The sequence below is a fragment of the Schistocerca serialis genome, chromosome 1 (assembly GCF_023864345.2).
Source record: "Schistocerca serialis cubense isolate TAMUIC-IGC-003099 chromosome 1, iqSchSeri2.2, whole genome shotgun sequence".
Taxonomy (NCBI): domain Eukaryota; kingdom Metazoa; phylum Arthropoda; class Insecta; order Orthoptera; family Acrididae; genus Schistocerca; species Schistocerca serialis.
The window spans coordinates 598314151-598458329 of NC_064638.1; the positions used below are offsets into that span (position 1 = coordinate 598314151).

Sequence of the window (144179 nt, forward strand, 5' to 3'; positions counted from 1 at the left end):
TCCACATAAGACAGGACTTTTTTTACGCCAAGCGTATGTTAGATTGCACTCCTTTACTAGCAGCAGAGTCAACTCCATGACTGATGACCTCAGCAGTTTGGTCCCTTAGGAATTGACACACACACAACTTTGCCCAATTACCACTCTAGTTGCTCTGTTTTACAATTCCTTGGTAGCTTTCTGGATGCATGAGACACCAGATGCATACACACAGGTCAAGTAATTTCCATAAATTATCGGTGGTGGATTATTGGTGCGGAACTTGCATCTGATAGCATCCCTGATGTTTCCTACCACATTCAGATCAAGCTTAACTGTTGGCTAGGACATCAATATGAGCTCACCATCATGCTCCTCAAGCCAGTGTAACATGATTTACTCTTGTGACACAGAAAGTTATCCTGCTGAAAAACACCATTACGATCGTGGAATACATCAAGCATGATGGGCTGCAGATGGTACTCAGTAATGATAATCTAGGCCATAGCTGTCATGGTGCCTTTGATTACTATGATTGATCCAGTGGACACAAGGCCAGTGTTCCCCATAACATAATGCTGCCTGCCCTGGCATGGTGCATGTTTCAAACTTCCATTCGCCTGGATGACATCATACCCAGACAACTGACTATCTGTACATGGTCATCAACCTAGTGTAACAAGAAATGTGATTCATCCGATCAGGCAACACATTTATATTGAACCATGGTCCAATATTGATGATCTTATGCCCACTGGAATCATACCTGACAGCGTAGTTGGGTCAAAATAGGAACACGTCGGCATCTTCTGTTGCATTGCCCCTTGTTCAACAATGTGTGCTGTACAGTGTGCTCTGATACACTCGTACCTGCACCACAAATATACTCTGTTACCAGATCTGCATCAAATTGCCACCTTTCCTGCCTTATAGAGCAGGCAAGCCTCCAAAGTCCACATTCTGTGATGAGGCATAGATGTGTAACACCTTGATGCTTACCCATGGTTTCAACATCCTTCAGCCACTTCTCATAATTGTCATTGATACTCAGGACAGATGAATTTGAACAACTAACCAGTTTTGACACTTACAAAATCCTTATTTTCGGGTACCAGGCCACAACAATCTGCTCTTTGTCAAAGTGATTTATGTCAGTGTATTTCCCCATTTCCAGCCCACATCATCACTAGACTTACAGAGTCATATGCCTGCACAGACCAACAGATGGAATTCAATCTCACAGTGGGCAGTGTACACATGGAGCTCTATTTATGCACTGCTGTTAAAGTCAGTAGAGAAAAATTTTAGTTACTTGATGTTCAGCAACTTAACTTTACTGATATTGAGTGAACTCATAACCAGAACATCTGCAGAAAGGTTATGAAAGTCATGAGGAAAACAGTTTATTTTTTAATAATCAACAAATGATGAAATTGACAAAAGTTAAGGAGGACATAAATTAAAATAAACATACCAAAGGAAATTGGGAGCTTCATACACTTGGTATCACATTATGAACAACCACCAACAGCAGAGTGCAAATAAGTAGGAAAATATAGCATAACGCACAAATATCAGCACGTGGTGTGAATAGTGGCACAAGGATGCACTGAACATGTTCAACAAGTCAAATAATGATTCAAAATTACTTAAAAATGAAGCACATCAAGTAGGAAATTATACAGCAAAAACCATAAAATAAATTAATACAATATATAAAAAACAACAAAATTACAACAAAAACAAAAACCATAAAATAAATTAATACAATATATGAAAAACAAGAGAATTGCAATAAAAATAAACATGAAATCTAACATACAGGATAGGATTGGAGGAGAAAACAGATGAAACCTAGATGGCACGGTAGTCATGTGTTGTATTACATAAAGAAAGGATTTTACAAAGACAGGATGTTATTTAGCTGCACTCCCAAAATAAACTATGTATACCTATATGGGAACGGAATCGGTAATTGGGATATAGAAAACTTAATTCCCATATATGTCATAGCTCCCATATATTTACACTTGACACGGCATCCGTACAGAATGAAGTATAACAAAGAAGTGACTAAAGTAAAATTAAGATGGAGGCTCAACAGAGCACTTAGAGTTCACAGATATTAAGTTTCATGGTCAATACAAACTATCAATGCTGTCTGAAGAAGGAAGAGGCCCGATCAGATCAATATGTACGTGACGGAATCGTCCTGCGGGGATGGCAAACATGTCCAGAGGTGGGGAGGTGTGGTGGCTGATCTTGTTGCGCTGGCAAGCGACACAGCTGTGTTCCCAGGTTTGACAGCCCCGTTTGATATTCTTCCAAACAAATCATTCTGATATGGGACGAGCGGTGGCTCGAGTGCCCAGGTGGGATAGGTTGTGCAAGGTACTGAAAACCTGTAAGTGCAGCCCGGGTGGGAGCAAAGGGCGTAGGGTGCCGGTCGAAGAATCACACTACACCTCGTCGGAAATGCCAGGAAATTTAGCCTTTGTGAAAACAAGTGATGTTTGTGGGTCTCGTAGGAGAGCCTGAGTATCTTCGTCAGAAGCTTGGAGGGAGGCCAGATCGGAACGATCAACGATTTGAGAAACAGCACTGATCTGTGAGAAGAAATCCGCAGCGGCGTTACCTGCACCCTTGTTGAGAAACAAGGTCAAAGTAGCGGTAACGTCGAGGGGGTGGGTCTTCAGGTGGGTTGCAGATCTCTACTGCCAGTGGTTTGTGATCAGTGAGGACGAAAAATGAACGTCCCTCGACGTTGGGATGGAAATGTTTGATTGCCTCGTAAACAGCTAGGAGCTCTCTGTCGAATGCAGAATATTTTCTCTGAGCCGTAGATAGTTTCTTGGAAAAGAAATGAAGAGGAGAAACCGTGTCTCCCTTGCGTTGTTGCAAAACTGCCCCCACCGCATTATTGGTGGCATCCGTAGTGATGAATAACTCTGCCGAGGGGTTGGGGGTGGGCGAGTGTCACAGTGTGAACTCAGAGCCTTGAAGGCCTCTACCATCGAAGCAGTCCAAGAGACGGGTTTGATACCGGAAGTTCGTTTGCCTGATAGCACATCCGTCAGGGGTGGCTGAACAGCAGCGGTGGAAGGCAGGTGGGGAAGATAGTAATTGATGGTGCCGAGGAAACGGCGTAGCTCTTTGTAAGTAGCCAGGAGCGGCAGAGATGTGATAGCCTGCACATGAGATTTGGGAGGCTGTATTCCATCAGCGGAGACGGTGTAACCTAGGAAGGAGACTGATGCCTGGCGCAACTGAAACTTGCCTTTGTTGACCTCGACATCATTGGAGTTTAAGGTCTGGAGGACCGTAGACAGATGACTTTCATGTTTCTCTGCTGATCTGCTGAAAACGAGAATGTCGTCTAGATAAGCAAAGCAAAACTCGAACTGTCGCAAGATAGAGTAAATGAAACTTTGCCACGTTTGTGCCATGTTCTTTAGGCCAAATGGCATGAAGTAGTATTGGAATAAACCGAGCGGCGTGACAGTAGCCATCTTAGGAATATCTTCTGGCGCCACGGGAATCTGGTGGTAGGCTCGATGTCAATCAATAACACTGAAAATTGTGGCGCCTGATATCATATGAGTGAAGTCATTGATGTTCGGCGCTGGGTAATTGTCCACGACAATACGAGTGTTTAAGCATCTGTAATCACCGCACATTTGAAAAGATCCGTCATGTTTGGGGACGAGGCGGATTGGTGAAGACCAGTTGCTGTCTGAAGGTTGCAGAACACCTGGCGCCAAAAGTTCATTAATTTGTTGCCAGGCCGAATGCAGCTTGATAGAGTTGAGGTGTTGGACCTTATGCCTAATAGGAGGGCTGTCAGTGGTAACTACTTGTGTGTCATTCCATCAGTGACGGAAGAAACTGAGAACTGCACATGAGATTGGTTAACGTCCTGGCGCCGAGTCTTCGGACGAATAGGGTGCGACGAGGTGTAGCTGTTAGCATGAGTGGGGAAAGGTAGCACAGAAGTCACATGTCTGTTACAGGAGTGTGGTGTGCACTTGTGTGGAGGGGGGTGTGTGCTCGCACAGCGCCGAGCGAAGGGAATGGGCAGCGACTGTCCGCTGTTAACCTTGCACTGGACAACCAGCGCGGGTGAGAGCAGTGCTGGCGTCACACGTGGGGCCACAATGGCCGCTGGGTCATGTGGCCTGTGAGTGAGAGAGGGGTAACTTTTATCAACACGCGCGGTAGCTGTCCGAGAGGTTTGCGTGGTCACAAAACACGTGTATCATTAGCAGCACTGTTTGAAACACACGGCACTGGATGAGGCGAGTGCGACGGGGTAGGGTTGCAATGTCACACGCAAGTAAAGTTTGTGGACTAACCTGCTGAGAGTTTGAGCTAGGCTCGGCTGAGCAATCTTGTTTAGGTGGCGGCACTGTGGACTGCAGTTGCAGAAGCGAGGTACGAGCTATGACGAGCTCACTGTAAGTGGATGCGATGCATTGTTTCAACTTCTCATTGTCCTGGCGGAGTTGCGTCGCCGAGTCATATTCTGACAGTAGGTCGGTAATGCATGTCACAATGTTGCCCGCAAGGGTGGAGCACTCGCGTATGATATCGTATATTGTGGTGGAAACAGAGCATTGGACATAGGTGTGGTGCATGAGATGTGAGTGTTCGTAGGATGGTGGAGCACTGAACCCTGCACGCTATTCGGAGATAGTTCGTAATGAGATAAAAAATCCGTACCAAGGATCAGTTCATCGATGTCGGCAATATAGAATGTCCACAGAAAACGTAGAGAAGGAGATGGGGTCACTGTAACCTTTACTGAGCCTGAGGTAGGTAACGCCGACACGTTAACAGCTCATAGAAGTGACTTTCTCTGTGAAGAAGTGGGTGGAGCCATTGTAGTAGGTATGATCGACGCATCAGCACCAGTGTCAACCAGAAAAGCCAGACCTAACGCAATGTCAGTCACATAGAGACGACCACTGTGCCGGGCGGATGAGTAAACAGAGTGTAATGTAAGAGGACACCTGTTAGGTTCCCCACAGAACTCAGTGTCTCTCAGTTCCTGCGGTTAGCTTTGGCTATTGGCATGGTAATCTGCACTTCTTTGCATTGTCGCCGAACACATTGTGGTACCAGCAGAAAGGGTGAGCAGGGTGAGGAGGAGGTGGAGACTGCGACAGTGGGGACGGCTTGTCCTCGATGATTTGTTTCAGTAAATAGACCAGTACATAAGGTCTGTGGGCGATCTTGGAGTGTTCAGGTGGCTCTGAGCACTATGGGACTCAACTGCTGTGGTCATAAGTCCCCTAGAACTTAGAACTACTTAAACCTAACTAACCTAAGGACATCACACACATCCATGCCCGAGGCAGGATTCGAACCTGCGACCGTAGCGGTCGTGCGGTTCCAGACTGTAGCGCCTTTAACCGCGCGGCCACTTCGGCCGGCTTGGAGTGTTCAGACAGCAAAGAGAGTGAGCCGATGCTCCCAGGAGAAGTAGATGAGGTGACGGCAGAGCGAGTCCTGCCTCTGCCGGCCAAAGGTTGGTATGTGGGGGCAACTGTGCTGATGAACGGTTGCAATGAACCAGTTGATGTTGCCACAGCAGCGAATACAACTGGCCAGCAATGCGTAGGCGGGAGCCGATGGACTGGAACGAGTGTGGTAACAGATGGATCAGTAGATCAGGAGGTAGTTTGGCCGACCACACAGCCCATAGATTGGCGTCAGGCATGGTATGCTTCCAGACTTGGGAGGGGGTGTGTTCCTCAAGGTGCTCCTTGTAGAGAATTTTGATTATTAACTCTTGTGGCAAGCAGGCAAGTCGTTCCATTATAGTCTTCTTTGCAAACTCGTATTTTGGTGCAGGCGCGGCAAAAGGAGCAGGTCACAAATCAAATCTGAATGGTTGTGGAGGCGTGTGACGAGGCAGATAAACTTTGAGTTGTCATCAGATGCATGATGTAACTTGAACAGAAGCTCGACAAGCGTGAACCACAATGCCGGGTTGTCCTCGTATAAGGGCGGTAGCTTCGCCAAGGCCCAGGAGGGGGTGACGACGGCGGCTTCGGTGTCTCCTGCGGTAGTGGCTGAACTGAGGTTAAGTCAGAGGCCGGTGCGGTAGGCCCGATTTAAAACCAGGCGAGTGAATCTGTAGTAGCGTCAGCTGGCATAGTTGACTGTGTGTCACGAACACATGGCGTGGCAGGCACAATAGTACTGTGGAAACGGGCAGATGGACGGCACATGAGGGGGTCCCGGAAACTGGACCGTGAGTGATGAGTGCTGGATGGAAACGACCCGCTTCCAGAACAGGGTGAGAGACTGGCGCGGCAGACACAGGCGGTGCCATGGGAGCGGCAGACGGTTGAGCGACTGGAAATGGGGACCCCCGCAAGTGAGGGGGGGGGGGGGGGGGGGAATTGAGAACGCCACCTGCGTGGAAACTGTCTGATGCATAACATGCCTGTAGTGCATGTGGCAGGCCACTGAGGTGAGGTAAGGGGTCTATGTTAACGCAAAACACTGAATTGTGCATGTAAATTAGACACAGCTGGAACACCACATGCGCGTAACGGATCCGGCGTGGTTTGTAGTAATGGTGGCATTGCACACTGCCTGACAGTATCTGATGTAGCATGCCAGTGGGTGGCTAAACACGTGTTCGAATGGAGATCACTTTGTTCTTGAAACACTCGATTTGAAGAGACACAATTCGAAATATTTTTAAGTTCACGTTTCACTGTCGGTTGGGCAGAATCTGGTGACGTGAAGCCTGAGTCAATTGTTAGCTCTAACAGTGTAGTTCTTGACCATTGAAAATTAATGAGGTTAGCACATGGCGTTGGTTGAGAATGCGAATCACTGTGCGTCAATGATGAATATGCCGTTGCCAAAAAAATGACAAAACTTGGTGAGTGAAGTTGTGCTTCCACATCTTCAAACAAGGCAATGTTTGGTGTGGTCATTGCATAGTGCATATAACCTGTTGCATATGCCATTGCTGAAGAAACGATGAAACTCGGTGAGCAGAGCTGTGCTTCGACATCTTCAAACAAGGCAATGTTTGGTGTGGTCATTGCATAGTGCACATAACCTGTTGCATAAACACTGGCGCAGAAGACACAAAACATGAACAAACTGTGGGGTCCCCACTATGGGGACGAGATAGGAAATCAGGAAATAGAAAACTTAATTCCCATATATGTCATAGCTCGTGTATATTTATACTTGAGACTGCGTCTGTACAGAATGAAGTATAACAAAGAACTCACTGAAGTAAAGTTAAGGCGGAGGCTTGACAGAGCACTTAAGAGTTCACAGATATTAAGTTTCGTGGTCGATATGAACTATCAATGCCACACCTAAAATTAACAATGTGTGGTTTCAGTTGCCAGAAACTGCAGTTGTGTGTGAGAGTTGCTCCTGCATGAGTGTGTGTCTGTCGTCTATTTTGGCGAAGGCCTTGCTGGCCGAAAGCTTATGTGTGACAGTCTTTTTGTTGTGCCTATCTGCGACTCAGCATCTCCGTTATATGGTGAACAGCAACTTTCGTTTTCATAATATTGTTGAAATTGACTATGGGAAGAGAAGGCGAACAGAGGTACCAACTGAAAACTTTTAAGTATTACATATATTCACAAATAGTGAATAACATAATATACTACTGTATAGGCATGCCCATATCTTTACATTTTACGATTGCCATTTATTATTACAGCTGTACTTACTTTAATTAATAATTATATTATATAATGCACTGTTTGTAAATATCTGTAATACATAAAGGTTGTTAAGGGGTACCTCTGTTTTCCTGCACTTCCCACTCTTAATTTTAGCTATACATACTTTATTTTTGTGGTAAAACTTAATAATATTCTGTCTTTTGTAAAATGTGTGTGTGTGTGTGTGTGTGTGTGTGTGTGTGTGTGTCTCTCTCTCTCTCTCTCTCTCTCTCTCTATATATATATATATATATATATATATATATAGAGAGAGAGAGAGAGAGAGAGAGACACACACACACACACACACACACACACACACACACACACACACACACACACACACACACACATTTATATATATATATATAATAGGGAAACATTCCACGTAGGAAATATATATCTAAAAACAAAGATGATGTGACTTACCAAATGAAAGTGCTGGCAGGTCGACAGACACACAAACAAACACAAACATACACACAAAATTCAAGCTTTCGCAACAAACTGTTGCCTCATCAGGAAAGAGGGAAGGAGAGGGAAAGACGAAAAAGGATGTGGGTTTGAGGTTGACATATTTGTCTGCTTGTGTCTGTATATGTGTGGATGGATATGTGTGTGTGTGTGTGCGAGTGTATACCCGTCCCTTTTTCCCCCTAAGGTAAGTCTTTCTGCTCCTGGGATTGGAATGACTCCGTACCCTCTTCCTTAAAACCCACTTCCTTTCGTCTTTCCCTCTCCTTCCCTCCTTCCTGATGAGGCAACAGTTTGTTGTGAAAGTTTGAATTTTGTGTGTATGTTTGTGGTTGTTTGTGTGTCTGTCGACCTGCCAGCACTTTCATTTGGTAAGTCAAATCATCTTTGTTTTTAGATATATATTTCCTACGTGGAATGTTTCCCTCTATTATAACTCTATATATATATATATATATATTTGCTTTTTTATGTAATACAACATAAGACTACTGTGCCACCTAGCTTTCATTTGTTTTCTCCCTATCCTTTACCTTAGAGTTCTTTCTATTTTTATTGTAATTCTCTTTGTTTTGATATATTGTATCAATGTATTTTATGGTTTTTGCTGTATAATGTCCTACCTGATAAGCTTTATTTTTAAGTAATTTTCCTTGCCGAATGTGTTGGGTGCTTCCTTGTGCTTCTATTCACACCACTTGGTGGCCATGTTTGCACATATCATATTTTCTCACTCATTTGTACTCTAATGTTGCTATTTTGATACCATATTGTGTGTATGAAGCTTCCTACCTCCTTTGGTATGTTCATTGTAATTTACGTCCTTCTAAACTTTTTTCAATTTTATTTGGTAATTACTTAAATAAAAATCCACGCTCTCATAACTTTTGTAATATTTCTGCAGATATTCTGAAGATGAGATTATTCAAAACATGTCTACATTTGCTGAGTTGCTAAACATCACGTGACTTAAATTTTTCCTCCAGCGACCATAATAGCAGTCTATAAGAAATCTCCATATCTATAAAACGGTCACATGTCTCTTACTTTACTATACGTCACACCTTAAATTCATCAGCACCAGTTATTATATGAACATGGCAACTATATTCCTGTTTATGGTGGTGGTTTCTCTGTGGTTTGCAATGACTGTCATCATGATCTATTTACCTAACAAACTCAATGTCTATGTGAACATACATGCTATTTTGCCAGCACTGGAGCTGATTAAAATTATTTGAGTTATGAAATTCATCTGTTCTGGCTACACTGAAAGCCATCCAATGCATGTGCCCAGCAGAGAAACCAGTTGACTCAATCCATGAAAACTTTGCCTAAATCTAGGAAAACTGGTCTTATTTTGTTGGTTAATAGTACCCATTGGATTGCATGGAAACAAACTGTTGATGAACTAACTAAAGAGGCTTGTATAATGCTTGCAGTGCACAATGTAAAGTCCATGTAGTGTCAAAGCAGGGCAAATTGCAGCTGGTACCTTCCCAAACATAGTATAGCTCCTGTCAGCCATTGTTTGGGAATATAGTCCTGACTTTCTCCTCAAATGTATCCTCCTCTAAAATACACAATTTTCTCTCATGTGATAGGACCTATCAGTGTGAATAGACTGTGATAAGCAGGTGCCAAATTAAAGAGTTCACCCAGTTTACTAACGGGATGGTAAGTCATAAATTGGATGGGAAATTACCTTCTGTTTTCAGCAATTATAACTTAATGTAAAAAACTTAATACATCTTGTCCTTTCTTTCCATCTGTTACAAAATGTGCTAGAAGTCTTGTAATTTGTAGCACTTTGTTAATTTTTAATCATATTTTTGCATCTCTATTCTTTTCAAGAACTTTTACTATGGTATTACAAGCATTTTTTAGTTGTACCATATGATTTGTTTGCTGTGGAACTTCACATTTTAGTGACTTGTTGATAATGATGTAGTGTCATTTGCCTTTGATAGCAACATTAACAGGACATGTAGCAGACTGCTATTCAGATGGCTCCCCAGCTTTTCAATATTTTAGCTTTCAAATACTTTAACAATTGTTTGTAGTAATATTTGCTATAAATGTAATTTATTAGTTGATTTACATCCATCTCTGACTATCTTGTGCTGTTATTGCTTCAAACAGTGTGTTGTCCATTAGTTTGTGTTTACATCTTGCATTGAAGTTTCCTTGCTACGTGCTTAACATTTCATGACTAACAGTTAGCTGTTGGGTTGGGTCTGAAGGCTAAGTGCCAATAAAATTGTTTGTGCATTTTAGTAAGTTATTCATTTGGTAGTGTTCAGTATTTCTTGCTGCTTCTTGTGAAATAACTAGAGAATATTTTCAGAAAAGTTTGCTCAATGTGTGGTATTCAAATTTGCTGATTGTACCAGTGGCCATGTGAAATGTATGTCCTAGACAAGGACACGTGAAGTATTTGTGGTACTAATGTTAGTGGTGGATTATTGATGTTACCTAGTAGTTACTTTGTTTATAGAGAGTAGAGTTTGAAATTACTGGAGTTAGCTCATAAAATGTTCTGTAGTAGCATAACTTAGGTAATGTAGATGTATAGTCTGTTTTTAATACAGTTATAAAATTTTTACCATGAGTGAAAAGTGTGGACTTTGTCATTGATAGGCGAGTACTGGGTTACTGTGAAAGATTTATGTGAAGTGTTTTCATTTGGCAGAATGCAGGGGTGGGGTGGGGGTGGGTGGTGGGGGGGATGGGGGGGGGGGGGGGTGGCAGTGAGATACTCTCCTGGCACACAAGATCTATGCCCTTCAGGTATAGTTACAAAATGCAATGGAGGAACTAGACAGGATGAGGAGAGAGAAGGGGCCTGAAGAATGTGAAGTGGCAGCTGCTATGAAGGCAAGAGAAGGATATATTCAGACAGCTGCACTTCGTGTATGACCAATAGATTTGACCAACTGTCAGAGGAAAGTGGAGAGGTCTCTCTTGTATCTGTAGGTGTAGGAAACATGCAGAAGACCTCAACAGTTTAGAAGGGTAATCAGTTGTAAACTCAAACAGAAATGATAAGATCCTGCTGTGAGGTAGTTCTCATGTCATAGGTGTAGCCCAACAGTTGCAGAGACTGTTGGGGAGTGAGTATCAGATCACCCGCGTTGTGAAGTCTAGTGCAAAGTTGCCTCTGTCGAGTGATAATGTAAGGGAGTTATGTAAGAATTTTACAAAAGAAGGTCAGATGGTAATTTGCTAGAGTTCAGAATATTCTTGACAGGGGCAGAAGAATGACATAATTGGTGACCTGGAAGGCTGGAGAAGACTGTTGCTCAAAGTGGTCTCACAAATGTGCTCTTTGTGCAGCTGATTCCGTGTCCAAATTATCTTCATGTTAAGACAGCTGTTAGGTGTGTTAACATGGGGCTCGAGAAAACACTGATGACAGAGAGTATGGCTCACACTGCAGTGGTCCCAGTTGATTTACTCATGGACCAAGTTTCACTAGGAATGGTCTGCACCTCAGTAAGTAGGGCAAAGGTGGGGTCGGCAAAGCTTGTAGGTTACAATGTACAGGTGGTTGGGAAGATTCCTGTAGTGATTGGTATTAAAGTTGCACCTCTTTTAGACTGAGGAATCTGCACACACACACACACACACACACACACACACACACACGCACACGCACACACATACACACACATTTTAAATATAATTACAAACTACTGTGGCTATATGGTCCAGAAAGTAACAGATGTTCCAAAATAAAAAATTAACAATATGAAAAATCCAAATTTTGTTATATACATTTCAAACATACACTTATGCTATTTTTCTACATAATTGCCATTCTAATTGAGGCATTGATCATACCACAGCATATTTTCTTTAATACCATCTCTGTTGAAATCTGCAGTCTGCGACTGCAACCACTGGTTTATACCAGCATGCAGTACAACATCAGTATCAAAGTGTTGTATAGCACGCCATGTCTTCATTGCTGGGAAGAAGTGGTAGTCACTCAGTGCCATATCTGGTCCATATGGTGGACAATCACACGCCTCCCATGCAAAACCCTGTAGGAGCTCGCAGGTACAACTGAGGTGTATGGATGTACGTTGAGGTACAAAAAACAAAACTTTTGCACTAAGTTATCTCTGAGACTTATTCTGTATCACCTACTTTAACTTTATCAGTGTCACAATCATGAAATGATGATTTTCACAAATTTCATCATTGATTTTCATCACCAGTTCGTCAGTCACAAGGCTAGGCTTACCACTGCAGTCCTCATCCTCAACATTGGTATGGCTATTTTTAAAGCATAGGCATCTTATGAATGGAATGAAATGTGATTTGATTGGTTTCTACATGAAGACTGAGCTGTGGCTGACTGTAGCTATTACAATAGAAGACTGTGTATGACTTTGGCCTAATATTTAGTTGCTTTCAGTTGTTACCAATCTTAGTTTTCAGCATTATGTGTCAAAGAGTATCTTCATGGTACATATCAGTAAATTCAAATCATTTTAAATCCAAATGCACAGAACATTTCTATTACTACTGATCCTTGCAGTATACTAAAGCACTGTGCTGCATATGTTTGCCCAGTAATTTTCCACATTTGTAATATTTCATTTGATATTGGTCAGTGATAAAGGTACTTATTAGTGAAACTTCTTTATAAAAAAGCAGAAAGGGATAATTTTTACAGTTTTAGAACTGTTTTTATGTCATCTGTGTTTCCTAAAGTTACTGAAAAGGCTATATACATCAGGGCACTTGCTCATTTCAGTTCACATAATTCGCTGTATAAATGTACAGTTTTGTTTTAGAACTGGTTTAACAACTGAAAATGCGATATTCTCCTTCCTCTCTAAGGCACTGGACAGATTAAACAAAAAGTTACAAATGCCATGCACCTTCTTTGATTTAAGCAAGGTGTTTGGGTTGATAAAAATATTACTGCAGATTTGGACCATTATGGAACAAGAGTAGCAGCTCACAATTGGTTCGTCTCATATCTTAAGAACAGATAGAGAAATGTCTGTAAAGAGAATGGCTGTGACATGGGGTTTGATTGGGGGGGGGGGGGGGGGAGGGGGGAGTTGTCATCCCTCAGGGCTCAGTGCTGGGACCATTATTGTTTCTTGTATGCGTATATAAATTTTATATCTTTCAATATCGCAGGTGATTTCACAATATTTCTGTTTGCTAATGACACTAGCTTGGTGGTGAAGGATGCTGGTTCCAATATAGGCAGGGTGTCAAATAGTGCAGTTTGACATAAGTTCATGGCTTGCAGAAAATAAATTGACACTAAATCACAATAAGACTCAGTTTTTACAGTTCCTAACACACAATTCAACTGAAACTGATTTTTGTATTACATAGGATGGGGATGTAATTAATGAATATGAACAATCAAGATTCTTAGGTTTTCAGATATGTGGTAAGCTGTCATGGGAACCCCATGCACAGGATCTTGTTCAAAAACTGAATGCAGCCATACTTACCATTAGAACAGTATCTGCAGTAATTGACAATCCAACATTAAAATTGGTCTCCTTTGCTTATTTTCATTCACTTGTGAAATACGGTAACTACACTCCTGGAAATGGAAAAGAGAACACATTGACACCAGTGTGTCAGACCCACCATACTTGCTCCGGACACTGCAAGAGGGCTGTACAAGCAATGATCACACGCACGGCACAGCGGACACACCAGGAACCGCGGTGTTGGCCGTCGAATGGCGCTAGCTGCGCAGCATTTGTGCACCGCCGCCGTAAGTGTCAGCCAGTTTGCCGTGGCATACGGAGCTCCATCGCAGTCTTTAACACTGGTAGCATGCCGCAACAGCGTGGACGTGAAACGTATGTGCAGTTGACGGACTTTGAGTGAGGGCGTATAGTGGGCATGCGGGAGGCCGGGTGGACGTACCGCCGAATTGCTCAACACGTGGGGCGTGAGGTCTCCACAGTACATCGATGTTGTCGCCAGTGGTCGGCGGAAGGTGCACGTGCCCATCGACCTGGGACCGGACCGCAGCGACGCACGGATGCACGCCAAGACCGTAGGATCCTACGCAGTGCCGTAGGGGACCGCACCGCCATTTCCCAGCAAATTAGGGACACTGTTGCTCCTGGCGTATCGGCGAAGACCATTCGCAACCGTCTCCATGAAGCTGGGCTACAGTCCCGCACACCGTTAGGCCGTCTTCCGCTCACGCCCCAACATCGTGCAGCCCGCCTCCAGTGGTGTCGCGACAGGCGTGAATGGAGGGACGAATGGAGACGTGTCGTCTTCAGCGATGACAGTCGCTTCTGCCTTGGTGCCAATGATGGTCGTATGCGTGTTTGGCGCCGTGCAGGTGAGCGCCACAATCAGGACTGCATACGACCGAGGCACACAGGGCCAACACCCGGCATCATGGTGTGGGGAGCGATCTCCTACACTGGCCGTACACCACTGGTGAGTGTCGAGGGGACACTGAATAGTGCACGGTACATCGAAACCGTCATCGAACCCATCGTTCTACCATTCCTAGACCGGCAAGGGAACTTGCTGTTCCAACAGGACAATGCACGTCCGCATGTATCCCGTGCCACCCAACGTGCTCTAGAAGGTGTAAGTCAACTACCCTGGCCAGCAAGATCTCCGGATCTGTCCCCCATTGAGCATGTTTGGGACTGGATGAAGCGTCGTCTCACGCGGTCTGCACGTCCAGCACGAACGCTGGTCCAACTGAGGCGCCAGGTGGAAATGGCATGGCAAGCCGTTCCACAGGACTACATCCAGCATCTCTACGATCGTCTCCATGGGAGAATAGCAGCCTGCATTGCTGCGAAAGGTGGATATACACTGTACTAGTGCCGACATTGTGCATGCTCTGTTGCCTGTGTCTATGTGCCTGTGGTTCTGTCAGTGTGATCATGTGATGTATTTGACCCCAGGAATGTGTCAATAAAGTTTCCCCTTCCTGGGACAATGAATTCATGGTGTTCTTATTTCAATTTCCAGGAGTGTATATTCCGGGCCAAGTAGTGGTGTAAGTTCTAGTCGACCCCTGTTCAGGGGTCTGGGAACTCTGACACTGACCTTTCATTAGACATTTTCTTTGATGTTGTTTGTTGTTAACAACAGGAGCTTATTCTCAAGAATTAGCAGCGTTCACTCAGCTAATACTAAGCAGAAGTCCAACCTGAATTTGGATTGCACTTCCTCAGCTCTTAAGCAGAAAGGTGTGCAGTATTTTCCTATGTTCACTTTCAATGAGCTGCCATAAGAAATAAAAAATCAGAGCAAGTCATCCATGCATTTTCAAGTCTAAAGTGAACTGCCTTATGGCTCACCTCTTCTGTTCTGTTGGGGACTTCCTGGAAAAAGTTAAGCAAATTCCTCTATTACATTGTTGATTAGCTAGTATATATTTAGCAGCTTGTTGTTTGCATAGGATTCTTTAAAATTTTATTTTATCTGTTTTGATTTTTTCTGATGTTAACATTGCACTTTGCTTCCTCAAATGGCTACCATCATAGGTTTAAGTTATTAATCTGATGATGTAAATCTGCCACAAAGTGTAAAAAAATCCATTTGAAGAAATAAAGTGTTGCCTAGACAGACAATTTTGTGTATAAGTGCCATCATGGTAGCAGACCTATGAAAAGATTTTTTCTTCCTTGATAGTTTAGTCTTTGAAACAAATTTTTATGACACCACTGAGTTTTCACAGTGTAAGACATATAATGGTAAAAGAAAAGTCAAAAGCATGGAAAAACGTACCAGGTGAATTAGAAATAGAAAAAGATCTCCATTATTTTTCTTCAAAATTACAGAAAAAAGTGCTCACATTTACTGACTTATCCTTAGATGTTATTAACAAGTCATTATTTTTCGACTGAGGTCTATTTAAAAGGACAGTCATTAACAAAGGAATGCACAATCATTGCTGAACACGTAAATCATATTTTTGGATTGCTCTTCTAACATTCTTAATGAGTGCTAATACTAATAACTTTGATGTGAAATGTGTCACTATAAATCACTGCAAACAAAAAATTCATTGTACAGACATACAACACTTTATATTAAAGACATTTAAAAAAGTAAAGGGAGAAAACCATTTGTCAAAAAGATCATTATAATTTAATAGTAATAACCTTAGAAAAGGCACAAGCTGATAAATAATTGCAGCAGAAATTGTTTCATGTTAGCATGTACAGACAAGTCTAACCACTATGAGATCACAAGGACTGCTGCTGGCACAGACATTTTTATGTATTTTTTTTTTTTTTTGCTTTTTACTATGACTTAATGCCAGTGTAAAAACATCACCAGTACTTCATTGAAAGCTTGGCAATGTGTGTGACATATCACTACTACAATATCATTTGCAACAACTATCCACTGGAAATTACTTTTCAGTAGTGATAACATTTGAGATCTGGACAAGCCTTGTTACTTTTATCAGATCCTATATCACAAAGTGTTGCATTAGTTGTGAGTGGTGCTCAAATGATAAAACTGCAGGTACTAGTATTTTCAACTCGCCCCTCTTCACTCTGAACTCTTCAGTAAGCAGTTTCTCTGAAATCTTGCATTGAAGACTGGTGTTCATGAGAGCTTCACTTGATTCTGTAAAGATGAATGTGAGTTATTATTATAAAAGGCAGAAACAAACAATTTTGCAGGCATGAATAATTATAATAGCATATTATCTTACTTGGTGGCCTTGTGTTTTTCATCCTGAACAAACCAGTCTTGGTTTTCCATCAGTTCACTCTTCCAATATTCTGGAAAAGAGGAAAAGTGATTTTTTAAAAATAAAGGCTAAATATGAGTGTTGGAACTGTTGTAGTTAGAAATATTTTAAAAATTTCACAACTTGTGTAGCCTAACATTGGTGTGAGACAGTTCTCAGTTCAAAGGAAGGTAAAGAGCATGCCATCTTCAATATGACAATGTCATTTACTACAGCACTGTGGTGTTCAAACAAATCTTCAAGTTGATGTTCACTCTAATATAAGCTATGATGAATAATTAATAAAATTTTGACAAGGACTACAGGTGTCTGTAAAACAACAAGTTTTCAGCTGAGGGAGAATATTATAATCTTAAATCAGACAACCCTGCAGGCAGAATAATTAGCCTCTTACTGCATTTTATGATATTGCTTCATTTGGTTTCAGTTATATTTGAGTTATGAACATTCATTGATTCATTTATGCAGAATGTAGAAGTTATTTTTCAAAACAATTTATACAAGCATCAGACACCATCCAATGAGAAATTTGTGGATAATGCTTTGTAAAACATTAATGTGGACTTTACTCACTAAACTCAGCTAATTATTATTGTTGTGTAGCCCACCAGTTATTAGAGGATACCTCACTAAAGCAAACTAAGAAGGGTGAAATGTAAAAACTGAAAACATGATTTCAATTATATAGTACCACTTTTACTTTTTATTGTCATTAGAAGTATTATTCCACCTCATGGTTCAAATGGCTCTGAGCACTATGGGACTTAACATCTGAGGTCATCAGTCCCCTAGAACTCAGAACTACTTAAACCTAACTAACCTAAGGACATCACACACATCCATGCCCGAGGCAGGATTCGAACCTGCGACCGTAGCGGTCGCGCAGTTCCAGACTGAAGCGCCTAGAACCGCTTGGCCACACCGGCCAGCTTCCATCTCATGGCTTTTACCTTGTAGCAGTATTAGAAATGGAGATTTCGCAGGCACAGAGCATTTGCAGTGCCTGTTTACAACTTACAATGGATAAATCAATGAACAACTAATATGACTGAAGAAGTGTCAACTTTTTTTCAAAGTAACAGCTTTCTTTCTGATATGTTTCACTAGATGTAACGGATACAAACAGGAATAGCAGGAAGCAATATAGTGATGGTTCACTGTTAATGCAGCATACAGATCGAAAAGAAGGAAACTTAAGGCTGAATGTCCAATCGATGTTAAGGTCATTAGACACAAGGCACAAACTCAGATTTGAGAAGCCATGTGCTTCCAAAGGAACTGTCTTGTTATTCACCTTAAACAAACTATGGAACTCACACGAAACCTAAATGAGGATGGTCAGAGGGGGATCTAGACAGCTGTCCTCCCAAATATAAGCCTACTGCTTTAAATATGTGCCACCTCAGTTAATGGTGCAAATGAAGGTTCTGTGATCTGCCTTTCATTAATGGATGCACTGACTCATCCCACACTACTGAAGTCTCTTCTCTTTGATACAATCTGCAAAACACGATCAATGAGTGAAACACAATAAAACAATGTTTGTAGCATATTATACAGGATAACTGTAATTAAAGTTTCATTTTCAAAGTGCTATTGAAAGAGAACTACTACTCAGAATGACATAAAATTTTAACAATACATAATTGTTGCAGAGGGAAAGTCATGGGACAGTAAAATTACCAATAGATGGCACTGTAAGCATCTTAATGGAAATGTGTTTTTAACATAAATGGGGTCAACTACAAATAACCAATGGTTTCAGTTGCACGTATGCCATCCATACCGTTCAATATGCATGATTGCACAAATTCACCAGTCAACAGTTCTGGCATTGTTAGACAGGTAAGCCCATCCAACATGGCCAGATCGTACCACACTGGATGGGAAAAATTTGTCTTTAATTGTCTTGAGGCCACGAACCACATACAAAATCAAAATGACATTAGTTTTTAATTGTCCTGGGGCAAAAATACACATAAAAAGCAAAACGACATTGGTTTATAGCTGTCGTAAGACTGGTGCAACACATGTTGAATATGCTGTCTACCATTTTCTGCCCAAAGTTGAAACCGAGAAACAGCACGTTCCACAACACATCGGAGTGTCTCAGGGGTCACATTCAGAATGTGTTGCACAATGCTTAACTTCAGTTCATCTACATTCATAATTGGGGCACTGAACACAACATCTTTCTGATAACCCTATGGCCAGAAGTCACACAAATTAAGATCAGGTGACCTGGGTGGCCAGGCTGTATGGAAATAACCACTGATAATTCTAGCATTTCTGAAATGCTTCTGCAGCAACTGAATCATTGGCTCACAATGTACAGAGGAGCACCATCTACCATAAAAATAATCTTACCCACACGTCCACACTGCTGAATGGCTGGAATAACATTTGTGTGAAAAAGACTCGTAGCATTTACTAGTGACAGTACAGGTAAAATGACTCACAGGACTCAACTCCTCCAAAAAATATGGCCCTATGAAAAACAATGCCGTCAACCTGCACCACACAATCACCTTTGCAGAATGAAGCAGGAAGCAACTCCAGAACAAGGGTGATTCTGCATGGATAGCAATGCAGGATGTTTCATAAGATTTTATTCACTGTGCTCACAGGCATGTCCAACATTCAGGCAGTTCCCCATGCTCTGCGGGTTTCTACATCTAAATCTATGTGGATACTCTACATCAATAACATGCTATTCTAATTTGACATCATTCTGGGCAGTGCTCCTCTTTCTACAGCATTTTGAAACTAAAACTTTAACCATGGACACCCTAAACACACCAGAATCAGTATGAAAACAAAACTTTAAGTCATTAATATGTGATGGCATAATACTTACAGCAACACTGATCTAAAAGCACATGCTATTTGTTCTGTAACAAAATTTTGTAGTACATGAAACACCTGTCTTTTTGCATATACAAATGTTATTTTACTTGATTAACATGTGCATGAGTTTCTCATTCACTACATCATTCACTAACACTTTGTGTTCCATATAACCTATCACAAAGAGACTTCTGGGAAGTGAAATGAGTCTAGTTATATATAATTATATGAATATAATAGAGGGAAACATTCCACATGGGAAAAATATATCTAAAAACAAAGATGATGTGAATTACCAAACGAAAGTGCTGGCAGGTCGATAGACACACAAACAAACACAAACATACACACAAAATTCAAGCTTTCGCAACAAACGGTTGCTTCATCAGGAAAGAGGGAAGGAGAGATTCCAATCCCGGGAGCGGAAAGACTTACCTTAGGGGGAAAAAAGGATAGGTATACACTCGCACACACACGCATATCCATCCGCACATACACAGACACAAGCAGACATTTGTAAAGGCAAAGAGTTTCGGCCAATTATATATATTAATTATATAATTACTTCCACATCACTTAATATGTGCACTTAGAAGGAAAGAGCTACTTTGAAAGAAAGGCACTGTTTTTTCTCTTACATTACTTATATGCTGTTATATATATTAAGTCACTTTTCCTTTCTTTACCATGTGCCTGAAGTTATGTGATAACTTGTCTCCATATAGGTAAATCTGTTCAAATTCTGTGATTTCCAAATGATGTTCTATTACATGTAGCACATCTATAGATAACTCAGGATTTTTATACTTCCTCTACTGATCACAGAATCTTACCTTTACTATTTAATGCATTTTGATGGCAAATTCCAAATGTATGATTATTATCTAGTGTGGTGTCCAAGTTGTTATGTTTGTTTCTCTAGTGATTAAGTGCTGCTACAGTTATTCAGGCTCTTTGTTTTTCATAACCATTTATCTGTATCCTTTTCAAAAAGATGCCCAGTGAGAATACTGGAAATCAAGTGACTGGGAAGATATTGCTTCTGGATATGAGTCATACATGTAACAGGGTGTATACACGGACAAGGAAAAAAAATTCCCGGATTTCCCTGTTAAAAATACATTTTCTCCTGGGTAAAAATACACTTTTTCTGTATAAAGTGACAGTACACTTTCCCTTGGAACTGTTAAAGTTATCAATCCTTTGAATGACTATGGTTTTATATCAAATGCTTATTAGGCCTACTAGAAACAAAAAGCTTTATGTTACAAAATAGTTTCACATTTCATGCATAGACTTCAGCTTCTCAAGCATGAGTTTGAAAAGTAGTAGCACAAAATTTTTGTATAAATTGGAAGCATCATATTCTTCCAGAATTTGTGTGATGTCCCCGTTTCTTCTCCTTCCTCATTCTAACAAACACTCTTGTCATCACTGATTCTGTAACTATTCCTGCCAGTGTCAAAACTCATTCTCTGATTAACTTCACTAACCCTGCCACAATCATCGGTTCAGTTATCCCATGTCTATTCTCCGGTTAGACATTATTACGTGTTCGTACAATGCGTTTTCCGTACTACTCCAACTGAGCTTAAGCGGCTCTAGCTGGGGACAGTACAACTGGCCCTTACTAGTGTAGCAATATAACAGCCACACTTCTGTAGCCAGAAGTGGGAGAAGGTACTACTCATACGTGACTCAACTTTGCAACTGCTCGAACAAATCTAATGTAAACAGTTGTGATGTCATGCTCATAAGATGCAATTTGTTGTTATGAAGCAATGCATAGTCTTCCTAAAGCCTTTGATACATTTTGCTGTTGTCAGACGCTTGCATGAGCACTGTGTTTTGTTGTTGTATGTGGCACATTTCCTTTGCAACTGAAGTTTTATTATCATTTTTTTTCTCATTCATGTTTTAGTGCTACAGTATTTTTCTGCAGTAGCAGGATACAGTAATATCCTTTTTTAGAGTCTCGGGTCTTACCAGCCAAAATTACAAAAATTTAACTGAAAACTAAAACAATGAAAAATTCCAGGAATTCTAAAAAATTCTCAGGTTTTTCCCGATTTTCTCCTGGATAAAAAAATTCCTGGGTTTTTCAAGGATCTCCTGGTTGTCCCGTGTCATATACAACGTGTGTAATCTTGGACCAGAAACTTTCAAATGTTTTTATGTACATTGTTTTATTTACTGGATAAAATATGGCAAAAAAATATGTAGACCGTACATGCGTGCTGCCACCTTGTGAGTGGCAGTGCTTCCATAACACCCATATATGATCACCCAACCTAAAATGTAGCGCAGAGGAATACCTCGACTCCCTTTAATCACTTTCCTATTATAAATACTATTTTTCTTTTCTGTTCCATACAAAATACATACACTGTGCAGATATGAAATATTCAAACTCTTACCCACACTATTTTTCAAACCTTATAACATTATTATTCAGAGTAAAGCTTAAAAGTGGCTGACTAAAACAGTAGACATTTGTGCTACTTTGAGAATACTTAAGCAACTGTTAATCAAAATAATTTTGCTGCTTGATTTGTATATGTATTCTCTGCCTGTCCCATCATTTATGTTACTATTGAAATTACTATAACTTTGATTCATAATGTGTAAAACCAATCTTATGTGGATCTTTAAATAGGTGTTGTGTACAATGCCACAGTAAGTGGCTGTCATACAGTCAGTCACCATTAGCCTCAGTCATACAAAATTCCATGTCAGCCTACAGCAAGATAAAGCACTGAGAAATTGCATGTATGGGTGTTTCATGAGTGTGGTCCATACACTCCATTCACTTGTTGGTGTAATTTTGATATATCATAATCTTTCAGAGTTTAATGATCTGTACTACTACAATTGTGAAGTTTAGTGCATAAAAGCTGTTCATCATCAACAAGGAACATTGATAATAACTGCACATAAACCTTAAAATCTACTTTAGCGGTCTTGAAAAGGTATTTAAAAGATATTCATAGCACCAAGAAACCAGTAACTGGACACAGAGAAGAAAAGGACTAATGAGACACCCATCCAGTCAAGCTAGTAATCTTACACAGTCAATTAAGTGACACCAGAAGTTCTGGATTCACACAACTGACAGAACACTTCATTAGGACTTGTCATATTGCTCTAAGAGTAACATAATCTTCACATTCGTGTGAAGACAATTATCTATGTTACTGTGCTCCAGGAGTAGCTGAGCAGTGGACTCTCTCCTTTGAGTGACCCAGATTTGTGATTTCAATTTCCTCTTTTGTTTCACTTATGATGTATGTAGCTAGGAAAGTACCCAATGATTTTAACTGGACAAGGCATGTAATATCAATAACATCAAATATTTTGGAATAGTATTAGGAAGGAATCTTAAATTAAGATTTTTGACAATACAGTTTACTGAAAAGGGTTGCTGCTAAGATATTTTGGAATAATGCTGTGATGAATTAATTGCATGTATGCACAGTGCAAAACACATGCAGTCATACATGTAACAATGGAAGAAGTGTGAGCAAGAGCTCTTTTACAAACTTGTTTAAATTAAAGAAAGAGATGAACTAAAATATGTATAAACATTGTATTCTGCAAGTTACTACACATATATCCTCTGACAGCAAGCTGTGAATCACCTATTTCTTCCTTGGTTAAGACTACTTTCCCCCTTACTTCTACTTATTAGTCTCACATGAAACTATCTAGGATTCTGCTAGCACTTTAGTATCACCCTTGGATGAGCCAGGATTTCTACACTGTGTGGATTCATTCTGACCAAATTTTCATATTAAACTTAATAACAAAAAATTCCCAGAAATTAACTTAATGTCTGTATTCAGGGCTGGAAATTCCTTTTAGCATCATGATAAGCACAAGTGTTCATTATGAACAAGCCACTGTTCTCACAACTTCTTCTTCTTCTTCTTCTTCTATTTCTACAGTATTTATCAGTGTATTCAAACAAATAGCAGTAGCATATATATAACTTCTATATACATAACTTATTCTGAGATGGCACTAATGTCACCCAGAGTAGCAGTTTTTCAGCTAATTCTGTTATATTCATTTTTTGGCCAAGTAATCACAAGTAGAATATTGAATTTTAACAATAAAGTTTTGTTGATACAGCATACAGAATTATTTTCTACCAAAAATGACACATTTGGAATTTAGGATGGTGAAATATGTTAGATGTACAAAGATAGACTGTTGCTTGATGAGGACTGTGCAGATGAATACCAAATCATCACTGTGTGTGCTTATGCACTATCTGTCAACTGGCAGCAAATGGCTGGTGAAAGATCACCATTCCTCATTTTCTTTGTTGTTCACATATATATTCAGTACAGGCCTGCTCTTGAGAGCAGTACAAATTTAATAAAGTAAAATTTATACCTTTCAGTTCCTGCAAGGACCCATCAGTACCTCCATATTCATAAGGCAGGATAGTAGGGCTCACCTCTTCATACAGTGCATCCAAAGAGCCATAGTGGACATGGACCTGCAACATAATGAAAAAATAACTTCGTTATTTTTATTGCATTTCCTGTACAACATTTCACTTTGCAAGTTCTTTTTTTCTGATGTCCATAACAAGAAAATAAGATGACAAAAATTATTCTATGATAAATATTAGTATGTCTACGTACACCTGGATTAGAGCAACAAAGTGATTGCGAGCTAGTTGTCTGCAAAATAGCTACCATAACAGACAACCACCCAGATAATAACCTTTGTCACACCATCTATTTTGTTCACTGCAGTCATACCTGTCAAGGACAATTATGACCACTGATATAATTGTTTTGATTAGTTTTTGCTATTTTTTTAAAAATTACATACAAAACGATCTCTGCAGCTAACAGTGATAGTGAGCAGCAGAGTGATAAGGCTTATGCACCTGCAGGGAAAACTCAGTTTTGCATGTTAATGAAAAACATGAAAACTCCTTCAGTGATGAAACAGAAACTGTTGTTGAGGGTAGCAAACTGAAAGTTGAAATGCTAAACTCCAGTTTCAAATGTTCCCTTACAAAGAAAGTAGCAGAACAGAGAGAATGGCTATAGCTGTATCACTCTGGGTGATACACAGTAATACAATCTAGCTGCTATTTCCTAAGTATTACTCCCAAGAAGTGAATTGTACCTATATATTTTACTATGTAGATTATTGTTTACTAACTTATGCTCAAATTTTTTGTATAAATCTTAATGCATATCTGTGTGAGGCTTCTGCTGCCTGAAAGCTCATTTCATGTACCCCATTTAAATCTTGTGTTAGAACACAATATACACTTTAGATCAGTGCTTCAGAGTTAGCATATTTACTTCTTGCAGCAGCTTTTGTGTAAGCATATATATCCATTTTCGGTAGAGAAATTTGTTTCTGTTTTAAGAACTAGTGGATCTTATGCCATAGTAAGAATTTAACTGTTTCTTTATTCTCCTTATTTATATTTTGCATGTGTTCCAACCTCGGTAGTGCCACAATCGAGCAATTTTCCCTTTTTTGGGGGTCTGTTGGTGCTTCCACAGTTACTCCTTACTGCTTTGTCTGTATTTTTGAGAGCTTAATCAGATTTTTTTATGTAGTAAAGTTTTGAGTATAGCCTTTGCTTGTTGTGAGCAGACACAAGTAGAATTGGCTGCTGTCCATACCGAAGGCTGTGTTGGGCACAATTGACAGGTTTCTGGCTACTTTTAAGAATTTTTAACATCGTGCAGCCCCATCAGCAACTGTGATAATTAAACATATAACATGTCAGCCTCAGTTGCAAATAGAAACCAATCTGGTGTCTATTTGCATCTGAGGCTGACATGTTATATGTTTTCTGGCTACTGCTTGAAGTTGTGGTGGCATCAGATGCCAATGATAAGACTTGTGACACCCTTGGTGCCGCTGGAATTCCCTGGTGACTAGGTTGTTGCTGCATCTTCTGATACACAACATCTGACCAGTTTGTCTTCACTCAAGACTGAGTGGCACATGTCAATGAGCGGAAGGTGAAAGAGGAAATGGGCTGCAGAGGTGTTCAAGATGTCTTGGCAACAGGTTTGAGATGGCATGCAGTGTTGACAATATTTCTGAGCCAGCACGGGATGCCTCTTCTGCTGGGACGCTGGTCATTTTTCCTGCCAAGTTCAGACAAGTGCAGAGGGCGAGTATGCTAGACATTGGGAGCTCCAATGTTTGGCGGGTAATGGAGCCCCTGAAGGGAATAGCATGCTGGGTGGGAAAGAATGCCAATGTGGCTTTGGTATGCTTACCGAGCTGCACGGGCGTGGGGAGGGGAGGGGAAGGGGGAGGGTGGGGGATTGTCCATGACAAGGTAGAGGCTCTGCCAGTGGTTATTGAATGTACAGGGTGCAACCACTTGGAAATAATGACACATGTTGGCACAAATGATCCCTGTCCTTTGGGTTCTGAGGCTGTCCTCAGTTCCTTTCAGCAGATGGCTAGTTTTGTGAAGATAGATAGTGTAGCATGAGGGTTGCAAGCTAAGCTGACTATTTGTAGCGTCATACCCAAGGTCAGTCATGATCCTCTGGTTTGGAGCTTAGTGGAAGGTCTAAACCAGAGGCTCAGACAACTCTGCAATGGTATTGGATGCTAATTTCTTGACCCTCACTATCGGATGGAGTATTATTGGATTCTCCTTAACCTTTGTATGCATACTCTGGGTCCAATGGACTCAGAGAGAGTTTTAACCTTTATTGCTGTGTGAAAGACTTAAAACTGAGCCCCCACTCATCAGGTATGCTCTCTTATAATATTCAGTAACACATTGAAGGTACCATTAGGTATCTATGCCACTAAGTTTTCTTAACTTATATTTTCTTCTTTCTACCACACATGTACGTAACCTATGTCTGACAGAACCTGTGGTTTATGTTGCAGTGTCATTAAAGTAGACTGCATTGCAATCAATAATATTTTACAGTAATTCAGAGAAAACATTATTTGCACACATACACAATGTTGTGATTCTGGATAATATATTGCTGTAACTTGCAAATCTGTTCAGCAGTCAGACTGCGTACTACTGTGTTGTGTAAGAGAGTGAAATAGGCAGAAGGTAGTCACAAATATGTGAAGCAGTACAGAAATGTTATAGCAGTTTGCTATATGGTAGCATTGTGTTTGACAGTCAGTAATCATTCAGAAGAAAGGTAAAGGTCATTTGTAACACTAAAAAATAACATGAAAAGTGGTTATATTCCTACAGTCCATGGAAGGAGAGAGTACTGAGGTTATTTGTTTGTATTATTCTTTTTCAGATAGAGGATGAGGAAAAGTTGAACAAAGCAAAACTGAGCATAAGGAGAGCAATGACAGAATGTTCAGTGACTCTGAAAGTAAAATTTTGTCAAATGATATGAGCAAAGACCTTAAAAGGTTTTGTTCTTATGCAAAATCAGTAATCAGTGCTAAATCGTCTATTGATTCACTCAAGTGACCATACTGGCACTGAAACAGAAGATAACAGAGGCCAAATTACTGAATTTGGCCTTCCAAAACTGTTTCACCTTTGAATATCATAACATGGACCCTTGTTTCAATCATCATATGAACATCGAAGAGGCAGATATTGAGGTAACTGACTGCACAACAGAAAAACAGCTACAATCACTTAATAGTGCAGAGGCATCAGGACCAGATGAGATATCTATACTATTCTACAAATATTATGTGGAAGAGCTTGCTCCCCTTCTGTCAGCAATTTATAGTAGATCGCTGATGGAATGTAATGTATGTAAGAAATGGGACAAAGTGCTAGTCATTCCCGTTTTCAAGATGGGTCATAGAACAAATGATCATAATTATAGGTCTATATTGCTGACATCAATCTTTCGTAGAATTATGGAAAGTGTTTTATGCTCAAGATTTATGACATTTTAGGGAACAAAAATCTCCTCTATGAAAATCAACATGGATTCTGTGAACAGAGACCTTGTGAAACTCAAATCCACCACACTGCAGACAATGGTGGACACTGTCCTGCAATGCCAAGTATTGGTCCAGATCTGTGACAGGATTCAAGACTTCCTTGCAGACAGAACTCAACATGTCATTCTCAACAGAAAAAATGGTTCAAATGGCTCTGAGCACTATGGGACTTAACTTCTAAGGTCATCAATCCCCTAGAACTTAGAACTACTTAAACCTAACTAACCTAAGGACATCACACACATCCATGCCTGAGGCAGGATTCGAACCTGCGACTGTAGAGGTCGCGCGGTTCCAGACTGTAGCACCTAGAACCGCTCGGCCACCTCGGCCGGCCGTTCTCAACAGAAGAAAATTGACAGATGTACATGTAATTTCCACAGTGTCAGAAGGTCTTTCAGACTGTATGCAGACGATGCGGTTATTTATAAGAAATTAGCAATGGCAGAAGTTCATATCAATTTGCAGAATGACCTGCAGGGATTGATGATTGTGAAGGGTCTGGCAGTTGACCCTAAACATAAATAAATGTAATATATTGTACATAGATAGGAAAAGAGAAATACAATGGTTTACAAGTACACCATTGATGACAAATTGCTAGTAACAGTACCTAGCATAAAAATCTAGGAGTTAACTACCCAGAGTGATCTTAAATGATATTACCACAAAAAACAAATAGTAGGAAAAGCAGATGCCACACAGATTCATAGGAAGAATCCTAAGGAAATGTAACTCATCTATAAAAGCTTAGGAGGCATTTGGTCAAACAATTCTTGAGTATTGTTCATCAGTCTGGGATCCTGATCAGGTATAACTGACAGAAAAGATAGAGAAGATTCAACAAAGAGTGGCACATCGCACCACAGGATCATTTAGTTGGTGTGAGAGTATTACACAGATTCTCAACAAACTACAGTTGCAGACATTAAAAGAGATGTGCTGTGCATCATGGAGAGGTTTGCTGTTGAAATTTTGAGAGAGTTCTTTCCAGCACAGCCACATAAGACATTACTGCCTCCCACTTACATCTCATGAAATGACCACAACAAGAAAGTTCCAGAAACTGGAGCTAATACTGAGGCTTCCTGGCTATCATTTTTCCCAAGTGCCCTTTGCAAGTAAAACAGGGTAGGAGGGATCAGTTAGCGACATTAGAAGTACCCTCCGATACGTACCATTTGGTGTGAAGTGTTTCTGAAAGCATCATTTGTGTCAAACTCAGCCTGCCCTTTTCTCACATAATATACTGCAAGTGCTGGATGAAGGGCAACATGCAGATTCCATATTTTTAGATTTCCAAAAAGCATTTGACACAGTGCCCCACTACAGACTGTTAATGAAGGTACAAACATATTTAATAGGTTCCCAGATATGTGAGTGATTCGAAGGCTTCGTAAGTAGTAAACACCACAATATGCTGCACTCAACTGCGAGTGTTTATCAGATACAAGGCTGCTGTCAGGAGTGCCCTAGGGAAGCATGAGAGGACAACTTTTATTATATATATTCCTAAATGATATGGCAGAGAGGGGAGCAGCAATTCTCAACTGTTTCCTGGTGATGCTGTGATGTACAGGAAGGTGTCATTGTTGAGTGACTGTAGGAGGATAAAAAATGAGTTAGACTATATTTCTATTTAGTGTGATGAATGGTAGCTAGTTCTAAATGTAGAAAAATGTAAGTTAATGCAGGTGAGTAGGAAAAAAATCCCTAATGTTTGAATACAGCAGCACTAGAGTCCTGCTTGACACAGCCACATCTTTTAAATGTGTGGGCGTAATGCTGCTAAGTTATATGAAATGGAACAAGCATGTTAGGATTGTGGTAGGGAAGGTGAATGGTTGACTTTGGTTTATAGGGAGACTTTTGAGAAAGTGTGAGCCATCGGTAAAGGAGACTACACATAGGACACTAGTGTGACCTACTCTTGAGTACTGCTAGTGTTTGGGATCTGTACAAGGTCAGATTAAAGGAAGATATCAAAGCAATTAAGAGGCATGTTGCTAGAGTTCATACTGGTAGGTTTGAATAATACCCAAGTATTATGGATATGCTTCAGGAACTTGCATTTGAATCCCTAGAGGGAAGACGATGATCTTTTCGCGGAACACTGCTGAGAAAAATTAGTGAGCATTTGATTCTAATGCTGCCAACATATATTGTATGTAAGGACCACAAAGATAAAGTATGAGAAATCTGGGATGTACATAGGCATATCTACAGGTAGTCCTCCCCCCCCCCTCCCCCCCCCCTCCCCCCCCCCCTCTCTCTCTCTCTCTCTCTCTCTCTCTCTCTCTCTCTCTCTCTCTCTCTCTGTGTGTGTGTGTGTGTGTGTGTGTGTGTGTGTGTGTGTGTGTGTGTGTGTGTGTGTGTGTGGTACAGGAAAGTAAATGACTAGTAGTGGTACATGGTAACCTCTGCCATGCATCGTATGGTAGCTGGCAGAGTATGAACATAGATCCAGATGTAAAGGTAAAAAGAAAAACCCAGGAGTGAGTTAGTTACATGCTCTATAGATAATTTTAACAGTTCTTTTATCAAAATGATGTGGAACGATCCAATTTACAGGATATATATATAAAGTCATTGTCAACATTAATGAAGACCTTATTTCTGGTCTTACTCATGAACCTACAAAGATGATGTGACTTACCATACGAAAGTGCTGGCAGGTCGATAGACACACAAACAAACACATACATAAACACAAAATTCAAGCTTTTGCAACAAACGGTTGCTTCATCAGGAAAGAGGGAAGGAGAGATTCCAATCCCGAGAGTGGAAAGACTTACCTTAGTGTCTGTGTGTGTGTGCGGATGGATATGCGTGTGTGTGTGAGTGTATACCTGTCCTTTTTTCCCCCTAAGGTAAGTCTTTCCGCTCCCGGGATTGGAATGACTTCTTACCCTCTCCCTTAAAACCCACACCCTTTAATCTTTCCCTCTCCTTCCCTCTTTCCTGATGAAGCAACCGTTTGTTGCGAAAGCTTGAATTTTGTGTGTATGTTTGTGTTTGTTTGTGTGTCTATCGACCTGCCAGCACTTTCGTATGGTAAGTCACATCATCTTTGTTTTTAAATATATTTTTCCCGCGTGGAATGTTTCCCTCTATTATATATATATAACGGGAATGCGCTTCTCTTCGTTCCTTCCCTCTTTCCTGACGAAGCAATTTTGTGTGTGTGTTTGTGTGTTTTTTTATTGTGCCTATCTACCAGCACTTTCCTGTGTGTAAAGTTCCATAAAACATGAGCTTTTCTAAGAGAGTATCATGATCTATACAATCAAACGCTTTGGAAAGATCATAAAAATACCAACTGCCAATATACCAGGTGTACCCGTATGATACGAGCATTTTTTTGTGAAAATGAAACACTGATTTTGAATTGAAAAGTAAAAACATTTTATTCAAACTGACCATTGCTTTCTATACATTTTGACCACCTTTCTGGCAATTTGTGGACGCCACGCCAATAGAAATGTTCGTCTTTTGAAGCAAACCAATCAGACACCCAATTTTCGACTTCTTCGTAAGAATCGAAGTGTTCCTCAGGCAATGCGTACCCATTGATGAAAACAAATGGTAGTCAGAAGGGGCAAAGTCTGGTGAATGCGGTGGGTGGGGTAGCAGCTCCCAGCCAAGTGTTTTGATTGTATCCTGGACCAGTTTTGCTTTGTGTGCAGGTGCATTGTTGTGTAAAAAAATTACTTTGCCAAGTCTTCTGGCCCATTCTGGTCTTTTTCGATCAATGCATAGTTCAAATTGATCGTTTGTTGCCTGTAGCAATTAGTATTCACAGTTTCACCAGGTTTTTGAAGCTCATAATGCACCCCATCTTTCTGATCCCATCAAACACAGAGCATTGTCTTTTTGCTGAATTTATCTGGTTTTGCAGTCTATGTTGATGGTTGTCCCGGATTAACCCATGATTTTTCCCATTTAGGATTCTTAAAATAAACCCATTTTTCATCACCAGTAACAATTCGATCTAAAATTGATTTTCTTTCATGTCTTTGAAGCAAAATTTGACAAATGGTTTTTCAGTTTTCCATCTGTCTTTCATTCAATTCATGTGGCACCCATTTTCCACACTTTTGGATGTTTCCCATAGCTTTCAAACGGTCAGAAATTGTTTGTTGTGCAACATTTAGCATTGCTGCCATTTGCTTCTGACTCAAAGTACCATCTTCATCCAATACTGCTTGCAATTCAGCGTCTTCTAACTTTTTTGGTGGTCTTCCACGTTCTTCATTTCTTACATCAAAATCATTATTTCTGAACTGTTAAACCATCTTTTGCATGTTGCTTCTGATAGAGCATGATCACCATATGCCTCGACAAGCATTCGATGCGACCCCGCACTTTTTTTCAAATGCAAGCAAAAAATTAATGCTTTCCGCAGATCATCACTTTCAAAAATTCGACATTGTTAACATGATGAAAACATATGATGATGTTTGTTCATGACTTGATGTATACTAAATATCTTTGACAGATGTAGAGGTCAAACAAAACAAAAAAACTTAAGGTTTGTTCACAACAAATGTTCCCTATCTACACATTTGTATCTTAACGCTCATTTCATACCGGTACACCTGGTACTGTTATTTATGAATGTGTAAATAGCATTCTCAGTCGAACAACCCTTTTGAAATCTAGACTGTGATGTGCTAAGTTCATTGTTTCCACTTAAGTGCATGACTTTTTCGAATATTGCCCCAGTTTAATACTCATACCACAGAAAAGCTGACTGAAATAAGTGTTTGTGTAACTGGTGTCAAGAAATGCAGCAAGTTATCATGGGTGGAGAGTTGGTGTCAGAAAATAAGTAACTCGGGTCATGCCGCAGGGAAATGTGTTGGACCTTTGCTGTTCATATTGTTTATTAATGACCTCTACCATATCCTACTACTAGTGCATGCAAGAGTGAGTGCATTGAGTGTAGTGTCGCACACGAGTGTACTTAAGTCAACCACCAATAGTATCACTGCAGGCCGCCCACTAGAGGCCACCTATAGGAAGCGTGCCCAGGGCGCCTATATACATGCAGAGCAGTGCTGTCTCACTCTCACTATGTTCTTTCAATTTGTGCCACTCACATCTGTTGTTTGCCTATTGCTTTTGTTGCCCCTTCTGTTTGATTCTTTTGTCTTGTTACTTGTGGAGTCACAAGAGGTTTCTTTCAGTTATAGTTCAGAGGTTTATGAATGAAGCCATATTTGTGTTTCTTGGCTCAGTGTCATCTCAGACTTTTTGCAGATGATGCAGTTATCTATATCTGAAAGACTCTGCATCAATATTAAGTCAGATTTTGGTAAGATTTCAAAGTGGTGCAAAGATTAGTAACTTGCTTTAAATGTTCAGAAATGTAAAACTGTGCACTTGACAAAAGAAGAAAATATAGTATAATGTGACTATAATTTCAATGAGTTGCAGTTGGAATGTGTCAACTAACACTAATACCTGGGTGTAACAGTTTCTATGGATATGAACTGCGGTGATCACAGAGGCTCACTTGTAGGTGAAACAGTTGGGAGGCTTCAGTTTATTGGTAGAATACTGGGGAATGCAATCAATCTGCAAAGGTGACTGCTTGTAAATCACTTGTGCATGCTATCCTAGAATATTGCTCCCTTAACAAAAAGCCATACCTAAAGATTGGAAAGTTTCACAGTCCACAACAGTACTCAAGAGAGGATGAGTTACAGATTTATAACACTGATGTCGATTGGCAGTGGTAATTTGGAACATTACTGCGTTTGAAGATTATGTATTACTTTGAAGAAAACAATCTTTTGACACAGGCAGCAGGGATTCGGAAAATACTGTTCTTGTGAAACACAACTAACTCTTTATTCGCACAAAGTAATTAGCGCTATTGACACAGGATCTCAAATTGACTCCATACATCCAAGATTTACAGAAGGCCACTGACAATGTTCCGCGTGTGCCACTGGATTCATAATTTCCTGTCAGAAATGTCACAGTATGTAGCAATAGACGGAAAGTCACTAAGTGAAACAGAAGTGACATCTGGCATTCCCCAAAGAATGCTATAATGTCCTCTGTGGTTCCTAATCTATATAAACAAATTGGGAGACAATCTGAGCACCTTTCTTAGATTGTTTGTAGATGGCACTGTCATTTACAGTCTAGTCAAGTCATCAGATGATCAAAACTAACTGCAAAATGATTTAGACATTATACTTATATGGTGCGAAAAGTGGCAATCGATTCTAAATAAAGAACAATGAGAGATCATTTATATGAATAATACAGGATATCCATTAAATTATTTCAGTTACATGATAAATCACACAAATATAAAGGCTGTTGATGCAACTTCATACCTAGCAATTACATTTACAAGCAACTTAAATTTGACTGGTCACATAGATAATTTTGTGGGGACTGCAAAAGAATAACTGTGTTTCGTAGGCAGAACACTTAGAAGATGCAACAGGTCTATGTAAGAGACTGCCTATGCTATGCTTGTCCATCCTCCGCTAGAGTACTGGTGTGTAGTATGAGATCCTTACCAGATAGGATTGACAGAGTCTATCAAAAAACTCCAAAGAATGGCAACTTGTTTTGTATTATTGCGAGAGTGTGTCATGGATACGATAAGCGATTTCAGTAGAACTTATTACAACAAAGATGTTTTTCATTGTGCTGAGAGCTTACCACAAAATTTCAAACATCACCTTCCTCCTCTGAACGCGAAAATATTTTATTGTTGCCAGCCTACAAAGGGAGAAATAAGAGAAACCAGAGCTCACACACAGATTATTTTTCCCACAGGCTGTAAGTGAGTGAGTGGCAGAGAAATATCCTGTAGGTGGTTCAATGAATCGTCTGCAAGACACTTAAATGTGCATTGCAGAGTAGTCATATAGATGTAGATGTGGGTGTAGACCTGAAACAAATAAGATAACAAGGGACATTAAATGTGTACAGAGAAGAACAGCACAATTGGTCATAGGTTTGTTTGATCGATGGGAAAGTGTCACAGAAATGCCAAAGAAACTGAACTGGCAGACTCCTGAAGATAGATGTAAACTATCCCAAGAAAGCCTAGTAGAAACTTTAAAGAACTCGCTTTAAATGCTGATTCTAGGAGTATACTAGAACTTCTATGTATTGCTGCCGTAGGGATTGTGAGTACGAGATTAGAATAATTACACAGAAGCATTTCCACTATCATTCTTTCCACACACTGTACATGAGTGGAATGGGAAGAAATCCTGCTAATTGGGACAATGGAACATGCCCTCTGCTATGCACTTCACACTGATTTGCAGAGTATCGATGTGGATGCAGATGAATTCAGTACTAAGCTGCACAGCAATCCCATCTTTCCATTTCTAAATCTCAATCATGTTGTTTTCTGATCTAGGTACAGAAATTAAAGCTAGTAGTATAAAGTATGCAGTAGCTATTTAATATAACAGTGGAAGCAGTAGATTTTTGAAGGTGTGGCAGTGTTCTTAATTTTACAATGTTAAACACAACTGAAGTACACTCCTGGAAATGGAAAAAAGAACACATTGACACCGGTGTGTCAGACCCACCATACTTGCTCCGGACACTGCGAGAGGGCTGTACAAGCAATGATCACACGCACGGCACAGCGGACACACCAGGAACCGCGGTGTTGGCCGTCGAATGGCGCTAGCTGCGCAGCATTTGTGCACCGCCGCCGTCAGTGTCAGCCAGTTTGCCATGGCATACGGAGCTCCATCGCAGTCTTTAACACTGGTAGCATGCCGCGACAGCGTGGACGTGAACCGTATGTGCAGTTGACGGACTTTGAGTGAGAGCGTATAGTGGGCATGCGGGAGGCCAGGTGGACGTACCGCCGAATTGCTCAACACGTGGGGCGTGAGGTCTCCACAGTACATCGATGTTGTCGCCAGTGGTCGGCGGAAGGTGCACGTGCCCGTCGACCTGGGACCGGACCGCAGCGATGCACGGATGCACGCCAAGACCGTAGGATCCTACGCAGTGCCGTAGGGGACCGCACCGCCACTTCCCAGCAAATTAGGGACACTGTTGCTCCTGGGGTATCGGCGAGGACCATTCGCAACCGTCTCCATGAAGCTGGGCTACGGTCCCGCACACCGTTAGGCCGTCTTCCGCTCACGCCTCAACATCGTGCAGCCCGCCTCCAGTGGTGTCGCGACAGGCGTGAATGGAGGGACGAATGGAGACGTGTCGTCTTCAGCGATGAGAGTCGCTTCTGCCTTGGTGCCAATGATGGTCGTATGCGTGTTTGGCGCCGTGCAGGTGAGCGCCACAATCAGGACTGCATACGACCGAGGCACACAGGGCCAACACCCGGCATCATGGTGTGGGGAGCGATCTCCTACACTGGCTGTACACCACTGGTGATCGTCGAGGGGACACTGAATAGTGCACGGTACATCCAAACCGTCATCGAACCCATCGTTCTACCATTCCTAGACCGGCAAGGGAACTTGCTGTTCCAACAGGACAATGCACATCCGCATGTATCCCGTGCCACCCAACGTGCTCTAGAAGGTGTAAGTCAACTACCCTGGCCAGCAAGATCTCCGGATCTGTCCCCCATTGAGCATGTTTGGGACTGGATGAAGCGTCGTCTCACGCGGTCTGCACGTCCAGCACGAACGCTGGTCCAACTGAGGCGCCAGGTGGAAATGGCATGGCAAGCCGTTCCACAGGACTACATCCAGCATCTCTACGATCGTCTCCATGGGAGAATAGCAGCCTGCATTGCTGCGAAAGGTGGATATACACTGTACTAGTGCCGACATCGTGCATGCTCTGTTGCCTGTGTCTATGTGCCTGTGGTTCTGTCAGTGTGATCATGTGATGTATCTGACCCCAGGAATGTGTCAATAAAGTTTCCCCTTCCTGGGACAATGAATTCACGGTGTTCTTATTTCAATTTCCAGGAGTGTATATAAATAGTAATGTGTTGTTGTTGTTGTTGTTGTTGTCTTTTGTCCATGGACTGATTTGATCCAGCTCTCCATGCTAATCTATGCTGCACAAGCCTTTTCGTCTCTAAATAACTGCTGCAGCCTACATCCATTGGGAAGCTGCTTACTGTATTCAAGCATTCGTTTCCTTCTGTAATTTTCAACCCCCACAATTCATTGATGCCTCAGAATGCCCTATCAACTGACCCCTTCTTTTAGTCAAGTTGTCACAAATTTCTTTTTCTTCATTTTAAGTTAGTACCTCCTCATTAATATTCAAACTACTCATTTAATTATCAACATTCTTCTGTAGCACCCACATATTGAAAGCTATAGGAGACAGTGGCCATATGTGTCTGTATTTTGCTTGTGTGAATGTGTGCGTGTTTTCAGTTTGTGAAGAAGGACTTTTTTGTTCGATAGCTTAAATGTTTAGCAGTCTGTCTGCAAATGAATGCCTCCTCCATTTTGTGAGATTCAATATCTTGTGTGTTATTTAAGGATATAGACTGGGCTTTGTCTTTTTGCTTATTTGATTCTCTGTTGCCTTTATAGCATAACGAGCCAGGACCATCCCACCTGCTATTGTTGCACTCCTACTAATAATTTTTTTCCTATTCATTTTCCATTTCGAATCTAGTCCTCTAAGTAATGTATAGGAAATACATGCTCTAATCTTTCAAAACGTATGTCAGGTGATACATCATGCAAATTCATTAATCAGACTACAATTATTCATATGCTGATTACAACAGCACATTCAGTTTACCTAGAATTTATGTTAATTGAAAGTTATTAATATCTGAAAATTTTACTACAGTACAGCATATGGTATTTTGACTGAACTAATCTGCCATATTGAACACACACACATATACAGCCAGAGACCTAAGGCTCCAGACTTAACAGGAACATGTTTTAATTCTCCTAAAACTAATTACCTTAAAAGATAATTAGTATTGATCTTCAGACACACCAAATTTTCTATTGCAGATTTTGCCATTGTACTCATTAGATTCCTCCTTTTATGACTATACTTTTGTCATCCTAATTTTTCTGGGCCAAATGACATTTCAGTAAGTAATAAGCCTCAAATTAAAAAGTTGCATCATTTTTATAATTTTAAATATGGCAGCTGTGATCATAAATAGTTAATTTTCAGCATATACACACAAAAGAGTTCCATAACCTTTTACATTTTATCAACTCACTACATATTTTGTGAACCAAGTTATTGTTGAGCCATACAGTTCATCCAAATTAGTAAATTCTAACCTAGCAATTTTATAAACAAATATGTAATTTCCAAAATCCAAAATTTTTCTTATGCCATGTTATTAATACCCACCCACCCAAAAATTTTCAGTGTGTGCTCCAAAATCACACAAGCAGTGTCTATGTGGAAGTCCTGGGTGATCTCATACATGACTAACATCTCCCTCAGTATCTGTCACTTGTATTCATATGATCAACATCTTTTTTGTAACTTAACTTGTACTATCTTTTATTAACTTCTTTGAGTCAATAATTTATTCTGGTCACACATTTTTGTTAACATGATAATCATGTATGTATTAGTGTTGTATACCTGGAAATCTGGCGTATTCAATGACTGTAATTGAAAGCAAGCTTCAGTATTAAACTGTGAGAATTAATTATTTGAAAGTTTACTGTAGATAATTTGCTCATGTCATACTGATTAATGGGATGCTGAAAGTGCCTGCCTGTGAAAAATGTTTTATGTAAGGGCTGAAAATATTCATCATGTTGCTATTTGTGACCATTCACTAAAGCATGTGGTGTAAGTTATTGGAAATATTTCCCACACAGCCATTTTTACAGAAATGTAATGAATGTTCTTTGATGAGAGACTGATGCAGAATAGAATTAACTGGTAGGCAACCTTTCAAATTCACTATTTCATGGCTTGAAGCTACCCAGTCGTATTCTGTTGTGGTCCTTACCACTGTTTCCATCAATTGTCACCTAATGCTCCCTTTGAAACTCTCAGCAGCCTTTGACACAAGCTCCTTAATTCTATAATTTCTTCAGTTTGCCCTCCAGTTCATAACCAATAAATTATGGTCAGAATTCATATCTGTCTCTGGAAATATCCTTTAAAACCTTGTTTTGAAATCATCTTAACATTATGTAATCTATCCGAAACTTACTGGTATCACCAGGTCTCTTCTGTGTACACAACCTTGTTTCACACTTTTTAAACCTCGTGTTAGCAATTATTAAACTAAGTACAAAATACTACCAGGTGGTTTCTTCTTTCATTCCTCTTCCCTAGTTCAAGTTCTCCTGCCAAGTTTCCTACCCATCTTCTTCCTATTATTGTATTCCAGTCCCTCATCACAATTAAATTTTTATTCTCATTACTATTCAATGATTACTTTTATCTCATCCTGCAGTTCTTTAATCTCTATATCATCTGTGGAGCTATCATAGCACCTTACTTGCATTCCTGTTTTCTTACTCGTTATTATATCTACTACTGCAATTCTCCTATTTGATTTTGCATTTATAACCTTGTAGTCATCTGACCACAGATTCTATCAGCACTTCACTTAATTCCCAGTTTATCTAATTTCGACTTACCAATTTTTCTTTTCTAGTTCTTTAACATAGTTACTGGATAAGGGATCTAACATTCCAACCTGAAGAATGACAGTTTTTTACCTCTTGATGACAATAGCTTCCTGAGTAGATCTGAATGGGGGACTATTTTGTCTACACAATATTTTACCCGAGAGGGTGCTATCAACATGAAGCCATATAGTAGAGATTCACATTGTTGAGAAATATGATGACTGTAGTTTCCCCTTCTTTTCAGTCATTCACAGTACCAACATAGTAAGGCTATGTTGGTTAAGGGTACAACACCAGACCAGTCAATCATCCATACCAATACCCCGACAGCTATTGAAAAGGCTGCTGCTGCCTTGCTTCAGGATCCACATGTTTGTCTGACCTCTCCACAAATACCCCTCAAATGTAGTTATATCTATGGTTTGGCTATCTGTACCACAGAATCACATAAGCTGCCCTAACTCGGGAAGGTCCATGGTTTGTGACAGGTATCACAGTGTAGTAACTAACAGTCATTTGTCAAAGCGTTTTTGTACCTATTTCACTTTCTTAATGTGTTCCTTTACACATTCAACATTCATGACGATAAATACTGGTACTCCTTTATGATGAGATCAATAGGAAGTGATGATTAAATTAACACAGAAAAAAATATTGAAATATTATGGAGAGAATTTGACAGTAGTCATAATTTTGAATAAACAGGATGTTTTACCTTTAGACTGAGTTACTCCTTAAAACAATATTGTGAGATCTGAAATTAAATTGACTGAAAAATTAAATTTCACAAAAAATAATAAAGATACTTGATTAATGTTCCACACAGTAAAAATTAGTTGGTTTCCTTACAATACTGAAGAAATATGTTGAAACTTAATACACTAACTTTATGCACTATGACAATACAATATGTACACAATTTTCACTTTGATGGTGGCAGTAGTAAGAGTTTTTACTTTAAAATCTTACCCTGTTTCGAAGTTTTTCACGCATGAATCTACGGAATGTATTCAGAACAACATTTACATATACAGGAGCATTGATGAAGTCAAGTCGCCGGATTCGTACTGGATAGCAGTCCTGAAATAGTCAAGCAATCTGATTTAATAAGATATTCTTATGAAAAGACATACAAATATTAAAATTGTACATAAAAGATTTGAATTTTTTACAAACACTTAATTTCCAGGGCTTTTTAGTGAGCTAACATAAACTTTACAGTTAATAATTACTTTGTCTCGAATGAAAGTCTTCGTATTGCAGAATAGATGATATTTTGATGCCAAACAGCAAGATGAACAAGTAGGTGGACAAACAGATAAGTAAATGAGGGAGTAAAATGAAGCTGAAAAGAAATGGTGAAATTCACGGAGAGAAAATTTATTTAAAGATTATGATGGTCCACAAACATAACATATTGGTCCAAATATAAGCCACACCCTTAAGTTTGAGGGGATAGGGAGGAGGAAGACAGAAATTCAGTGGAGAAAAATTTATCACTTTACCTATTTGAAAAAATCTGTTAACAATATGATCACCCTGAAATCACATTTTGAAATGCTGTAATGTAGATAAATTGCACAGAAACACCAGCCTTCAAACTACAGTATTACTGATGTCACTTAACTTCACTGTTGGCATTCGTTTGGGGGAAACAACAAAATCAGACAGTGATTGAGAATGCGTACATTATTCTTTAGCCAACTCTTATTTACTCTTAGTTCTAGTTTCACAGTTCTTGGTTTACTTTTGTTGTTACGCTCCCTGCTGGCTAATCAAGTGAATAATCTTGTCAACTTGATCTCCATTTCTGTATGTTTTTGGCTGAAACGATGGAAGCTGCCTGTAAATAGCTGATCTCAAAATTAAAAGATAAAGAACTGGCCTCGAGCAATGTACAGGAAACTTTACTTCATGTTGTGATATTAAGGGAACCCAGATAGAAGGACAGCTTTTGCACCTAGAAGAGGACCTACACAAGCAGATTAGGGATGTGTAAAATTGAGCTGCAGGATGTGACAACATGACTATATACCAATAAGTGTTGAATATGACAGTTTGCCCGCTGCACCTAATTTCATTTTGTCTCTGAAGTTGAAAACACAAATATTGAAGTTCCTTCTGGAGAAGCCTAGATTTGGTATTTACCCAAAGAGCATTACTAGCAATTATACAAAGTTTGCTGTGAAGGTTAACAGCTTGGATGCCCAAGCAGTCAAAATGGCATCACATGGATCTCCACTTGAAGGCTATTGTGTATGTAAATCATTGGATTAAACATTGCAACAAGTGTTTCAATTCAAGTAAATTGATGACAGAATTCCATCAGAATTATGCTGACATCTGAGGAAGCTATGTTAGGTGAAACACTACACTAACACAACTATCACTTTCAGTGGAAACAGTGATGGTGACATGTAGAAAGGGTGTGTTAACTCTGTGCTTGCAGTAGCAGACAAGGTGCACACTATAGTGGGCCAGGCGAGTACCTCGGCAGTGACATGGTATCTAGTGACATCCACATTGGAAAGACTGCAGCTATATGGCATGAACAACAGGTTTACATCAACGAGCAGCTTCGAAGTCGGATATACCAGATGGATGCAATTCAGAAGCAACTGTTGGCGCTAACCAATAAGCAGACATGCACAAGGAGAGATAAAGAAGAGGGGCATCCAGCCAGCCAGCAGAATCAAACAGACAGCCAGATGGTGCAAGGAGAACAAAATCACCAGGAGTGTTGGTGCTGCAGGCGCTTAGGTGATCCGGCTATGAGATGCAGATCTTTCTGCTCATTCCCAGTAGGTGCAGCATATTACATAGTTCCAAAAGAGCACCAAAGTGTAAATGAAGGAGTTGCCCCTCCTTCTGTAGATACCTGCAGTGACAATCACAAGTAGCCAAAATCCAGCACACCAGATGATTCCCCGCCTGGGGAACTTAAGCTGACTCGTTGCTGGTCTTTTCATTTGACATCACAATGGGTGACTTACATGTTGATAATGATGAAATTATGAGGAGGATTGCATTACACCCACTCCCAAAACGGAGAAAATCTCCAACTCAGCTGGGAATCGAACCTAGACCCACTGCACAGCAGTAAGACATGCTGACCACTCAGCAAAGGGGGATGGACCATTGGACCAGTTTTATGCAATAAACTGGCCATGTCCAGCAAGTGTATCTGCTCACATTTTGCACCATTCTCATGTGAAAGACAGGAAGGCTGATCAGCACTACCTTATTGATTTGGGCTTGGATGGAAGTGTGCTGCCGTTCATACAAAGTACGACCACAGCGGCAGATGCAACTGTCCACCTTAGATCAGCTAACAACTCACCCATGACAATGTATGATGAATGTGAAGCAACAGTGAACCTAGGCTTCAGTAGAAGTTCAAATGAGGGTTCACACTGGTAGATGTCAGTGAATCGATATTTGGTGCAGACTTCATACAAGACCAAGAATTGGAAATAAAGCTAAGTATTGCACAAATTAAGGTGGAAAGTGGTGCTAATAATGTCATTGCCTCAAACCAATAGTTTGATTAGTCCACAAGCTAGAAAAAAGACTGTTGGTCAATTAAAGAAAGTATTGCATACTATGATGAATGAGATTAAGATGACATACGGCCAACCAATCTGTCACCAACCACAGCATCCAACTGTTTATCAGCAGCAAAAGTGAATTTTAAAGAGATGTTACAAGCGGGCATCATGCAAAGCTCTGACGGCCCATGGGCATCAGTGTTACTCCTAGTTACAAAGAAAAATGGCACCTGGAAGCCACTGTCTAAATCCACAAACGATACTTGATTACTATCCCATTACTAGCCTAAGGGATTTCATGAACATTTGAGCTGGAGCTACAGTCTTCAGCATTGTTGACTGCACAAACACTTATAACCATATGCCAGTTGCAGAAGACAGAATTCCCAAGACAGCTGTGATAATGCCTTTTGTTCTCTTTGAATACATATGTGTGATAATTGGTTAAAAGAATGCAGCACAGTCACAGAAGAGGTTTGTACATGAAGTAGTATGGGTCTTACAGATGTGCTTTGCCTACTTCAACAATATTGATATTTTTAAAGACAGCCAAATTACATGAGGAATACCTTAAGGCAGTGTTCAACAGGATATGTCATAAGCGTGTGACTGCGTGTGAGATCGCTCTCTAAGTTTTCATCTATTTTTAGGTTTCAGATATATATTTTAACTGTTTTTGTGATAATATTTACTATATAAGTGACTTATTAGTGGTTTCTTCATTCACCTCTGCATTTCTTGTGTTGTGGCCTGATATTTGTGAGTGTTTCGTATCGAGCAACTTAACCTCTTACCCGTGTTTACATTCCGCGCTGACCAGTTGCAGCTGTAGCGGCGCATCTAAAGCTAAGTACTAATTAATTGTTTGTGTATAGTAGTTTATTTAGGAACTTTAGTAGTCTTCAACCGGTGTTCTTGGTGTTTTCCGGTGAAATAACTTCAGAAGAAATTTTTGCGAACTGCTTTCAGTTTCGTTACTGTCATTAGACGTTTGATTTTCTTTCTGTGTTAGTATTTTGTTATATTCTCATTTGTTGTTGATTAATACTGTCAATAATAGTAGTTACTTCCCTTGTAGAGCAAGTTTGTGAAAATTGTAGTCATTTTTTAACATCTTCTTATTGTAGTAACGGAACTTAGATAAAGTTGTTTTCTTGTTTCAATAATTGTAAAATTTTACCATGAGTGAGAAGTGTGGGCTTTGCCGTAGGTTCGTGAGTAGTGGATTGCGGTGTGAGACTTGTTCAAAGTATTTTCACTGGGGGGAATGCAGTGGGGAAGCCAGTGGGCATTCTGGTGAGATCCTCTCCTGGAACTGCAGGTTATGTAGCAAGAGTAAGTTGATAGAGGAGCAGGAGCGTAAGATCTGTGCCCTTCAGGTGCAGTTGAAAAATGCACAGGAGGAGCTAGATAGGATGAGGAGGGAGAAGGGGGTTGGGGAATGGGAACTGGCTGTTGGCAAGAGATCTGCTAGGAGAAGGAGATTTTCAGATAGTTTTACTATTGGTGTTTGTAATAGATATGACCAACTGTCAGAGTCTAGTGGAGAGGAATCTCTAGTAGCTGTAGATGTAGGAAGTATGCAGCAGACCTCAGCAGTTACGGTGGCTAGGACAGTTGCAAAGTCTAAGAGAAAGAAGAAGGTTCTGCTGTTAGGTAGTTCTCATGGTAGAGGTGTAGGCCAGCAGTTGCAGGAAGTTTTGGGGAGTGAGTACCAGGTCACCAGCATTGTGAAGCCTAATGCAGGATTGGCTCAGGTGACTTTTAACATAGGGGGGTTATGTAGGGATTTTACTAAAGAGGATCAGGTAGTGATTGTGGGTGGGGCTGGTAATAGTATTGATAGGGATGGGGAGTATGACATAGATGGTGACCTGGAAAAGATAGCCACTCAGACTGGCAACACGAATGTGCATTTCGTGGAACTGTTTCAGCGGACCGATCGGCCTCATCTTAATACAGCTGTCAGGCGTAATAACATGAGACTTGGGGGTGCGCTGATGACAGAAGGCATGAGTCACATTTCAGTGGTGTCGGTGGAGTCTATCAGTAGGACGGGTTTCACTAGACATGGCCTGCACCTCAACAGGTATGGGAAGGGGAGGTTGGCAAAACTTATAGGTGACAGCATAGGTGGGGGTGGTGGGATCACTCTTGGGAAAATTCCGGTAGTTGTGGGTGTTAGAGCTGTACCTTTTTTAGATTGAAGTCAGCTGATAGGTATTCCTGCTTAAGGGAAGTCTCTCTAACAAAGAAACCACTTTCTACAAAGCTTGGGTATCCGATTAATGAGGGAATTAGTATATTTCGTCAAAATATACAAGGTATTAGAGATAAAGTTAGTGAACTGCTTATAGATGTTGACTCTGAAATTATTGGTATATCTGAACACTTCTTAAATAAGGAGATAATTCAGAGGCTTCCTTTACCAGGATACAGGTTGGCTGGCAGCTTTTCTAGGAGCTCTTTGCGGTGTGGGGGAGTAGCCATGTATGTGAAAAACAGTATCCCATTTGAGTCAATTGATGTTTCAAAGTACTGCACTGAAAAGGTGTTTGAATGTTGTGCAGGTGTGGTTAAATTTAGTGGAGCTAAACTTCTTACTGTTGTTATTTATAGATCCCCAGACTCCGATTTCACAACATTTTTGCTAAAGCTAGAGGAGGTTCTTGGTTCACTTTATAGGAAATACAAAAAGTTAGTTATATGTGGTGACTTCAATATTAATTGTATAAGTGATTGTGCAAGGAAAAGGATGCTGGTAGACCTCCTTAATTCATATAATCTTATGCAAACCGTATTCTTTCCAACGAGAGTGCAAGGGAACAGTAGAACAACTATAGACAATATTTTTGTTCATTCGTCATTATTAGAAGGGCATTCTGTTAGCAAAAAGGTGAATGGCCTTTCAGATCATGATGCACAAATTTTAAGTCTAAAAGATTTTTGTGCTGCAACACATGTTAAATATAGTTACCAACTTTTCAGGAAAGCTGATCCAGTTGCTGTACAGACTTTTGTAAACCTTATCAAGGAACAAGAATGGCAAGATGTTTATAGTGCTGATACAGTAGACGATAAATATAACGCTTTCCTCAAGACTTTTCTCGTGCTCTTTGAAAGTTGCTTTCCGTTAGAACGTTCAAAACAGGGTACTAGCACGAACAGGCAGCCTGGGTGGCTGACTAAAGGGATAAGAATATCTTGTAGAACAAAGTGGCAATTATATCAAAACGTTAGAAACAGTCAAAATCTAAATGCAGCAGCCCATTACAAACAGTATTGTAAGGTGCTTAAAAAAGTTAGGAAGGCAAAAAGTATGTGGTATGCAGATAGAATAGCTAAGTCTCAGGATAAAATTAAAACCATATGGTCAGTCGTAAAGGAAGTGGCTGGTCTGCAGAGACAGGTCGAGAATATAGAATCAGTGCGTAGTGGGGATGTCCGTGTTACTGATAAGTCGCAAATATGTACAGTACTTAATAATCACTTTCTGAATATAACAGGTGAACTAAATAGAAACCTAGTCCCAACAGGGAATCATATAGCACTCTTAGAAAAAAGTGTTCCGAGACTGTTACCCGAAATGCTCCTCCATGATACTGACAAGAGGGAGATTGAGTTAATAATTAAATCACTAAAGACCAAGAACTCTCATGGATATGACGGGGTATCTAGCAGAATACTGAAGTATTGTTCCACATATGTTAGCTCAGTACTTAGCCATATCTGTAACTTTTCCTTTAGGAGTGGTCGGTTTCCTGACCGATTAAAGTACTCGGTAGCGAAGCCACTTTATAAAAAGGGAGACAGGGATAATGTTGACAATTATAGACCTATTTCTATGCCATCGGTGTTTGCTAAAGTTATCGAGAGGGTTGTATATACAAGGTTACTGCAGCATTTAAATTCACATAATTTGCTGTCAAATGTACAGTTTGGTTTTAGAAATGGCTTAACAACTGAAAATGCTATAGCCTCTTTTTTCTGTGAGGTTTTGGACGGATTAAATAAAAGGTTGTGAACGTTAGGTGTTTTCTTTGATTTAACGAAGGCTTTTGACTGTGTTGACCACAAAATATTACTGCAGAAGTTGGAACATTTTGGAGTAAGGGGAGTAGCTTACAATTGGTTCGCCTCCTACTTTAAGAACAGAAAGCAGAAGGTAATCCTCCGCAATATTGAGAGTGGTAATGATGTTCAGTCCCAATGGGGCACTGTTAAATGGGGCGTTCCCCAAGGGTCGGTGCTGGGGCCACTGCTGTTTCTTATTTATGTAAATGATATGCCTTCTAGTATTACAGGTGATTCAAAAATATTTCGGTTTGCTGATGACACCACCTTGGTAGTGAAGGATCTTGTGTGTAATATTGAAACATTATCAAATAATGTAGTTCATGATATAAGTTCGTGGCTTGTGGAAAATAATTTGATGCTAAATCACAGTATGACTCAGTTTTTACAGTTTCTAACCCACAATTCAACAAGAACTGACATTTTAATCAGACAGAATGGGCATGTTATAAGCGAGACGGAACAGTTCAAGTTCCTAGGCGTACGGATAGATAGTAAGCTGTTGTGGAAAGCCCATGTTCAGGATCTTGTTCAGAAACTAAATGCCGCTTTATTTACCATTAGAACAGTATCTGAAATAAGTGACATTTCAACACGAAAAGTAGTATACTTCACATATTTTCATACGCTTATGTCATATGGTATTATTTTTTGGGGTAATTCTTCTGATTCAAAAAGGGTATTTTTGGCTCAAAAACGGGCTGTTCGAGCTATGTATGGTGTAAGTTCGAAAACCTCTTGTCGACCCCTATTTAATAGTCTGGGAATTTTGACATTGCCCTCACAGTATGTATTTTCTTTAATGTCGTTTGTTGTTAGCAATATTAGCTTATTCCCAAGAGTTAGCAGCTTTCACTCAGTTAATACTAGGCAGAAATCAAATCTGCATGTGGAATGCACTTCCTTGACTCTTGTGCAGAAAGGAGTGCAGTATTCTGCTGCATCCATTTTCAATAAGCTACCACAAGAACTCAAAAATCTTAGCAGTAGCCCAAACACTTTTAAGTCTAAACTGAAGAGTTTCCTCATGGCTCACTCCTTCTATTCTGTCGAGGAGCTCCTGGAAGAGCTAAAAAATTAAGCAAATTCCAGTGTTACCTTCTTGATTTTCTTTATTTAAACTAATGACCTGTCACCTGAATATGTTTCTTATATTTCATTTTATCTGTTTCTACAATCGTGTTATAATTTCATGTATTGACTCGTTCCATGACCATGGAGACTTCTCCTAAATGTGGTCCCACGGAACGATAAATAAATAAATAAATAAATAAATACATTAATATTGGTCTGGTGACCAATGAGGTAAAATGAGTTCTATGTCAAAAACAGGTGACTTTTCTTGATCACACAGTCTCAGCACACTGTATTTGTCCTCTCAAAAAGAAGGCAGAGGACATAAAGAACATTCGAAGCCTATGGATTACCAACAGTTAAGAAGATTCCTGGTGATCGTCAACTTTTATGAACATCACCTGCCCAGAGCAGCAGAGATGCAAGGCATCACTGACAGACACACTGGCTGCATCCCCTGCCACTGACACCCATAATGCAGCATGCCTTTGAAAATATAATGGGTAGTTTGCAACAAGAAATCCTCTTATCCCACCTGGACCATAATGTACCATTAGCAACAGTTGTGGATGCCAGCCAACAGGCTATCAGGGCAGCTCTCCATCAATGTGTTGAGGTTTTCTCCCAGAAGCTGACAGAGGCACAAAATAATGAGAGTGCATACGATCAAAAGCTGCTGGCCCGTTATAAATCTGTACTACACTTTCACTCTTGTACTGAAGCTAGACTATTCGCAATATACACAGACCATAAGCCAATCACTTTCACTTTTCACAAGATCAATGAAGGTTGCACACCTTGGCAGTTCCATCAGCTAAAATTCAATGAGTAATCCATAACAGACTTATGATGCATAAGAAGGGCAGAAGATATAGCAGCTGATTTTTTTTTTTTTTTGTTTTTTTTTTGAGTTGGTGCATTTCCTTTTGCAATAAATTATGATCAACTTAGGGCAGCACTAGTTACAGACAAGCAGGTGCAACAATATTTGCAAGATGGTTCATCAGCTTTTTTTTTAGCTCAACAAGTGTGGTTGCTAGACGCAAAGGACCTTTTTTAGTGTGGCATGTTAACAATGCAAAGCTGACAAACATGTACATAAGCCAATGGGATAATTTCATAAAGCAACAAGTTGTTTCTCTCACTTTCGCATAGACCTTGTCCATTCTCTCCATCATTAAATATTTACAGCTGTAGACAGATATACTCATTGGGCATAGGGAACACAAACCAGTCACACATAAGCAGAAATGACAGCAAGGGCCTTCTTATAATGTTGATTTCCTGTTTTGGCTATCTGCCTTGTGCCAGCATAGATTGGTGGAGACAATCTGAGGGACAATGTTCCTCAAAGTGTCTAGATTGTGCAGGTTCCAGCACAGTCATGTGCTAGGAACCATCCTGCAAGCAGTGGGATTGTAGAACATTGGCATAGAATATTGAAAGCAGTGCTTCTGCGTCATAACAACAGCTGGTCAGCCATGCTATCACTGGTTTTTCCAGGGCTTCGCACAGCCTTTAAACCAGACATTGGAACATGTACAACAGAAACTGTTTATGGAGATACATTTCACCTGTTGTCTTGAGTTTTTTTTTCAGTGAAACTGATGCAAATGGAACCAGAGCTACCTTATATGATGCAACAGATCAGTCTCCAAGTAACTAAGCTGCACCTTTCATCAGTGCCCCATCATGCAGCACAGAGAATGTTCATCAACAAGGCCCTTAAAACATGCTCACACATGATTTTAAGAACAGATGTGGTACGCTCACTACTGAAACCACCACACTCTGGACCTTTCAAGAAACACAAAGTGCAGATAATGCACAATGACAAATCTATGACGGTATGTGGGTGCAGGTATATCTGGCTTATTTGCTACCTCCAGACATAACTGCACAACAAGAAGAGAGCTTGGATACACCAGTGACTTTGATTAAATTGGATACAGATACTGTTCAGGCAACAGCAGCATCACCCTCAACTCAGCAAATGAGCCAGCAAGAAGTGCCAAAGAAGTCAGTAATCTGTACAATGGTAGGTCAAAGGGGATGATGTAAATACACACATATCCCAGGAGCCCTGCTCTACCACAGAGGGCTTGAGGGGGGCCTGGAAAGTGTCAAAGTAAGACAGGGATTGAGAACACATATATTATTTTTTCATAGACTAGCCACGTTTGACTCATTATTTTTTGAAATATTGTATATTCGATGAATTGCAAACTGTTTTAGCATCAGCTGTATGGGTGTAGCTATACTACCTATATGAGATATCAAAGTTTGTGCCAGACTGGGACTTGAGCTCAGATTTCCTGCTTATGGAAGCGGTCACCTTAACCACTTAGGCTATGCATGCATGCTTCCTGAGCCAACTCAAACTTCCATACATCATACTGTTTACTTCCTTTTCATAGTCTGATTAGTCTATGGCATAAGCAAATAGACAGCATGACATGTGGAAGTTTGTTAACTTGAGTTTGTGTGTGTCTCTGCATATTTATGGCTGAAATGATGGAAGCAGCCTGTAGGTCCATTACAGGCAGTATTTTTGTCACTCTCTTCCCAAAGTATGTTATCATCACTACTATCCACAAAATTAGACACAAAGCACATCATGAACCCTTCAATGACAGAATCTAGTGATATTGGGCACCAAGGAGAGAGACTCCACTCATGATTTTTTTTTAAAATTGGCTGAGTGCACGACTCCATTCTAGAGGCCAGTTAGAGCAATAAATGTTTTGTTGATGGTGACACCATGCACTTGCAGTTTTGAAGTCATGCCTCTGGGCATATCGATTAGGTCTGTCTTCATTACAGTGCCTTTATTCTTTACTTCAGGTATGATATGAACTTTAAAGCCATCCAACATTAGCATGGCTTTTTTACTGAGCAGCACACTAGGTCTTTGATTCCTAACAGTAACTGGTCAGTTCATCATTAATTCTGTAATCATCTAGCTTTTATTTTGACAGTGGACAAATATTCCTTAGGCATATTTCATGTGGGTGAAGTTTTGTACATAGGAATAACAAAGGGGGCATATTTTGTCCCTCTACAGGAACTGCTAACATCACAGTATTTCTTTGTTTTAAATTTCCAGTTGTTCTTAATCAGATACTTTTTACACTTTTATAGTTCACTGTCAAATTGCTTGTCATGTTCCAAAATATGGACATTGTGTAGGCATTACTGATCTGGTCCAGAGGGTAAGACAGCCATGGCCACATTGGCTTATGTGCCTCACTACATTGACAAGTTTCTACATTGACAAGTTTCTCGATAAAATCTTGTTGCAATCTATGTGCCAGTGAAGTACTTAGTCAAAGAGAGAAGTTACTTTATGCATAAACCTGGGGCATTAACCAGTACTCCCACAGAAATCAATCTGTGCTATGTTTAAGGTCTTCACAATTTCCAGTTCTTTAACTGGATTATTTGTTGAAAAATAGGTATCTCATCTTTCCTGTTATAGTGTACAAAGAAAAGAACCCTAATTTCAAGTTAAGAACATTTCCTAGCTTTTGACCTTCTGCAAGATTTACTTGATGAAACAACTGCTTGTGGTTTGTTCTCTACTGTGAACCAACAATGCACATTCGAGTCATCCAATCCACACTTTTTGTTGAGTTTTTTATTAAATGTACACTACTCTTCACATAACGGATAACATTGTGTTTGAAATTTATGCCATAACTGCATCAAATTCTGAGTTCGTAATGATTTTTTATTGATGTTATTACTCAATGGTGAAGAAAAAATTTTACTCTTTAGTTAGAGGAAAACTGCACTGCCCTGTCATGTAAAATAATGGAAGTGGGAGCTGGATGGCAGTCACTAGCTAAATGAAACTTCAAACATCAGCGATGACTACATTGTCATGTTCTATACAACTACTGACCCCCAACAACTAACAATATTGTTGCTCCATTTCCAGCTAAGAAACAAGCACTACAGCTGAAGTTTCTATTATGTAAAATAAATTGGTATTTGTAGGGTACTAAAGATAAACTGAAACCTAATTTTTTGGTAGAAAATTTTATGGAAAAAGCATGGTTTATAAATGCCAATATGGTGTATTGAATGCAAGGCTTTGAATGTACATGCCAAAGGGCAGATGTCAGCTGTTTTGTACCACCTAGATCAAACTGATTAGTAGAAATGGGGTGTTGCATTGTAGATGACTTAAAAAATAATCACAGCTGCATTTAGTGAGGGGAAGAAGCAGGAACAAGTTTAATACTAATTAAACTGCATGTCTGTTCTGAAATATAAAGTTAATACCAGTTGCTAATGTGTAGTCTGAGTCTTATATGGTGCTGTGGAGTGAAAAACCATTGACTGCTGGGGCTGGCATGTTGTTCCACTTATGCAGATATGATAGCAGCATCTGGGTGCTCCCTGAGAGGACTGCAGTGACATATGGCACAGGGAGAAAAGAGTTGGGAACCCTAGCAGTTACAGCCTATGACAAGACAAAATGACACTAGTTGGTGCAAGAGGCCAGCATCATTTCTGAAACTGTTGCTATAGCCTCCCTGCAGCATCTGCTTAGTCTCCAAATACTCTCTCATGGTCATGTAAAGTGTGTACCTGTGATCTTGGTTAAAATTGTCACAGTTTATTCTAATTTCTGACATCTCCTTTATGATGGGAGTCCAAATATGATGACACATGAGTGGCCTGCTTTGGTAGGTTCCAGACTTTGCTATCATGCCTGCATAAGTGAACACAAAGCTATAATAATACTCCTAAGATAAAAACAGTGAGAGTTTAAGATATGAAGAATAAAATTAAAAGCCTCCTTTTCTTAATCATATCTTTTCATTCATTTTATATGAGGAAACATTAAAACATTATGAATCACTTGGGGGAAAACATTGCAAAATCTGGAAGTTTCAGATGGACTAATCTGAAAAATTACATCCTAGTAGAAATACTTTAATCAATGCCCTGTCTCTTGCATCTTTTCTTATATTCATACCTCATTTGTGGACTTCAGCATCTACTTAACATTACAAAATGAAATTAGGACATAAGTCTTCCTTATTTAACAGGTGCAACTTGTGTCACAGCGATCTCATCTATACAAATACTGTATAGACTCATAAATAAATCATTCTTCAAGAGCATCTCTATGTCAGACATATTTCACAAAAACAATATTATGATAAGGAAAGTTGCTACTCATATAGTGGAGATGCCGAGTCGCAGGTAGGCACAACAAAAAGACTCTCACAGTTATGGCTTTCGGCCATTAAGACCTTCGCCAACAATAGACGCACATACACACATGCACACACACTCACGCAAACGCAACTCACACACATGACTGCAGTCTCAGGCAACTGAAACCACACTGCCAGTGTGGTTTCAGTTGCCTGAGCTGCAGTCGTGTGTGTGGGTTGTGTTTGCATGAGTGTGTGTGCGTCTGTTGTTGACAAAGGCCTTAATGTCCTAAAACTGTAATTGCGAGAGTCTTTTTGTTGTGCCTATCTGGGACTCAGCATCTCCACTATATGGTGAGTAGCAACTTTCCTTCTCGTAATACTGTTACATTCCATCCAGAATTTTCCACTGTTTGATATTTCACAAGAATCAGTATATAATGAAACTAACAGAATAAATGTAGTTAAATTTGACATTCCAGTGTCCAATTATAGATTCTCATTTTATTTATTTTATGTAGACATGAATTCTAGAAAGGAAGCAAGGAAGATTAACGTTTAATACCTACCAATGATAAAGTTATTGGAGATAGCGCAAGCTAGCACTGGAAAAGAATGGGAAATCAAACTAGTCGTGACCGTTTCAAAGGAACCACCCTGGTAGGAATTTTAAGAGATTTGGGTAAATAAACAAAAACTTTAATCTGAATACATGAATGGGTGTGTGAGTCATCAACACTCTGAGTGTGAGTCCAGTGGCTTACTTCATCCACTGTGTATTCTGAAGTCACCGTATTTTGTGAACCTTGTAACACGTGCTGCACATGTTCCAGTATTTAGTGGCATTTTATAACAACTATTAATGTGTAGTTTTTATTCAAGCTAACACACTTTGCATAAGAATCATGCACAGAACACAACTAAGTCTACAGTAAAAGCAACAAAGATTACTAACCTGCCATGCATGAACAGCATTTCGTATGATCTTTATAGTTAGTTGTCTGGCATGGCCAACACCAATTCCAGCTAGATCTATGATGGCAATAACACCATACACAGAAATGGTCTCATCCATCTCTAAAGCACGGTCAAGAACCATCATCCCAGTCTTGAACACATCATCCTGGCGATGCTTTGCTGGGTTGTGAACTGCAGCACGAATGATTACCACGGTGTTGTGATGCTCATTGTGCTTTCTCAGTGGTAGGAAAACACTGCAAAAGATATTAGAATATAATTTTGTGACAGTTTATTAGAAATGTGAGTGGAAATGTAGTATACTACATTTTAAACATTATTACTCAATGTAACAAAGGACTGCCACATCAATTACATCATTCCTGTCAATACATTCTCTGTATTCCTACTACCTGGTAGGTATTGAAAGTTCCTCTTTATCAGCAGACCATACAATGTTTCTCTTTTCTATGGAGAGAGATATAAAGCTTTTGTCAAAAAATTTTTGACAATAAATTCTTAGTTGCAAGCGTCACAAATGTTTATGTTTAGGCCAACATCCGATAGCTATTGTGGACTGCCATAACAGGAAGATAACTGAGATGCTTGATGAAACAACACACATGGTGGAAAGGTACTCCAATATACACTTAGTGTGTTTGCTAGTGGCTTACTCAGGATTTAAAGGTAGCTTTGTTGCTGATTCTTGAATTCTTCCAGGTGAAATTTAGTACTCATGGTAACATCAACATCAATTTCCAACTAGGTTCTAAGGTCATTCTTAATTCCTTTTAATGAGTAGCTAAAAAGCTGAAGATCAGGACAGTTCCATTTTTTAGATGCCTACATCACAAGCTAACTTGAGCAGAAGAAAGAAAAAGTATTTGCACGTGAATCTGAAGAATTGGGTGTAGTAGTAGGAGAGATGAAAAAATGCACAGTTCTCATACATTAACAGATAAGAGAGAGTAACTGAGATGAATGAAGATTTTGTGGACTATTTCATCTAGCTGCAATCTCAAGAGTGAAAAAAGTGTGTACAGGAAATCAGAGCTGCGTCATAAACAGACAAAATTTAAGAAGAAGACACTCAAGTGCAATCAGTCTTCAAAAATTTATCAGTATTTATCATGATTATAATTAGCTTAGAATTCTAAGTTTCTACAGCATACAGGAAAAGAACTACTAGAAAATTAAAAACAAGTACAAGATGGTGAGAGGAATATTAACTTCTCATATAAGGCCGCTACCGGCCATGCAAAAGCACTGACAATAATCCAGTATTAGAGAAATGTAGCTGAAGAAAGAAGGGAAAAATAAACGCTACAGAAAGCACTATTTTTCGGTATGTCTGTCACAAGAACCCTGTGTAGAGGGAGGATGATGATGATGATGATGATGTTTGGTTTGTAAGATGCTCAACTGCCCGGTTATCAGCACCCGTACAAATTCCAAGCCTTTGCTCAGTGCAGCCTCACCACTGTCATGAATGAGGATGAAATGATGAGGAAAACACAAATACCCAGTCATCTTGTGGCAGGTGAAAATCCCTGACCCCGCCGGGAATCGAACTCGAGAGCCTGTGCTTGGGAGTCAAGAACACGGCCACAAGACCACAATCTGTGGACTTTAATAAAGGGAACTTAAAAGGACTACACCAACTTCTTTAATAAAGGGGAACAAAAGGGAGTTCAGAATCTAAATGAGTACCGTGGTACATGGTGGTTGGTTGATAAGTCTAGTATATTCAAACAAATTTTGGGCTTGCAGCCGGTAGTCGTACAATACTTCGCACGATATTTCAACTGGGCACCTGCCAGTCATCTTCAGGTGAGCCGTCGCAGACTGGCGGTAATGTCCTCCGCTCCACAATATATAGCGTACTGTAACTAATCTGCGCATGCGTCGAAAACTTGATAGTTGAACCAACACTGCCCGCCGGCAGCGCCCTCGCTGGTAGAATAGCGGAACTCAGTCACCCTCTGCGTTGCTGTTTGCCACGGCCGTCAACGCACTCTGTCGTCTTCAATTTGAGCAAATCGTGGAGATGACGAGATTCCATGCACTGTCCAGCTGGTAGCCGCTGTCACGGTTTAACAGATTTTCCGCCAGTCGTATTTCTACGGATTCTTTAATAATGGAGTCCCAGAAAGACGTTGCTGTGGACAAAATCATTGTTTTCTCATACTCCATTGAATGTCTGGTAGAAATACAATGTTCAGCAATAGCGGACTTGCTTGGATGCAAAAGGCGGGTGTAACGTTGATGTTCAGTGCAGCGTTCTTTCACGGTGCGTGTGGTTTGACCTATGTAAGCCATACCACATTGGCACAGTATCTTGTAAATTCTGGCCTTTTGTAGTAAGAGATTGTCCTTAACTGATCCCACAAGGTCCACAATCTTCGATGGTGGGCGGAAAACCACATTTAACTGAAATTTTCGGAGGATTCTTGCTATTTTAAATGAAGTGTTGCCAACGAAAGGAAGAAAAGCTAAAGATTGTTCCGGCATGTTCTCCTCTTTATTCACTTCCTGCTTCTTAGTTTTAACTGTTAGTGCCCTGTTAATCTGCCGGATGGAATACCCATTTTCGCTGAACACTGTCCTCAGATGGGCGAGTTCTTGAGATAAGCTATCTAGATCTGAGACAGTATGAGCTCTATGAACAAGTGTTTTAAGCAAACTCATGGTTTGCGATGGGTGATGGCAACTCGATGCTTGCAGGTACAAATCAGTAAGAGTGGGTTTCCGGTAAACTGAATGCCCTAGAGAACCATCGTTCTTCCTTCGAACCAGGACATCCAAGAAAGGCAAACAACCATCTTTCTTTATTTCCATGGTGAACAGGATGTTGCTATGAATGGAGTTGAGGTGATGTAGAAACTCCATTAATTTATCTTCTCCATGAGGCCACACTATGAAAGTGTCATCCACATACCGCCAAAAAACTGTTGGCTTCAGGGCAGCTGATTCAACTGCTCTCTCTTCAAAATCCTCCATAAAAAGGTTGGCGACCAAAGGAGACAGGGGCCTACCCATGGCGACACTGTCAGTCTGTTCAAAATATTCTTGATTAAACATAAAATAAGTTGAGGAAAGTGCGTGCCTGAACAAAGCAGTGATATCAACAGGAAACATGTTACCAATCAGTGTCAAAGAATCTGCAAGAAGAACTTTTGTAAAAAGTGAGACCACATCAAAACTTACTAGAAGGTCTACACTGCTAAGACGAAGAGCCCCCAGTCTATTGATAAAATCAGCTGAGTTTCATATGTGATGTGAGCACTTGCCTACGAAAGGTCTCAGTAAGGAAGCGAGATGTTTAGCTAAATCATATGTAGGAGCTCCAATGTTGCTCACTATTGGACGCAGAGGAAGACCCTCTTTATGAATCTTTAGAAGGCCATACAGTCTTGGAGGTACACAACCATGTGGTTTTAACCTCTTGATGGCCTCTTGCAGTAAGGAGGAGGAATTTAATAGTGCCAAAGTTTTTCGTTGCACACGTCCTGTAGGATCGTAATCAATCCTCCTATAGGTAGAGTCACTTAGCAGACCATACATCTTATCTTTATACACACCACGAGGTACAAAACAGTTGCATTGCCTTTGTAGGTAATACCTGACGTAGTGGTATTGAAAGCTGACAAAGGTAATGCAACAAAGGTAATGCTATAAAACAATTGCATTACATTTGTAGGTAATACCTGACGTAGTGGTATTGGAAGCTGACAAAGGTAATGCAACTGTTTTGTTACCTCGTGGTGTGTATAAAGATAAGATGTATGGTCTGCTTTGAACTGGTTCCTCATCCAACATATTTGACAGTCTTAACTCCAAGTTAGTGCTTCCTATCCCACACCTTGAAAGTTAGGTTTACTGGAAAGAAATTTCATAGACTGAGGAAATGATAGTTACAGCTGATGAGTGTTTTACAGAGTTTGACAGCACCTATTTTTACAATGGCATGAAAAAGCTGGAGGAATCCTAGAACAAGTATATATCTCTCAAAGAGACTATGTCGAGAAGTAAGGTGAGCTGTTAATGAAACGAACATTTTTCCTTGATTTTTTTTACCAGGTACGAAAAAACCACTTAAATCAGGAGAAAGTTTAAAGATGCAAACATGCTGGTGTGAAATGATTACTCTAAAAACTAATGCTGCATGTTGTTGTGATCTTCAGTCCTGAGACTGGTTTGATGCAGCTCTCCATGCTACTCTATCCTGTGCAAGCTTTTTCATCTCCCAGTACCTACTGCAACCTACATCCTTCTGAATCTGCTTTGTGTATTCATCTCTTGGTCTCCCTCTACGATTTTTACCCTCCACGCTGCCCTCCAATATTAAATTGGTGATCCCTTGATGCCTCAGAACATGTCCTACCAGCCGATCCCTTCTTCTGGTCAAGTTGTGCCACAAACTTCTCTTCTCCCCAATCCTATTCAATACTTCCTCATTAGTTATGTGATCTACCCATCTAATCTTCAGCATTCTTCTGTAGCACCACATTTCGAAAGCTTCTATTCTCTTCTTGTCCAAACTATTTATCGTCCATGTTTCACTTCCATACATGGCTACACTCCATACGAATACTTTCAGAAATGACTTCCTGACACTTAAATCAATACTGGATGTTAACAAATTTCTCTTCTTCAGAAACGCTTTCCTTGCCATTGCCAGCCTACATTTTATATCCTCTCTACTTCGACCATCATCAGTTATTTTGCTCCCCAAATAGCAAAACTCCTTTACTACTTTAAGTGCCTCATTTCCTAATCTAATTCCCTCAGCATCACCCGACTTATTTAGACTACATTCCATTATCCTTGTTTTGCTTTTGTTGATGTTCATCTTATATCCTCCATTCAAGACACTGTCCATCCCGTTCAACTGCTCTTCCAAGTCCCCTGCCGTCTCTGACAGAATTACAATGTCATCGGCGAACCTCAAAGTTTTTATTTCTTCTCCATGAATTTTAATACCTACTCCAAATTTTTCTTTTGTTTCCTTTACTGCTTGCTCAATATACAGATTGAACAACATCGGGGAGAGGCTACAACCCTGTCTTACTCCCTTCCCAACCACTGCTTCCCTTTCATGTCCCTCAACTCTTATAACTGCCATCTGGTTTCTGTACAAATTGTAAATAGCCTTTCGCTCCCTGTATTTTACCCCTGCCACCTTTAGAATTTGAAAGAGAGTATTCCAGTCAACATTGTCAAAAGCTTTCTCTAAGTCTACAAATGCTAGAAACGTAGGTTTGCCTTTCCTTAATCTTTCTTCTAAGATAAGTCGTAAGGTCAGTATTGCCTCACGTGTTCCAGTGTTTCTACGGAATCCAAACTGATCTTCCCCGAGGTTGGCTTCTACTAGTTTTTCCATTCGTCTGTAAAGAATTCGTGTTAGTATTTTGCAGCTGTGACTTATTAAGCTGATAGTTCGGTAATTTTCACATCTGTCAACACCTGCTTTCTTTGGGATTGGAATTATTATATTCTTCTTGAAGTCTGAGGGTATTTCGCCTATTTCATACATCTTGCTCACCAGATGGTAGAGTTTTGTCAGGACTGGCTCTCCCACGGCCGTCAGAAGTTCCAATGGAATATTGTCTACTCCGGGGGCCTTGTTTCGACTCAGGTCTTTCAGTGCTCTGTCAAACTGTTCACGCAGTACCATATCTCCCATTTCATCTTCATCTACATCCTCTTCCATTTCCATAATATTGTCCTCAAGTACATCGCCCTTGTATAGACCCTCTATATACTCCTTCCACCTTTCTGCTTTCCCTTCTTTGCTTAGAACTGGGTTTCCATCTGAGCTCTTGATATTCATACAAGTCGTTCTCTTATCTCCAAATGTCTCTTTAATTTTCCTGTAGGCGGTATCTATCTTACCCCTAGTGAGATAGGCCTCTACATCCTTACATTTGTCCTCTAGCCATCCCTGCTTAGCCATTTTGCACTTCCTGTCGATCTCATTTTTGAGACGTTTGTATTCCTTTTTGCCTGTTTCGCTTACTGCATTTTTATATTTTCTCCTTTCATCAATTAAATTCAGTATTTCTTCTGTTACCTAAGGATTTCTACTAGCCCTCGTCTTTTTACCTACTTGATCCTCTGCTGCCTTCACTACTTCATCCCTCAAAGCTACCCATTCTCCTTCCAGATCTCTTAATCGGGCAGGTAGGTTAGAAAATTTAAAAAGGGAAATGGATAGGTTGAAGTTAGATATAGTGGGAATTAGTGAAGTTCGGTGGCAGGAGGAACAAGACTTCTGGTCAGGTGACTACAGGGTTATAAACACAAAATCAAATAGGGGTAATGCAGGAGTAGGTTTAATAATGAATAGGAAAATAGGAATGCGGGTAAGCTACTACAAACAGCATAGTGAACGCATTATTGTGGCCAAGATAGATACGAAGCCCACATCTACTACAGTACTACAAGTTTATATGCCAACTAGCTCTGCAGATGACGAAGAAATTGAAGAAATGTATGATGAAATAAAAGAAATTATTCAGATTGTGAAGGGAGACGAAAATTTAATAGTCATGGGTGACTGGAATTCGAGTGTAGGAAAAGGGAGAGAAGGAAACATAGTAGGTGAATATGGATTGGGGGACAGAAATGAAAGAGGAAGCCGCCTCGTAGAATTTTGCACAGAGCACAACATAATCATAACTAACACTTGGTTTAAGAATCATGAAAGAAGGTTGTATACATGGAAGAACCCTGGAGATACTAAAAGGTATCAGATAGATTATATAATGGTAAGACAGAGATTTAGGAACCAGGTTTTAAATTGTAAGACATTTCCAGGGGCAGATGTGGACTCTGACCACAATCTATTGGTTATGACCTGTAGATTAAAACTGAAGAAACTGCAAAAAGGTGGGAATTTAAGGAGATGGGACCTGGATAAACTAAAAGAATCAGAGGTTGTACAGAGATTCAGGGAGAGCATAAGGGAGCAATTGACAGGAATGGGGGAAATAAAAATGCTGCATACCAAAATTAAGAAATAAGCATAACACCATACAGACTGCAAATGAGAAACCTATTTCAAGCAAGAAAGTGGAAGTGTAATGATAGAATGCATAGATACCTAATCTGTAGAAGGAAACACAAAAGCAAATAACAGACATAGGTGAATCAGGTGATCTAGTTCAGTTGCCTTCTTTTGATAAAGAACAAAGATTTAAATACAGTGAGAAAACATTAAAAGTCAGTGGTGTATTTAAGAAACTCTACAGTATTCAGCATAAAATGTGAAATTGATGGTGGAAAGTGGTCAAGTCCGCTCTCAATTTGCAATAAATTATCGATCTACACAGCTATAAGATAACACTTCTGTAAGATATGTGTTATCTGTGAAACATATTTTCACAGTACTGAAAGCTATAAAGATGTTATCTTCTTTGAAGGCACAACACATGGAAGATCTTCAATTTTTCTCTTGTACGCAGTACATACACCACTGAGTTGGAACAACACTTACTTTAGCCCATACCCAAGAATGGTAATACAAAACCATCATGTAATTAATGGATTATCAGGATATTAACGTGAGCATCAAAAGCCTTGGAGGACATTATCAAATGAATAGCTGATGGACTACCTTAATGCTTGTAACATACACGAGATATCTAAATCATGCTTCTGAAACAACAACAGCAACCACAATAGCACATGAACTACACTAACAAAATAATGAAACAAGCCATGGATAAACACAACGAGACTATTTTAATACATTCTGATTTCTGGTAGACATTTAATAGTGTCAGTTTCAATATCTTCCTTTGAAAATGTATTATTTCAGGTTTAGTACTGTGGTTGAACAGTTACCAGAGAAACAAATATCAGTGAGTTGCTTGTTGATCAGAGAAAAGATAATGGAAAAATATACTATCTGGAATCCCCAAGAGTTCACTACTTGGTCAGTTGCTTTCATTCCTGTATTATCATTGATATTTCGTATATGTTACAGTCTTGTAGCTATCATTTTATACTGACAATGTACAGTGGTGTTTGTGTGCTAACCCCAAGAATATCACTTCTGCCCATTTGCACCAAATACGTGGGTGCTCCGGGCTCAAGCACCCAAAAAATAATCTTATGCATAAACTGCATTGAAATTTCTACCCTCTAAAATATTATTTGTTCATTTCAAATGTGTTTGAGCAAAGACAATCAAGCAACACACTCGCCCATTCCTCCCTATCTTTGGCCAAGTCAAGGGCAGTTACAACAACAACAATGGAAGTATAAATTGTGTAGAGAATCCCTTTTTTTCAGCTTGCTTTGATGTTTCCTTACAAGTACTGCACTACAATATGCCTGCTCAATTCATCGACCATTGTTTTTCGCCCACTCCATTCACCATCTGTTGTTTTCAGATAACTTCTTGCCACTATGGAGCACTAGTAAAGAATAAGCTAGAACATAAAGACGTCAATTGTGAGCAACTACCTAAATAGTTTCTTTTTTCTTCTTTTGTTTGTTTCAATAAGATACAGAGTTGTGTGGTCTATGACTGTAATGACGTTTTTTTAAATGTAACCTGGACTATTATCATTTTGTTTGTTCTCAGAGAGACAATGGCTTGGAAGAATGAAAGAGCTTAGTTTGTGGACTGAGAAGTTCTGGTTTTTAGAAAAAAGGAGCCTTACAGTCTTAATAGTAAGTACAAAGAAGAGGTTATCCTGACCGGATGTGTGGACCAAAAGCTCTTTACTGGCCAAAAATTTTCACAATTTTCAAACATGATCAATTGACACATGCGGAAAGCTACAACACAATATTGAGTATTTCTTCTTTACATATTTTTGAATTCAAACAATATGGATAAATTTGCCATATGTTTGTTATCTCCATCACATGTGTATATTAATGGCATTGAACAAAGTGAAAAGAATGTTCAGGCAAAACATAATAAATCCAAGGATCTGTCTTCTGATGTTCAGTAATTTATTAACAACAAGTTTAAGAAATTCATCAGGCAAGTCACACAACTATGGATGGAAAAAGACAGTTCCTTGAATTTCTTACAGCAAAAAATTGGACGAAGTGTTCTGTAGTGTGTGCATGCATGCATGCATGTGTGTGTGTGTGTGTGTGTGTGTGTGTGTGTGTGTGTGTGTGTGTGTGTGTGTGTGTGTGTGTGTCAAAATTCTCAATTCCAGTATAGTGCTTCCATCGGAAACTGCTACTTCTGCAGATCGGATTCATATAATGCATTTGTTTGAAATGGATGTTCCTATTGGCAAAAGGCAATTAAATGTTTCACGGTTCATGAAAAATGTACACTTTGTCATTTTTCTGTGACTGTGTTGGCAACTATGAAACAAGGAATTAATATGTCATTTCTTAACTCAAAACATACATTAGGATAAATGAAAAATGTATGCAAGTGATTTTAAAGTTAATAATGTCCCTCTAATTTTTAAGTCATCAAAGAATAACAATTCGGGGTCAAACCAATGAAGTATCAAATATTCATCATTTCGAAAGAAAAACATTCTTGGTTGCAGGGGAAATAATACTTTTACTGACACATTTCACCCTTCTGGACATCACCATAAAATCTATAAGAAAAAGAAAATAGTATTCAGCAGGATAGAGGCTTATCCTGCAGAGCTATATTGGAAATCGAAGGATTTATTAGAGAACTTATTTTAATATACTGCAAAATTTGTATTCATCACAGCTATAGAGACTGTTGTGCATACATACAGGGCAAAGAATGGTATGATTCAGCTACTGAGAGCTATAGTGTGGGGAAAACCACAAAAATTTATGCCCAGTTCAAACCTTACCTGAAACCCAGAGGGTTCATTTCAAAAAGCAGTGCTGGTTTGCAAACCATGTATCACATTCTGTACACTAAACAATAACTCATTTGAATCACACTTAAATTTCCACACAAAACACATACTGTTTGAACTGTCAGTTACCCAAGTAATCTGCAAACGTGCATCACTGCATTTCTTCAAACATAATATGAGAAACTGATATAATTATCTACTCTCTTAAAGACTTTGCTTTGTAAAAAGGAAAGCTAAATGTGAATTTAAGTAATTTAATTAATGTACATAAAGCACTTTATGTAAATATCTGTTATTTAGGACAAACAGTGATGCCCTTCTTCGCTGGTCAAGTAGCTGCTGCATGTAGTAATGTGGATTACACACTAAAGTTCACCACTACATGAACAAACTAAGAGTGTATACCAACAATATAGTAACCAGTAAAATGATTAAAATAAAATTGTAGGGATTGTAAAATAAAATATAGTGGAAACATACTCAATTGTTAAGCCGCTACAGTTATCTTGTGTGAAGTTCTTATAAAGTACAACACATAAAGAGAGAAGTTACTCAGTATTATAAACAATGTTAAAAACTGTTATTAAAACTGGTTGTGCATGGTTCTTAAGTTACATGTATAGTGCTTACTACATGTACTTTAAACAGGATGCTATTCAAATAAATATTTTAAAAAGTGATAGCACAGAGTCTAAATACGTGTGGTTTCTGATAATCAGCTGATTATTAATGACTAACTCTGTATGTGTGTGCTAGTGCTTTACTATTTCAATTTCTTCAAGGAGGCTTAGCTTTCTGCCTTTTGGAGGATGGTGCAGGATTTCAAGATATTCTCACATGTGTGGCTGGCATCTGATTTCTTTCAAATGTTCTGCACATGCAGAATGCCACTTGACTTCACTCTTCTCAGTAAGTTCATGGAATCTAATTTTATACATTCTGCCTGCCTGCCTGCCCTAAGTGCACCTTCTGGCATTCACAGAATCCCAGTTTATACATGCCAGAGGCATGTGTATTAATCCGTGTATGGCTGGTCATTGTGTAAGTCATTGTGGATTGTGAATGCTGTTCTAATGTCAGAATTTTTTAAGAGTTCTGCTAGTTGGTACAAGATGTTCCCCATGAAAAGAAGTACAATGAACTTTGGTTTTAGGACTCCAGATACACTAATACTCGATTACTTATTTCTGCCATTTTTTTGTTTAAGTAGTTTACCTACCACTTCAGGGTTATATCTAATATTTTGAGCCACATTACTCAGGTTACGTAGCTCCTGACTCATAGTCACTGGGGTTGGATTTGAAACTCCAGTGGTATTGTATCTGACACTTAACATGAACCTACCATAAGTGGTTCAGTGATCCACACCTCCTCTTTGCACCCCCCCCCCCCCCCCCCCCACCAACATAAATTAACTTTTTTTCAAATCTATGATTGACCACCTGTGTGACACACCTCCTATAGATTTTTGGAAAATGCCCCAGAAAGGTGCAACACGTCAATAAAAGTATTGCTTCCCCTGCAACCAAGATAGTTTTTCTTTTGAAATCCTTCATACAGTTGCTGTGCCAGATATGCCATGGAGTGATAAGAATTGCAAATATTCATCAGCTGCTAATGCTGCTGCTCAGGGCAGAAGGTATTCCTGAGTTGAAACCACAGCTGCAGCTAACTCCATACAAGTAGGTTTCTCACAATATATTAAATGAAATTATCTCTTTATTATCTAGTGATGTACAGCAAAATATTGTGAAATTTGTTAAGATGGTGCAATATTTTTCTCTCATTGTAAATGAGACTTGTAACATATGGGTGAATAAATAAATATTCTTATGCTCCAGATTTGTTGATAAAAATCTGAAAGTTGAAGGGCATCTATGAAGTAGCTTAAACAAGTTTCGTTTTATAAAGGGATATGTGAGACAGAAAGTGAAAAGGGACCACTCATTGGAGGAGTAAAATTTTCAATACTCTTACACATATTTTTTGAGTTGTAGATCAAACAGCGAAGACAGCCCAGGAATTGAACACTGATACACCAGTCTTCCCCAGAAAAAGGAAGATACCAAAATGCTGTGACAAAGGCAGTGCTCCTCATACGTATCAAACACCAAAGGAAATGTACAGAGAACGTTTTTCTTTTTCTTTTTTTTTTTTTTTTTTTTTTTTTAAAAAAAAAAAATACCTGATTTAGCTGTGGATTTGCTAAATCAGAGATTTCAGACAAAGGTTTTAGAAACTATCTGACAATGTTAAACTTTTGCTATCGGTCAAATTGGTGCTGATCGAATTTTGCAATTCCATAGGAGATATTTTGATAAAGACAAGCAAACATTGTGTATCGACATGTTTCCAGATGTATGCATAATAAAGAAAGAAGTTATCAGCTTGTCAGTCATTATAAATATTTTAAGTAGGCAGGACAGAGGTCCCATGTGTGAAGTTTGTACAGATGTTTTTATTTATACCTGTTACTTCTTATACCTCCGAGCAGTTATTTTCAGCAGTTAGAAGACTGAAAACTTTTTTGCAGTAAAAAATACATCCACAAAAAGATTGAGTGATTTGACAATTTTGCATGTTCATAAAGAAATGACTAAAAATATTGATATTATCAAAATTTCCAACAAATTCATAAGTGCAAATGACTTAAGAAGGAATATGTTTAACAGTGAAAGTTAATATATTGTTGTTATTATTATTATTATTACCTGGTACATAAAGTCAGTCTTTTGTAATTTCTGTTCACAAAAAGCCTTGTACAGTTCTTTTCGAAACACAATAAACATTATTTGTTTTTATGAAGATTTCTTAATTTTATTTCGTATGAATATTGTACTTTCTTTTAGTAATGTGTTGATAATGTCGTTGCCTCTTACAATCATTGTGCATGTGAGTTGTTTAAAGTATATAACACTTGATGACTACAGATCTAACTGGAATTTTATTGGTGAATTAAAAGTTGACAGGCAGGCTAATAACTTAATACAGAAAGGATCAAGTAATGTTACGATTACATATGTTGAGAATATTCATTAGCATAGCTTATCCTTATAACCCAAACCCACTATTGCAACAGCATCAGAGGCCAGGATCTGTCACAGAGGCCTTTGTGTGGGCGGACATATGGTCAGTGTGTTGCTTTGTTCCCAGGATTGCCCCTTTCCTCATTTCAGACTGAGCTGACCTTAGAAACATATATCCTGTGAGTCCATATTAGTACATTTGTAACTGGGTTTGAACCCATTTCTCTTGCACTTAAGTCAGCCATGTTACTGACTGAGCTAGGGCATCCCAACTTATCCTTACAGTACCAGTGTATTTTACTTTATTACAGCAAAGCCCTTTATAACATAGGCAGTGTTCATTAAGGTTTAGAAATAGAAGGTGATCATTTTAATAAATACTGAGAGTCCCCCATAAATATATACCGCATTCTGCCATTCATATGATCCCATAGAAATGTTGGAAAGTGGCTGCCTGTGTTTTTACCATTATCAAGCTTGACTTTGTCAGGGACAACAAACAATACCTGAGTTTCAAACTAAACCCTAAAAAGTCACAGACGATAATTTTTAGTCACAAAAAATTGATCAGAAAATATTTTCATGAAGTATTTTTCCCATTCTCCTCTATGGTTATTGCACAAGCAGAAAATAAATACACTCCTGGAAATTGAAATAAGAACACAGTGAATTCATTGTCCCAGGAAGGGGAAACTTTATTGACACATTCCTGGGGTCAGATACATCACATGATCACACTGACAGAACCACAGGCACATAGACACAGGCAACAGAGCATGCACAATGTCGGCACTAGTACAGTGTATATCCACCTTTCGCAGCAATGCAGGCTGCTATTCTCCCATGGAGACGATCGTAGAGATGCTGGATGTAGTCCTGTGAAACGGCTTGCCATGCCATTTCCACCTGGCGCCTCAGTTGGACCAGCGTTCGTGCTGGACGTGCAGACCGCGTGAGACGACGCTTCATCCAGTCCCAAACATGCTCAATGGGGGACAGATCCGGAGATCTTGCTGGCCAGGGTAGTTGACTTACACCTTCTAGAGCACGTTGGGTGGCACGGGATACATGCGGACGTGCATTGTCCTGTTGGAACAGCAAGTTCCCTTGCCGGTCTAGGAATGGTAGAACGATGGGTTCGATGACGGTTTGGATGTACCGTGCACTATTCAGTGTCCCCTCGACGATCACCAGTGGTGTACGGCCAGTGTAGGAGATCGCTCCCCACACCATGATGCCGGGTGTTGGCCCTGTGTGCCTCGGTCGTATGCAGTCCTGATTGTGGCGCTCACCTGCACGGCGCCAAACACGCATACGACCATCATTGGCACCAAGGCAGAAGCGACTCTCATCGCTGAAGACGACACGTCTCCATTCGTCCCTCCATTCACGCCTGTCGCGACACCACTGGAGGCGGGCTGCACGATGTTGGGGCGTGAGCGGAAGACGGCCTAACGGTGTGCGGGACCATGGTCCAGCTTCATGGAGACGGTTGCGAATGGTCCTCGCCGATACCCCAGGAGCAACAGTGTCCCTAATTTGCTGGGAAGTGGCGGTGCGGTCCCCTACGGCACTGCGTAGGATCCTACGGTCTTGGCGTGCATCCGTGCGTCACTGCGGTCCGGTCCCAGGTCGACGGGCACGTGCACCTTCCGCCGACCACTGGCGACAACATCGATGTACTGTGGAGACCTCACGCCCCACGCGTTGAGCAATTCGGCGGTACGTCCACCCGGCCTCCTGCATGCCCACTATACGCCCTCGCTCAAAGTCCGTCAACTGCACATACGGTTCACGTCCACGCTGTCGCGGCATGCTACCAGTGTTAAAGACTGCGATGGAGCTCCGTATGCCACGGCAAACTGGCTGACACTGACGGCGGCGGTGCACAAATGCTGCGCAGCTAGCGCCATTCGACGGCCAACACCGCGGTTCCTGGTGTGTCCGCTGTGCCGTGCGTGTGATCATTGCTTGTACAGCCCTCTCGCAGTGTCCGGAGCAAGTATGGTGGGTCTGACACACCGGTGTCAATGTGTTCTTTTTTCCATTTCCAGGAGTGTATATTTTCTCCTTGATGGTTAGTTATCGAATATAAGCAGTAAAATACAATATCATAATTTTAGATGTGCAACTCTTACAACAGGCAAGAAATCTCTCTGCCACATGCAATTCAAAAACTTCGAAAGCTAATTCCATTTAAAAAATGGGGGGGAGGAAGAAGAAGAACTAATCTAGTCATTAGTCATACTAAATCTATAGTATTGTCATGCAGTTCAACATGGCACAAATAGTGAAAACTCCAAACACTATGAAGAATCCATAAATTCTTGGGTATGATGTATGGAAATATTTAGTTTTTTGATCAAGTCAGTTCTACTCATGCGCAGGTAGGTTATGGGATATTTTTCACAACTGTGTTTTCTTCACCAGTTTCTTAATCAATGATGTTGCCAATACATCTCTTGCCCTGTCAAAAACCCGCCTTGTTCATCATCATTATTGTTAGCATCAGCATCATAACTGCAATATGAGATCTTATAGATTCAGCATCTTGATTGTGTGTAACACAATCTTCCTGCATCGTTATCTCTATTCAGAAATATGTTTGTGGCTGGTCCAAACACGTCTCATCTAAGAAGAGACTAAAGCCCTTTCTCATATTGTCAGCATAGCTTATGTAATGACACCCACTAACTCACACCTATTATTGGTGCGCCCACTTAACTTTTCCTGCTACCATGCCTTTTGGTTGGCATACAATTTCCTCAGTTTAACAACATTAAGTTACATTATTAGAAAGGTACTTAATACAATGTTCATAGGACTCATAATAGCCAAGTTCCCCATTGTTGTTATTGTCATTTGCAACTTATGTAACATACACAATGCAATGTTGAATGGAAACACTCTAAGAATATCTGTTTGGTTGTACAGGGGATCTGAAGAGTGTAATTGTGCTGGGTAAAATATCTAACAATATCTTTCCTTCAAATCCCGTGCAGTAAGTCTCCCCTGACCAGTGGTTCTGAGTGACTTTTCCAAAATCTACCCCTTTTCTTAGACCTCTCCAGGTCCTTTTCCTTCACCCCTCTTCCTTCCCCTTCAACACTTCTGACTGAAGAATGAGCCACTGGTTCCAAAAGCTTCTCTTGCATTTTAGTCAGCCATGTTACTGACTGAGCTAGGTCATCCCAACTTATCCTTACAGTACCTTACTTTTATGTGTGTGTTATGCCACCACTTGGTGAGTAGAGCTTTTTATCCATCCAGTCAAATTATTTAGTCAATAATTGATTGTTTTCATTGTTATAACAAATAAACAGTAACTCCAAAAAAGTATTATCCTCACAATAGCAAAAATAGGTAGACAGGTAAGTGTGACAACTGTCACATGTGGAGTTTATGTTGTTATTATTCTGAAATGTTGATTTGGAGTATGTACAGAAGACTAGAAGTAAAACAGAGTTGTGCTCCATAATGCACAGGCTGACTACTGAGAAATGCAAAATTCTGACCTTATGTTGTATATTCGTGGAGTTGAGTACAGTCTTTAGAATGAAGTGGAAAAAGATGTTTGAACTTCTGAGAAGTTAAATTGCTGTGCGGAATATAAACAATGATGTTATGAATGATAGAAACATCCAGTGGAATTGAAGAGCTTGGCTGATAGTTCAGCATGTCAGGCATCAGTGAAGCAATCTGATGTTGCAACATATAATGTGTTTCCTTCAAGATAAAACTGAAAACAAAAAGTCATCACTGCCATCTGATAAAAGGCCTAGTCATGAAACTAGTCATAGAGCGATAAATTATTCTTTCAAAAATAGTGTGGATGATTGCAGTTTTCTTCCTAACTAATATTTAATTAGATGACCTGGAGTGAGAGTACTAAACAAAATACCCCAAAAATATGCAGAAACAAGCTTTGCACCACAGTTCATAATAGAAAAAGGATTCATGAACTAAAATGCTGTTGAATCAGCTACTGTTGCTGTGGGTAGATGAAATGTGTGTAAATTAGAATGTACATTTTTGGCTATCTGGAAGAGCTAATGTCATATAAGTGGAATGACCAAAGATGTTGGAATAATTGACTGCAAGCCGTAAAATAGTTATTGACAAATTTCTACACCATTGTGCACTCTTTAGGTATATGTGAGACATTATGTGAGTATGGCTTCTGTCCCTATCACCACCCATGGGTACAGCACCTTCAGTAAGGACACAATGTCAGCAGGCAGTTTGCAGGTAAGTACTCATAATTACTAATAAAGAATTAATTTTGTTCATTATAAATCTACATTTTATTTGTAAATGAATGAACAACAATTCCAAGATCCATACACATGTGGATGAAAAGTTTTAAAGACGTAAGCAACTTGACTGTCCACATTTTCTATTTATTGCATTATTTTCTTTTATCAGTGCTCCTCTGATAATATGAGGTGTGGTATCAGTGATAACCAACTTATAAGTGCTGTTAATATAGACAACCACCTTAAAAGTGCATGGTATGGCCAGCTTCTTCACAATCAAAGTACTCCAAGTATGTTCCTTCAGCAACAAAAGGAAGGTACTTGCATAAGCATAGAACCTTGTGCTTACGCCACAAACAGTAGTCCAGTACCAGGATGAAACCTATCCTGTACAACAAATTAATCAAAATAGTGTTGTTGTATGCCCCTCAGTATCACCCAGTCTTTCTTCGCTAGATTTTGGTTTGTACATTTGGTATGTAAAATGCTTCGAAGTTGGTAATGATATTTCTGAAGACAAATGAAGTCATAAAAAAAAACAAGAATGATATGTTAATTTGCTAACACATGTATTTCTTCACCACTATCACATGAAGATGGTGAATCAGTTTCAATCATGCCTTTTGAGTGTGCTGCTTTGTAGGGTTTTAAGTCACTGTAGGAAGTGTGTCGACCTTAAACCAACTCACATTCACTGCATTCAGTATTTACTGAGTTGAGTGAGAGTGGATTGTACTTAGCAGTTGTGCAGTTTGTAGTAATATAGTGAAAGAATGTAATGTTGCTGTAATTTACTTTATTTCACCCTTACTGGTAAGTGGCAAAAGGGTTTTACGGTTGTAAGTGAAGCTTTGATACAACATATCTAAGGAATGCTCTCTCACTGTCCTTGCACCAGCACTACAGAGCAGAAAATAGAGGATATTTGTAAAGTTAGCAAAGGTGATGAGGAACTAACTGTTGCTGAAGTATTCACCCTACAGTTTAAGATCAGTTGAGGAAACGCTCAGTAATTCAAATGTTGGTAGCTTTACAAGAAACTGTCAGAGTACTGAGATTGCCGAACGAGGAGCATAAAATAGAAGATGAAACTTCCAAATCACTTTTCACAACACGCAACAAAGAAAGTGATGCTTCTTGGCAAAAATCACCCCATGTGATGAGGCTTGTGTGCCACTGCCCCCCCCCCCCCCCCCCTCCCCTGCAAGGCAGCCAGTCCACCAAAATTTAAGTAAATCTAACTTGAAGGCATATCAGATGGAGGGGAAAAGGACGGAATGTGCAAGCTAAATTGTCAGTACATATATTATTTGGTGCCTTGAACACCGAAACAAACTGTATGGTACTTTTATGCTGACGTTACATGATACAGTAACTGTTTTAAATGTGCAGCTGTCATGAGCTCATAAACACTGCTTCCCATTCATTATATGGTAAGAGTAAGGAACAATTTTAGCATCCGCAATTAACAAAGACAAAAGACAATATATTTCACCATATGCACTAAGCAAGATGTTTAAACTAAATTTCATCTGCAAACACAAATCATAGAATGGTGAATTACTCTGTATCATAAAACACTGTGTGTTGTGTGTTTCACTTTCTTTTACTCCAAAATTTAATTACAAAAAATTACTGAAACGGAAGTGTTATGTTAGATAAAAATTGCATATCACACTAACCCCATATCCAGCATATCCTGTATTTGGCGAAGTGTGGGGCAGCGGTTATCAAACCATTCTGTACACCTGCCACGCATCCCATAGAAGTTCGTTATTTTTCGACGTGTCTTCTCATGGTCATATTTGCATCCTCGCAAGAACCTTACTATGTGCATCGCATCTGTAATCACAATAATTTATGGTAAAGAAAGCTATTTAAAATGACAATTTACAAAATGAATTGAAAGAAAAGGTATTATTAATTTCCTCTCATTTCATCACCATTTCTTATTGTCATGTTTGTAGCCTTGCAAAAATTTTACTATTTGCTTCACTTGTGGGATCAGTTTTTTCATGGCTTTGCATCTGATATATTCTAAATTGTCTCTATTACCATAACATAGATACAATACTCTCCTGTTATTTTTATATGTACTTATATAGTCAATCTACTACTTCATTTTCTCTAAATTGATATGCCATAACCAAGCATGTGCAACTTCTGTATAAGGTTACATTGCACAAAAATGAAAAATCAGTATGTATTGCAACAGTAGTTCAGAGTATAGATTTTAAATGTAGTACCAAGTACAGTACTAAATAAAATGAACGTGTAACTACAGCTGAGGATAACACATCTGCAACTGAGACTCAGGAATTTTATTTAGGTATGAATTACACAATCATGGAAGAAAATTGTGCAAAATCAATTAATAGTATTAATGAAGTAGCCCCACATCAGTTGTGAAGTATCCAAACATGAAATGCTTAAACATTTAACCATTTGAAAATATGGTACCAGTATATATTTTTATGTGTACATAGGAAAATCACAGATAATCTGAGTGAGTAGACAAGTAAGTAGATAACTACTCTACTCGAATGTACTATTTGCTTACAAGATGATATTTCACATTAAAACATTTCGTTTCAAAATATTTTTATAAGTTATGCTTCTAGAACACGTAATCTTGTACCTTCTTCAAATTACTACAGAAGAAAAACACTCGAAATAACTGGGTGGAACACACTACAGAACTGCTGAAGTGTCTTAACAAATCTCTATTTGCAATGTGAATTGTGTCAGACAAAGGGTATATAAAAATGAAAAAGCTGGCATACTATGCTTACTTTCATTCCATAATGTCATATGGGATTACTTTTTGGGGTAATTCATCAAGCCAAGCTAAAGTTTTCAGGACACAAAAGTGTGCAGTAGGAGTTGTATGTGGCGTGAAGTCAAGAACATTCTGCAGAAGCCTATTTAGGCAACTAGGGATACTAACTAATGCTTCCCAATATATTTATTCCTTAATGAAATATGTCATTAAAAATATATCACTTTTTCAAACCAACAGCTCAATTCATGGAATCGATACTAGAAATAAGAATAATCTTCACAAGGATTTAAAGTCACTTAGTCTTGTACAAAAAGGTGTGCATTATTCAGAAACATACATCTTCAATAACTTGCCAGCAGCCATTAAAAAGCTTAACAACCAATGAAATTCAGTTTAAGAGGAGCCTAAAGGATTTATTGATGGCCAACTCCTACTCCATTGATGAATTTCTCAGTAAAACCAACTGATTTGTGTGTGTACAATATAACTTCTGCACAATTTTAGTGCAGTAATGTGTTCATTGTAAATATTTGTGTGTGTGTGTGTGTGTGTGTAAGTACAATCTAACTTATGCATCATTTAAGTGCAGTAATGTATTCATTGTAAATAAGTATTATAGTAGTTGTATTACACGTTTATTACCTTATAAATAAATAAAAAACTTTTTTATTTTAAATTCAGTGCCTTAGTATTTGTAAAATGACTCTTTCATATAGTGTTCATTAAAAAATGACGATCATTCTACTTGGGACCTGTGTAATGGTACATTAGCTTATTTGTTTTAGTTGTAAATATTGTCATGCATTGTTGTTTTTCTGACATGTTATACATCCTGGAGGACCTCCTCACCACGGATCAACTGGAATGAAAGTAAATCTAATCTAATCTAATCTAACAAGTAATCACTACGTAAAAACGTAGTGTGTTGAGATCTGAAGTAACAGCAAACTACATCCTTGTAGTAGTAAGAATGTGGATGATGCGGAAATTGGAACACCATCGCACAGATCTATGAAGTCTCAAAATTTAATTGAGCATTCTGGTAATAGCTGCTACCTCGGGTGACAATCTCGTGTGTATCTGGATTAACTTTGCGCCACTGTTCAAATGGCTCTGAGCACTATGGGACATAACATCTGAGGTCAGCAGTCCCCTAGAACTTAGAACTACTTAAACCTAACTAACCTAAGGACGTCACACACATCCATGCCCGAGACAGGATTCGAACCTGCGACCGTAGCGGTCGCGCGGTTCCAAACTAAAGCGCCTAGAACCGCTCGGTCACTGCGGCTGGCTGCGCCACTGTCTGTAACGATTCAACAGTATTTCGTAGAGCGTTAAAAGTTTGACTTTCTATCTCGTGGTTTTGTGTAAATATTGTAAAAGTAGTATTTTGAAACTAACTACGTTCCCTGAGCTTTCATGACGCAACATCTCGAAAACATTGCCAAGAACGGGATGGAATCAGTACATTGTTATTATCCTGGTACAATGTTCCAGCAGTTACGTTTTCAGTTTTGTATGTGCGTAAAAGAGAATACGGTATTGTATTTTTACCACGATAGCGGTGCGCGAATATTACACGCGCACGTACCAGGATCACTAGTATTCACCTAACAGGACTAACTCTCAACACAGCAATCTGCTGTCAAAGCTGGCGGTGTTCGGCACGCAAGGCAGCCAACTTACCAGTGTGAGCGTTAAGGTGAGGCTGCGTGCGCAGCCAGGCGCGCACCTTGGCCACTTCTTCGGGCAGACGATCTTCTGCCTCATTGAGCACCTCTGCCGCGTGTCGGAGGGCATCACCGTCTAGTGTTGTAATGTAGCCGTCCTCCACAATCTCCATGACTGCCACCTGCTTCCGCTGCGGACACTACACTCTGGGGTGACTGCCTGTGGGCGGAGCCGAGATACTGCAGGTTTAGAGTGCAACAGATAAAGTTCCGCGCTGCGGCAACAAGTGTTTGCTGACAGCCTGCCCTAGATGATTATGATCCTCCTGCTGGAAATGCTGCTAAAGGGCGGCGATTCAAAGGAGTACACACAATCAGACTCCTAACAGCATCTCTGTATATGCGATACTGTCTCTCGTTTCTATCGGACGGAGGCTGATCGAGTTCATTGATAAGATATCTAAAAAAATCACAAAGAAAAGCAATTGTATTAATGTAGAAACGCAATTAAAATGAAAGCTAAGCGTATTTAGTCCCTCTGAGAGGCGATAGAGCAACTCACCCAGGTCTGTACCTCTGCCTCTACAGTGCCAGACTGCGCTCGCTTGGGCTCTGCGCTGTTATACTTTACTACACCGTCCTTCGTCGGCTCCGCTATTGTTCTTTCGTCCCGCCTTTCCCATGTGACCAGAAAACTGTATCCGTAATATTGCGAATGATAACGAACTGTCGGCATCGTCCAATTAGCAGTTCCGCGCTGGTACAGTCTGAGAGTCGCAGAAACGGAGCTTTGTGTGCGCGCATGCGCAATTGATGAATGTAGTGGGAGTGGGAGACGGGGCAGAGGGGGACCAATTAGACAACAGAACAGCGCTGCAGGGCCGGCAGACACCAGTGGAGGAGCGCAGCTGCTTGCTTATGGGTCAGTTTGTGTTAGTTGCACTGTGACAAGAGTTCCTTGGCATGGTTACTTACTATGTACGGTCACACGATATTCGTCAGTTCCCTGAGCGAAATATAAGATTTAGTAGCTGTGTGCAGTTACATAGCGTTCCGGAAAAAACCAGACACATATTGACAGATGATATACTAGGGGCCAATCTGAAGAAGAAATATTGTGTATTTATATTTTCTAGTCTCAGCGGTTCCCATGATTGTAGACTGTCAACAGTGGGAATGGAACAGGTGATAGTATCTGCCTACATATTGTTTTTTATTGTCAGTTTACCCTGACAGCTCACGTTCTAAAAGGCCTCAGTACTTTTAACGGCTTGTGTAGACAAAGTTACCGAAGCTGCTTTTCACATCTGTCTGTGGTCCCAACTAACATTTGCAAACAAGAATATGACGGAGAAAGGTCGCACAATTGTGATCAATTCAGAACTCAGATAAGATTTACTAAGGCAATCGCATTCCAGCCATTGTTGCCAAAGAAACATACTCGAAGCACTTGAAAGCGCACCGGAAATATATTCTGCAAGATCTGCATGTGCTATCCTCTCTTACGTTTGTTACATTTGTCACAAACCGTTGAGATTTAAGCAGTTTGCTTACATGACGCCTTTCCTTCGAGAAGATATCATTTTATCACCCCATCCGCCCTTCATGCCCTTGCTTCACTACTGGAACAAAGACAAATGCTATTCTAGGCGCTTCAGTCTGGAGCCGCGGGACCGCCACGGTCGCAGGTTCGAATCCTGCCTCGGGCATGGATGTGTGTGATGTCCTTAGGTTAGTTAGGTTTAAGTAGTTCTAAGTTCTAGGGGACTGATGACCTCAGATGTTAAGTCCTATAGCGCTCAGAGCCATTTGAACCATTTTTTTGTTGACAAATGCTAAGTCACTAAAAGGGTGCAGTGTCACCTATCGTCAGTTAAATAGTCCTATTTGCACACTGAGGGTGCACCAAGCCCCATAACCGAGGTGCCAATGGCGTGTTGTAACTATACAAGATTGTCGATTTTTCTTTATCTACTGACACGGTGAAACAACTATAGAAAGGAAATTTCCGGAAACGGAAGAAATGAAGTTTCGCACATATTTAATTCCTTGGAGTTTTCGTTATCATACAGTTGCAAAGTATTAACAACGCGAAATGCGTCAGTAGTTACACGGCACACCATTAGGAGCTCCGAGACAGACTAAACTCTACTCTCTCTCGAGTAACTGAGCTTGCTACTAGAATCACGCTACAAGGCATGACTCAGCGAGGCCGCACGGGATTAGCCGAGCGGTTTAGGGCGCTGCAGTCATGGACTGTGCAGCTGATCCCGACGGAGGTTCGAGTCCTCCCTCGGGCATGGGTGTATGTGTTTGTCCTTAGGATAATTTAGGTGAAGTAGTGTGTAAGCTTAGGGACTGATGACCTTAGCAGTTAAGTCCCATAAGATTTCACAAACATTTGAACATTTTTGACTCAGCGAGGCGGAAAACTTCGAGCTGTCACAGTTGACAGCTCAAATGCTTCCAGAATATATTTTTCTTGTCCAGCATCGGTGCAGGTCAGCATGGTTATTTACAGGTTTGGCACGGTTAATTTAAGGGGTGTTCGAATGCCCTTCCTTTCGCGCACCTCCCCCCACCCCCCACCCCTAACCACATGGAACAGTATATCTGTACCGCAGCTGTTTGCGTGAAGTGAAAGTGAGCAGAAGTTTTCTAAATGTTTGCGAATCTTGTAACTGAGGAGGGATTTGCGTTCCAGTCTGATGTTCACCGAGTGAGATGTGGGAAACCGCCTAAAAACCGCATCCAGAATGGCCGGCTCACTGACCCTCGTCGGGGCAGGCGGCACCTCCGTTCCGGAAGCGGCGCTTTAACACGCACGGTTATCATGGCGTGTTGCTTTCGGAATACCATTGTCACCTGCTGTTATTTTGTAAAGTCTACATCAGTTTAAATTTTTCGAAATATTTGGATGATGTTCATTTATTGCTACGATCGATTTCGAAGTTCTGACGGCTCCATCATCAAGAACATGCTGTAATAAATTGTTGCGCAGCTGCAGAGTACATATTTACACAATCATGGAATTTAACTGGCAGCATCAACCAAAATACCAAGTCAAGCAATATACGTGCATACTTGAGTAGCTCCAACTTAACTGAAAACATTAAGCAAAATGCCAGTTTGAATACTCAAATCAGGCATTTTGCTTAATGCTGCCAGATAAGGTGGAGCTACACGTGTTTATTGTGTTTATTACTGTTCATGATAGTATTCTATTAGTTGTTTTGGTTGATATTACCACTTAAGTTCCATGAATGTGCAGATACGTGAATTACTTTGCGAGTGATCAGCAGTTCGTCAGACATGTGGCTGATGTAACGATCAGAGCTTCGAAATCAATCGTGATAAATGAACATGATCAAACACAGCAGGTTGGAAATAATTTCAAAGAAAAGATAATAAATCGGTATGCTATGCAAATACAGTATATCAGCTAACGTCCGCATCTCTTCACCAAAATGGAAGACGTTATGATCTGAAGTACATTTTCTACTACGCGCCACTATTTTTATTGTTTTTAAGTTAAAAATGCCTATGGAGAAGCAAATTTGTGTGAACGCTATCAAAATCAATATTCCAACATCAGTGTTCATTGGTGCGGCAGACCCACTTTCATTTGCCACTTTATCTGTTCCCAGATAAGCTTCTGGAGAAATTAACGAATTTCTAACTCATGGCCAAGGGAGAGATTCTTTACTAGTGAATGGTTTTGTTTATCGCCGGCGAAAGCTGTGTAATGCCTTTGCATGAGTATCAGCTTATATCAGCCACTTGAGAATGAGGTAATTGATCTGTTCACTGGTATGCGAGAAAGAGCATGTCGGAACGTCATAAGACGTACGAGGAGAGATAACCTCCCACTGTAATTTTTACTACAGAATATAGTTTGGTTGCTACCAGGTCAACTATGCTTTAAACGGCAAGCGAATAAATATTAGGCGATATATGAAACACAAGCAATTCTTGGCTACGAAAACTAAGGTGTGTGGCAGTACAAACTCGTATGACAATCTGCTGGCGTTACTGATACACAAGGATTCACTCGATGGCAGTATCTACATCTATATAAGTACTCTACAAACTACTGTGAAGCGCGTGGCAAAGGGTACATCGTATTGTACCAGTTATTAGGATTTCTCCCCGTTCCACTCGCGTGTGGAGCTGAGGCAGAATATTTAAATGCCTCTGTTCGTGCTATAAGTAATCCAATCTTGTCCTCAAGATTTCTATGGGAGCGATATGCAGGGTGTTGTTGTATATTTCTAGAGTCATCATTTGAAGCGGGTTCTTGAAACATTGTATGTATGCTTTCTCGGACTAGTTTACATCTATCTTCTAACGTCTGCCACTTCAGTTTCTTTAGCATCTCTGTGACACTCTCCCACGGCTCAAACAAACGTGTTACCATTCGTCTGCGCTTCTCTGTACACGTTCAATATCCTCTGTTAGTCTTAGCTGGTACGGATCCCACACACTTGAACAATATCCTAGAATAGGTCGCCCAAGTGATTTGTAACCAACCTTTATAGACTGATTGCATTTTCCCTGGATTCTACCAATAAACCGAAATCTACTACCTGCTTTGCCCGCGACTGAGCCTATGTGATCATTCCATTTCATATCCCTACAAAGTGTTATACCTAGGTATTTGTTGTGTGTTGGTATATTCCAGCTATGACTCATAGGACATTACGTTTTTTTTCCCAAGTTTATGAAGTGCATAGTCTTACATTCCCGAACTATTAAAGCAAGTTGCGAACTTTTACATCATTTTGATATCTAGATCTGACTGAATATCTGTGCAGCTTTTTTCAGACAGTACTTCATTATAGCTGTTTAAGCAGCTTGTTTCAGACAGTACTTCATTATAGATACCTGCATCATCTGCAGAAAGTCTGAAGTTACTATTAATACTGTCCACGAGATCATTAATATACACATATCAAAAAAAGTTTTGCATCACCTCGGTTTCTAGAGTTCCTGAATCTGTTCCGAAAATTGGAACAGAGATCAAAGTAAACATCATTTCCACTCTTTTTATTACTCATGGAAACCACACATTGCATGCTGTACCACCATACAGTGAGACCTTCAGAGGTGGTGATCCAGATTGCTGTACACACCGGTATCTCTAATACCCAGAAGCACATCCTCTTGCATTGATGAATGCCTGTATTCGTTGTGGTATACTATTCACAAGTTCATCAAGGCACTGTCGGTCCAGATTGTCCCACTCCTCAACGACGATTCGGCGTAGATACCTCACAGTGGTTGTTGGGTCACGTCGTCCATAAACAGCCTTTTACAATCTATCTCAGGCTTGATCAATAGGGTTCATGTCTGGAGAACATGTTGGCCACTCTAGTTGAGCGATGCCGTTATCCCGACGGAAGTAATTCACAAGATGTGCACGATGGGGGCGCGAATTGTCTTCCATGAAGACGAATGCCTCGCCAATATGCTGGCGATATGGTTGCACTATCTGTCGGAGGATGGCATTCACGTATCGTACATGACCACCAGCGGCGTACGTCGGTCCCACATAATGCTACCCAAAAACAGCAGGAAACCTCCACCTTGTTGCACTCGCTGGACAGTGTGTCTAAGGTGTTCAGCCTGACCGGGTTGCCTCCAAACACGTCTCCAACTATTGTCTAGTTGAAAGCATATGCAACACTCATCGGTGAAGAGAACGTGTTGCCAATCCTGAGCAGCCATTTAGCATGTTGTTGGGCCCATCTGTACCGCGCTGCGCCGGCCGTTATGACCGAGCGGTTCTAGGCGCTTCAGTCTAGAACCAGGTTCGAATCCTGCCTCGGGCATGGATGTGTGTGATGTCCTTAGGTTAGTTAGATTTAAGTAGTTCTAAGTTCTAGGGGACTGATGACCTCAGATGTTAAGTCCCATAGTGCTCAGAGCCATTTTTTGTACCGTGCTGCCTGGTTTCGTGATTGCAAAGATGGACCTCGCCATGGACGTCGGGAGTGAAGTTGCGCACCATCCAGCCTATTGCGCACGGTTTGAGTCGTAACACGACGTCCTGTGGCTGCACGAAAAGTATTATTCAACATGGGGGCGTTGCCGTCAGGGTTCCTCCAAGCCATAACCCGTAGGTAGCGGTCATCCACTGCAGCAGCAGCGCTTAGGTGGCCTGAAAGAGGCGTGTCATCGACAGTTCCTGTCTCTCTGTATCTCCTCCATGTCCGAACAACATCGCTTTGGTTCACTCCTGAGACGCCTGGACACTTCCGTTGTTGAGAGCCTTTCGTGGCACAAAGTAACAATGCGGACGCAATCGAACCACGGTTTTGACCGTCTAGACATGGCTGAATTACAGACAACACGAGCCGTGTACCTCCTTCCTGGTGGAATGACTGGAACTGTTCGGCTGTCGGACACCCTCCGTCTAATAGGTGCTGCTCATGCATGGTTGTTTACATCTTTGGGCGGTTTTAGTGACATCTCTGAACAGTCAAGTGGATTGTGTCTGTGATACAATATCTACAGTCACTGTCTGTCTTCAGGAGTTCTGGAAACCCGGGTGATGCAAAAATTTTTTGATGTGTGTACAACATGAGCAGCAAGGGTCTAGTCCGCACACACTTCCCCGGGGTACAACTGAAGTTACTTCTACAATGACTCTCCATCCAAGGTAACATACTGCATCCTACAAATTTCGCTTGATACCCCATACGAATGTTCTTACGATAATAAGCATAGATGTGCTACTGAATCAAATACCTTTTGGAAATCAAGAAATGGTATTCAACGGCAGTTTTGTTGATCTCCTCTACTAACCTTCTTGTAAATGGAGGAGACCCGTGCTTTCTTCCAACCACTGGGCACGGTTTTTTGTTTGAGGGATATATGAGAGGGGCTAACTCAGCTGCAAAATCAGTGCTGAATCTGATAGGGTTTTCATCGACCCCTGAAGCTTTGTCCAGTATTAAGTATTTCAGTTGTTTCTCAACACGACCGACACTAGCAATTATTTCACTCTACTTTTCAGTAGTATGAAGATTGATTTGGGGCAGTTCTTCTGGGTTTTCCTTTATGAAGGAAAATTTGAAAATGGAGTTAAACATTCCAGCATTTGCTTTACCACTCTCAGTTTCAGAGCCTGTCTCACTCACGAGTGACTGAACACTAACTTTGGTGCCACTAGCGCTCTTTACATACGACGAGTATTTGTTTGGTTTTGCGGGAGATCATTCGACAGTATTCTGCTACAATAGTCACTGAAAGCTTCAAGCATTGCTTTCTTGACAGCTAAACGCGTTTCATTCAGCTCTATCTGCAGCCCTATCCTTTGTTTTACGCCTATTACTAGTCTCTGTTTCTTTTTAAGTTTCTTTACAATGACTGTATACCTTGGAGGGTCCCTCCCATGTCTATATGTGTGTATTGAACTGGGGACCTAGAAACGACGGAGAGGCTTCGTCCCCGCCGTAGCCCTCAGTGGTTCACAACCCCACAACAGGCCACTCACCCCAACGCCGCCCCACACCGAACCCAGGGTTTCAGTGCGGTTTGGCCCCCAGTGGACCCCCCCCCCCCCCCCCCCCCGGGAGTGTCACCTTCCAGACGAGTGTAACCCCAATGTTTGCGTGGTACAGTAATTATGGAGTACGCGTAAGTGGAGACAGGGTTTGCGCAGCAATCGCCGACATAGTGTAACTGAAACGGAATAGGGGGAACCAGCCGCAATCGCCGAGGCAGATGGAAAACAGCCTTATAAACCATCCACAGGCTGGCCGGCACACCGGACCTCGACATTAATTCGCTGGGCGTATACGTGCTGGGTACCGGCACGCCTTCCCTCTCGGGAAGCAGTACGTTAGATCGTGCGGCTAGCCGGCCGGGCGTCCCTCCCATTATGCACTGTTCTTCTGGATACATATCTGTCCAGAGCATGATCAACTAAACTTGAGCCATAGTTCCTCTGCATGCTCCTGTCCTGCGCTGAAAGTTTCAAATTACGATTCTCCTGTTTTTTTTTATCTAGTTTTCTGTATATATATATATATATATATATATATTTCTACTTGTTTTAGTTGTCCTTTGTGCTTTGGTTATCATTGTTACCATAATAGCTTCATGATCACTGATCATTTTCGATGTGGACATCCTCAAAGAGTTCAGGTATTTTTGTTGCCTTAAGATATAATATATTTACATCATGATTGGGGTTTCAACTATTTTTTCTATATAGTTTTCAGAGAAGGCATTTAGCAGATGATTACAATATGACGGGGGAATTTACATACAACTGAGGTTTTCTCTAAAGTTTTTGGTTACGTCAGGAGGTGAGTCTGGCGGGCGATACAACGATACATTTATGACCATCCCTGATACTGAGTTTTGCCCAAACAATCTCGCGTGTAGGATCAATTTCTATCTCGGTGGATTTGAGTTTCTTGCCTTCTGAGACAAATACACCACCCCCAATTCCCAATACCCCATCCTCTCCGTACACACTTAAATATTCGCCCACACTTTCACTGTTATGAACTCCACGTTTAAACCAGTTTTCTATATCCAGTGTTATGTGAGCTGCACTGCTTTTCACCGAGCGCTTCAAACTCTCGCACTTAGTTGCGAATGCTTCGAGAGTTAACTATTAGGATTTTAATATTCGCACCTGTTGGCGGTTTCTTTTGGATCTTGTACTCATACTTCTGGTTCTCCTACAGCTATCATTTTCTGGATTGAATGAGTAGTCGCCTAATTTAAAAAAAACTGTTGTGTGCACTCCACACACAGTCAGCTACCTGGGTAGCAGCCTTTGATGCGTAACGCACACCTGACCCATTTATGGGGACCCTACATCTCTCAGTGCTACGACACAAATCCCGGACATCGCAGCCTAGCTTGTCAGAGAACCTTCAGAGTCTCTACATATGAATGTGGTGTCCGTTCTTTCGGACACCATTGGTGATCTTGCAGCTCTCGAAGAATGAAATTATAATGAAAGATAGACATTTTTAGCTGCTTACATGCTTTGATAAACATCAACGGGGACGACCGGAACTCGAACCTGGGATCTCCTGCTTACATGGCAGACACTCTATCCGACTGAGCCATCGAGGAGACAGAGGATAATGCGATTGTAGGGACTTATCTCTGCCAATATTCACTGAAGGCTTCAAGCATTCATCTCTATCTACAGCCCTATATTTTGTTTTACACCTATTATGCAGACATAAGTCCCTGCAGTCGCACTACCTTCTGTGTTCTCGATGGCTCAGTCGGATAGAGCGTCTGCCATGTAAGCAGGAGATCCCAGGCTCGTGTCCCGGTTAGAGCAGACATTTTCAACCGTCCCCGTTGATACCTATCAACGCCTGTAAGGTGTTAAAAAGGTCTAGATTTCATTGTAATTTCATTCTTCGAGAGCTGCAAGATCACAAATGGTGTCCGAAAGAACGGATACCATATTCATATCTGCAACCGCGCGACCGCTACGGTCGGAGGTTCGAGTCCTGCCTCGGGAATGGATGTGTGAGATGTCCTTAGGGTAGTTAGGCTTAAGTAGTTCTAAGTCTATGGGACTGATGACCTCAGATGTTAAGTCCCATAGTGCTCAGAGCCCTATTGATATATAGATGAGGCTTGTCGGACAATGATTATCTTCAGTGCGGATGCACTCCCTTTGCTCAAACTCTTATAGGATTCGGTAGATTGACTGCCGCGAGTAATGAGTATGGTGGGCAGGTTCACTACAAATGTAGTGTGTGGACAATAAGTTGAAAATGTGGTTCTCATGGGGAGTGTGCCAGAGATAAGTCCCTGCAGTCGCACTATCCTCTGTGTCCTCGACGGCCCATCGGATAGAGCGTATTCCATGTAAGCAGGAGATCCTGGCCAGGGCACACATTTTCAACTTCCCCGTTGATATTTATCAACGCTTGTAAGCAGCTAAAAAGGTCTACATTTCATTGTTATTTCATTCAAAGTCTCTGGTTCAGTCCTTCCACTCGACTCCGAACGAGGGCCTAATCAGTTCATAAAACAATGCTGCATATTGCGAGCTTCTTGAAACTCTGTGCACATGGCTGGGCTTCTCTACCTTCGCTTCCATTCGCTGAAATGATACAAGTATACAGACGACAGGTGTCGTTTGTTCGAACATGCACCACAATCTGCAGTTGGCTGCACCCTTTTCCTTCAATGGCTGAAGAAACAGCCTCTTAAAAATGTTAAGTGAGACCCCGAGTCATACACACAGAGTGCATCTGGTGTTAATTCCTGTCCCTTGCTGTCATTTCCGTAATGGGTAACATTATTCGGCGTACTTTTTTAACGCTGACGATTAATAGACCCTGGCATCTTGCATTTGCCTGCTCTTGACGCAGGACAAGGCAAATTTCCCGAAAGGTGAAGTGAGTCCCACTGGCTCTGTTTCACTTTCAGTGGAATGCAACACCTCGATCTTGTTGGTTAGGGGGCTACGTATAACACCTTGAATCCTCCCTGATTCAAGTCTGCCCTGCACACAACGACTAGATTTACCGTTGACACTCCACTCGCAGTCAAATGGACGAGTAGTGACAGATCGCGTACTTCCTCCAAAGAAAAGATTCACAACAGAAGAGGTACCTTTGGTAGTATCAGAACCAAAAATATCCGAACGACCTGAAATGCATTTCGCCTGATTCGCGTGCAGCCCACATAAGGTACCTGTCTTGCAGGTGCTCTAATCTCTTTGCAGTACAGTCGTTTGACTATACAAAATGGATACCAGAAGTGATCCCTAGAGAAGACTGTTCTTTAAGATAATCAGTCCAGATGTAAATCAACACCACAATATTGCAAATACGCGGAAACGCGTCATTAGAGATGAGACAGTCCTTAACGCTTGTAAACTCAAGTTGCTAATTACTTACAGTAAGTGACATTCCACATGCTTACGGCCTTGCCCCAGTGGTAACGCTGGTTGCCGTCAGACTATCGAAGTTAAGCACTATCGGCCCGGGCTAGCACTTGGATGGGTGATCATGCGGTCTGCCGAGCGCTGTTGGCAGGCGGGGTGAACACAGCCCTTGTGAGACAAACTGAGGAGCTACTTGATTGAAAAGTATCTGCTCCGGCCTCGTGAACTGACATACAGCCGGGAGAACGGTGTACTGGCCGCTGTTGTTGTTGTTGTTGTTGTGGTCTTCAGTCCTGAGACTGCTTTGATGCAGCCCTACATGCTACCCTATCCTGTGCAAACTTCTTCATCTCCCAGTACCTACTGCAACCTACATCCTTCTGAATCTGTTTAGTGTATTCATCTCTTGGTCTCCCTCTACGATTTTTACCCTCCACGCTGCCCTCCAATGCTAAAGTTGTGATTCCTCGATGCCTCAGAACATGTCCTACCAACCGGTGTGCTGACTGCATGTCCCTTCATATCTGCGTACAGTGACGTCTGTGGTCTGAAGATGACACGGCGGCCGGTTGGTACCATTGGGTCTTCGTAGCCTGTTCGGGCGGAGTTTCGTTTTAAGGACATCTCAAAATCACTAAAGTACTTATTAGGCTTTCAGTTATTTGATTCCGTCACATAAGTCCTTCCAGCAATTTTTAGACAAGATTAAATATTTTTACGAACAAGAGATTTTTAGACAATATCTGCACTCCTAAATTTCTATTACAATTCGAATTAATTTAGCCTTTTAAAAGGTTTTTCCACACCTATGAAACGTCGTTCTTGATAAGAGTGGTTGGATGTAAACTGGATATTGAACAAACTAGTTATATACAAAACGATTAACAGCGGCAAGCGCTCTACGGAAACCTCAAAATTAACATTGGTTTGTCAGTAGCGTTTCTGTACTCATGATTGAGCAATTACTTGTGCTCACTTTAAACGACATGACGAACTTTTCTGTTTTGTATCTGGATTGAAACAAAGCCCCTATAGCCATTGCAACTAACAACAGCTTTCGTGCCTGACCGACACTCGACCAAAGCAACGTTCGTCAATCGTGACTGGGCATAAAGGGTAGTGAAACGTCGATGTTTGCATCAGTATCAGTCAGCAAATCTGAATTTGAAAATTATTATGCTCTGCTTGCATTCCTGTCAACACTCTTATCTCCCTTTTAACCAACCACGAATAAAGTTTAATATAATTTCAAGTAATAGAGTTTGCATGTGTTTGAAACGAATCACCATGATGTAAAGTTTTGTGATGCGGATTTGAGCCCTGTGTGTAATCAGATTGTTAACTAACTAACTAAACTCAAATGTTAGATACCATATTTTTTCACCAGAAGCGAGATATTTGAGTCTGAAAGGAGGAACTGTTTTTTTTTGCCTGACCGGGAATCGAACACGGCACCTACCACCGATGGTTTCTATCCACAAATTGTTTGCTTACCAGTAGTGGGGATATGCATGTCTGACTAGAAATAACAGAACCTGTTCACAACACTTGAAGAGACATTAAAAATGAAAATTATTTATCACTAGCAGTTCGGTGTGCATATGCTAGGGCATCTAATGAAACCATGAACATTTTTGTGCTGGGCCAGGATTCGGACTCACGTACGTGCCTTTCGTGGAGACCTGGAGGAGTTTGCAGTCTTGGGGAATATAAAGAAATTTATCGAACTATATTGTTCTACATAAGTCGGATAGCGGATAGCGGATGCCTCGGGCATGGCTGTGTGTGATGTCCTTAGGTTAGTTAGGTTTAAGTAGTTCTAAGTTCTAGGGGATTGATGACCTCAGAAGTTAAGTCGCATAGTGCTCAGAGCCATTTGAACCATTTTTGAAGGAAGCATTTCATATTTCTTGATCATTTTTAGAGGCAGTTGCCCGAAAGCTGGTAAATACTTCGTCCGCAGCACAGCAAGGAGTTATTGGGGAATACTTTCCAAGTAATATCGAACATCTCCAACTATTCATAGGTTACATTAAAACTAAATGAACTAAAGAAAACGTTACTTCATAACACAAATTACTTTACGTTACTTCATTTACTTGCGCTTAGCAACGACGCTTCTAACATGCTAAAACTGGCCGTAATCGCCACTTTCAAAGCCAGAGGATATTAATGTGTTGTATTAAATGTCACAGTCATTCTTTGCAGGTGACATGGAAGAAAATATTGCTGAAGATCAACCATTTTCCGTTGCAATAACCTCGTTCTACGTGGTGCGGAATCATTCTAACTCTGTGGAACACCAGTTTCAGTAAACTGATGCAGCAAAGACGGTTTACCATTGCTTTTTCTCAGAGGAAAATACGCAGTTGACATATTAGACTGCAACAGTGATTTAGTGTGTAAGAAATGCATACGAATTCCAGAATTTAGTAGCGCTATTAGTGGCGCTATTTCGGGCTTCCCACGCGCCCTAAATATATATCCGCCACTGCATCGTTATACTGACTTCAACAGTGCTCGTCCTGCCAACTTTATTGTTCGTTCCACTCTATTTTATAATCACTGCAATAAAAGGCACATGACGTCCAAAGTGAGAGGTTTCATTTCGTTCCTTCTTCCTTTCCGGGAGATTAGTCTCCCCGTCAGTAAGCGTTTTCGTTTCAGACCAGAGAAATGTGGCAAAATACGGCCAGTAATCACTTCACAAATCGCTATTCGGTGCTGTTGAGAAAATTTATTTTAATGTTGTCGCAGGCGAATGGTTTTAGTTTAATCTTAAAACATCCCAAGCAGCAACGTCCACAAATTAACCCCAAAATAAAAGCTTATTTTTCAGACAGGAATCGGTTTAAAAGGAGGAGGAAAGCATAGGTTAAGACACTAGCTCGAGTCATCAACGTCAGACTAGGAATGGAACACACGAAGGAAGAACTTGTGCCTATGTTCCACAGTCAAAAGATAGCAATCATAGACAAAATATTGAGCGAAACAGGTGCAGAGTTAAGTGCTAAGCATGTTTCATTTGCTCTGTTAACCGTCATTAGAGACAAAGTGTTTCCCTTGGCTTTCCAAATAACTAGCCTTGAAGCTAAACTGTCCTGCCTAAACGATGAAAACAAGTGATTAAGACTTGAACTACAGAGAGCATCGAATCCAGTCAAAGACTTACAAATACAAACTCTGTAAGAGAAGTCTGAGAAAATAGATGACGAAAATAGGGAACTCAATGTAACGAACCAAGACTTGCAACAACTTAGAGAATTAACTAATAAAGTCACACAACAAGCGCAAACACAAGCACAGACATATGCTGCCGCATTAACAATAGAGCTTAAAGCCAAAGAGGCTCGAAGAATAGAGCAGGCTGAAACAAACCAGGCCACAACCCTATATATCAAATCGACAGCAAATCAAGACGCCACAGCCGTTCGACAGACATATTAAGTCAATCAGAACCAACCCGACTGCAGTTATAGTAGAAACGGAAACACAGGAGGATTGTCGAAAAATGATAGAAAAGACTAAAGACCTGCACACCATTGTCTGTGAAGGGCCGCGAAATGCAAGCCACTCTGGGCAGTATATCAAGTGCCAGATACACTTACCGACGAGGAGTTTCTAGAAAGCCTACGAGCAGAATTTAGGCGGTGACACCACGAAATAAGACGGCAGAGAAGACAAAAGAAGGTTTAAAACAGGGCCTAAAGGAAGGGGTATCAGTCACCAGATACTGGAGGTCAGCCCACACCTGTACAGAGTCCTTACACGAAGACAGAGGGTCTACATAAACTTCGAATCACTCTCTGTGAAAGACTATACAGTAGTAAACCAGTGTTTTAGGTGATGTGACCTAGGACACACGACTAAAACCTGCAGAGAGGCCGACGTTACGTGTGCCAAGTGCGGCAACCAAGGTCACAAGCGCACTGAGTGCACGTCCAAGTTTTGCGAGTGCATCCCCTGCAAGTCAAGAGGCCGCGTCTGCATTGAAACAAAAGGAGGTGATTTCCAGACCCTTAAACAATTGCATGACCGGCTCCTGGACAGTATAGACTATGACAGCTAAAATCAGTACACACACAAGAACACGAACACCCATAGCCAATCACCCAAAATACATAAATACAAATCACCGTCAACTTTACAGAGAAGCTACTAAAGAGCAAATTCCTGGAGAAGACAAGTGAATCGTCTCCCGCAGAATATCTGTATTAATAGACAGAATATATAGATGACATGACAATCGGTGGCTCCATCGACTTCGAGGTGGCAAAGCAAATTAAAAGACAATTACACCACTGGATAAACTTCCAAATAACATTAACGCAGAGGATAGATGAGTTGGAAGCTGAGCTTACATAAATTGTGCACAAGAAAATGTACAAACAAAACCGACATACTCATTCACAATTTCTCCCAACTAAAGTACATCACATCACGCATACGCAAGATGAACACAAACCAGAATCATCATCACATGGAAAACCCTACTACACACGCAAATGTGAACAGTACATGAAACCAGTCAAACTTGTCTCGGGAGGCACTCTTCACCCCGGGCAAAAGGAACAAGGAAGAGACAGATACGTAGACCCTGAATCAATACACACCGAAACAATCAGGCCACAAACCAATACAAAACTCAGAACTACCGAACCCAGACTTACAAAAGTAGACAAATTATATGAGGACAAATCTGAGGCAGTCACATGTGACATTTGCAACGATGTCAACGTGCGTCTAGAAACAGCCTCCATTCCAAACATCAACAAAGAGAACATAACACATACAGTCAGTCCCACACAAATCACCACCATCGCCGACACCACACTAACAAGCACCACCAACATCCGTGAAAAACGTGTGAAGGCAAAAATCATAGAAGAAGCGTATGAAAAAACGACATGTAACCGTGTGACATCCCAAAGAGATCTTAAAATGTCTCCTAATCAGCGGCCAACACCAGGCCGCAATCGGTCTAGTACCACCTCAGAAACCGCGACAGAAACCAGCACCAACAGCAAGCCAGCTACACCTAATTATGATAATTTAGAATTTAACTTACTTTTAAGTAGGCTAGAGAAAAACGAGATACTGCAGACAGGGCAGCTGATGCTACTTAGCTTGCGCCATCCAAAGGGAGATTCTCTCTGTTTTCCAGTTACTGAGAAAACAGACAGAAATCATCCTAAGGACAGAAAATATACCTACATCATGCTCCAGGTCTGCCTGCACAGGTCAGAATCGGTGGACTTAGACAAAATATATATAGATCATGTAAGAGCAAACGGACGGACATATTTCGATTACTCACAGACAGGCGGTAAATGTTTTGTACATATAAAACACCCAGAACACATAGACAAAAAATGAATAAATTACAACATAATACACAAAACAGTACGACAGCCATCGCGGAAATCCCTAAAATAGCACAAGACTTGCAGGCAGACATCTTGTGCTTACAAAAATCTTATAACAGAAATGGGCAACTAACATCTCTACCAAAACATGCTACCACAATAACAGGCTGCAATAGTAATTTTAAATAGAACTTATAATTAAGGTAACAGTGTTATGCAATCAACACTTAGTTTCCATAGAGATAACTAATGGGAAAATCACATGGGTTATTGCATCCGTGTACGCCCAATACAACCATCAAATACAGCCGTACGCAGACTACATCAGGGACCTAGTAATGTATGTCACAGGCAAAAAATTAGTGATAAGTTATTAATTCCAGATCGACCCTCTGGAACTCAGACAGAACAGATGACAGAGGACGCATAATCACCGACCTAATACAAGAAACACAATTACATGTAACAGATACGGAAGGACTTATACCAACATATACCAACGGCCTTGCCGCAGTGGTAATACTGGTTCCCGCCAGATCACCGAAGCGAAGCGCTGTCGGGTCAGGCTAGCACTTGGATGGGTGACCATCCGGCCTGCCGAGCGTTGTTGCCCAGCGGGGTGCACTCAGCCCTTGTGAGGCAAAGTGAGGAGCTACTTGATTGACAAGTAGCGGCTTTGGTCTCGGAAACTGACATACGGCCGGGAGAGCGGTGTGCATGACCACATGCCCCTCCATATCCGCATCCAGTGACGCCTGTGGGCTGAGGATGTCACGGTGGTCAACCGTTACCTTTGGCCTGTGCGGGAGGAGAGTTTTATACCAACAAATACAGGGTTCGATGGTACGAGCAATAAAATCGACTTTACACTAGCAAATAATGCAGCAATTGCATACGTAACAAACTGGACTGTACATGACAACATAAAAAGTAATGATCACATTGTTATAACATACACACTAACTCACACTCAGAAAACAACGACCAAATCATACACCAGACACTTATTGTTGCACAAAGCAGACTGGAACAAATTAACGGAAATTATCCGACAACACGGTCTAGAGAACATCAATGGAGGTATCGATTATGGAACACACAAGTTGACACAGGTAATACAACATGCACAAAACACATCAATACCGACAGCAAAGAACACAAAATGTTCGCCACTACCATGAACCAACGAACTCATGCGACTCAAACAAGATGCAAGACGCAAACGAAAATTATATTATAACATCCCCCCCAGCTTCCCGGGATTTGCGAAATTATAAGTTAACAATGACCGTGAATTATGAATTTTGACTCGTGTCGGGATAAGGCATCCGAATCCGAAGTAAATAATGATAATTCCGCGGGAAACAGGAGACGTTACAACTTGATCGTTATTGAAAGAGTAATTTCATTCAATAACGATCGGTAAATGAAATAATGGAAATAATTTGGAAATAAATTTTGCCAGTGGAAATTTTGCCGAAAGAAATGGAGTTGTAAAAGTAATTAAAAAATCGGTAGCCAGCTCAACTGATGAGCGACAGTACTGTTAAGTACGTGAATCATTGTGTCAAAAATAAAGTTTACCTGTTTGTAGCGTAGCAGGTGGAACGGGAACTTTTACGTAAGTGCTGTGTCAGGCTCAGTAGTCATGTAAAATAATGTCATAACAAACTAACTACACTTAAACATTAATGGTTAACTTTCAATAAGTATTTTGTTCATAATTTGTCAGCTAAGTGCAATGCTGACAACGCAGATGATTATTTATCGAGATTTTGAATAATGGGCAGTCATTCTGTCTTTAATATTACGTACTTAGCACAGTTTAATCTACTGATAATGAAATATATTGCCAATAATTGATTAACTATGTTTTGAATGATAATAATTCATTAATTGGGCGATTGCCAGGTGGAATAAGCTTTATAGTTTCATGAAATATCCTTGAACTAACTTCAGCTGAATATGGATTAAAATAAATCTTAATAATCAAATTTATTACTTCAGTCTATTATTAAGTTACTATGGTCGGCATAAGCTTATTAAGTGCAAAAATTAACTACGATAACCAATCGTTTAAAACAGTCTGAAATTTACTCATCATCGACTATGCAAATAATTTGATAATTAACATATTTTCTCTTGATAATGGCGTGACACACTCGGTTCAATAAGGTACGGATCGTAAGGAACCTACTTGGTGTTATTATCGGGTGGAATGTACCTCCAACACTTCGGTTATAAAGTGCTTGTTATTAATTGTTCAACTTCAGAGAAAAGCGCAGTCACTGGCAAGCCGTTTACAATTTTATCCTACGAAAATTACGTAGATCTTACTTACCTCGTTGTCGGTGGATCGACGGAAGTACACGGCGGCGACACAATGTGGCAGCGGGCTTTTACCAACGCGATTTGGGCCCACAGTGCGCTTCACATTTAAGCCCTCGTTTCTTCAGCACAATGCTCATTAATGCATAATAACTTGCCTGGTCACGCTTCCAGGTATGCCAACCATTACTTTCCCGTCGTACTTAGATCCACACACTAGCCGTTAGATGTAACACAGCTAGGAATAGCAGCACTCGAATATACAGTCTTATACATAAAAACTGAACGCCGGCCGGCCGCAGCAGACACTAAGTCCGAGTCATTCACTTTAGGTCGCCAACAAAACTAACAGCCTCTAACAACTCTTAAGTCCGGCCATCTGCACAATCTGGCAACACTGTAAGACGCGGAAGTGTTAGGAGGAAGTGTTGTCTACTTCCGAGATGTTGCCCAGTTGTGTGAGCCTGTGGTCTAGTGGTAATCATCATGCATTCTAAACTTACAGTCGCCTGTTCGCGTCCAACTGTATTTATTTTTATTTACCACGTTTCGGCTCTCGTCTAAAGTTATGAGTCTGATTGAACATCGAAGGTAATTCGCTTCACATCTTACCCACCAGCAATAACAAGTACTTCCAGAAACAATTCCGCAGGACAGCTCGTGGCTGCGTCGCCATCATAACAGCTTGTGCTCGAGCGTTCAGAATTGTGTTAGTATTTGGTTCACCCAAAGCATTTGATTTCCTCGGTACCACTCATATGGGGTAGGCTTTCCCCAGTCCGCCACACGGGATCATTATTATTATTATTATCATCATTATGTCATCAGCAAATCCGATATGGTGTATCTTCCCACCACTGAAATAGATGTGTTTTGTTCGATTCAATATTTCCATCACATAAATATGGGTTATAATTACGTTACATTGCTGCTGGTAGACATAGTAGTGTTTCTCACGTTTTCTTAGACATTTGCTACCTGTTACTTCATCAAAGGAATTCATGTGCGCAGCATTATTGCAATACAGTGTAATTTCATTTTGATACCAGATCGTTGTAATTGATTCAGCCAGTCAGTCTTAATGTGGATATCTGACTACGGCTCTCATCATATGATGGACTGGTTAAACCACATTCTTAATCGGACAGTTGAATCTAGATCACTTAACTATAACAGGGCCTGAATTCTTAAACACTATGGAAAATAATAATACAATGTGCTTATTACACATAAATATAAATATATGAAGTAACGAGATAACAGTTTATTTACAGGAGCAGAGCCCCATCCATCATAGCAGAGCAGTGCAAGATTGGTTACAGGGCCAAGAGAGGATAAAGCTGTTGCCGTTTGTTCCACGATCACCGAACATCAATCAGATAGAGAATATGTGGACAGAGGCAACAAGGTCATTGCCATGTGAACCTACAAATGCAAGCGACCTTTGGACGAATATAGAAAACGTGTAGTGGGAAGTAAACCATCACGCTACACTATCGATGACTTAATGAAATCAATGCCCCAACGCCTTCGAGAAGTCTTACGTAATGATGGTGGGTGGGTTGGTTACTAAAAGTCTACTCGTCCACAAAATCCATGTGGACAATTATCTGATAATCGGTCAAGCTTTGCTTTTTCGCAGCTCTTTAGCATACAAGTCGATTTACTTTCAGTCTCCACCTTACAATTCTTGCAATGCAAAGTATTGAAAAATCTCATCCATTCGACGCCAACTGAGGAACTGATTGATGCTTGTGTTGTTCAACACACAGTAGTCGTCACCCTCACTTGAGTCAATGGCTGTTTGTATGTGTGTGTGTGTGTGTGTGTTCACGCACAATCTGAATCAATACTATTAACATTAGAGAGACATCCAACAATAAATACTACATCAAATATGACTGTAGAGTATTTTAATGCGATGGGAAGTTACAAAGTGAATTTTTGCCCAATTCACATCGTGCATATCACGTTGAGTAAGAAAGATGTGTTAACTCCATAATATCGTTAGGAGAGACAGTGAGCTCTTGTTGTCGCGGCTCACGACAAGTGCAGCGATTAGCAGTGCCCAATGCCGCCGCGATTTGTTTATGTTGGCAGAGCGTGGACACTGCAGCAGACGCTTCGCCATAAACAGAAAGAAATCACCTTGGCTCTGACTGCAGTGAGCGGACATCACTGCCTGCGTGTTCTTATAGTAACCAAGTGAGACTCTACTAACAGGAGCCATGGAGCAATTGCAACGGTTATCACGCCATTAATCATCAGAATATTAACCAGTGATGAAATATCCACTCTATCCGAATCCCAAGAAAATAGGAACCTTCTCAAAAAGGAATGTGAGGCGATATCAAAATTTATGCAACATACAAAAATTAACTGCAGGAATTTCATGTACGCAGTAGTAGCACACAAGGAAATATTATGTCTTGGAAGCGTATATTTCATTTCCTGTTCTCATATCAACGCCCTTGTTTTAGTATGAAGTGAGAAAATAAACACGAAAAACTCAAGTTCCTGAGAAGCATATGTAATTTCCTCTTCTCATATCATAGCTTTTGTTTTAGTATGAAGTAAAAAAATAAACAGTTTAGGGTTCTGAAGCATAATATGACACCAGATCCTTATCGTAGGCGCTATCGGAAATGCAAAAAGCAGGGAGCTGTCCATTCTTTTGTCCAACATTCTTTTTCCTTTCATGCAGTACTGCCGTTCGGAGATTCTTATTTAAGGACTTGTGGGCATCAAGTTCTTCAGCAGAAGCTAATTACGGCATGGAAAAAATGCAACAAAGACGAGTTCCCCTAGAGCAGTGAGGATATTTGCACATGTCTGTATTCAGCAATGACTGCCACTGCCACAACACTTCACAGAATCTGTGCGGCAGGCAACACAACTGTGCGTGTACTTCAGACTTCATTCAGTAAGACGTCAGGAGATAGATGGAAACGTCAAATTAACGTCGCTTTCCGAGTCGTATTCAATCCAGAATGAGGTGTTATTAAGGTACTTGAGCGTTCTAGCAATTACACTTTAATAATTCCCATACGAGTATTCCGATAGCCAAAAGAACCCGTTAGTGTGAAACCATCGGGAACTGCATTAATATCAAACTGCAAGAACTTGAGACAATACGTGGACTCTTCGTTGGGTGACCTATTTCTGTTATTTAGGAGTCTCTCAGTCCTAGGCGTAATGCAAATGGAACTTCACATTCATTGGCTAAAATTTGCAGACGCGCGAAATTTGGCACGGACTTCAATGCGAGCTGCCTTTAATAGGTTCCACAACGAAACATTGTCTCGAAATTTGGTAGAAAACCCGAAGAAATTCTGGTCGTATGTAAAGTACACAAGCGGCAAGACGCAGTCAATACCTTCGCTGCGCAGTGCCGATGGTACTGTTACCGACGACTGTGCCGCTAAAGCGGAGTTATTGAACACAGTTTTCCGAAATTCCTTCACCAGGGAAGATGAATGGAATATTCCAGAATTTGAAACACGAACAGCTGCTAGCATGAGTTTCTTAGAAGTAGATACCTTAGGGGTTGCGAAGCAACTCAAATCGCTTGATATGGGCAAGTCTTCAGGTCCAGATTGTATACCGATTAGGTTCCTTTCAGATTACGCTGATACAATAGCTCCCTACTTAGCACTCATATACAACCGCTCGCTCACCGATAGATCTGTACCTACAGATTGGAAAATTGCGCAGGTCGCACCAGTGTTTAAGAAGGGTAGTAGGAGTAATCCATCTAACTACAGACTTATATCATTGACGTCGGTTTGCAGTAGGGTTTTGGAGCATATACTGTATTCAAACATTATGAATCACCTCGAAGGGAACGATCTATTGATACGTAATCAGCATGGTTTCAGAAAACATCGTTCTTGTGCAACGCAGCTAGCTCTTTATTCGCATGAAGTAATGGCCGCTATCGACAGGGGATCTCAAGTTGATTCCGTATTTCTAGATTTCCGGAAAGCTTTTGACACCATTCCTCACAAGCAACTTCTAATCAAGCTGCGGGCCTATGGGGTATCGTCTCAGTTGTGCGACTGGATTCGTGATTTCCTGTCAGGAAGGTCGCAGTTCGTAGTAATAGACGGCAAATCATCGAGTAAAACTGAAGTGATATCAGGTGTTCCCCAGGGAAGTGTCCTGGGACCTCTGCTGTGCCTGATCTATATAAATGACCTGGGTGACAATCTGAGCAGTTCTCTTAGGTTGTTCGCAGATGATGCTGTAATTTACCGTCTAGTAAGGTCATCCGAAGACCAGTATCAGTTGCAAAGCGATTTAGAAAAGATTGCTGTATGGTGTGGGAGGTGGCAGTTGACGCTAAATAACGAAAAGTGTGAGGTGATCCACATGAGTTCCAAAAGAAATCCGTTGGAATTCAATTACTCGATAAATAGTACAATTCTCAATGCTGTCAATTCAACTAAGTACCTGGGTGTTAAAATTACAAACAACTTCAGTTGGAATGACCACATAGATAATATTGTTGGGAAGGCGAGCCAAAGGTTGCGTTTCATTGGCAGGACACTTAGAAGATGCAACAAGTCCACTAAAGAGACAGCTTACACTACACTCGTTCGTCCTCTGTTAGAATATTGCTGCGCGGTGTGGGATCCTTACCAGGTGGGATTGACGGAGGACATCGAAAGGGTGCAAAAAAGGGCACCTCGTTTTGTATTATCACGTAGTAGCGGAGAGAGTGTGGCAGATATGATACGCGAATTGGGATGGAAGTCATTACAGCAAAGACGTTTTTCGTCGCGGCGAGATCTATTTACGAAATTTCAGTCACCAACTTTCTCTTCCGAATGTGAAAATATTTTGTTGAGCCCAACCTACATAGGTAGGAATGATCATCAAAATAAAACGAACAGAAAGGTTTAAGTGTTCGTTTTTCCCGCGCGCTGTTCGGGGGTGGAATGGTAGAGAGATAGTATGATTGTGGTTCGACGAACCCTCTGCCAAGCACTTAAATGTGAATTGCAGAGTAGTCAAGTAGATGTAGATGTAGATGTAGAGCTTTCCGCTATTCTTGACAAACATCAGCAACTTGTAATCACTTGGAGCTACAACTGTGTGATGGTAATGGTACAGGTTGTCAGTAGTTGTGATGGTGTCGTTGTCAAACTGCTTTCAGTGACGTTAATAGTGGCGCACATAATTTAGCGCTGACTACCTACTTAAGTAAAGATAGTGTGGTGGCGTCGTCGCTTCTCTTTATTTGGCATCAGCTTGAGTAATCCGATTTAACGAACATAGTACTCCATTCGCGAGCTGCTAATGATACAGTATGACTACAGAGATCATCGTGCGGGAATTACATTAATTCTGCAGTGAATTGCTTAACAAATATTACCGTCAGCTATGCAGCTTAAATGACTCATTACACAGGTACTCTATGTTGCACTTGGTTAACTGATCAGTTCGCTGCAATCCTGCCTCTACTGTTCGTAAATACTTGTATACTGACCATTCGTTATTTGCCTAAATATGCACTACATTCTGATCAATCTGATTCGCATGTATATGACATGGGTTACGGCTGTCACAAATGAATGACTAAGGGTTGGATGCCGGTGAAGTCCCGTTACGTTGATGGCAAGACAAATGTTCGCCTATTGCCTCAAAAAACCATTGCATCTTAAATATCGAGGGACCGACGTCCACACTGTCACATCGCGTTGAAATACAACAACGACGGGAGATGAAAATTTGAGACCGACTGGGCTTCGAACCTGGACCTCCTGCTTACTAGACAGACGTGTTGACCACTACATTATTATTTTTTTTTTTTTAAGTTTGAGAATTTCAACACCAGGTAGGCGGAGGCAAAGAGGGCAGGGGTCGAAGATCCGAGGCCTGGCCACAATGCCTCCCCCATGCCTGTCACTGAGTAGCTGCATTATTCTCATGTATACCATGTTTTTTCCCATATATGCCTTAAATTGTCGAACAAAATTGAAGTAGTAATTAAGGTAAAATAAATTACAGATTGCCGCCTCCAATGGCGTGCGTTCCTTGTAGAACATAACTTATAACAGTGAAAAAGATGACGGAAAAATACGTAACAAACATTCGTTCAGAAATATATTCACAATTTAAGTTATTATGCACTGGATGCATATGACGTCTGTAAGGAAGCCATGTATTTTTCAACAAATGAAAGAAATTTCGGAGCCGGAGGGGTTTTGCCAAATTTGAACAGTTCTGATTTTAGAGCCAACATGAAAGAAGATTCCAGGAATAAAAAAAGTGAATGAATAGTAGTCTGCTTCTAATCAATAAAACTGTCCACCTCTTTGTAGTCAACTTAGAGCAATAGATAAAAAATTTTGAAACCATTCCTTATATTTGTTATTCTTCTTCAGCTTAAAATGTTCTTCTGCAATATAAAACATATACTCTAAGTTCGAAGTTTTGTTTGTTAAGACGTAAAACACAAACTGTCCCAGAAACCACAAATAACTGTTATTATTTGCGGACGGTAACATTTCCAGTCAGGTTGTAAAGCTTCAGTTATCGGTATATGACTTTCTGCGGCTCTGTTGATAGTGCTTATTTCTTCCTAATCCAGTTCCAAATTCTGATTCTATTTTCACATAAGATGTGCGCTGCAGTTTCTACAAGCCGACATTTGTCGCAGTACGGAGATGGTCTCAATTTGATTTTCCATAATCGTTCCGCTGTGGGTAGGGATTCGTTTACAACGTCGTACCACACTGCACTGACTCTAGTTGGTAGAATTTTATTGTTGATAGTTTTGCAGACGTTCATCCAGTTTTTAGTAGATTGATTTACCGGAATTGGGTTGTGAAGACGATGCCAGGTAATATAATCATAGACGGTTCTAGTGTAGGTTTGTGCTGGTGGAAGTCTTATGCAGCTCCAATCGCCATAGTACTTTCAGACGTAATCTAGGCTGGCATCTATATGTGCTACATTAACAGGAGCGTTTCTGTCCCCAGGATCTAACGACAGGAACAGAAGTTTCGTGATGTCTGTCTTAGTGGCATGTATTAGTTTAAAAGCCCGTCTTTAGTTCCAAGTCTTTCGTTTTGCCTCTGCAAAGTCGCCATGTGGAAGGATACTTTGAAGATATTTTGTTTCCACACATATTAAGACGCTACAGCTAGTATTTTATGTGCGGTGACCTGAGGTATCGGTAAGACTGCAGCGACATGATACATTTTTCTGAGTATGTATGTATTTATAAACTGAACTTTCTGCAGTCGGTCTGACGATCGCATGTCGTGGTCCTTCAACATGGTTCCGATGACATTAAGTTTCCGCTCCCAATTGTTCATAGACATGCGCTTGGGATTCGCCCTTAACTACAATCCGAGGTGGAGTCTCTCTTCAGTTACATCTAACCAGTGCGCACCTATTGCACTGTTGTAAGAACCGATAAGCTGTATTTTGGATTTAAACTTTTGTAAATTTGTGGTAAGATCTTATGGGACCAAGCTGCTTAGGTCATCGGTCCCTAAGCTTACACACTACTTAATCTAACTTACGCTATGGACGACACACACACCCATGCCGTAGGAAGGACTCGAACCTCCGACGGTGGGTACTGTTGGGACACAGCAGCCAACCCCTCTGTAGCACCTATGTACACACGCTTCTCGTCAGACGCGAATTCCCATCTTTGCTGCATACCACATGCACGGTACACCCCCCCCTCCCCCCACTCCCCCGCCGTCCATTATTCCACTCGCTCGCGGCCACACTGTATTCCCGCGAGGGTTCGCACGGTGACGTGTGTCTTGCACTGAAAACTTTCGATGACCCGTCGAAACCCTAATAATTATACAGGAAGTTTCAGGAAGAATAGTAAATATTGTAGGAGGTGGCAGTATAGACAAAGTGCAGAAAAAATGCCATATAACATAAGTCCAATTTTTATGGAGTATATATAGCTGGGTTCAACGCATTTTCGTTTCGTATGTTGGTCCTTACAGGACCCAGTTGTCTACACTTCCTTGAAAATGAGCTTCCAGCGTTATTGGAAGAGGTTCATTTGGCTACAAGAATGCGTATGTTCCTCCAGCATTACGGAGCTCCTGCACATTCTAGTCGTCAGGTGACACATTATCCAAACCTAACTTTTCCCTGAAGATGGATCAGTAGATATGGGCACTTTACTTGGCCTTCAAGATCCCCAGACCTTATCTATTTGGATTTTTTCCTGCGGGGATGATTAAAGGCGAAGTCTACAAAGAAAAAGTAAACCCAAGAGCCGATTTGATCGTTCGGATTATGAATAATGCAGCCCTCATAAATGAACACAAAGATGACCTCAGAAGAGTTACATATGGTGTTATCAAGAGAGGTCAAATTTGCATTGAAGTTGGTGGGGGAATTTTTGAAAATCAACTTTGAACGTCCTCATTTGCCTTTGCTTTGAGTTTGTTAGGGTTACGTACTAACAGCTGTATCTCTGTACTCAATAAAAAGTGGACGCATCTATACGGAATTTTTTACGCAATTCGTCTGTACTACCACCTGCTAAAATATGTACTATTCCTCCCGAAACACCCTGAATATGGATGTATGTGTGGTGTCTGTTGTTTCGGACATGTCCGAAAGAATAGACACTACGAATCCGGGTTCGAACCTGGTCAGGTAGAAACTTTCATCTGACGCCGTTGTTCTATTTTAACGCCCATGACAGCCTGGACATCTGTCCTTCGATATTTAATTGGTTAACAAGGCTGTCTATTTCGATTCGTAGTGTCTGTTCTTTCGGAAATGTCCGAAAGAACAGACACACACACACACAAATTTTTATGTTAAGTGCTTTTCGGAAAATGTTTGGCAATTCAGTGATAGTGCCGGACTGGAGCTGCATCAACCTACTCATTTCACTAGATATAGTTGTAATTTTCTGTGCAATTCTTGTCATGGGCGTACCCAGGGAGGGGTGACCCCCCCCCCCCCCCCAGAAGATATTTGAACTCGTTCGCGCAGATCCGGGAGTAATTTTTTCGTCTTCGGCACGTTACTGTCGGCAAATCCTAGAAGATTATTACTGAATTATAAAGTTGTATTTTTTAAACAAGTGCATTCTTATATTTAAAATATTTATTGAAAGCAGTTTTTCACTAATTTACTGTTTTCTTTAATAATAAGTGCTGTATGTTGTCTCGAGTCCTTGTTTCCTGAGACTAATGTGACCTGCCCCCCCCCCCCCCCCCCCCCACCCTAGATCCTGGGTTCGCCCTTGATTTCTGTTTAATAAGTGACAGAGGCAGTGTCTCTCAGCGTTTACTTTGTTGGAAACCTGCTTCTCTCTGCCCTAGCCTATGCTAGAGCAATGAGTGATTGCTCAGATTCTTGATACCTCACTGGACGTGCTACTGCAACTGTAGCCAAACATTCAAATCCCGCTGAAAAATATGTTTCAAAGTCAGATGGTTTCGGTCCTCCCCTACTGTCACTGAAAACGATCACAACGAAATTAAGTATAGGAATCCTATGAAACCCTTGTGTTCATACTGCGGTGCTGTGCAGATGAAAAAAATAGCTTTCCACAATTATCAGATGACAGATGGAATTTGTCAGATTCCACTAATTATGACTGCATTATTAATTGTTTGTTCACAGGCGCTTTTCTGCCGCTTATTGTAACTGTTTTTTGACTGTTAGAGCAGGAAGAATAGAAACATAAAATTTTCCCCATATGGAATGTTCGAATTCACCTTAAGTCTTCACGTTTCGAGAAAAGGCAGAATATCCGTCAGAAAATCTGACAACAATAAGCCACGCTATGCCTGTCTTCTGGCGATGTGCCAATGACAGTGATCTCAATAACAGTATTGCACAGCAAAGATACATTGCTAACTCAACCACTGGAGAAGCTCCAAAGTTGTGAATCGCGTCTGGTGCATACGCTTTCGAGGTTTCGGTCCGATTAAGACAGTAAAACACAAATAATTATCACAGTTATTAATTTATGACATTTAGTTTGCATTCAGTGCATCGATGTATTACAAGTAATTGCACTCTAGCCCCTAAACCTAGTTACAGAAATGCGAATAAGACTCATTGAAATATAATGAGGATCTTGCGGCCCTTGCCACCCGCAACTTTGAGACGCAGCTATAGTCACTTCCGAGGTCACTCACAGAACACATCAGCTGGTATCCTTCCGGCAGTATAACTGAAACTTGGCAACAGCGCAGAATATCTTTGGCAACTCTGTGTCATTTCAATTGAATACTGTGAGTGATTTTCTCTTGAGATGTGACATAAGGATATCAGTTAATGCTTTTGAGTCAACGAAAGTCGTTCCACACGGGAAATACAACTACTCTCGTCTCTTATGATGCGATTTATCTGCCATAGCACCTACTGAGCCAATAAGTACGCCAAAGACACCGCACGTGTTCGCTAGCTCTTAGGTAAGGTTCTTGCCTGTCAGGTGCATGCTGCCGATGTTCGCCTTACGAGACTCGCTAAAAGCTAGATTTTTAATTCTTTTGTAGCAGAGCTACAAGCAGGCAGATACAAACTAAATAAGGGAATCGTAAGACAACGCTCGAGCAAAATTCGTCTTGCTACGATCAGTAACCCTTAGAGTCAGAGCGAAAACCTTATGGTACAGCCAAATTCATAATGCCACTTTTGTTTTCTGCCGACATATTTTTGGTCGTTGTGAATACATAATTTTATCTATAAACTGCCACATTTTCATAATACTTGCGAATGATACAGGAAATGAACAGGAAATGAAGTAAATACAGACCTTTCGAAATCAAAAGTCGGTAATATCCTACTAATTCGTGTTAAAATAGGCTCAATCGTCTTACAGATACTTAATGCTTTATTAAGATAGACTGCCGTCGTGATGTTTTTGTAGTTGGCTGAATTTAATTTGTATTAGTATAGTGAATATTTTAATTGTGTTTTCATTAGTTTACTGAATGCAACAGTAATCATCAAGGAGAAATTAATCAGCAGCAGAATTTTCATTCACGATATCTAAAACAATCTGACAATGCTAAAGTAGTTTACAAATTCTACGCCCATAGAAACCTACTGGATATAACGATGTCATTAAACCAGTGTAGTTTTAAGAGTATTTTCATCTAGAAATGAATTGCCGTGACGGTTGATCGATCAAGATCGTTAAAGGTAAAATTTTACTAACAGATGACGAGAGGTACAAGTGCTTGAGAGAGGACTTTCCTATCAATACAAATGCCTGAGAGACGACTTTCCCATCAATCTCTTAGATAGTTTTGTTTCTCAAATCAACAGAGTGCGTTATCATGCAGAAGCACAGGTCACGTAGTTTTGTTGCTCGATTTTCTTACACTGCAACTGAAAGGTGTCTCAGCTGTTGTCAACAAATTCCAGCTGTGATGCACACAGTCCTTGGGACAAAATTCGTAGCCCATAACACACTTTTGGAGCTATAAGATGTAAAATATAATGTTCACACTACTCTTTGCTCGAGTTTACTTCTTTTGGTGGGGCTCAGCCTTTCATTTCTTCTTAGGAAGTTAACGATAAAGGCATCATAACACGTCACCAGTAACAGTACTGCATAGGAATGCTCAATGAGCGACCTGATGACGTTCAATAATAGTCAATCCATTGATTTTTGTTGTTTCGAATTAGAGCATGCAGTACTCCTACACCAGACTTCTGAACTTTGCCTGTTGAATGCAAATGTCGCATGATGGTTAAATGGTAATCCATCACATATATCAGTAGTCGAGACTTTCTTAATGTGGAAAATCATTCATACCAGAACGATCTGGCGTATTTTTCGCAAAAGCACTCGTTCCACATACAGTTCAAATCTTTCTATCTGCCTCCTCTGCATTCCCCCGTTATATGAAAAGTAAATATTGTGTTGCAGATGTTATACCTATTTCCACTTGCGACTCCTTTTACGATGCTTAACCGTAGTTAATGATTTTCAAGCATGCAAAATCCAATGCTTAACTGCAAGATTATAACTAGATCTTCAAATTCGAAAATGACAGATGATAAATACACTGAAAGCGTGGCGCTGCTTTCACATGGGCGGCGCCGGATTTCAGGCGGCTGGCGGCGTCTGGCCGGTGGCCGGTAGCCGCTGCAGCGCGAGGAAATGCTCGAGCGCAAGCTGTTATGATGGCGACGCAGCCACGAGCTGTCCTGCGGAATTGTTTCTGGAAGTACTTGTTATTGCTGGTGGGTAGAATGTGAAGCGAATTACCTTCGATGTTCAATCAGACGAGAGCCGAAACGTGGTAAACAAAAATAAATACAGTTGGTCGCGAACGGGCGACTGTAAGTTTAGAATTCATGATGATTACCACTAGACCACAGGCTCACACAACTGGGCAACATCTCGGAAGTAGACAACACTTCCTCCTAACACTTCCGCGTCTTACAGTGTTGCCAGATTGTGCAGATGGCCGGACTTAGAGTTGTCAGGGGCGGTCAGTTTTATTGGCCACCTAAAGTGAACGCCTCTAATGTAATCTCTGTGGCGGTCGGCCGGCGGTCAGTTTTTATGTCTAAGACTGCACGTCTTACTCCGAGCACGGCATCACTGCTACTAGTGCCCGCTGGCGCGCTTCCGCGCGCAGCGGCACTACAAAACAATCTCTCTGACTTCAACGTTAACTAAATATGCCCTGACTTTCCAGCGTTAAATATTACATAATTTAAACATAGTATTTACAATACATATTTACACTAGACAATACATTGTATACAAACAGTTTCATGTGTTAAGTAAGCGAAAAAATTCATAGCAAGAACTGCGTTGTAGCGTCACAATATCAAAGGGCGATAGCGGGTAGTGACAGACGAATAAGGTTTGAAGCCTATAGGCATGCACAAGACTTATATAGGCAGACCATATACAACAGGCGTATACAACGAAGAGAGCTATTTCTAACAACACAAACAGAGCAAAATATATGGGGGGCACCATACAAAATACTGACAGAGAGGATAAAAACCCCACTTGTTCTGGGAACGCTAAGGCGGGATGACGGCACGATGACGAGAGGATGGAGGAATACAGCGGAATTTCTGCTGTATAAACTGCTCGCTGACGACGTTATCGATACAGACACACAATATCATGCAACACTAAGAGACAACCTACACACACCATACAACACTGTAACTGTCACTTGTCCTTTTGCGCAAGTAGAGGTTGCACTAGCAATCTCAGAGCTCAAAAACAATAAAGCACTTGGACCAGATGGTATCCACTCGGAAACACTGAAAAAACTAGCACCGCAGATCACTCCGTTTCTAACAACGTTACTGAACGATGCCTTACGGCTGGGCAGGGTACCGACAGTATGGAAAACCTTCAGAGCAGTCATTATTAAGAAATCAGCGGACAAGGATCCCTCAAATCCAAAGACTTACAGGCCAATATGCTTAATAAACACCCTAGCAAAGTTTCAGGGGAAGCTACTGTGTAAGCGCCTGCAAACACACAGCTCTCAGGGGTATGAGCCAACACAAATTCGGCTTCAGAACTGACAGATCACTAGATGATGCCATCAACAAGGCCCTACACATAGTTAATATTACAAAACAGAAATACACCATGGCAATAATGATTGACGTTGGCGGAGCATTCGATAATATCTGATGGCCCGCACTTTTACAAAGGTTAAAACATATGGAGGTACCGCAGTCACTGTACAACAGTTTCCTAGACTATTGTAAAGACAGACCGAGTAGTCGAATGGCAGATGGACAGCCGGAAAGTAATTAAAAGAATTACCAAAGGCTGTTTCAAGGGACGACCTGCAGCCCCATCTTCTGGGACATAACAAGCGAACCCCTCCTACAACTTCTGGATGGGGATGGCAGGTCAGACGGAATTATCGCCTACACAGATGACCTATTAGTTGTATTCACTGCAAACAACAGAGTCCAGTTAGAAGAGAAAGCCAGTGGAATACTACAAACAATTACACAATGGTGTCTCAACAATAAACTCAGGATAGCCGAAAACAAAACAACATACACATTACTGAAAGGATCACTCCAAAGGAATTCTTCGGTTAAAACTGGGGCACAAACGTCAAACGAGCACAGGTTACGCACTATCTTGGGGTACACATAGATGAAAAATTGAATTTCCACGAACGCATAAGGTTAACAACAAACAAAGCAGAAAAATACCACACAAACCGGTGAGGCTAAATTCAAAACAGTACAGATTACCTCTACCAGTCATACGGACAAACCTGTGTGCGTTCTTCAATCAGTACTCAGCTTCGCAGCTAGCACGTGGGCACATAGACTGAACGTGGTCACCAACAAAACATCGGTCAGACGAGGGCAGAGAAGTGTCCTACTTAGACTATCTGGAGCCTACGGCACAACCTCAGCGGATGCACTGTGTGAGGTGCTCGGAATATGCCCCGTAGATATCACGATCAAATAAAGAGCTGCAACGTAATCTTTAAAGATGGGGAGACTAGATAAGGTACATACAATAACTGGTGTGCCGATAGAGAGGATACGTCACCTTAAAAGTAGGCGCATGGATACATGGCAAAGTGAGTGGGATGTAACTGATAAGGGACGTAAACTGCACGATTTCCTCCCTGACATAAGGGACCGGTTGAGAATGAAACATATCGATCCCAGCCGCGGTATCGTACATTTCTTAACCGGACACAGACCATTCCACGCATTTAAGCCGCGTGAGTCTGAGGTACACAACTACTTGCACATGCGGGGAAGAAGGTTCCCCAGAATACACTGTCTTCTTCTGCGGGCAATACACAAACAACAGACATACACTACATTTAGACTACACAGATACAGACATAGATATATACACAGCAATAAGAGACGAAAAACAAAGGGCACAACTAAAGGTACTGACAAACAGCATTTCAAAAAGAACACATGAAGAGCACATGCGGACACGACATAGCAGACATGCCTACGTGCAACAAACAACAGTCTCCAGAGTGTGGACTGCGATACCCACAGTGACAGCGGAAACAGTGGCAATGAGGAGGAACAGGAGCAGGAAGCCGATATATGATAGTAAACAAGCATAAGGTGCTGGCGATCTAGCCAAGAAATCACCAAATGCTGTACACGGATGGGCACCTAAAGTTAATAAGTAGGATTAGTAATAAATAGGCTAAGCAATTAAGCAATACTCTACTAATAACCATTTGTGTGTGTGCGTGTGTGCATTTTTTTCTGGGTGTGTGTGACTGGCGGTCAACGGCTCGAAGAAACCATTCCGAGTTATTCACCGTCAGTCACATTCGGTGAAGGTACCAAGAAATATTTCCTCTATCCTGTTATCTTTTTATATTCTTCTTAAAAAACAGCAAAATTTTATTTATATTTCAGCCTTACATTATTGTTATTTAGGAAAGTATTATTCTTTGTACATGTTGTAGATAAAACGAAAGAAAAGAAAACTGTGAAAAGATGAAAAACGAACATTGTAAGATGTACGACCTGTTTTAAAACATCAGGTGACAGGTCTATATTTTGGCAATAAATAAATAACAATCGGTTTAAATACAAAATCTGCCCAGTCTCGGCCAGGCTGATCTTTGTATGTCATAACCCTGCATTATAGTTTCTTCCATTTTACCGATGAAGTCTTCCATTTCTAAGGTATGCGACCATCCAGACTTGGCATCTAGTAATTCCAGTGAAACGTCTTGATAGCTAAAAAAATTGTGTATAAGTTTCGAGTAATTATCATCTCATAACTCGGTGTCAAGTTATGATTTCCACAGTGACAAGAATACAACGTGTGATACCTCTTAGACAAACTATAATGCGGTTAACCGAGAACTGAATTTTTAGACTCTCTCTAATCTGAAAGGTAAGCACGTTATACCTTACGACACGATCATGAACGTAGCGTGTGTGGGCTTCAATGATCTGGGCGATTGACCCTATAATGTGTTTCTTAGTTACGACGTATGAGTTCGAGTCCCGCTTCCGGCGTGTGCTTTAAACAGAACGGAACAGATGTCCGTCACCTCCAGCAACGTAACGTTGCACCGCAGTTGAGAGTCCGCATTATGAACATCAAATTCCTTCGCTACCAATTGAAGTTGAGTCGCTTTAGGTTGGGCCATAGTAGAGGCCGAAGTTACAGAAAACAGAAACTTTGTCGCCAGTCAGCTTCCTTACATAGAAACTTCGTTTTACTTAATGAGGCTATGGTCATTTAAGGTCACAGGGCTATTGCTTTATTTGAAGTTGAGACGCTGAAAATTTAAGTGCTGGACCCAAATTTGAATTCGGATCTCCTCCTTCGTGGTATCCAAATGGTTCAAATGGCTCTGAGCACTATGCGACTCAACTTCTGAGGTCATCAGTCGCCTAGAACTTAGAACTAATTAAACCTAACTAACCTAAGGACATCACACACATCCATGCCCGAGGCAGGATTCGAACCTGCGACCGTAGCGGTCACGCGGTTCCAGACTGAAGCGCCTGTAACCGCACGGCCACACCGGCCGGCTTCGTGGTATCCGACCCACACAGAACGATATAGTTCGATTATTTTGTGGTGTTCCCCAAGACTGCATACTCGTCTAGGTCTCCACGAAAGGCACTTATGTGAGTTCGAATCCTGGAATCCTAGACCAGCACAAAAATATTCGTGGTTTCATTTCATGCCCTAGCATATGCACACCAAACTACTAGTGATAAATAATTTTCGTTTTTAATGTCTCTTCATGTGTTGGCAACAACAGTGATAGGTAACGTTATTTCTAGTCAAAGATGCTCACATTTAACAGCTGGTGAGAAAACAACTCGTGAAAAGATACCAACGGTGGTAGGTGCCGTGTTCGATTCCCGGTCAGGCAAAAAACTTTTTCGTGGTTGGTTGAACGGGAGATAAGTGTGTTGACAGGATTCCAAGCAGAGCACAAACATTTTCAAGTTCAGGTCTGCTAACTGATACTGGTGAAAACTCCAGCACACCCGGCCATTTAGTCCTTCTCTTCAATGAGAAACATTTCTGTAATTGAGTCTCGGTCAGGCACGAAAGCTTTTTTTAGTTACAAAGACTGTAGGTGCTTTTTTTAAATCCATAAAGAGAGCAAAAAAGTTCGTAATGTTCTTAAAAGTTCGAAAATGTGCACAAGTAATTGCTCAATCATGAGTACAGAGACGATACTGGTGATGCAATCTTAATTTTGAGGTTTCCATAGAGCGCTTACCACTGTTAATCGCATTGTATTTAACTGGTTAGTCCAACATCCAGTTTACAACCAACCACTCGCTTCAGCAACGACATTTCACAGGTACGGGAAAACCTTTAAAAAAGCAAAAATAGGTCGAATTGTAATACAACTTTGGGAGTCCAGATACTGTCCCAAAATCTCTTGTTGATACAAATATTTCATCTTGCCTAAAGATTGCTGGAAGGCTTTGCGTGACGGTGTTAGTTAACTCAAATTCTAATGAGTGTGGTAGTTATTTTGAAATATCACTTACTGTAATAAAATTGAGTTTACAAGGGTTAAGGACTGTCTCATCTATAATGACGCGTTTCCGCATTTACAATATCGTGGTGTTGAACAATGTTTTCCTCCCGCCAGAGGTTCGAGTTCTCCCTCGGGCATGGGTGTGCGTGTTATTCTTAGCATAGGTTAGTTTAAGTAGTGTGTAAGTCTAGGAACCTATGGCCTAAGCAGTTTGGTCCCTTAGGAATTCAAAAACATTTGAACAATGTTCTGTATAGCTGGAGTCATGTATTTAGGTTCGTTCTGCGGATCTACGTCACGCATTCTATGGCAGCGAATGAGCGTTTAGTAGTGTTCTCAGCGGTCTGCGAGCATTAAACGCAATTTTAACGACCTATTTAGTGAGTTTTTATTCCATTTTTTGCGGGTTGGCACGGCTGATGGTGGTGGTAAGCGACAAATTCTGCACAAGCAAGCGGGAGATATAATTTGCAGTTTACACGCTTTTTTCAAGCACAGAGCACGTGTATGCGCTTGCTGCTGTCGCTGTCTCGAGCCCCTATTGTTCGTGGACCGGACTATAGTGATCTCCTGTGGTACCCTTTTTGTATTGTCAAGCGACTGTACTGCAAAGAAATTAGAGGATTTGGAGACAGTTAGGCTACGTCATGTAGGCTGCAAGCATATCAGGCGAAACATAATTTGGGTCGTTCGAATACGTTTTGGGTAGGATAGTGCAAGTGCAGAGAAACAAACAATTACAATTTCGGAATTGGATGATTTATTCTAGAGAAAGAGTTTCACAAACTGAAGAAATCAGTAACGCGTTGGTGCACCTCTGGCCCTTATGCAACTAGTTATTCGGACTGACATTGATTGTTCGAGTCAGTGGATGTCCTGAGGGATATAGTGCCAAATTCTGTCCAGATTGTCAAAATCCCGAACTGGTAGAAGGGTCCTGACCTGCCTGCCCACAATGCCACTATTAGGCGGCTTGCGGAGTATGGCGTAGATGTAGACACGTTCTCATTCGGGAGGAGATCCGGCGACTTCACTGGCCAAGGCAGAGTTTGGCAAGCACAAAGACAAGCAGCGGCCATTATCTTTCTGAGATGTAAGCCCAGGACGGCTTGCCATGAAAGCCAACAGATCGGGGCGAAGAATATCGTACTGTAAGGGTGCCACGGACGACGACCACAGGAATCCCGCTATGAAAAAAAGTGGCGTCCCAGAGAATCACTCCCGGACGTCGGGCCTTATGGTGGGCGATTGTCAGGTTGGTACCCACCGCCGTCTGGAGTGTCTCTAGATACGTCTTTGCTGGTCATTGAGGCTCACTTTGAAATGGAACTCATCGCTGATGACAATTCTACCTTACTCGATGAGATTCCAGACTGAAGACGTGTCTGGAGATGCCACAGACAGCAGCGGGATACCAACCTGAATGTCGCCTTCGGACAGCACGACAACCAGGAAAGACGGTCTGGCATGTCATTTATTTTTTCATAGTTTTTTGGTTGTCATCTGTGGAAATCTTACAACACCATAATAAGTCGACGATATTCTACACCCAGTTTTGTTGCCTTCATGGCAGTACATCCTGGGCTTACATTTCAGCGAGTTAATTCCCGTATGCACACGGCGAGAGTTCCTAATGCCTGTTTTCGTGCTTGCCGGAACCTATCTTGAGCAGCAGGTTCGCCAGATCTCTCCCAAACTGAGAACGTGTGGAGCATCATGGGCAGGGTCCTCCAACCAGGTCGAGATTTTGACGATCTAACGCGTCAACGGGACAAAATTTTGCACGATATCCCTTAGAAGGAATTCAACATCTCTGTCAATCAGTACCAAGCCAAATAATTGCTTACGTAAGGGTTAGAGGTGGACCAGTGCGTTATTGACTTGGACAGTTCGTGAAGGTCTTCCTCTAGGATAAATCATCCAATTTTTCTGAAATTGTAATCATGTGATTGTTTGTACATCACATCTACTGGTTTCCGTCCTCTCCCCTCCCCCCTCCCAGAGCTGTCGAATCCAACATGTCTAATCTCCTCGCACTGTACTAACGGATACGTTCGTCGTACGTCCCACCTTGATTTCCGTGGTTATTTCACGCAGTGTTGCTTGTCTGTCCGCACTGACAACTCTACGCAAACGTCGCTGCTCTTGGCCGTTTGTGAAGGCCGCAGGCCGGTGCGCTGTCCGTGTTGATAGGTATTGCCTGAAATTTTGGTATCTCGACACACTCTTGGCTCCGAAGAGCTCGGAATATTGAATTGCCTAACGATTTCTGAAATGGGATGTCCCATACATCTAGCTCCAATTACCATTGCGCGTTAAAAGTCTGTTAATTCCCGTCGTGTGGGCATAATCCTGTCGTAAACGCCGACCGGAGTGGCCGAGAGGTTCTAGGAGCTTCAGTCTGGAACCGCGCGACCGCTACGGTCGCAGGTTCGAATCCTGCCTCGGGCATGGATGTGTGTGATGTCCTTAGGTTAGTTAGGTTTAAGTAGTTCTAAGTTCTAGGGGATTGATGCCGTCAGATGTTAAGTCCCAAAGTGCTCACAGCCATTTGAACCATGTCACAAACCTTTTCACATGAATCATCTGAATACAGATCACACTCCGCCATGCTTTGCCTTTTATACCTTTTGTACGCGATAATAACGCCACCCGTAAGCGTGCGCGTCGCTATCCCATGACGTTTGTCAGCTCAGCGTACGTTTGATCTCTGAGAAAGGAAACGTACTGAAAACTGTAATCAAATGGTGCAATGAATTATTTATGGAAACATCTATATAGTCAGGATGGAAAGGTAAAAATCTTACATATCTGTTACAAACAACTGAGTTACGCTTAACTCCCACTGGCTTCTAATAGTTACCATATCATCAATGGTGCAATTTTATTCTATGATACGTAAATTACTTCTAAAATCGATTAAAATATCAATGATACGAAATATTGTCATTTCATCAGTGTAACCATGCACCTCAGAAGTATACTAAACCGTAAGACTCTGTGAAGGAAGAAAAAGTTCTTGGATATCAAGCTCCGTAATTTTATGTGTAGTTAGCCAACTCAGTGGTGATCCCCACAGGGGCCACTGTTTAATGTCACATTTCCTTGCGCTATCGATAAATGTGGCATCTCTTGGGTATGGTGGTTTAACCGGCCGTAGTGGCCGAGCGGTTCTAGGCGCTACAGTCTGGAACCGCGCGACCGTTACGGTCGCAGGTTCGAGTCCTGCCTCGGGCATGGATGTGTGTGATGTCTTTAGGTTAGTTAGGTTTAAGTAGTTCTAAGTTCTAGGAGACTGATGACCTTGGAAGTTAAGTCCCATAGTGCTCAGAGCCATTTGGGTATGGTGGTTACGACTTTTTAGTCGTTTGGCAGACGGAGAACTGCCGCCATCATAGGCTATCTTGCATATTGGCGACTCTCCAGTGAACAAATTTTCCCTCCGTTTCCTCTGATGACAGTAATGAATACGTAATTACATTCGTGTTCTTCTTTTTGTGTTTCACTCCGTTTTGCTTGGTTTCGCAGTAGTACTTAAAGCTGGCGCGAATGTAGGAAAAAATTTCTGTTTTACTATATAACATATTTACTTCTGGTCAAGTATTGTTTTTGTGGCGACCCTCCAGTGAACAAATTTTCCCTCCGTTTCCTCTGATGACAGTAATGAATACGTAATTACATTCGTGTTCTTCTTTTTGTGTTTCACTCCGTTTTGCTTGGTTTCGCAGTAGTACTTAAAGCTGGCGCGAATGTAGGAAAAAATTTCTGTTTTACTATATAACATATTTACTTCTGGTCAAGTATTGTTTTTGTGCGTTCTGTACCACATCTACAAATTTGGCAGTTCAGCGTTGCTACCTGCGTTACAGAGACTCTTCTTGGTGGAGTAATTGTGTGTTTTTGTTTAGAATGTTTGAGATCAGATGTCATTAGGTGTTCTTACATACGTGAAGTTTTTGTTTTGTAATCCTTTTTTTTTGTTCTCTTTCGGGTCATGCAAAATAATTTCTCATTTTTTAACCTCTCTTGTCGTGAATGTTGACGAAGAGTAATGCGAAGTTACTTCCTGGATAAAGTCTAGCAGACCCGGGAAATACGATGGAACACGCTAATAACGGTGACGTCAACCCTTCTGGTGACGTGTTGGACAAATTTCCCATGGAGCAGTCAGGCCCAAACACGTATGGTAGGCATTTGGTACCGATAGATGATGCGGGATCGGAACAGGGAATTAACAGTGGTGATGAGTCTGATGATGGAGACGACCGTGGCCATTTAGGCGTATTAGTCACGAGCTGAATTTCGGAACGGAAAGGGATATAGAAGACAGACACACGGTATGACGCCAATGCAGCAGCGCTTGTGAATCACGGGTTGCTTCACCGATGACTGGCACTCATGATAAACCAGAACCTGATTAAGTCATCGCTCTCCTAGTTCAGCTTAAGAAGCAGATGGATGAATTAGAAACAAAACGAAAGGAAGAGGTAGAAGAATTAGAAAGAAAATTAAAGCAAGAGGCAGAAGATTTAGAAAGAAAACGAAGGGAGGTGGCAGAAGAGTTAGAAAGAAAACGAAAGGAGGAGGCAGAATAATTGAAACGAAAAAGAGAGCATGAGGAGATCGCATTAAAGGAGCGGATTAGCTCACGCATGGACGAGTTTGGGGAAAAATTTGTGATGTACGCCAACTCGTGACGGTGGAAAAGAAAGATGGTCGCCTTGCTCGAATAGAGGCAGCAGGTGCGAAGAAGATTGCTCTTGCTGCTGACATCCGAGCAAAACGTGCGAGCTCCATGGCAAACAAAAGTTCGAAGGCTTTGGCACAGGGACATAAGGAAGTGACTGCCAACATGGAGAATATTGCCAAAGTAAGCGATCGAGTGGCTCAAGTAGAGGCAAAGCTGCAGATGAAGACTTAGGGAACTTGCGCGGCGGAACAGTTACGTAGCTGTGAAACTTCAACGGCACGAGTGATGCCATCGGGTGGTTCACAGAGCAGTGAGACACAAGCCATGTCTTCTGCCGGGTGTTGTGCTCACTCACGCGATACCTCTCATCCGATGGGTAGGAATACGCCGGACACAGTACTGGAGAATTGTGGTAGATGCGACGGCCACAGAGGGCACGAGGTGTCCCATCACCTGGACCAAATTCCCGTGACGGAATCTGACAGATTCTTTAGTGTCAGGATCGAACCTACGTTCGACCAGAAGCATTTTCTGTCCGTCCTAAAATTTCAAAATTTTAGTTTAAAATTGCGGCGGCTTATATCCTAAAATTTGGATTGGACAGTTCACCCGGTCGTTACCATCTTCATGGCCCCTCGGTGCGAAGCTGGAATTTACCTGTGCGCATATTGAGGGCAAGGCCGCCGAAAAAGTGCGAGATGTCGCGGCAAAGTGCAGCACATTCGAATAGTTCAAGGAAGCATTTCTCGCTACCTATTGGCCACGAGAAATGCAGGAAAGAGCAAACCAAGAGCTTATGATGTGGCCTGAACTCGATTCCTCGGGATACAAAGGACCGGTAAAAATGTCCGAGGTGTTATTAAAGAAGAACAAATTCTTGGACGCACCCTGCAGCCCGTCGGGAATCATTCGTTTCTGTTTCTCGAAACTCCCCGTGCAGTACCACAGGCACTCGTCGGTACGCGCGGACACAACACTGAAACTTTCAAATGTCTACTCAGCGAGCTGGAATTGATTTATGAGAGGCAGAATGTAAGGAATAAACAGAAGCAATGACAACAACAACCAGCAACTGCGTAAGGACAAGGATTGGCGCACTCAGCGCCACGGTTCGCAGGGAGCGACAGAGGTAAGAGAACATCAACTCGACCGCAGAACTTATGGGTACCAGAGTCGAGTAGGGGATAGTGCGCGGCACTACGATCGTAACTGGCGGGAGGAGGAACAGAACCAGCAAGCTTCTGGAGGTTGGCGCGGTCCAGACGGTAATCAGCGTGTAGGGGTGGCGGTTGAGATTCGTCCACACAATCCCTTTCACAACACACACAACCATAGGCTTCTACGAAATTGACGCCAGGGGAGTGCGGAAGAGATTCGCAGTCTCCGAGTGTGCAGAATCGCTCACGAGAACGCCCTGAAATTGGAATCATTGAAGACGAAAAGGTCGGTCGGCCTTCACTACGTTTGTCACATGAAGCACTTCATAGAATAGGGTGTTCGTAGTGTATCACACATTCGTTTAGTAGTAGAAGTTTTAGGTATTGTTTTTCTATGTTTTGTAAATGTAACTGTGTAAACATTAGATGTTACATAGGGTTTATTTTTGGCTATATGGATTGAGTGAAACCAAGGTTGTAATGGGCATTTGTGTCTGACTACTGCATTTTATCTTTGTCGTTTTTCAGCGTCACATCCATCTTAAAGTTGTGTCTTTTCGTTTGCTTATTGTTCCGTGACTGCTTTTCTCATTGAGCACTGATCTAGAATGCGAACGTCATAATTATAGCCGGCCGTTGTGGCCGAGCGGTTCTAGGCGCTTCAGTCTAGAAACCGCGCGACCAATACGGTCGCGGGTTCGAATCCTGCCTCGGGCATGGATGTGTGTGCTGTTCTTAGGTTGGTTAGGTTTAATTAGTTCTGAGTTCTAAGGGACTGATGACCTCATATGTTAAGTCCCATAGTGCTCAGAGCCATTTGAACCATTTTGAACCATAATTATAAGTGGTACGTATTGGTGTTTGGGCGAAGGCATTCTCTTTCATGGGCCATGACTGATACATGGGTGATATCGGCCTTTGCGTCCTAGACGGGGGAATCCTCATCTGGCATGTGTGAAACCTGGGTCGGTCTTGTGTCTCTGATGGTGTTGTGGGGTGCTTACCACTCTTACGAACGCTAACGACAGTGAGTGGGGCACACACTCGTTGCGATGCAACTACCTCCTGATCAGTTTCGAGTGTGTATGGGCACGCCCTTGAGCGTTGCGTCACTTTTTGGTGGTGTTTTCTCGAGTGTGCTTACCCACGCCTGAGTTGCGTGTGCTGAATTCGGATTCATGAAATGCTAAGGAGGCCACCGAGTCCGCCCTCGCCGCTGTGCGCTGGGTCATACTTTCGTGTTGTGAGAGGTTTGAGTCACTTCCAAGTTTAAATAAGTGCTTGTGTGCAACCTCATCGTGGAGAAAAGATAGTGGAGAATAGTGATTCGCATCCCAACAACAAAACCGAGACACGGGACTGGACTGCGTATGTCTCATGCATATTAGTTACGTTTCATTTCTTGGTTCTTGGTACAACCGCACACTTCTGGTCGTTGGTACGGCTTTCCATGTGGAGTTTCAGTGTCTGGTACGCATTTCGTCCTCGAGGTTACAGGAATATCTAATCACAATCATAGAAACCTGGAGAATCGGAGAAGAACTGCTGTCGGAACATCAGTATCTCGGCGAGACGGGGGAAACGGCATTTCGCTACTCAGATGTCACAGGTCGGGTCAGATGGACACATAAGTATCGAAATTTTATTTCTCTTCATGCAGGTCGTGCTGCCGGTATTCACTGTCTTTTTTGTGTTGCCCCTTTGTTTTGTTAATGTGCTCCGCTGTGCTTGTCTTTAAAATGTTCACAGATCCCCCAGATGCAGCCACCACATAGGAAGACTAGGTTTTTAGATTTACTGTTGCATGTCGGGCTTTATCATTTAGTTTTGCATGTTAGATTTGGGCTCCGTTTATGTTTACCACCGTGAATACCTGAATGTTTAGGCTATAAAAGTTGTTGGAAGATAGTTTTTAACTACAATTAGAGTCTAAGGCATGCGAAGTTACATATAAAGTAATTAGTAAGGAGTACCCCCATCTACTGTTAGATATTAAAGTAATTTTTGTAATTTTTCATGTCTATTGCTAAGTTCCATGGGTTTGTATTATGTTTTATCTGTAGATACGGTAGTAATGGTCCAAATGGCTCTGAGCCCTATGGGACTTAACGTCTGTGGTCATCAGTCCCCTAGAACTTAGAACTACTTAAACCTAAATAACCTAAGGACATCACACACATCCATGCCCAAGGCGGGATTCGAACCTGCGACCGTAGCGGTCACGCGGTTCCAGACTGAAGCGCCTAGAACCGCACGGCCATACCGGCAGGCGAGGTAGTAATCCATGAATAAATATTTTAATCTTTTTTCTGTTTTTAGTATCATCTATATTGTAAATATTGTAGTTTTTTGTGACTCGGAATCCGATGTGCTGCTGTAACTATGTACAAGATTTTGTAAAATGTGTGGATAGTGTACCAACTGGGTTTCGGTGAGGACTGTACAGGCAGTGTTCGTGGAGGTACGAGAATGTCGGACGAGAACCCGGCCGCCACGGGATGAGGCTAAGACCATTGAAGAGCAACGGATGGTGTAACCCGCCAGTCAGCCGGCACAGTAGACAACGCTGCAACAGGCAGACGGCCAGGGCTACCTCTGCGGGAGAAGTGAATAATGGCTGCCACGCGCCATAGTCGCCTTCGCCGAGAGGTGACGCGAGAGAAGTGAGCTTGGGGGGATCCTCGAGTGCTGACTGCTGTGTGCCGGTGCACACCTTCATTTTCTGTGGCACAAGCAGACGCCAGCCAGTGGTCCAACCCGACTAGCTGCGTGAGCTGGAAGGAGGAAAGCCTGGGGCGCACTGCTGTCAACATGGTTACCCGTGAACAACGCCCAAGGAGGGGCGTCTGCATCGGCCGCGGGACGTCCTGGAATGCTACCAAACAGTTAATTCCCTTGTGGGCGCGGTCTGCGTGACCCCCACAGTCTATTCCAGCGACCGGCACCTCGAAGCTGTACGAGACGTGCCACATGGTCCTCCTGTCGGCGCGCCAGCTGGAGGGAGACATCAGGTGTAACACAGTGCGACAAGCGATGGCTGTCAAGTGTGTTGTGAATGACAATTTGCGGTTTCTCACGAACACGACTTTTATTTATGTAAGTTTACAAGGTTGATGACTGAACAACAAAAGAAAGGTAACAATAACGATGCCAGTAAAAGTCTCCTAACTGAGACAAACAAAAGTTCACTTCCAAATTTCCACAAAGGTTCGTGGTAAAACACATACTAGTAAAAGTCCAATTCAGAGACGAAGACGTAATCTTCAGTGGTTGAAGTCCATGAGGTCGGCATCCGGAGTGAACTGAACTTCGATGCTGGTTCTAGACCCTAAATAGCTGTCTCTAGCCAATCAGTTTTATGTGTAGTGATACTTCCTGTAGGCCGTGGCTCGAGCTCCCCCTGCAGGAAGTAGTGCTCGGAATGTCTGTTTCCATTATATTGTATGTAAACAGCCGGTTTTTACCATGGTGCTTTTGGTACGCCTTGGACATAGAGAGTCGCGTCCTCTGTGATGTAATATGGGTTGCTGACCCTCAGGGGCTACCTTGGCTCTGGCATAACATCCCTCCCCCGTTGGAAAAGCTGGTGTGACGCGGGCGACCCTGGGGGAGAGAGTACCAATATAGTCCGGTGCCGTAGGTTGATCTGCATCAAAGTCCCCCTGAAGGAGGCAGTAGTACGCAGCCGCCAGAGTGTAGGGCACCTCCTTCATTCGAGGCTGCTGGAACGCCGAAGCAGTGGCAGTTGTGAGGGGATGTCAGGCTGGGCAAGCAGCATGGGGACATCCGCGGCATCCAACCGAGGCGGCGCTGAAGTGGGGCTGGGAAGTGGGTGCAGGGGAAGGTCCCAGAGCTGCCCCGGATCTGGAGTATGCAGCAGCATGGTGCTAGCAGCTGGAGTCTGCTGGCTCTTTCTGGGAAGTTCATCCACCAACTGAGGAGAGGGCATCAACATAGACCCAAAGGAAGGGGCCGGCGATGGGAGAATGAGAGGAGCTGGCGTTTCGGGCTGTGGCTGCTTGAAGAAACAAGGACGCAGTTGGTTGCGGTGACAGGAAACCACCCTGTCGTCCAGGCATCCGTCGAACTGTTGTTGACCATGAGGCCAGATAATGACCCCTGGAAGCCAGCTGGGCTGGGGCCTGAAACCATGAGCTCACACCTTGGAGTCAGATGAATATCAGAAGCGCTGGGCAGGGCGCAAGGGCCAACCTTGGCAGGAGGAGATGGAGTAGGGTCCAAGGCTGGCGATCATGGAGCAGATTGGCTGGACTCTTGTCACCCACCAGCATGGCCCTGTAGGTACTGAGAAATAATGTAAGAGTGTTTGCTGGCAAATAGGCCCCTGTGTAAATCTTCATCTGAGTTTTAAAAGTGGGAACAGGGCCTCTCCATTGGATTAGGGATGGAAAGGAGGGGTAAAGACATGGTGGATACCATTGTTGTGGCAGAATTTTGCTAATTCTGGACTGTGAAATTGCGGGCCATTGTCAGATACCAAGGTGACCGGAAGACCTTCAATGGAAAATATTTTTGACAGGGCCATGATGGTATTCTCTGTGGTGATAGAGGAGCATTAGAAAATGAAAGGGAAGTGGGAGTAGGCATCCATGATGAGCAACCAGTAAGCGCCAAGGAAGGGTCCTGCAAAATCCACATGGGCGCGTTCCCATGTAAGGAAAGCGGCCGGCCAGGATTGGAAAGACTAGCATTGTGTGGGAAGGGCCTGGGCACACTGCTGACAACCCCAGACCCTGTGGTCCACGTCCGCTGTCATGTCTACCCAGAAGACATGGTGAGGTGTGAGGGTTTTTGTCTGGGTAATACCTCAGTGACCCTGGTGTAAGACATGGAGAATCCAGGACCGCAGGGAAGTTGGTACGATGACTCGTGGACTGGCGTCCATTTCTGCATGGAGGAGCACCCCATTGACAGCCACCAGTTGATGGCAGATAGAGAAGAAGAATCAGAGGTCAGCCTGGACGCAAGTTGGAGGAAGCATCGACCAGCCACAGAGAACATAGCGGCATACCAGTTGCAGGAGTGGATCTGTGGTCGTCGCTGCAGCCACCCTCTCAGCTGTGACTGGAAATGCAGCTAACGCATCCTGCATGTCGTCATCGGCCTGAAAAATTAGGAGGTCTGATTAATCGAATGCCGAAACCTGGACAGAGGGGAGCTGAGACAAAGCATCAGCGTTGGCGTGCTGGGAGGTGAGCTGGAAGTGGATGGTGTACCTAAAATGTGAAAGGAATAGGGCCCTTCGCTGCAGGTGGTGGGAAGTCTTCGTGAGTAACTGGGCTGATGGGGAAAATAAGGCCACAAGGGGCTTATGGTCAGTGATTAAGCGAAAAGACATACCGTAAAGCTGTGGGATTAATTTGGTATAGGCAAACACGATGGCTAGAGCCTCCTTCTCAATGTGGGAATATTGGCATTTGGCATCTGTAAGGGATTTAGATATATATGCCACCGGGCATTCTGATCCATCTGGTAGATGGTGTGAAAGGACAGCCCCAACACCTTAGTCGGAGGCATCTTTAGCCAAGAGGAGAGGAAGAGAGGGGTTATATGGGATGAGACATGCCGCAGAGTGCAACCTCCGCTTTAAGATCTGGAAAGCCAATTTACAGTCTGGGGACCAATGAAAAGGCATGTTCTTGCAGCATAGGTGATGGAGGGGCGCCGCTATGTGGGCGGCGGAGGGAATGTACTTTCGATAGTAAGCAATTTTACCCAGAAAGACCGCAATTGGTGGACATCACACAGACGAGGAATGGCCGCTATAGCGGCGATGTGGGAGGAGGTAGGTGATATGCAATCACGGCAAATGATATGACCTAGGTAGGAGATAGTAGGTTGAAAAATGCAGAATTTAGCAAGGTTGCGTTTTAGGCCCACAGTCCGCAGGCGCAGGAACAATGAAAGATGACCAGTGCACTAGCAATGCCATACATGAGGTGGTTCAACAGGAGCAGCCCAAACGGTGTGTTGACGATGGCCAAGTGAGTAGAAGGCTCATTGGAAGGTATTTGGAGGTAGGCCTTGGCAAGACCGATCCTCAAAAAAAATTGTCTTCCTGCGAGCTTGGAGAACAGGTCCTTGGGATGTGGTAGGGGATAGTCTTAACCTGTAGCTGAGGGTTAAGCGTAGCCTTGAAGTCGCCACAAACTCGAAGACGCCCATCTGGTCTCTTGAGGACGACCAAGGGTGACGCCCACGAACTGTAACGGACCAGAGTAACGACTCCCTCTATGGTGAGATGGCCCATTTCTTGTTGAAGATGCTGATGGAGAGCGTGAGGAACCTGCCAGGCCTGGAAGTACTTTGGGCGGGCAGATGGTTTCAGCTGGAGCAACACATGAAAATCTTGATCACAGCCGACACCCAGAGAGGAGAGGTCCTGGAATTCCAAGCACAAGGCATTGAGTGCTGAAATGGAACTTGGGAAGACACCAGATAAACACAGTCGTCGATTGCGAAGCCAAAGGCCAGGAAGGCATCCAACCCGCATTGTTGACCACAAGGAAGGTAGCTGATTTATACAGGACGGAAGCTGGGAACTGACCCAAGAGGGCGATCGCTTGCTTATTATAAAAATAAGGAGGGCCAAGGGTGGGTGTCAGGGGGAGCGCCCCAACCTTCGCATAAGAGGAATAGTTGATCAGTGAGACCGCTGCTCTGGTATTGACCTGCATTTACAGTGGCCAACTGTTGACGTGAACGTCGATCATCAGCTTGGACGATCCTGAAGACTGTACCTTGTTGATATCCACGAGTACAGGGCCCTGACGGTAATTGGCTGGATGAGGAGGGGGCTGCAGAGATCAGCAGACTGAACTGACATGTCTGTTACAGGTACATACTGCACAATACGCCCACATGTCAGGGCAGTCTTCCCATGCAAGGTTCTTAAAGCATCCCGGGCAGCGCTGGCAGTGTTGGCGAGGGCGCGGATGCCTCCGTGCACTGTCGGTCTGCGCCGGACCCGCGGAGCCGTCCGAGGGCGCGAATTCATGGACAGGGCGACTGCTGTGCATAAAAGGACGGTCGGCGCTGGTCATTGGAACGAACCGCGGCAACGTCTTCGACCTCCGCCAGCAGTGCGACGGGCTCCGAGGTGTTGTGGTCATGGAGGGCCACCACTTCTGCCCAGGATTCCAAACGCTTGTTGGCCACCATAGAGACTTCGAGGTGGTCGCGGATTCTTTGGAGAGTCGTGTGTTGAAAGGACATTTCCGGCTGAGACCTTTCAGTTCCGCTACCCACTGGTGATAGGATTGGCCAGCCTTCTTGCGACACTGGTAAAATTCAACACGGGCAGCTAACATGTGAAACCGTTGTTGGTAGTAAGCCGCGAGAACCTCATAAATATGGGAGAAAGTCAAAGAACCCGGAAGTCGAGGTTGGGGTTTTGTGAAGAGAACATACATTTTGAACTGGTTCCAGGACAAAATGTAGGAACGACGAGGAGCCTCTTGGACAACCTGGTGGATTTGAAAATGCTGCTGGAGCCGCTTCTCGTATGTTTCCCAGTCTTCAGCATCCTCGTTGAAAGTGGGAAACGGCGGGGGCGGCGGAACCGTGCGGTTTTTCAAGAGTTCCGTAAATAAACGTTCCTGTGAATCCTGAGATTTCTTGCAAAACTGTTGAAAACCTTGTAGTAAGTTATGTACACTTTGGACCAGCTTCTGAAATACAACTTCCGCCATGAGGAACACACACAGACACCAACTCATCGCCACTTGTGTTGTGACTGACAATTCGCAATTTTACAGAAACACAACTTTTATTTATCTAACCTTACAAGGTTGATGACTGAACAACAAAAGAAAGGAATCAATAACGATGCTAGTAAAAGTCTCCTAACTGAGACAAACAAAAGTTCACTTCCAAATTTCCACAAAGGTTCGTGGCAACACACACACTAGTAAAAGTCAAATTCAGAGACGAAGATGTAATCTTCAGTGGTTGAAGTCCACGAGGTCGGCATCCGGCGTGAATTGAACTTCGTGGCTGCTTCTAGCCCCTAAACAGCTGTCTCCAGCCAATCAGATTTTGGCTTAGTGATACTTCCTGTAGGCCGTGGCTCGAGCTCCCCCTGCAGGAAGTAGTGCTCGGAATGTCTGTTTCCATTATCTTGTATGTAAACAGCCGGTGTTTACCATGGTGCTTTTGGTACGCCTTGGACATAGACAACTGCGTCCTCTGTGGCTACCTTGGCTCCGGTATAACAATGTGTGCAGTTGATCCTCGTGTGGGCGTGACCTGTGTGACCGCCTGAACGCCGCAGCAGCCAGTGGCACCGCCGGGTCATAGCGTGTCTAGCATCTTGTGTCATGGCCACCAATACCTACATCCACCGACTCATCAAGACTACTGTGCCGTCAGTCTGTGTTATGTAGTGTTTTGTGTAAATCAATTCTGTCAACACCTACACGAGATAGGGTGAGTCCAAAAACGCAACCATCCACAATTTAAATGTATTTCATTGTTGCTGTATGCACAAATGTTCAGTGTCACTTAGTTTCTTGTCATCATCTATTTCACTGATGAACATTACACACTATAATTGTCTGTTTGGTTCCTTGCCATAGATTTAAGTAGGTCTCATTTTTGTTTCGGTAACCACTAAACCACAACTGGCCACTGGCAGTCATTCTCTGCTATAAAGATTCCTATTTTGTGTTTTCATGTAACGTTACTATCAGATTTCATTTGTTTTATTTTTCTCTTGTGTTCTCTGGATATTTTATTTTCGTATGTATCCTCACCAGTTTCTTTCACTTACTGTTTGTCTTGTAATACACCACGTTTTTGATGTATAAATTGTGACAAACGTTTTGTAAATCCAGCTACACTAGTGTGTCCTGCATGTATTAATGAAAGGTGAATACAAGTTGCGTAATAGTCATTTTTCATGAATGAATTAGTGCGAAAGGACGTTAGGTCGCATCACTATGGCTGACGACTCTTTTCTTTGCTCAGGGATACTGAATGTAAGCGGACACTTTTCACATAGGGAGAAATATCTTTTGTAAGGATCTCCCCTTTCCTCCTTCTAGTGAATGTGTGTGTTTGCGCTGGGCACAATTAAGCTATGCACTGTTAACGAATTAAGTCTGGATGCTTGCCAGACGATGTAGTCCATGCAGCTGACAGTGGAAACACCCAGCAGTGCTCAACTTTCGTGCACCTGGAGCAGAGGATGTGTGTGTGCATGTGGGTATCCCCGTGAATGAATGAGCACCACTGGTATGAGAGTAAAATTGGCTGTGAGGTTGGCAATATTCGCCTCCACGACTTCCGCCCTTTCTTGCTTCACCACAACTAGTGGCTGTTATGATGTTTTCATGGGGACATTTTCCTTGTGTTGTTTCACACTATCCCTTGCCTTAAGTGAGCCACAAACGGCAAAAAATGATCTATTGTGAATGGGGGTAATGAAAGATCGTGGTGCCTTCCGGGCAGGCCACTGCCATGGTAATACCTGTCAAATCACCTCCCCTTTCATTTTGTTTTGGTGATTAGCACACAATTTCTTTCGTCTTTGGTGTATCGAAATTTTCTCTGATTGATATTAATCTGATAGACTATTGGGGCTATTGTAAACCACTGATTGATCTCACAGTACTTGCATGACTTGAGTAGCAGTAATAGAATCAAACTCGGCTATAGAGACAGATTATTGGACGCTGGCGGTAACAATTGCATTAGGGGCAGCTTTAGAACTTTCCCCAAGCAGCAACCCAGTTTGTAGGAATCCTTTGGAGTCACCGAAACCGGCTGTGGTCCTGGCAGGGTAGTAGTTTAGGGGCCGCCATTCTGGCGGCCGGCCTTGTTCCGCTAGCGGCCAAGCAAGAGGGTGGAAAGGCCGTGGCTGAATGCGAAATGACACTTCTTTAGAAACTGGCGGCACCGGGCATCCTGGCGCCGGCCTAACTGCTTTATTAGCGAGTGGAGTCTGGTCTCCTTATTCCATGTGCGGGTCCATGTAAAGCGGCGTCGGGCTGGAGCCCGGCTAATGTGTCTATTACAAGGCCAGAGTACCTTGAAAGACGGGACGACGGATTTCTCCGGACGTCGCGTTTCTTAGATGCCGCTGCACCGGCCAAAACATCGCCCACTAAATCGTTTTATGGACGAAATAGAGCTTGTTTTTGCTAGGAAGCTTCCCCATCTTGTGACATGCGCCAGGGATTTGGCTGCAGGACCTCCAGGCATTGTGTTCTGTTTTTTTCAGAAAACAGAATGTGTACTGCACTTCAGTGATTGGTTGAGGAAGATCAAAATGGTTCAAATGGCTCTGAGCACTATGGGACTCAACTTCTGTGGTCATTAGTCCCCTGGATCTTAGAACTAGTTAAACCTAACTAACCTAAGGATACCACACACATCCTTGCCCGAGGCATTATTCGAACCTGCGACCGTAGCGGTCTCGCGGTTCCAGACTGCAGCGCCTAGAACCGCACGGCCACTTCGGCCGGCAAGATCGGGTCTCCTTGCTACAAGACACGATTGGCACGGTAACCACTGCTGAAACATGACAGGTTAATTATAGCATCGGGGGGAGTGGCTGTTTTTCAGAAGGTTTTGAGTAAGAGGGAGAGGTGGACTTGCTTCCCGTCTGTCGAGGAGTACAGTCACTAGAGCTCTTCCGTTTCTACGGAGAGAGCAGTTAGCTGTAAAAATATCCGTACACCCGGGCGAAACTTTATATTTTCACGAACGTGAGACAATCACCGGCGGACGTGGGGTCTTCTCCCGCAGTACGACGCTTCAGCAGCGCCCAGACGCAGACGACAGCGTCTCGTCTTTACCGGCTATATCGGTAACATTGTGCAGCTACGGCAAATTCAGAACCCTATCAATCTTTTTCACGACCATCTTTCCTCATAGCAGCCTTGTACTCTCAGTAGTCCATTGCATGCTTAATTGTGTCTCGACTCGAGAGGCCAATCAGTGGAGCGATACAGCAGAATGAGCTTTCCTAGATTGGCATCCTTCCATTCACAGTAGCCAGTCTCCTTTACACATACATTCCACTTAGGTTCCCAAAGTCTATTGCCAACCAACCTGAGTTCATGTTAATGAAATGTTACACAGTTGAAGTTTCTGTTTATATGTTTGTTCTCTCTTGACCTTGATATTATTTAATAAATCTCTTTGTGATACCGTAGGTCCTTGTTATTTATTTTGTTGTGGGTTTGAAGTAATTAAATTAATTTCATGTGTAGTTGGCCAACACAGGGGTGATCCATACAGGGGCCAATGTTTAATATCACATTTCCTCGCGCTATGATAAATGTGGCACCTCCTGGGTATGGTGGTTACGACTTTTTAGCCTTTTGGCAGACGGAGAACTGCCACCATCATAGACTAGCTTGCAAGTTTAGTTTAGTTTAGTTTGGACTTCCAGCTTGGGCGAAGGAAGCTCTACTTCGAACCAAAGTATTGCCATTAATCTTTCTGGGCGCACATTGCGTCCAAATGCACTGGTATGCCTCGGCCAGCCTTGCCCTTCAGACTTAGGCCAGGGAATGTGAGCGTCCACGCCTACAGCCAAGCTGGAGTAATTCGAACTTTAAGTGAAATCAAATGAATCCTATATTGTAGTTGCAACAGACTTCCTATCAAGTGAGATTGACAAGCATCTCAATTTCGTTTCAGGTCCAGAAATACTCGTAAATCCAGTATGAACTCGGTATGTCTGTGTGGCGCCACATGTGAGATGTGGAGGAGATCCGGTCTGCTGCAGTTATTGAGCGATCATGGTGCTGTCGTCTTCAAATTATGTGTCACGTTAGTACCAAGGAAATCTGTTGCTTAGGTTCGGATCCCATCCTCAGGTCATATGGGAAGCTGGCGAAATGGCGAGGGCTGCTGACTTCACACACGTGGTGTAAGCAGAACTCATAATTTGCAGCATCGTTCCCAGAACTAATCTAGGTTCTTTGCTTTGCAAATGAATTTAGAGTCTCAACCAAAGGCTCCGTCCAATCTGGACGATCTTGGCTCCAGGACTCCTCGTGATAGGTGAGGGGTGCACAAAGCAAAAGGAGTACTTGTGGACTGCACATGGTTTTTTGTAGGCTAGGCAGTAGTCTGACGTCCTTTGATGAACACTGGTCACTGACAATTTTGGAATCACTAAAAGAAACTCTACGCTCAGTAGCACTAAAATACCCAAATCATGCAATATTAATTGGAGGCGACTTGAAAGTACCGACTATAGACTGGGACATCTATGGATTCATTGCAGGTGATACAGACGGCCAGTCACATGAAGCACTTTTGAACACGTTTTCCGAAAGGGCTCTTGAACAGCTAGTCCGACAACTCATACACAACAGAAATATTTTAGAGTATGTAACTTCAAACAGGCCTGATCCTAGCGATGGTATCACTGTAGAGAAAGGGATTCGTGATCATGATGTCCTCATAACGACGATGGTTACTAGTTAATAAATCCATCAACTTTGCAAGACACAAGTTAGTAATCGTAAAATCTGATTATGTTTCATTCTTAGAAAAAAGCAAGTGTGTGTGACCGTGAAATTTTCGGTAGGAGCTGTAATGCTTAAGCCCACAGTTTACTTATTCAAGGCAAATAGATAAATAACATAAACATGGTTTGCATAGCTAAGTTTTAATTTGTGAAAAAATTCTTTCACCAAAAATTTATATTGTTTGAAGTGCTCCAGCCACCAAAATAACCGCAAGAACGATGTTTTTCCTTGGTGCTCTCTCATTTGTTTGTCCCTGAAATCATGTTGGCGAGATGTATTCTCTGCACCTTTCTTTTGCAATAAGTATTGTAAATATTTATGTATATGGCTTTCAATGTTCGTTGGAGGAAGGCAAGACAATAACAACATCATTATTATAAATACATCTAAGCTGGAAGATGAACGCAGAATTCGGTTGTTAATCGTTTTATATTTTTAGCGCTACCGTACGCTCCTATGTTAAACTCGGTTTCAACTAATGATTTCTACGGCTACCGGAACATAACTTGTGGTACCTCTTAGGCAAACTATAATGCAGTGCTATTAGACGAAAAGACCGATCAAGCCGAGACTGAGCAGACTTTGTTTTTAAACCATTTCCTACCTGGAAAATAAGCTTTCCTTATTCGGTAAATCTGTGGACGTTGCTGCTTAAGATGTTTCAAGATTAAATAAAATTCCGACAACTTTGAAAGAAATCTACCTAACAGTATTAAATAGCGGATTTGAAGCGATTACCGGCCGCATTTTGTCGCATGCTGGTTAGAAGGGAAAAAAGTGTACTTACGAGGAAACTAATATCCCAGATAGAAAGGAGGTCATGTGACTTTTATTTCAGTGATTATAAAATCGAGTGGGACGAACCCTGAAGTTGGCTGTACGAGCACACTGTTGGTGTTAGCATGACGTTGCAGTACCTGGGGCCTGAAATGACGCAGAGAAAGTTTAGGTAGGGGGTATACAGAACCGGAAGCCACGACACTATTAAGTTCTGCAATCGTATGCATTGTTTGTTCACGAAATTACTGTTGCAGTACAGTTACAGAGTCAACTGTGCATTTTTCGGTGAGAAAGAGCAATGGTAAACAGTCTTCGCTACATCAGTTTACTGGTACTATTGTTCCACAGAGTTAGAATTTCTGGTTGGCAACTAAGTGTACGCCGTCTGAGTCCGATGTGAGATTTGCAACGTCGAAATGTTTATGTGCATTGTTGAAATGGATACTACGGTTAGAGTAAGTGGACCACATAGAATGAGTTTATTGCAACTGAAAACAGTTGATATTCTGCAATATTTTCCTCCTTGTTCTACTTGAAATAGATGACGTCGACCAAGTCAACTGAAGAGAATGATCGTGATATTAAACATTGACATCCTCTGGCTTTGAAAGTGGAGTTTACCACCAGATGTATCACTTTGAAAGCGTCGTTGCTAATCGCAAGTAAATGCAGTAATCCATCGTAATTTCTGTTATGAAGTAACGTTTTAGTCAATTGATTTAGTTTTAATGTAACCTGCGAATAATTGGAGACGTCCGTTATTAACCTGGAAAATTTTGCCTAGACATGGAAAGAACTAAATAACTGCTTGTTGCGTTACTGTTGCCACAGAACGCTGCTACCATTTGCTGCGTACCAAATATTTGCTTGGTGTTTGGGAACTGATTCTAAAAATGACCGAGAAATATTTGGTAATTTCGTACTGTACAATGGCATTTCTAGATGTAAGAAATGTCTTGAAATGATGAAAATTTCAAATCCCGGTGGAGGTTCGAGTCCTCCCTCGGACATGGGTGTGTGTGTTTGCCCATAGGATAATTTAGGTTAAGTAGTGTGTAAGCTTAGGGACTGATGACCTTAGCAGTTAAGTCCCATTAGATTTCACACACATTTGAACATTTTTTTTTTTGCAAATTTCAAAATCGTTTCGAATCGAGACTGTTATGGCTAAAAGCGCCTTTACATCTCGCTGACACAGGAATCGCATAATTTCCGTGTCAGAAGCCTGCAGAAAATTAACGACTTAATGGAGAACTGATTTTTTCTCACCATGTCTAATTTGTAAGGTAACTGCATCATAAGGTAAGACACAATCATGAATGTAGCACACGGGAGCTTCAGTGCGCTGATGGAGTGATCCTAGTTACTTAACTGTGAGGTATGTGTTAGATTCACACTTTTGGCGTGTAATTTAAACAACCTCGAACAGATCTCCGTCCCCTCTAGTAATGCCAAGTGAAGAACGTCACGGTCCACCACAGTTCCCTCTCCGGATTATAAACATCATATCCCTCCGCCCCCTCCCCTTTCAAAAAAATGGTTCAAATGGCTCTGAGCACTATGGGACTTAACATCTAAGGTCATCAGTCCCCTAGAACTTAGAACTACTTAAACCTAACTAACCTAAGGACATCACAAACATCCATGCCCGAGGCAGGATTCGAACTTGCGACCGTAGCGGTCGCGCGGTTCCAGACTCAAGCGCCTAGAACCGCTCGGCCACACCTCCCGGCCTCCTCCCCTTTCCCTCACCGTCTTGAACCGTGGACCTTGCCACTGATGGGGAGGCTTGCGTGTCTCAGCGATACAGATAGCCGCACCGTAGGTGCAGCCACAATGGAGAGGTGTCTGTTGAGAGGCCAGACCATCTTGTGGTTCCTGAAGAAGGACAGTAGCCTTTTCCACAGTTGCAGGGGAAGCAGTCTGGATAATTGACTGATTCGGCCTTGTAACATCAACCAAAATGACCTTGCTGTGCTGGTACAGCGGACGGCTGAAAACAAGGGGAAAATACAGCGGTAATTTTTCCCGAGGGCAATCATCTTTGCTGTATGGTTAAACGTGATGATAGCGTCCTCTTGGTTAAAATATTCCGGAGATACAGTAGTCCCCCATTCGGATCTCCGGTCAGGGACTACTTGGTAGGACGTAGTTATCAGGAGATACAACAATGGCGTTCTACGGATCGGAGCGTGGAATACCCGATCCCTTAACTGGGCAGGTAGGTGAGAAAATTTTGAAAGGAAAATGGATAGGTTGATGTTAGATATAGTGTGAATTAGTAAAGTTCAGTGACAGGAGGATGAATTCTTCTGGTCAGATGAATACAGGGTTATAAATACAAAATCAAATATGGGCAACACAAGAGTAGGTTTAATAATGAATAAAAAAAATAGAAATTCGGATAAGATACTGCGAACAGCATAGTGAACGCATTATTGTAAGCAAGATAGACACGAAGGCCACGCCTACCACTGTAGGACAAGTTTATATGCCAACTACATGCCTGCTCATAAATTAAGGATAAGGATAATGCTGATCCATGGTGAAACAAAGCTCTGGTGGGCGGTTTGCGGGTTTAAATCACCTCGGGGTATGACCATGCGGTGCATTTGACCTGCGGTCGTAGTACGGTGGCGCTGGCAGCAGTCCACACGCACAGAGGTGTGTTGGTGCATGTCAGAGTACGGTGCAGCGAGTAAGTGTGCAGACGTTTTCAGATGTGCTAATGGTGACTGAGTGTTGAAAATGGGTCAAAGAACACATATTGATGACGTTATGAGGGGTAGAATACTAGGGCGACTGGAGGCTGGTCAAACACAGTAGGTCGTAGTATGGGCCCTCCGTGTGCCACAAAGTGTGATCTCAAGATTATGGCAACGATTCCAGCTGACAGGAAACGTGTCCAGGCGCTACAGTACGAGACGTACACAGCGTACAACACCACAAGAAGACCGATACCTCACCATCAGTGCCCACAGACGGCCACGGAGTACTGCAGTTAGCCTTGCTCGGGACCTTACCGCAGCCACGGAACAGTTGTCTCCAGACAAATAGTCTACAGACGACTGAACAGACATCGTTTATTCGCCCAGAGACCTGCAAGGTGCATTCCACTCACAGGAGAGTCAGTAAAGCCTGGTGTCAAGAGCACGGTACATGGTCATTGGAACAGTGGTCCCAGGTTATGTTCACCGACGAGTCCAGGTATAGTCTGAACAGTGATTCTCGCCGGGTTTTCATCTGGCGTGAATCAGGAACCAGATACCAACCCCTTAATGTCCTTGAAAGGGACCTGTATGGAGGTCATGGTTTGATGGTGTGGGGTGGGATTATGATTGGTGCACGTACACCCCTGCATGTCTTTGACAGAGGAACTCTAACAGGTCAGGTATGTCCGCCTTTTCAGGGGTGCAGTGGGTCGCCCCTTCCTCCTGATGGAAGATAACGTACGGCTTCACCGAGCTGCCATCGTGCAGGAGTACCTTGAAACAGAAGATATCAGGCGAATGGAGAGGCCTGCGTGTTCTCCAGACCTAAACCCCATCGAGTACGTCTGGGATGCTCTCGGTCGACGTCTCGCTGCACGTCTTCAAACCCCTAGGACACTTCAGGAGCTCCGACAGGCACTGGTGCAAGAATGGGAGGCCATATCCCAGCAGCTGCTCGACCACCTGATCTAGAGTATGCCAACCAGTTGTGCGGCCTGTGTACATGTGCATGGTGATCACATCCCATACTGATATCGGGGTACACGCGCAGTAAACAGTGGCATTTTGTAGCACATGTGTTTCGGGACGGTTTTCTCAACTTATCACCAATACTGTGGACTTACAGACCTGTGTCGTGTGTGTTCCCTATGTTCCCATGCTATTAGCGCCAGTTTTGTGTAATGCCACGTTGTGTGGCACCACATTCTGCAATTATCCTCAATTTATCAACATGAGTGTAGTTCGGCAGATGATGAAGAGATTAAAGAAATGTATGATGCCACAAAAGAAATTATTCAGATAGTTAAGGAGACGAAAGGTTAATAGTCATGGGGACTGGAATTCGATTGTAGGAAAAGGAATAGAAGGGAAACTAGTAGGTGAATATGGACTGGGGATAAGGAATGAAAGTGGAAGCCACCTGGTAGAATTTTGGGCAGAGCACAACTTAATCATAGCTGACCCTTAATTAAGAATAATGAAAGGTGGTTATACATGTGAAAGAGGCCTTGAGACACTGGCAGGGTTTAGACAGATAATATAAATAATATAATGGTAAGACAGATAGGAACCAGGCCTTAAACGCTAAGACATTTACAGGGGCAGATGTTGGCTCTGACCACAATTTATTGGTTGTAAACTGTAGATTAAAACTGAAGAAACTGCAAAAACGTAGGAATTTAAGAAGATGGGGCCTGGATAAACTGAAAGAACCAGAGGTTGTAGAGAGTTTCAGAGAGAACAATAGGGAACAATTGACAAGAACAGGGGAAAGAAATACAATAGAAGAAGAATGGGTAACTTTGAGAGATGAAATAGTGAAGGCAGCAAATGATGAAGTATGTAAAAAGACGGGGGCTAGTAGAAATCCTTGGGTAACAGAGGAGATATTGCATTTAATAGATGAAAGGAGAAAATACAAAAATGCAGTAAATGACGTAGGTGGGAAGGAATACAACCTTCTCAAAAATGAGATAGGAAGTCCAAAATGGCTAAGCAGGGATGGCCAGAGGACAAATGTAAGGATGTAGAGGCATATCTCACTGGGGGTAAGATAGATACTGCCTACAGGAAAATTAAAGAGACCATCCGTGTGCATATCAAGAGCTCAGATGGAAAACCAGTTCTAAGCAAAGAAAGGATAGCAGAAAGGTGGAAGGAGTATACAGAGGGTCTATACAAGAGCAATACTATGGAAATGGAAGACGACGTAGATGAAGATGAAATGGGAGATATGATACTGCGTGAAGTATTTGACAGAGCACTGGAACACCTGAATAGAAAATAGTCTTCGGGAGTAGACAACATTCTTTTAGAATTACTGGTAGCCTTAGGTGATCCAGCCATGACGGAAGTCTTTCATTTGGTGAGCAAGACGTTTGAGACAGGCGAAATACCCTTGGACTTCAAGAAGACTGGTTCAAATGGCTCTGAGCACTATGCGACTTAACTTCTGAGGTCATCAGTCGCCTAGAACATAGAACTAATTAAACCTAACTAACCTAAGGACATTACACACATCCATGTCCGAGGCAGGATTCGAACCTGCGACCGGAGCGGTCGCTCGGCTCCAGACTGTAGCGCCTAGAACCGCACGGCCACTCCGGCCGGCTCAAGAAGAATATATTAATTCCAAGCCCAAAAAAGCAGCCGTTGACAGGTGTTAAAATGTTGGAACAACGAGTAGCAGTCCTGACCCCACGATTGCTCTTAGAAGATGGGTTAAAGAAAGGCAGATCTACGTTTCTAGCGTTTGTAGACTTAGAGAAAGCTTTTGACAATGTTGACTGGAGTACTCTCTTTCAAATTCTGAAGGTGGCATGGGTAAAATACAGGGAGCTAAAGGCTATTTACAACTTTTACAGAAACCAAATGGCAGTTGTAAGAATCAATGGTACGGAAGGAAAGCATTGATTGAGAAAGAAGTGAGACAGGACTGTAGCCTATCCTCGATGTTAGAGAAAGCTTTTGGCAATGTTGACTGGAGTACTCTCTTTCAAATTCTGAAGGTGGCATGGGTAAAATACAGGGAGCTAAAGGCTATTTACAACTTTTACAGAAACCAAATGGCAGTTGTAAGAATCAAGGGTACGGAAGGAAAGCATTGATTGAGAAAGAAGTGAGACAGGACTGTAGCCTATCCTCGATGTTATTCAATCTGTATTCTAAGCAAGCAGTAAAGGAAACAAAAGAAAAATTTGGAGTAGGAATTAATATTCATGGAGAAGAAATAAACAATTTGAGGTTTACCGGCGACATCATAATTCTTCAGAGACAGCAAAGGACCTGGAAGGGCAGTTGAACGAAATGGACAGTGTTTTGAAAGCAGGATATAAGGTGAACATCAACAAAAGCAAAACGAAGATAATGGAATGTAGTCGAATTAAATCAGGTGATGCTGAGGGAATTAGATTAGGAAATTAGACATTTAAAGTAGTATATGAGCTTTGTTATCTGGGAAGCAAAGTAACTGGTGATGATCGAAGTAGAGAGGATATAAAATGTAGACTGGCAATGGCAAGGAAAGAGTTTCTGAAGAAGAGAAGTTTGTTCACATCGAGTTTAAATTCAAGTGTCATAAAGTCCTTTCTGAAAGTATTTGTACGGAGTGTAGCTATGTATGAAAGTGAAACATGGATGATTAATAGTTTAGACAAGAACAGAAGCTTTCGAAACATGGTTCTACAGAAGAATGCTGAAGGTTAAAAGGGTAGATTACGTAACTAATGAGGAGGTACTGAACAGAATTAGAGAAAAGAAGAATTTGTGGCACAACTTGACTAGAAGAAGGGATCGTTTGGTAGGAAACATTCTAAGGCATCCAGGGATTCCCAGTTTAGTACCCGAGGGAAGCGTGGAAGCGTGGAGGGAAAAAGTCATAGAGGGAGACCAAGAGATGAATGCACTAAGCGGATTCGGAAGTACGTAGGTTGCAGTAGGTACTGGGAGATGAAGAAGCTTGCACAGGATAGAGTAGCATGGAGAGCTGCATGAAACCAGTCTCTGGATTGAAGACCACAACAACAATAATATCCCTTAGCTGTCAACTGGTACACAGCCGGGTTAGGTTGGGGCATAGCAGAGGCGAAAGTCGCAGGAAACAGACTCTGTCGCCAGTGAGCTTCCTTACGCTAGAAACTTTATTTTATTTAATGAGCCAATGGTCATTTAAGGTCACATGGCTCTTATTTCCTTGAACCTGAGACGTTGAAAATTTTGGTTTTGGACTAGGATTCGAATTTTGATCTCCTCCTTCATGACATGCGACCCACACGGAACCATATAGTTCGATCATTTCGTTTTTTCCCCCAAGGCTGCAAATCCTCTATGTCTCCACAAAAGGCACACATGTAGGTTCGAATCCTGGTCCAGCACAAAAATTTTCATGGTTTCATTTCATGCTCTAACACATGCACACCGAACCACTAATGATAAATAATTTTAATTTTTAATATATCTTCATGTGTTGTCAACAACACTGCGCCGTTAGTTCTAGTCAAACATGGACGCATCTCACTAATGGTGAGCAAGCAATTCGTGGGTGAAAAACAAATGTGGTAGGTGCCGGGTTCGATTCCCGATCAGGTAAAAAGTCTGCATCTTCTTTTCGAATTCAAACTTCTCACTTCTGGTGGAAAAATTCTATACCTTACATTTGATTTTACTTAGTTAATACCCTGATTATGCGCTGGGCTTGAGTCCGCATCACAAAACTTTACATCATGGCACTTCGTTTTAAATACAAGCAAACACTGTTACTTGAAATTATATTAAATGTTTTTCGTCGTTGTTTAAAAGGGAGATAATGGTGTTGACAGGATTCCAAGCAGAGAATGAAAATTTTCAAGTTCAGATTTGCTAACATACTGGTGAAAAGTTTGACACATCAGGACCATTTATGCCCTGTCTTCAATCAGAAACGTTGCTGTAATCGAGTCTCGGTCAGGCACGAAAAGTTGGGTAGTTACAAAGGCTATAGGTGCTTTATTTAAATCCATAAACAGAACAAAAAAGTTCGTCATGTCCTTTAAAGATAAAAAATGTGGACACATAATTGGTGAATCATGAGTGCAGAGACGTTACTGATGATACAAAGTTAATTTTGAGTTTTCGTTAGAGAGCTTGGTGCCGTTAATCGCATTGCTTTTAAGTGGTCAGTTCAACATCTTGTTTATGACCATCCACTATTATCAGGAACGACGCTTCACAGAACTTTAGGAGTCTAAGTATTGTCTCAAAATCTCTTGTTTGTAAAAAATATTTAATTTTCCTAAAGATTGCTGGAAGGACTTACGTGACGGAGTTAGTTAACTCAGATTCTACTGAGTGTTGTAGTAATTTTGAAATGCCACTTTAAATCACATTCGGAAGCGGATGAAATAAATAAAATAAAAATCTAGACAGGTCTGTCGACATTTCTTGTTGTCTATCGTTGTAGCTCTTCATCTAACATTTGAAAAAAAGCACAACATTTTTGCACTTCGAGATTACCAAGCCATCCGCTTACTCGTGATAAAACAAATAAAGATGGATACTGACTGATGCAATTATGTCACTCATTCTTAGGAAGAAATATGGTTTTTGTTGAGCTTATCACGTGCTTTGTAGAATTGTGAGAAATTTCTGATTTGACGCCCTAAGAATGTTTACAAATAAGAAATTAAGAATATTATTCTGCACGTGACTGCTGACTGTAGGTGTGCGTATCAACAACACCCAGTTCAGCCGTTCACCTGTTTGTTTATTGGCAACAAACATAGTATCGCTACACGATTATATTAGGATACTCATATCTGAAACTCAAATAGCTCAGTAATAATATATACTGTGCGAAAAAAAATGACAACACCAGTAAGGAGATGTACGACATAGCGCAAGTTGGTAGACTTACATCTCAAAGATGATGTCTGTTCAGATTTCCCGCCAGTCGCATAAGAGTGACGCTAGTAGCGCCACTATGAGGATGCAAATCAGGTTTGCTTTAAATACACGATGCATCGGTCGTGAGCGTTAGTTAGCTTTGAGACTGGACCTGGTAGGTTGATGTTAGTCAAGAACGCCTTTAAAGCGACAAAGACGTCATTATCAACATCTCGCTGAGTATGAATGAGGTCGTGTAATAGGGCTACGAGAACCCGGATGTTCTTTACGCGATATTGCAGGAAGTTTTGGCAGGAATGTAGCTAAATGATTGCTGGCAGCGGTGGTCACGGGAATGTACGGTCCGGTCGGCAAAGCGGCACTACCGAAAGGGAATGTCATCGATTCGGCGATGGCCCTGGCACATCGTACTGTATTTGCACAGCAATTTGAGCGGAGATTGGCTCCACAGTGATACAACGAACTGTCACAAATCGGTTACTTCACGGATAGCTCCCAGCCAGATGGCCTTTAGCGTGCATTCCGCTGACCCCAAACCACCGTTATTTACAACTTCAGAGGTATCACGCGAGAGCCCATTTGTGGGCAGGGTGGAGGTGTGACGTGTTTTCTGACGAAACGTGGATGTGCCTCGGTGTCAGTAATAGCCATGAGTTGCGTAGAAGTAGGCCAGTTGAAAGCCTGCAACCAACCTGTCCGCGTGGAAACACACTGGACACACACCTAGAGTTATGGTTTATGCTGCGATTTCGAATGACAGTAGGAGGAATCCCGTGGTTATTCCACGCACCCTCACTGCAAATTTGTACGTCAGTCTGGTGGTTCGAGCCGTTGTGCTGTCATTCATGAAGAGCATTCCAGGGGATCTTTCCAGCAGGATAACGTGCGCCCACATACCGCTGTTGTAACCGAATATGCTTTACGGAGTGTCAATATGTTGCCTTGGCCTGCTTGATCAACAGATCTATCTCCAATGGAGCACGTATGGGACGTCATCGGACTACAACTCCAGAGTCTTTAAAGACGAAGTGTAACAGGTTTGGAATTCCATCCCACATACTGACATTTGACACCTGTACAACACAGTGCATCCACATTTGCATGCTTGCATTCAACATTATGGCAGTTACAACGGTTATTTAGTGTACCGTTACTTCAAATTTTCAATTGCTTATCTCGCGCTTACGTTAACCTGTGATCTAGAAATGTTAATCCCTTAAATATTTTACATGAACAAATGTATCCACGAATTTTCATTACTCTACATTAATTATTTTTTGCGATTTTTTTACATCAGTGTACATGCATTATAAAATCAAAGCTTAAGATCGGCACAGATACTGCGGCAGGGGTGCCTATTTGCAGCACTCTATAATTCCCTAACGTACAAGACATTGCATGTAAATATAGATACTTATTGGCTAGTTTTATGATGTACAGGACATGCTGCCGCTTAGAAGTTGCCCATTTTGGCGAGAAAGTCATCTCTGTGTTATTCAACATAATAAATGTCATAAACCCGACCCGCATTTACAGCTGTTGGCCTCTCTTAATGTGAATCGTGCCTGCTGAGTCGCGTCTAGAGTTGAACTCCAAATGTCAAAGATTTCAACCCGTTTATACTCCTGCTTCCTTCGTTGAAATTTTAAAAAATCTGGTGGGTGGAATCCGTCATCCTCATTTTGTACCCTCTAATGTGTTGGATCTGCTGCTGGTGTTTATAACCGAGTAATTTACAGTTGCACACTCTTTCCCATTCGACTTTTCGTACTGGTTTCATCCTTGAGCAAACTTTTCCTCCCTTTCCTCAGGTTTCCTGTTTGTTAAGTCCTTGATTGGCACCATCTTCATTGAATCGTGTGGCAGCTGATTCAGTACCAACTCGAAATCTTTAACAAGCAGACGCCGGGTGTAATGCTGCTTATTACAGCAAATGCACACTATTCTTGCTGATGGGGTGTTTCGTGGATAGCATTTTGCGATATAGAGGTGCTGATTGCTATTTAAAATCTCATCAAATTAACCCAAGTGCGTTCTGAATTTAGCTCCTGACAATTCCGGAGCTTTGATGATACGTATACGCTCTCTGTTTTGCTCTGCAGTCGATCTGTATGCTTTCATGATTTTCACTTCGAAATCGGCGAACTTCCTGCAGTCTCTAATTGTTGGCAGAACTCATGTCATGCCCGTGTCGTTGCAATGAATTCTAGTTTGCGTTGAACTGGCCAAGAATTTGGTAAACTGTCTCTAAACTACGGATCTATGTCTTTATGTGCATTGTCAGATCCACCGTGTAGGTGATGAATGTGCTTAAATAAACTGGCAATTGATATAGAATTCAGACTAACACCCGTCTCTCTTACAATAGGAGACCATATCACCTTCATTAAATTTCGGTCATGTACTCAAATACTACTACCTCAACTGATATTTCGGCCTCATATCGTCTGGCCGTCCTCAAAGTGAGTCGTAAGAGTGACGACAAGGTGTCAAGTGCGGCCTTACATGCTCCACCGCTGCGGTACTGCCCATGCGGGTCACAGATGCTGGTCGGTGTCAAAGTCATACAACGTACACATGATCTACCTGTGGTGATAGCGTTCAGCCATTCGATTCGCTTATCGATGTATATTCGTTGGCGGTAACACACTGACGATTTCTCTGCAATTTATTTACACCAAGAGCCAAGTTTCATGCCTTATCCAAATTAAAACAATTATTCCTATTTGTTAAATTATCAATTAATCTAATGTCTATAGCTTCCTTGAAAACAGAATCCCAAAAAGAAAAGGTGAATGTTAAATTGCTCACGTCACTACCTCAGGTGACGGGTCCAGAAGAGAGTTGGTTTACAGCTTTCAGAATCCAATGGCTTATCCTTGAAGTCTTCCACAAATAAATTAGCTTCCAGAGAGAATAGGACGATTCCATAGCAACTCCACCAATCTGCTAATAAAATTTACCAATTGAAAGTAAAATGACAGGATGCTCAAATAAGGCCGTGAAGGATGATTTATTGCTTCGTAAGTGGGTATGTATCAGACTCCTTGCAGAACTTGTGATAAGTCATTTATAGGTCAGACAACACGCATCGTTCTTGAGAGCTGCGTGGAACTACAACCAGACAAGTCTGCTGTGGCAGAAAATTGAATAGATACGGTTCATTCGATGAACTACAGTGATGTGCAGATTTTAATATTCACCTTTTCCTTTTGGGATTCTGTTTTCAAGGAAGCCATATAAATTGGATTAACCGATAACTTAATAAATAGAGATAATAGTTTTAATTTGGATAAGGCATGGAATTTGGCTCTTAGTGTAAATAAACTGCAGAGAAGTCGTCAGCGTGTTCCCGCCGCCGAATTACGTCGATAAACAAATCAGATGGCTGAACGCTTTCACCACAGGTGGCGCTGTACTTCTTTGCCGCCGACCAGCATCTGTGACTCGCATGCACAGTACCGCCCCGTCGCGGTGGAGTGTAGAAATCCGCGCTTGGCACCCAGTCGTCAACCTTGCGACTCACTCTGCGGCCGACGCGCGGGCCGAAATATCAGTTGAGGTAGTAGTATTTGCGCGGCTGCATGTCCGTAATTTAATGGAAAGAAGTTAAAAATGTATGGCGTATCACCTGTTTCCTCAATGTGTGCCGATCGATTTTCTTCTATGTCTGACGCTATCGGATATTTTAAGTACCTTTTTTTTTTGTTTTCGTTCCATCTACATCTCATCAAACTCCTCACCTTGAGAGAAGTGAATTTGTCTGTGTTACCTCTGACATGGTCCGATACTTCAATGCCAGAACCTTCTGATAAAAGGGAGGTGCTTATTTCCTCTGATTTATCATCACGTGTGTGCAAGTAAGGCTCCTAGTCAACTTTCTCAAGCGTATATATGTTGTTCTCAGCCGTTTCGGTTAGGTCCTGTAGTCTCCCATTGATTAACTGTAACTTAAAATCAAAGTTCTTGAGCAACGCTTCCATATCAAACTTTAATTCTTTCCCATCTCTCACCTCTGCTTTCTTATTTCATTCCTTCGCTTTTTTCTTTCTTTCTTTTTCTTCTCTATCACTTTCTTTTTTATCGGCATTTGTCCTTTCTAGCCACTGACTAGCCCAAAGTGAGATGTCATCGACGATTCTAAAAAGTTGCGTTGTTCTGCATCATGGTTTGTAAGCTGAACTAGCATCACTTTGCAGAAAATTTGAACAAGATAGACAGACGCTAAACAAATAATAAAAATATTCACACAAAAAATTTCACACGAAACACAAATATACTAATTATTCCCCCAAAATACGCACATAAATAAAAAAAACAAGCGAAATATAACACAATATACTCAACGCTAGAAGTGACTGCACTGCAGCTGTCGTAAATGTGCAAGCAAACCAAAGAAAAGGAATTGGTCGCTACAAATTCTGTACCCTAAGATACGTCTCAGTATGATATTCTGACTATAGTACGCAGTGGAAACCAGAGAAGGTATCCTGGAAATAAAAGCCTACGACTGCTAACGACTCTTCACCTCTAACATTCTGCGTGGTGTCTGTTTGTTCTGTATCGTGTCTCCCTACCATCTTCGCGCAACGACGCTCTGAGCGTGTTTTTTAGGGAATTGACTAGTTTGAACCTGGGACCTGTTGCTGGTAAGGAGACACCAGACCACACATGACATGTAGAATTCCGAAGAGTTCAGTGAGACTAGCGATGATATAACCAAATGCTTAATGATTTCAGCGTCAGCTCCACTG

General features: G+C 41.6%; 1 protein-coding gene across 1 annotated transcript; it reads right to left on the reverse strand.

The window, feature by feature from the left end:
• Positions 1-15925: 15925 nt before the first annotated feature.
• On the reverse strand, positions 15926-76395 carry LOC126477012 (retinol-binding protein pinta). Its single transcript, XM_050103585.1, has 8 exons — positions 76205-76395; positions 75659-76102; positions 72870-73029; positions 54077-54335; positions 40224-40334; positions 24142-24247; positions 16858-16927; positions 15926-16769 (listed from the first exon to the last, which is right to left on the reverse strand). Exons 2-8 carry the CDS (start codon positions 75813-75815, stop codon positions 16760-16762), a joined length of 873 nt encoding a protein of 290 aa, XP_049959542.1. The 5' UTR covers positions 75816-76102; positions 76205-76395; the 3' UTR covers positions 15926-16759.
• Between the last annotated feature and the right edge of the window lie 67784 nt (positions 76396-144179).

What these genes read in the sequence shown, in the direction of transcription:
- LOC126477012 (XM_050103585.1), bottom strand. Translation starts at nt 75,815, where the DNA reads ATGGAGATTGTGGAGGACGGCTACATTACAACACTAGACGGTGATGCC. An exon ending in CAGGATATGCTGGATATGGG is followed by an intron (nt 54,336 to 72,869) that starts GTTAGTGTGATA and finishes TATCTTTTGCAG; the next exon opens with TGTTTTCCTACCACTGAGAA. An exon ending in ATGCTGTTCATGCATGGCAG is followed by an intron (nt 40,335 to 54,076) that starts GTTAGTAATCTT and finishes TGACTATTTCAG; the next exon opens with GACTGCTATCCAGTACGAAT.